Source organism: Pelobates fuscus, chromosome 10 (genome assembly GCF_036172605.1).
Source record: "Pelobates fuscus isolate aPelFus1 chromosome 10, aPelFus1.pri, whole genome shotgun sequence".
In the NCBI taxonomy this organism is placed as follows: domain Eukaryota; kingdom Metazoa; phylum Chordata; class Amphibia; order Anura; family Pelobatidae; genus Pelobates; species Pelobates fuscus.
This window is the reverse complement of record NC_086326.1, coordinates 149663919-149808097: the sequence shown is the minus strand read 5'-3', so window position 1 is coordinate 149808097 and position 144179 is coordinate 149663919. Positions and strand designations below refer to the sequence as shown.

Sequence of the window (144179 nt, the reverse complement as noted above, 5' to 3'; positions counted from 1 at the left end):
TATAACTTTAAAAATAAACATCCAATCTTCATAAAAAATACATATTATTAATCAGCGTACTTGAAATATAAACATACTCAAAAATCATGCAAATCCTTCCATAAGTTCAAAAGTTAGCTGGAAGTCCTTTGTGACCGACCGCAGGCACATTTTCCTGCCCAAAACAGTTCCATAGATTTGGGCTGTGCGGTCGGTCAATTTCACACTGAAAAAATGACTAAGTCCCATTTGAACGGGACTTAGTCTCTGCAGCTGGAAACTGAGTGTAGGAGAAGGTAAGGGTCAGCGGTGTTCGTTGAAATGTGTAGCCGATTTCAGTTCCATGGATTTGGCTACACATACTGCGGACCTCGTTCGAATGAACAAAGATGGCCGCCGCCACGTGTTCGTTTGTCGAATGGCGGCCACTTCGACTACTTCGGCACTTTGGCTGCATCCGAAGTGCCAATTTAAAGCTGCAGAACTGCTCCAATACAATTTAAAGGGGCAGCAAGTCTTCTAAAATCCGATCTGCTAAATATTCTTTAACAGGCAATATCTTCCAAGGGCCATAGTCTTAAAGGGGCATTGTTCCCAAAAGTCAAAGAATGTCCCCAGATGGTTTTTAAAGGGCCAGCAGCAGCATAATAAAATACAATATGCCCAAATACTGTATTTAAAGGGTAAAATCTCCCAGGGGCCATAGTCAGCAGGCAGGAGGCGGGCAAACAGGCTTCTCCAATGCCCAGTGGCGAGGTTGGTTTCGCCACATAGGACTTTGCCATCTCCGGTTGTGTGTGTTGTGAGGTGTAACACCTTATCCAAAAATATACTTTTTAACTGAATATACGGAAATATAAAAGATGGTGGTAAATTGTATTTTGTGGGGATATTTATGGGATGATAATATTAAACAGTCGAGAATTGCCCACTATTTCAATTCTCTTAGATCTTACAGATCGTTATCATGTAAGTGAAATGTATTCCATACAAATAAAATCACAATTTGTTATAAAAATAGATATAATTTATTGTGACAAAAAATAATAATAATATTAGGCAGCATGCATGATAATAATCAGTGAATATTTAGTATAACATAAGTATGCAATACAATGGCAATGTTAAAACAATCCAATGACTAACAGCATCAACTGTCAGGACTTTAGATTTATGAGGGTACTTCACAGACAAAAAGCTAAACTTCCAGCGAAAATTCGTAAAACCTTGGCTAACAGTTAAATCAACTGAGTAACCCTTTCAATGCTGGCTAGATCCTCCTAGGCATCTAATATCATATTCTCATGTAATTTTCAATTAAAATAACATTCAAACCAGCTCATTAATCATTTCCTGGAACCATCCAATAAGAATAATCTACCAGATTCTATAAACCGAATTTTAATTTGCCTAAAAAGATATCTTATCCTATTTAGAGCAAATCAATACACATGGATAAAAACATCGGTATGCCAACACGTGATAATAATCATATTAATATATAATTATTCTTAATTCCACCTGCAGAATGGAATGTTTATAACTATATATTCTTTAGTTAACTAAATATGGAAATCTGACCGTGATTTATCCAGTCATATATCATGCTATTGTTTTTTTTTTTATTAATTTAGATTAATTAAATAAAACCAGCATAATTACCAGTTAAGTAGATGTTCTCATCAGATGAGTAGGTAGTCCCAGGAACTTGAATGTGTGTATGATTGGTTGTATGGAGGTATGTAAGTAATAGTAAAAAGTAAGTGTCAAGGAGAGTTTCTTGAGTTGGGTCCAAGAGAGTTTGAGTGTGTCCCAGAGTGAATATCTGACCTGGATCTCTCTGAATGTCCGAATCTGAAAGCCCAAAACTCTCCAACTAACCTCTCTCTTCCCTTTGTCCTAACTTTTAAAGGGCCAGACTCTCTGTACGTCATTAGTTGATTAGGCCAATAGGAATCTGAAGGTGTGGTAAACCTGCAGATTGCAATTTAGGTATTTGGTCCATAGAGGGCAGTCTCGCCTCAGTAAACCTTCCTATCCAGGAAAGAGTTAACTTTTCCTGATGACGATTTTGATCGTAATTTCTAAAATTGACAGTTTAAACTCAATTTCACCCCTTACTTACAATGGGACCTTGTAAGATTTAGAAAGTAAAATTAATTATTTAATCTTCTCTGTCACTAATGTCTGTGTTTAGAATTATTTCTATTCCATTAACATTTAGACAGAGCCTTCCATCCCCCTGCTTCATTGCTTATCACTTGGCTTGTTTATATAATGCATTCCTTAGCTCAGGCCAGCGGTTAATGTTACAGAAAGGAAGAAGAAATTATGTATCTTTGTTATCCTGAAAATAGCAAAATGGAGTCTGCTCTGTTCTGAGTGACTCTGGCAATATACACTTTTAATTTCTATTTTAGCACAAAATGTCTACCGATATAAATATCCTGACAATTTGTTCTGTAGCGTAGGGAAGGGTAGAAAGTCACCTTGGGAGCATGGATCTATAAGGCGGTTGACACCCTGCCCTGTCCAGCCATTCAGTGATAACCAAGGTGAGAGAGTGAAGTGCAGTTAAGGGTGCCCATTTCAGAAATGTGTTATTGTTAGCGTATGGGCGGTGTAGTTGGTCCCATGTTTGTATTGTTAATCTAGTAAGCGGTAAGAGCATACTCGATTTATCACGTAAGTTTATAGGCGTCCACATATAGTTTATAGCGGAGCAAGTTGGGTGGTATTCATTCTCCATATCTACCCATTGCAACGTCCCTTTATGAGCATGTAGTTTAATGGCGTTTTCTAGGATTGCTGCTTTATGGTAGCGTTGTGAATGTGGAAAGCCTAGGCCTCCCGAGTGTGTTGGGGCTTGTAGTAGGGAGAGAGGAATACGTTTTTTTTTTATTTCCCCATACAACTGTGGAGAGTATTTTTTGTATCTGTTTGCCCAGTGCGGGCGCTAGTGGTAGTGGTAACATCCTAAATATATATAACAATTTCGGTAAGATTATAATTTTGACGGCATTTATCTTGCCTAGCCACATAAGAAAAGCATTGTTCCATTTAGAGAGTTGGTGATTGCACATTTGTGGCAACGGAGATAAATTATGTGTTATAATTCCTCAGGTGGTGGTCGCAATTTTAACTCCCAAATATATGAGGTGTGTTTGTCTCCAATCAAAAGCGAATTGGTTTTTTAGTGATTGGACAGTGGCATGTGGTATTCTTATGGGAAGTGCTTGGGTTTTCGTCTGGTTCAGTTTGTAATACGATATCCAACTATACTTGTAGGGTGTGCATTAAGTGTGGTAGTGATTGTGCGGGTTGCGTCAGTGATATAAGCATATCATCCGCAAACATAGCTAGTTTATACACAGCGGTTTTGACCGGGACTCCTGAGATATTCGTCATGTTCCGGATTTTTTTTTTTTTTTTTTTAATTCTTTATTTTTGCAGTGCAGATCAAGAATAACATACAAGCGTGAGGTACCCCGTCGGCAATCCTCAGGCAAATGTGTAACATTTAGAACAATGGGGTGAACCGCAATGCATGCACATTTTTATATTTTTTAGTCAAAACTGTTTGTTATAGCGAAGGGATTTGATAGAAAACCTCCGTTCATGACTTTGGCAGAAGGGCCAGAGTATAAGGCTGGGACTCCTTTTATGAACGACCTAGGAAATCCAAATTTCACAAGGACCAGTTCCATGTATTTCCAATTCAGTCTATCGAAGGCCTTCTCCGTGTCCAGCGCTAAGAGAAGACCATCCATCGAGTGTGTTTCCATATGGGCCAGAACATTCAGGATTTTCCTTGTGTTATCCGATCCCTGCCTATTTTTAATGAAACCCGATTGATCATTGTGGACTATGCGTGTCAATATGTCTTTCAGTCATTCTGCCAGAACTTTAGCATATATTTTGGTGTCGCAGGAAAAACACTAATGTTTTTAAGACACTTGCTAACCAACCATTTATCTTTTACTAAGATAGCCTGTACTAACTGTAACGGCACCCCCAGGCATAAAAAGGGGTTAAAAGCCGTTTAGTAGATCTTCCTTTCCAGAGACACAGGCACAGCTACTGTAGACACCAATACACCGAACCGGAGAAGCATATGAATGCACTCAAACATACGAATGCTGTAAACAGCCGAATAGGAAAAACCATATGAATAGGTTTACACTCCTAGCAGTCAAACTGGAACAGCATACAATAAATCCCCCCAAGAACGAGACAAGGCTCCGTTTTGAGGGTCAAGCAGGAACAGACAGAGCTGTGGGTTTATTGTTCTTATATACACATTAGTACCACCCACAGGGTTTTGTAAAACAACCAATAAACACGTACAATAAACTCAGACACTCCCACACAAAATCCTCCACTCTGCTGTGATACAATTACCTTACACAATGGGTAATGTAATTATCACAGGCAGAGAAATACAGTTTTTCCACATTATTCATAACTTTAAAAGTATGCATCACATTTTTTCAGAATCAGCATACTCCAAATACAAACATACGTCAAAATCATACAAATTGGTCCAGTGGTTCAAAAGATAGATCGTAGTCCATTGTGACCAAATGAAGCATGGCTTTTCTGACCAAAACCAGTTCCACAGAGTCTTCTATCCTGGAAATAATTGGGAAGTAATCCAATTATCTCCAAGGACAGAGGCAAAACTCCATTGAACACATGGCAGCAAAATACAATAAAATACATAAAAATATATAATTGTGCAGCCATTGCATAAAACAGGTACATTCAACATATCCCCAGATAGCTCAGATCTGAGCGCACATTATTACTGAATGTGGCTCAGATAACACACATACAGTTCAATTGCCATGGAGCCAAAGTCTTTCCCATAGTCTTTCATTATACGAATGGGCTCCATGGCATAGTTATCTGGGGTATTACCGCTCAAACAGGGCAAGCACCGAATGACTCGGCTTTCGTGTCTTTGCAGGGGAAAATCAAGCGTTTCAACATGGGGCCATAGTCTAAAGGCAGGAGGCGGGCAACCAGGCTCCTCCAATGCACAGTGGCGAGATTGGTCTCGTCACACTAACGCATTATTCACGGTTTTGGACATAGTCACTTGACATGTTTCAGAGCCATGTTTAATATACTCAATCCCACACAAAGCATTGGTAGAATCGTACACGAAAGGTTTTCCATCACACTGGAAATTGTTGTCTTTGAATTTCTCGCAGTCATTCAAAATGGGTATTGAATACCAATCTGGTACCCACGGTTGAAAAGCTAGAACATTTGGGGTTTGGACTTTAACGTGGATATCTTCCTTCCATGTATCGACATTGTAAATTCTTTTAATTTGAAAAATGTTTTTGGGAGTTACATATGGTATGGCCAATAAAAAGCAAATCTCCATGCGTTCCAGATCATTTAAGAGAGGTATAGTGCTTATTACGCTTAAATAAGTTGTGACTTTGGTGCAACTCAGTGGACTTGGCAATTAACTCCGATTGCAAATTTGTTGCAACAACTGTGTCTTCCACAATAGTTAAAGCAGCACTGTCATGCCGAATCCCGTTTTTTTTAAAGCCCCTAAGCCCCCCAGATTACCTCTTTTTTTTTTTTTTTTAATTCTTTATTTTTTCACTCGGCAGGAAAGGGAGTGCAATAAACAACTTTTAGGCTTACGCAGAAGCCCACTTCACATAAAAACTGTGTCAGTTATTACAGTACATAAGTAAGAAGAGGAATGGAAGAGTGACATATTAGGATATGCATATACAGTGGTTTGTATCCCTGAATTCCAGCGAGGTTTTTGTAATTGTGAGGTTCCCTTGTACAGCAAGCGGAAAGAGAGGGAAGTGGGGACGGAGGTAAGAGGGAGCGGGGGATAGAGATGAAAAATGAAAGGGGGGGAGGGGGATAAGGGAGATAGGGACTAAAAATGCTGTAATCCTCCACCGCTATACTGTGTCCCGGTTTTGGTTGTCTGGTTCCCTTCTCTGTGTGGGTGATACCCGTGTCATGAGTTTACCAACCAGGTAAGGATTCGGACGGTGGGCTCATGGAAGTTGGCTTGGCATCGCGGGCGACCCGCGTCTTTGTTCTAGTAAAGAAGAGTTGTTGCCTATGACGTGACAGTGACGGCAAAGGCTCTATTTTATAGGTAGTGCGTAGATGTAAAAGGGTAGTTCCCCCAGTGAGCGGGATAGAATACATCTTAGGTCTGCAAGCAAGGATGTGGATTGTGTGTTACTTGTATGCCCTTGGTTTAGGGCCGCACCTGGGGCTCATATGAGGGGGGAGACAATTTAGAGGTAGTCCTAACGTGAAGGAGAGCGGAGGAGCTAAGGGAGGGGGGGGGGTGGGGAGGTACGTGGCACTGAGGCCCTGCCAGGCTATCCTTGTATGGAGGTCAACAAAGAGTGGGGGAGGCGGTTCAACCAAATTCGCTGTCATCCCAGAGGTCCCATATCTTGTGAAAAGTTTTAGTGGACCCCCTGAGTCTAGCTGTTAGGTCGTCCATTAGCCTTATCTCTCTAATTCTGGCCACTATTTCGGGCTCGGTAGGGGTGGAAGGTTTTAACCATGAGGCTGCTGCAGCCTTCCTGTCCGCTAAGGTAATTTTATGTATGAGTTTCTGCTCAGCCCTGGTCCAGCCCTCTATATGTCTGTTGAGCAGATAGACCCATGGATCCAGCTCTAAAGTCCTGGAGAAAACCCGGCTCAGGAGGGTCTGGACTCCCTTCCAGAACCTGACCATACTAGGGCATTCCCACCACATGTGGAGATACGACCCCTTTAGTCCGCAACCCCTCCAGCATTCGTCGTTTATAGTTTTGCGCATCCGCAGTAGTTTTACTGGGGTGGTGTACCACCGGAACAATGTCTTAAATGATTGCTCCTGGAGGGTCACGCATACAGAGGCGGTGGCGTTGGCCTCCCAAATCTCTTGCCACTCCGTTCCCTCCAGGACCTCTCCGAGCTCCTGTTCCCATTGGTCAGCGTAAGTTAGTCGGCCCCACTCTTTCGTCTTAGCGCAAAGATGGGCATACAGCATTGTGATCGTTCCCCGGGGTTTTCTGATATACACCAGTGTTCAAAGAATGTAAGCGGTTTTAACGCTGCGCTTTTGATATGTGGTTGTTTGACGAAGTCTTGTAATTGGATGTATCTGAAGAAATCGCTAGGTGTGAGGTGTCTCCCCTGCGAGAGGTCGTTGAACCCTACTATGTCGGGGCCATTATAGAGGTGGCAAATCCTCTGTATCCCGGTGTGTTCCAGGTTCCTGAAATCCCTGGCAGTCATGCCTGGGGCAAAGGCTCTGTTGCGGAGGTAGGGCATTAGGGGGGAGGGTGAGGATGCCAGGCTGTATTTCGTGTGGGTGTGGTCCCATAATCTAAGTGAATTTAGAATCGCCGGGCATGTAACTCTGAGTATGGGTCTTTGTTCTCTCGGAACCCACATGGCAAATTGTGGTAGGTCCGCCCCTATCATGAGGGATTCAATATCTACCCATTTCCTTTTGCCTGGGGGAGTGTGCCACATCGCCACCTGAGCTAGTTGGGCAGCTAGGTAATAATAATATAGGCACGGCAGCCCCAGTCCCCCCCTTGTTTTGTGTTTATAAAGGATCTGCCTTGAAATCCGGGGGCGTTTATTTTGCCAGATAAATGTGCCTATGGTTCGTTGCAGTGGTTGTAATTGGGCTTTTGACAGTTGTAGTGGTAATGCCTGGAATAGGAACAGGATACGTGGGAGGATATTCATTTTAACAGTGTGAATCCGTCCCACCCACCTGTCCAGGTCTTTTGCTAGGGTTTTGAAAATGGGAGAGTAGTTGTATTGGAATAGTTTACTGGGGTCTGCGGTTAAGTGGACTCCTAAATATTTAATGGAGGTGTGCTCGATGCGTATCTTGTGTTCGTGTCCTATCTTTGTAGCGTCATTTGCCGACATGCCCACAGGAAGCGCGCTGGACTTGGCCATATTCACTACATAGCCCGAGATTTCCCCGTAACTCAGGAGGACTTCTTGCAGAGCCGCCATGGATTGGGATGGGTTAGTGAGTGTTAGCAATACGTCATCGGCGTAGGCCGAGACCAGGAACTCGCTGCCCCCCACTGGGATTCCAGTGATTCTGGGGTGCTGCCTAAGGGTCTGCAGCAGGGGTTCAAGGGCTAGAACAAACAGGAGTGGGGATAGCGGGCATCCCTGCCTGGTACCATTGTGTAGACTGAAGGGGTGGAGGGGAGCCCCCGAGATCTGGACCTGGGCTCGGACATTGCTATACATCGCTCTGATGGGTGCAATGAATTTCCCTGGCAGTCCTAGGTGCTCTAGCACTGTGAACAGGTAAGTCCAGGTCACCCTGTCAAAGGCCTTTTCAGCGTCTAATGATACAATTAGTGACGGGGTATTCAGGGTGGCCTGTCTCCATATTAGATCTATATTGCGCCTAGTATTTTCAAAAAGTTGCCGTTCGGGGACAAAACCGACCTGATCTGGGTCTATAAGTGACGTCAGGAGAGGGTTTAGGCGGGACGCTAGGACCTTGGCTAGTATCTTCATGTCGTGGTTTATCAAGGAGATTGGCCTATAGCTAGACGGGAGCATGGGGTCTTTCTCAGGTTTGGGTAGCAGCACTATGGTGGCCAAGGACATGTCTTGGTCTGGGACACCACCGTTCCTGAGTTCTGTAAACAGTCGGAGGAGGCGGGGTGTTAGCTCTTCCCTGAACGCCTTATAGTATCCGCCGTCAAAACCGTCAGGACCTGGTGATTTATTACCCTTTAGGGCTGTTATGGCCTTATCTATTTCTTCTTCAGTAATTTCAGAGGCTAGGGCTGCCCGGGCCTCGGGAGGGAGCGTGGGCAGTCGTAGGTCAGCGAGGAAGTTGTTAATGTCATTAAGTTCGGTCGCACTACTGCCTGCCGTACATGGGGTATGGTTGTATAGATGTTTGTAGTATTGTGTGAAGATTGCCGCTATCTCTGTCGGGGAGGTTTTGGTCGTTCCGTCCGGGTGCCTGATCGCGGTGATGTGTTTCCGTCTCTGTCGGGGGTTTAGGGTCCTAGCTAGCAATGTGTCCATTTTATTTGCTTTTTCATAGAATGTGCGTCTCGAGTAGGTCAGGGATTTGGCTGTGTCGTCCAGTAATAGCGTCCTAATTTCATGCCTCTTGGCGTCGAGTCTCTGAAAAGTCGGTCTGTCTGGGTGAGTTTGGTGGGCCTGCTCTAAGGCGCGCAGCTCCAAGAGTAGCTGGTCGAGGGTCTGGAATTTCAGTTTTTTCTTTCTAGTGGCTAGGCGAATGAGCGAGCCCCTGATCACCGCTTTGTGTGCGGCCCAAATCGTAGTAGCTTTTAGGTCTGGGGTGTCGTTCGTGGTGAAAGATTACCTCTTTATTCTTTATTTTCTGCCCCGATCTTTATTCAGGGCGCCGCCATCTTTGTGTGGGTAGGTGAAGTCCCTGTCGGACACGTCATCTGCCCACACTAGACAGACTGTGAGATTCCCGCACATGCCCAGACGAATGAATGAATAGAAAAAATCCCAGACGAATGAATGAATAGAAAAAATCAAATGAACAAATAAACACCGAATATCAGTGTTCGTTTGTTTGTTCGGTTTATTACAAGGCGGGAGCTAATAATAAATGTAAATATGTAAACATAGAAGCGGCAGGGAGCAGTGCTCCCCACCACTTCCTAAACCCCCAAGTCCCCCCCTCACTCTATGGGGGTCAATATGACCCCCCATAGTAGCATAAGGGAGATTAAAATCTCCCCAATGCCCTACTCGCTATACCGCATGTCCACTAAACCACTAAACAGTGCTCTGTGTCATTTTACACAGCGTGGGAAAGTTCTTTGGAATTTTCCCACACTGTGTAAAATGACAAAGAGCACTCTGATTGGCTTAAACCCACCAATCAGAGTGTTCTTAGCCTAATTGCAGGGCTGGGCAAGGCTTTATAAGGGGCTGAAAAATGAAGATTTATATGGGGCTGAAAAATGAAGATTTTAGAAAAAAGAAGACGTCGAATGGTAAGTTTAATTTTAATTTACAGGTTAGCAATTTTATTCCCCCCTCACTATTTTTTAGGGTGAGGGGGGTAGGTAGGGGCCTTTTTATTTGGGTAGGGGGTGGGTGACTAGGGGCTTGGGGACCCCTAGTCACCTCGATGGGGGGGGGGATTGACTTAGTGCCCCCACCCGCCGCCCAGGGGTGGGGGCCGGAGAGGGGGAGGACAGTAGGTCCCCCCCCTCATTATCATTATGGCCCCCACCACCCTGGGGTGGGGGCTGGGTGGGGGGGGAGGACAGTAGGTCCCCTCCTCATTATCCTTATGGCCCCCACCCGCCGCCCAGGGGTGGGGGCCGGAGGGGGAGGACAGTAGGTCCCCCCATTGTAATTTATGGCCCCCACCCACCGTGCAGGGGTGGGGGCCGGTGGGGAGGACAGTAGGTCCCCCCCCTCATTATCATTAGGGCCCCCACCCGCCGCCCAGGGGTGGGGGCCGGGTGGAGGGGGGAGGACAGTAGGCCGCCCCCCCCTCATTATTATTATGGCACCCGCCGCCCAGGGGTGGGGGCCGGAGGGGGGAGGACAGTAGGTCCCCCATTGTAATTTATGGCCCCCACCCACCGCGCAGGGGTGGGGGCCGGGGGGAGGACAGTAGGTCCCCCCCCCATTATCATTAGTGCCCCCACCCGCCGCCCAGGGGTGGGGGCCGGGTGGAGGACAGTAGGCCACCCCCCCCTCATTATTATTATGGCTCCCACCCGCCGCCCAGGGGTGGGGGCCAGGGGGGGAGGACAATAGGTTCCACCCCCATTGTAATTTATGGCCCCCACCCACCGCGCAGGGGTGGGGGCCGGGGGGAGGACAGTAGGTCCCCCCCCCTCATTATCATTAGGGCCCCCACCCGCCGCCCAGGGGTGGGGGCCTGGTGGAGGGGGAGGACAGTAGGTCCCCCCCATTGTAATTTATGGCCCCCACCCACCGCGCAGGGGTGGGGGCCGGGGGGAGGACAGTAGGTCCCCCCCCTCATTATCATTATGGCCCCCACCCGCTGGCCAGGGGTGGGGGCCGGGTGGGGGGGAGGACAGTAGGTTTCCCCCCTCATTATCATTATTGCCCCCACCCGCCGCCCAGGGGTGGGGGCCGTAGAGGGGGAGGACAGTAGGTCCCCCCCTCATTATCTTTATGGCCCCCACCCACCGTTTAGGGGTGGGGGCCGGGGGGGGAGGACAGTAGGTTCCCCCCATTGTAATTTATGGGCCCCACCCACCGCACAGGGTTGGGGACCGGGGGGGAGGACAACAGGCTGCTCACTGCTTAGTAGACATTCCCCTACTCGCGGTATATCGAGTAGGGGCATATTATTTACTAATACTAAGTAATCTTTACTTAGTATTAGTAAATATGGCTGAAAGACCAGTTTAGGTCTTTCAGCCTTTTAGTAGATAGCTCCCTGATACCGTGGGAATTAGGGAGTTATCTACTAAGCGGCTGCAAGATGCAGCCACAGCAATGAATAGGATCGGAGTTTCATTCATTCGAATGAAATTCCGATCTGAACTAAGTGCCGAATTGCGTTCTAAAACAAACGAACATACTGTTCTCATTCAGTTAGAACGCAATTCGGCAGTTTCGTCTGAAATGACAGGAAGCATCGCGGGAACACAGAGGAAAGGTAAGGATTATGGGAAAATTGCTCTGACCAGCGGAAATGAAGCACACTTTGCTCCGCCGCTGGTCAGAGCTGGTCAAGCGGAGGAATCCTCCATAAGGCAAAGAGTCCCTACTTTGTCTTATGATTTTAAAGAAAACTAAAGAAGACAGAAAGAAAAGAATAACAGATCCTGAGAGAGGGGGAGAAGAGGAAGAGATTGAGGAAAGGTAAGTTCGGCATGACCACTTTAACACATCTTGGAGAAGTGTTCCTTGCTGTTTTATCACCAGATGAATATCGTTAATGTGTTGCTTTAGCTCATAGATTTCAATATCCAGTTTTTGGACAGTTATAGAGTTGGCTGCAGAAATTCCAGTGGCGACAACTGCACCGACAGTGGCACAAACTAATGCAACAATTATAGCGGTGAGGAACCTTTTGGATCAGTTGCTCATCTAAATAGTACTGGATACAAATGGTTTCCGGGAATATTAACAATAGACTGGTTATATTGCTCGCGGTATAGCGCGGTATGCAATATGTAGCTTTCGTTTAACACCTAGGATTTTCCACATCTTAGCCATTACTTCGCTGGTAAAATGACTTCCTCTGTCTGACTCAATTCTTTGAGGCAGACCGAACCTGGACAAGACATGGTTAATCAACAAAGTGGTGCACACGGTACTCTTGTTCTCTTTGCAAGGCAAACACTCGATTCACTTTGTGCACATACATGCAACGTTAACATGTATTTGTTATCTCTTGAAGATCTTGTTACAGGACCTATAAAGTCAATTTAAATATCAGACCAGGGTAATGACATCCCCCTCTTCTGAACTGGTGCACGATGGGTTGGACCATGGGGTTGATATTGCGGACAGATCAAGCATCCCTGACAGTATGTCTTAACATCTCTTAACATGTGTGGCCAGTATGCATAATCACGCAATATCTCATATGTGATCTTATCACCACGATGCCCAGATGTAGGTGCATCATGTGCGTTGTAGCATTAACCCTCGGTGTACAGTTGGGACTACCCATTGTTGTATGCCATGTTTAGAAGTTCTGATAAGCAACCCATCCATGATACTAAATTGGACTTTATATCTTATCAATATTCGTAAATCTTCATTATCTTTGCAATCCTCATCTGTAATGGGATTGGCAGTAGGGTCTTCTATATGTTTATAGAATATGCCTATGACGGGATCGTTCTTCTGACTGGTAATCAGGTCCTCACTAGGAGCTTCTTCAGAGGCGGCTCTCTAATTAGGCGGTTTAGGCGGCCGCCTAAGGCCTCGCGCTGGCGGGGGCCTCGCGGCCGCCTAAACCACCTGTTGGCAGAGTGTGTCAGGTCCTCGGTCACTGACCGAGGACCTAACACCAGGAGGGGGCCCGGCGGCTTGCCCGTTATGCCGCCGGGTGCGAGGCCCCTCCTGGCTGCCCGGCCACCATCGCAGACACTGGTCTGCAGCTCCGCAGTGTGCAGAGCTGCAGACCATGTGACTCGCGAGAATTGGCCAATCAGAGCGTTACCGCGGGTTACCACGGCAACGCTCTGAAATATCGCGAGATTACACGGTCTGCAGCTCTGAGGAGCTGCAGACCGTGAGCAGTGGCCACCGGACCACCAGGGAGCCCACTGGACCACCAGGGAAAGGTAGGCTCTCCCTCCCCATCACCCCCCACCACCCTCAGGCTCACCCCCACCACCATCACCCCCACCACCCTCAGCCTCACCCCCAGCTTCACCACCCACCACCCTCAGCCTCACCCCCCACCACCATCACCCCCCACCACCCTCAGGCTCACCCCCAGCTTCACCACCCACCACCCTCAGCCTCACCCCCCACCACCATCACCCCCACCACCCTCAGCCTCACCACCACCATCACCCCCACCACCCTCAGCCTCACCCCCACTACCACCACCATCACCCCCACCACCCTCAGCCTCACTCCCCACCACCACCATCACCCCCCACCAGCCTCAGCCTCACTCCCCACCACCACCATCACCCCCCACCACCCTCAGCTTCACCCCCCACCACCATCACCCCCACCACTCTCAGCCTAACCCCCACCACCATCACCCCTCCCCACCCTCAGCCTCACCCCCACCACCATCACCCCCACCACCCTCAGCCTCACTCCCCACCACCACCATCACCCCCCACCACCCTCAGCTTCACCCCCACCACCATCACCCCCACCACCCTCAGCCTCACCCCCACCACCATCACCCCTCCCCACCCTCAGCCTCACCCCCACCACCCCTCCCCACCCTCACCATCACGCCCACCACTCTCAGCCTCACCCCCCACCACCACCATCACCCCCCACCACCCTCAGCTTCACCCACCACCACCATCACCCCACCACCCTCAGCCGCACCCCCCACCACCACCATCACCCCCACCACCCTCAGCCTCACCCCCACCACCCCCATCAGCCTCACCCCCCACCACCACCATCACCCCCACCACCATCACCCCTCCCCACCATCACCACCCACCACCGTCAGCCTCACCCCACCACCATCACCCACCATCACCCCCTCAGCCTCACCACCATTACCCCCCACCCCTCCCCACCATCACCCCTCCCCACCATCTCCCCACCCTTACCCCCACCACCCTCAGCTTCACCCCCCCACCACCATCACCCCCCCACCACCCTCAGCCTCACCCCCACCACCATCACCCTCCATCACCACCCTCAGCCTCACCCCCCACCACCATCACCCCTCACCACCCTCACCATCACCCCCTCAGCCTCACCCCCACCACCCTCGGCTACACCCACCACCACAGTCACCATCACCCCCCACCACCCTCAGCTTCACCCCCAACACCATCACCCCTCCCCACCCTCAGCCTCACCCACACCACCCTCACCCCTCCCCACCCTCAGCCTCACCCACACCACCCTCACCATTACCCCTTCACCCTCAGCCTCACTCCCACCACCCTCAGCCTCACCATCCCCCATAACCCCCCACCACCCTCAGCCTCACCTACCACCACCCTCAGCATCACCCCTCACCACCCTCAGCTTCACCACCCACCACCACCCTCAACATCACCCCCCTCAGCCTCACCCCCCACCACCCTCAGCATCACCACCCTCAGCATCACCCCTCACCACCCTCAGCATCACCCCTCACCACCCTCAGCATCGCTCCCCACCACCCTCAGCATCACCACCCTCAGCATAACCCTCCGTCACCACCCTCAGCCTCCCCCCACTCACCATCACCCCCTCCTTCTCACATCACCCCCTCTCACTCTCACATTACCCACTCTCACATTAGCCCCCTACTCTAACATTAGCCCCCCCACTCTAACATTAGCCCCCCCACTCTCACATTAGCCCCCCACTCTCACATTAGCCCCCCAGTCTCACATTACCCCCCACTCTCACTCTCATATTACCCACTCTCACATTACCCCCTCTCACTCTCACATTACCCCCTCTCACATTACCCCCTTTCACTCTCACATTACCCACTCTCACATTACCCCCTCTCACTCTCACATTACTATCACCCCCCGCTCCCTCTCACATTACCATCACCCCCCGCTCCCTCTCACATTACCATCACCCCCCGCTCCCGCTCACATTACCATCACCCCCCGCTCCCTCTCACATTACCATCACCCCCCGCTCCCTCTCACATTACCATTAACCCCCTGCTCCCTTTCACCATCACCCCCGCTCCCTTTCACCATCACACCCCCGCTCCCTCTCACCATCACACCCCCCGCTCCCTCTCACCATCACACCCCCCCGCTCCCTCTCACCATCACACCCCCCGCTCCCTCTCACCATCAGCTACCCCATACACATAGGGTCTCAGACAAAAACGCAAACATGCTCACAGAGACATACATTCGCACACACAAGGATACTCTCTGTCAGACACACGCTCAGGCACATACACAGGTAGACAGTGCATCAATGTGTATATGTGACACTTTTTTGTTAGTGGGGCCTCATGTTTGCGTTTCGCCTAAGGCCTCATAAAGTCTAGAGCCGCCTCTGAGCTTCTTGACTACATTGCACAACATTTAAGTCGGCATTATCTCTAGCCTGTCATCTAGTTATGACTTCAACGTGAATTGAACACAGATGATCGTCGATGTTTAGGGTTTCACCATTGTTGGCTGCTTGTTTTGCCAGTGAATCGGCTAAGTCATTACCTTCCTTGTCAATACCTTGTATTTTAGAATGGCCTTTGGTTTTCTTCCAATATATGATTAAACCATTTTCCTTAACCAGTTCAACGGTTTTACTAAACTATTTCCCATGTTTAACAGGTTTGTTATTGCTTTTCAGCATTTGGTTTAGTTTCCAGCTAGGCAGATATTCGACTAAACTGTTGCGAACATAGTTGGAATCAGTTATGATAATGAATTCTTTGATGCCATATTCTATTTCCATTTGAATGGTCTTATATACTCCACAGAGTTAGACTATATGACTGCTTTTGGGACCAATATTGTATCCTAAAGATACATTTGGATAATCACCTGTCCAGGCGATTGATACCTGCAACTAACTTACGTTCATTACTAATGGTGTGGTGATATGAACAACCATCAATGTATACCCACGGTAGTGGTCGACAGTATTCCTCGTCATAGACTTTATAAGGGGATAGCAATTGCTCTTCTAGGAAGTCGTCTCCGGTGTCATTATCATCCAGAGATGGAGCAGTACAGTCATGCAATTCTGCTAAACCTTGGGCAACCCCTTATGTTTATGACGGACTTCTAACGGCCATCCCTGTAAGGATAGAGTCCGTGCAGTAATCCAACTGTTAGAGAGATTGCCATCTCTGATTCTTTCACTCTGCAAATACTGTAGGGGATGGTGAGCAGTTTCTACAATTATTTTCTCACCTTGGATATAGCTATGAAAATTTTGTAGTGCCCAAACAGTCGACAATAACGCCTTGTCACTCGTGTTGATATTAACTTCAACAAGTGACAAAGTCTTGCTAGCATATGCAATAACTTTGTTTAGACTGTCCTGCTTCTGATACAGAACAGCACTTGTGCTTAAATCGGTATATCCTGTCTCCAGATAGAAAGGTTTACCCCCCTCTGGGTATGCTAAACAGGGTGCCTGAGTGAGCTTCCTCCTCAGTTCACTTACCGCTTGGTCCTGAGGCTCCCCCCAGTTCCAGGTAGTTTCCTTTTTAAGCAGGTGTAAGAGTGGTTTCGTTATTTCTGCATAGTTATCTTTAACCCCTTAAGGACCAAACTTCTGGAATAAAAGGGAATCATGACATGTCACACATGTTGTGTGTCCTTAAGGGGTTAAACTTACGGGAGTAGTTAGTCATACCAAGGAAAGATCTTAATTCCCTGATGTTAGTAGGTGTTTTAGCCTTTAGTACGGCTTCAACCTTCTTCCTCTGGGGATTTAATCCTTCAGAGGTTACCTCATGTCCGAGGAAATTGACATGAGTGCGACACCATTGCGCCTTTTGTAAAGACAGTTTAATCCCTGCCTCTCTTAACTGAGTGAGAACATGTCTAATCTCTATGATATGCTTATCAAAGGAAGTGCTTTTCAGCAAGACATCGTCGACATATGATAACGTTCCTCTCTCGAGTGCATCAGGCATAGCTTTATGCATGAACACAGCGAATTCATGACCAGAGTTTATGTTACTGAAAGGCATACGGGTCCATGTATACTGCTGTTTTCCAAATGTAAAGGCCAATTTGTATTGGTCTTCATCATGGACTGGTACAGTCCAGTATCCCTGCGCACAGTCAATGGCATTGAATATTTTGGATCCCTGCATTTGTACCAAACATTGGTCTATGTATGGCACTGGCCAACCAGACATATAGACACGTTTATTTAGCTGTCTTAAGTCAGTGCATAAACACCATTGTCCATTAGGTTTCCAAATTTCCAGGATCGGATTATTAAACGAACTGTGCACCGGATGTACAATGCCCCTTTCCTTTAAATTCTGAATGATGTCTTGTAGACCATCATATGAAGCCAATGGAAGTCTATATTGTTTGATAAATACAGGTGGTAAATTTGGATCAGTTTGTATTCTGGCTTCGTGGAGGTTATTTAACCCACAGTCGTAGGAATCTTTGGAAAAAATATCTTGGAATTCCATAAGGATTTCCCTTAGCTGTTGCCGCTCAGCATCATTGGAGCAACCGTCAGCTAAAGATATTTGCTCTTCAAGCCTTTCCTGAAATCCTGGAAAGATTTCAGGCTGGCCGATCTCTTAGGCTTCTTCAAGCCTAGAAGTTAGGTCAGTTTGGTGTTGACTTACCTTTTCTCTTTGGTCGTGATATTCTCGTGATTCCTGCTCATTGAGCAGATGATCGAAGGTGATCGATGCTTCTTCGATTTTACACGAGCCTTCTTCTACGTTAAAGGCATTTACAGATAGGAAAGTGAATAATCCTTCTGGGGAGGAATGGAATATTTGATTGACAATTTTGCCCTCAGTTAAGTATTCTTCAAGGATGAGGCCTATAATTTGGTTTTTTAAACCAAATGTATAGTACTCGGCATCCAATGCTAGACCTAATAATGTTCCTTTTGACAAAGTAACACTATTGGGTGTAACATTGTTAACTATTACATAGTGATACCGTAGAAACTGACGGAAGCCAAGCACAGAGAAGTGGACACAGGTTTCTTCAAGAAGGAAGAGATCTTTATTCGATTCACCGACCGGGACTCAGAGGGACTAATGTCACCAAAATACAACAAGATCTGAGTCCCGAACAACAGTGTAGATGCATGATATACTTCCCTTACCTGTTAGACCACATGGCTCACCCAGAACAATGGAGGAGGGGAAGTGTTTTCAGTTTCTGCATTCCTGCACTTGCTCAGTACACTGTTGATTGTATCTTAGCTACGTGTAACTGACTAACTGATACACCAACATACACATATGCCACGTGGAAATCTCGGCCTACTAAATTTAATTTCTACCGAGCTTCCACCACATTCCCCCCTTTGATGCTTCTGATATATATAATAATTCCAGATGCATCACCTAATCATCGCTTACTTACACCTCAAGTTGCCATGAATCAGAACAGACCTCGTAAGCATCTTAGCATCATTACAAATTCCTTCAGCACTCCTCATTCTGAATATATTCTCTCTGGGCTAAGGGTTCATACTTGCAAACAGCCATTACATGCGCAGCTGTTTTCCTTTCTGTCGTGCTCTCTATGACACTCTGTATGGACCTAATTACCAATGGAACCAAACATGGTAGAAAGAGACACAACACTATAATCGACATGACTCCTCCTACCAATGTCTTGATCCCTCCAAGCTGCTCGTACCTACTTCCAAACCAACTACTAGAATTGTACCCGTTCCAGGCTTAAGTCGGTACATGCGTCAGTTTAGCCATGTGGCTTGTGAGATCAGCCACTGCCTGCCCTTCATCATCTATGTGCAGACAACAGTTGCTGAGATTGAACTTTCCACATACACCTCCTTCTATTTGCACTGGAAGTGAATGCCCTCCAACTTTGACATTTACAAATGCCACTGCAGCTTACCCCTGGTTCACCACACATTGATATTAATGGTCAATTACAGTTGGCAGACCCTGTATTTGTTTATGTCCCTTTCACCATGACTGATCTGTTTAATTGGAAGACCCATAATTCCTTTACGAAAGCCGACGAGTCACCTAGTGCTTTCTATGAGAGATTGCTGGAGTCATATAGATTATATACTCCTTTTAATCCAGAGGCCCCTGAGAACTCTCGAATGAACAACTCAGCATTTGTCAGCCAGACCCAAGGTGATATCAAAAGAAAATTGCTAAAGTTAAAGGGATTTGTAGGAATGTCCATATCACAGTTAATGGAAATTGCAAGTCAGGTGTATATGAACAGGGAGATTGAAACATAGGAGGAGGAAGAACGTAAAATGAGGATGAAGGCAGATATGCTAGCTGTAGCTATCATAAGTGTAGAGAGACAGGGAAGGGAGGTGAATAGAGGAGTTGAGAATAGGCTGAGTAAGGGAGGAAGTAGGAATCACTGTGCGTATTGTAGAGAGGAAGGATATTGGAAAAGTGACTGCCCACAGAGGGAATATAAAGAACACCTGGAAGCTGAGGTGCCATCGCACGGTCGAAGAGTCAGGACAAAGATGTCAGGAGTGATGTGTTTGATAATGTGTATATTTGTGTTTTTAATTATTCAGGAAGGTAGAGGTACCGACACACCAGGCTGTGAGGTTTGCATTAAGACTACGAAAACAGGCAATCATATTTCCCAGACCCTTATTTGGCATTCACAATATGAGTGTAAAGGACATGTATCTAAGTGTAGATACTTGAGTATAGATTATAGTGTATGCCATCTAAGAGCAAGAGAACCTAGGTGTTTTAGTCCAGAGTATCAACCCCGTGCAATTTGGTTGACTATTCGTAATGGAGACTCACAGGGGACCCTGATAAATAAGACCATACTAGAAACCGTACATTCTTCAGGTGTTCTGCTATTTGATGCATGTAAGGCGATATCAGGTGGTAGGAAACCGTGGAATGTATGTGGTGATCTTAAATGGGAAAGAACGTATGGGTCTAATGATAAATATATTTGCCCCAGTAGTAAGTACAAATATATGGATCCAAAGTGCCCAAACAAAGATATAATTATTGTCCGTATTGGTCCTGTGTAGGGTGGGCAACCTGGGGACAGACAGTAGATAAGGATATGATCGTCACTAAGTTGCCTACCAAGCCATATTGTAAGTCTAGGGAGTGTAACACAGTCCATATACTTATCAATGACCCAGATCGATCCATAGATAGGTTTGGGAACTTATTTGGGTTCCAGATATATGGAACAGGTTTGGATCCTGGGACAATATTATTTATATGAATAGAGACCGATACTGTGGCAACCCAGACTCATCAGGTTTTTCATTCCTTCTATGAGGAGATGAGTGGGGAAAATAAGATCCCCCATAATGCTAAGAACTTGTTTCTTGATTTAGCCAAGAGTATTGCTGGTAGTCTTAATGTAACCAACTGCTATGTGTGTGGAGGTACTAATATGGGAGACCAATGGCCATGGGAAGCAAAGGAGGTAATGTATTCCGGGTTCTGAGACAGTTGAACAGTTAATATCTTCTCAAACTGATTATCAAGTGAGTGTTAGAGGTAAATCTGAGTGGTGATTAAAGACCTCCATTATAGGTTATGTTTGCATAGCAAGGAAAGGAATAATGTTTAATACATCTGTAGGAGAATTGACTTGTCTAGGGCAAAAAGCTTATAATGATAATACAAAAGATACAACTTGGTGGTCAGCTTCAAATGTCTCAGAACCACCTAACCCGTTTGCAAGTTATACCAATTTAAAGGATGTGTGGTTTGACCTATCTGCTACATCTAGTTGGAAAGCCCCAGCAAATTTGTACTGGATCTGTGGTAAGAAAGCCTATTCGGAGTTACCACAGGACTGGGAAGGGGCATGTGTATTAGGTATGCTCAAACCATCCTTCTTCTTGTTACCTATTGAAACAGGAGAGACCTTGAGAGTTAAAGTGTATGATGTGAATCATAAAAAGAAGCTAGCATCCTTGAATGTAGGTAGCTGGGAAGATAATGAGTGGCACTGGCTACCTTAGCGCGCTTCATTGCCAATAGGAGGGATGTAATATGTGAGGGAACTGGTTAACAGCCAAACTGTATGCCCATGAAGTGTTATTGTATTCTAATACAGGGATTCAAGCCTCATTCTACCATTAGGCAATTATGGATTCCTCTGTAAAGCACATAGCCTTCTTACCAGGTAAACCAGTTGGGCTGTTGATAAAGGCACTGGTCATTTGTCAGGTTAGGGTGGGACTTAGATAGGGTTGTTTAGTCATAGGTTCCGGTCGGGGAGTGGTGAGGTAGGTAGAAATGGATAAATTAATTTTACTGGTCAGTAACTCGGTTAACAAAATGTTTCGGACAGGGCTAGGAGGAGCCTGACCAGTAACCAAAAATGGTAAAAGTGTATTCCAGCGTCCTATACCATTGACCATTTCATCCAGTTGTATTTCAAAACTAATTTACTGTTACTAAAGGCACACAAGGCTCAGTAATTATAGTGTTATGTCAGTGGTTATGGTGTTTTCAGTGATTATGGTATTGTCAGCGGTTATGGTGTTTTAAGTGATTATGGTATTGTCAGTGGTTATGGTGTTTTCAGTGGTTATGGTGTTTTCAGTGGTTATGGTGTTTTCAGTGGTTATGGTATTATCAGTGGTTATGGTGTTTTCAGTGATTATGGTATTGTCAGTGGTTATGGTATTGTGTAATTGCTGAGAATTATCTGATTCAGTGGACTCAGTTACTGTTATTAAGAATTCTCCTCACAATTTTGACTGCTAATAATAAAACTGAACAATAATAAAAAAAAAAACTAAAATACCCTTCCACCAAAAAGGGCGTCAGGGTAGAAAGAACCAGTTGGGGGGGGGGGGGGGGTAGGTAGGCACAGAGAGCACAGGTGGACATACTAGCTGCACCAGTTCTTGCTAAAGAATTTAGTTGAGGGATGGTCAGATGGGTCAGATTCCATTGGGGATGGACAAACCAGTTTTGGTAACCATCTAGTAACACAAAGTCAAAATAGTCAAAATATGTCAAAATATGGAAACTGGTCATAGAATTCAAGCATAATAGATACAGCCACATGTACACGCTGCACTAGATTTAAATCAAGACAGATTAACACAGAGGCCATTCTCTACTACATAAGGTAGTCAGGTGATTTGGAGCCAATTTAACACCAAAATCACACACATTATATCCCTTTTTAAAGTTATTTAGCATACATTCTAAGGGATTATTAATCTTTGAATCCGACGCACCCATACTTAACAACGGAGCGTCGTCTCCAACAGAAGCAAAACAAACACACTTCCAACGGTCACACCCGTTCCCCTTGGCAACAGCACCACGTGGTACAGTTACTAAGCGAAACGCACACAACAAAACACTCAGGGAATTCCCGTACACACGCAGCTGTTACACCAGTCACTAAATAACTATTACTGCGCCTCTTGGCGAAACTATACAGTCACCCACTGTCAGGATCGGGACAGGGATCCAACACGCAGAGTACAAACAGGTACTAGGTACGTATACCGGACCTTAGAATGGCCGGACTAACGTAAGGAGTAAGTAAAGAATGGTCTAGAGACAAGCCGAGGTCGAGGGAATGAGAGAGCAGGTAAGCGAGAGACAAGCTGAGTCAAAGGGTAATAGAGGTAAACGAGGTAGAACAGACAAGCCGGGTCAAAACCAAAGAGACTGACAAAATACAAGAGCACTGAGTGACTAGACAAGCTAGAACCACGACAGGGCAATGAACAAATGTAGAAAGCCCTACTTTATACCCTGGTTCCAACAGGTAATCACGCCCCCGACGAGTCCTCATTCGTGCTTGGGGCTTGATTGACAGATCGGGTCGGGTTGTCGTCATGACGTCGGCTACTGAGCACCGCGTCATAAAAGGAAGTGGATCCCTCGCGGCCGGCGTGTAAACGACCGAGGGGACCGCGAGGAACGAGTGATTCAACCCTTTTGCGAGGAAGAACGTCCAAGTGTCTCACCTCCACAGAGGTAGAGACAACAGGTACCCTGACAGTACCCCCCCTCTCAGAAACGCCCACCGGGCGGAAGGAACCGGGACGAGATGGAAAACGGGAGTGAAAAGCCCTGCGGAGGCGAGGCGCATGCACATCCTCCTGAGGTATCCAAGACCTCTCCTCAGGTCCATATCCCTTCCAATCAACCAGATACTGTAACCTCCCCCGAGAGATACGAGAATCGATGATGGAGTTGATTTCATACTCCTCTTGTCCCTCAACCTGAACAGAGCGAGGAGAGGATACAGTGGAGGAAAACTTGTTACATACTAGGGGTTTCAACAAGGAAACATGAAAGGAGTTAGGAATGCGTAAGGCAGATGGAAGAGCCAGACGATACGCAACTGGGTTAATTCGAGTCAGGACCTTGTAAGGACCAATGTAACGAGGAGCGAATTTCATAGAAGGAACCTTCAAGCGAATGCTTTTGGTACTCAACCATACCCTGTCACCTGGAACAAAGACAGGAGCCGCCCTTCTATGTTTATCAGCGTGTTTCTTGAACAACATGGAATTATGCAGAAGGATTTGTCGAGTCTGATCCCACAACTTCCTCAAATTGGCAACATGAACATCAACCGACGGTACCCCTTGGGAAGGAGAAACCGAGGGAAGAATGGAGGGATGAAAGCCATAATTCATGAAAAAGGGGCTAGAACGAGTAGAATCACAAACGAGATTGTTGTGTGCGAACTCCGCCCAAGGAATCAGACCAACCCAATCGTCCTGGTGTTCGGAAACAAAACAACGCAAATATTGTTCAATCTTTTGATTGGTGCGTTCAGCAGCTCCGTTAGACTGGGGATGATAGGCAGAAGAGAAATTCAATTTGATACCCATTTGAGAACAGAATGATTTCCAAAAACGGGAAACAAATTGGGAACCTCTATCGGAAACAATTTCGGAAGGTATCCCATGTAAACGAAAAATCTCTCTTGCGAATATCTCAGCCAATTCAGGAGAAGATGGAAGTTTAGGTAAGGGCACGAAATGAGCCATCTTAGTAAACCTGTCAACCACCGTGAGGATCACAGTCTGCTTTTTAGAAACAGGCAAATCGACAATGAAGTCCATAGCCAAACAGGTCCACGGTTTCTCGGGAATTTCCAAGGGATGCAAAAACCCACATGGAAGCGTCTGGGGTCGTTTAGTCTTCATGCAGACCTCACATGCTTCGACGAAATCCCTAATATCTTTACGTAATGAGGGCCACCAGAAATCTTTAGATATTAAGGAACACGTCTTGCGTATGCCAGGGTGCCCAGCCACCTTACTGTTGTGAAAGCATTGTAAGAGTTCCAGTTGGAGTTCAGAAGGAACAAAATACCGTGCCTCAGGACTCTGTCTAGGAGCCAGATGTTGTAACTTCATAATCTCGGCAAGCAACGGAGAATGAATCCTGAGACTAGTGTTGGCGATAATATTGCACTTGGGAACTATAGAAGACAAAACCGTCTCAGATATAGTAGAAGGTTCATGTTGGCGAGACAAAGCATCGGCCTTAGAGTTCTTAGAACCAGGTCTATAAGTGAGCACGTAATTGAAATGAGTGAGGAACAAGGACCAACGAGCTTGCCTGGCGGATAAGCGCTTGGCCTCCCCAATATAGGACAAGTTCTTGTGATCCGTCAAAATAGTAACAGGATGCAAGGTCCCCTCCAATAAATGTCTCCACTCCTTTAAAGCCATGATAACAGCTAGTAGTTCCCTGTCACCAATGTCATATCTGCTTTCAGAACCAGATAATTTCTTGGAAAAAAAACCACATGGATGTAACGGTTTATCCACGCCTAACCTTTGAGACAAGATAGCACCTATACCTGTCTCTGAGGCGTCTACCTCGAGTAGGAAAGGTAAAGTTGTATCGGGGTGAACTAAAATTGGTGCAGAAGCAAAAAGTTCCTTAAGTGTCTTGAAGGCAACGAGAGCTTCAGTAGACCAAGTCTTAGTGTCAACCCCCTGTCTGGTCATATTGGTAATAGGAGCAATAATGGAAGAGTATCCTTTAATGAAGCGCCTATAATAATTGGAGAATCCAATAAACCTCTGAATGGCCTTGAGACCCCTGGGTAATGGCCAATCTAAAATAGACTGGAGTTTATCCGGATCCATCTTAAAGCCGTCCCCAGAAATCACGTAACCAAGAAAGTTTATCTGAGATTGGTCAAAACTACATTTCTCCAATTTGCAGTACAACCCATGTTGTAGGAGTTTGCGCAATACCCTTCTGACTTGCCTGTGGTGGGTCTCAATTTCTCTAGAGTGTATTAGTATATCATCCAAATATACAATAACACAATCATGTTGAAATTCTCTAAGAACTTCATTGATCAAATCCTGAAACACTGCCGGTGCATTACAGAGCCCAAAAGGCATTACCGTGTACTCATAGTGCCCATAGCGAGTATTGAACGCTGTTTTCCACTCGTCTCCCTGCTGAATTCTCACCAAGTTATACGCCAATCTGAGATCTAACTTGGTGAAAATCTTGGAACCCTTTAGACGATCAAAGAGCTCAGTAATCAAAGGGATTGGATAGGCATTTCTAATAGTTATTTTATTCAAACCTCGGTAATCAATGCAAGGCCTTAACGTGCCATCTTTCTTATTCACAAAAAAAAAAAACGCCCCCGCAGGCGAGGAGGATCTCCTAATGAATCCCTTGTCTAGATTCTCACGGATATACTCCTCTAAGACTAAGTTCTCCTTAGTGGATAAAGGATATACATTGCCCCTCGGAGGCATAGTACCAGGTAGGAGATTAATCTTGCAATCAAAGGGCCTGTGTGGAGGTAAAGTATCAGCATTCTTCTTGTCAAAGACTGCTTTTAAATCCAGGTACAGAGATGGTATTTGTAAGTCTGTAGACTGGGTAGAGTTAACCGGTGTATTACCTACGCAAAGCGGTGAGACTTTCAGTAAACACCTGTTCTGGCAACCCTGACCCCATGAGGTTATCTCCCCTAACTCCCAATCAATAATAGGGTTATGTTTCTTTAACCATGGATACCCCAGGACTATAGGAACAGAAGGGGACGAGATAAGCATAAGGGATATACCCTCCTCGTGTAAGATACCAACAGTCAAATTAACAGGTATAGTCTCATGAGAAATGACAGGTTCAGATAATGGTCTACCATCTATGGCCTCAACGGCCAAAGGGGTGTCCCTTAGCTGGGATGGGATAGAGTGTTTAGAAACAAAAACTTGGTCAATAAAGCTCTCAGCAGCTCCTGAGTCTATCAATGCCATAGTTTCTATTACTCCCTTCTCCCATGCTAAAGAAACAGGTAGCAGAAGCCTGTGATCTTTATAATTGTGTATAGAGGACAAGATAGAAACACCCAAGGCCTGTCCTCTAGAGAAACTTAGGTGCGAGCGTTTCCCGAGCGATTAGGACAATTTAGGCGTAGGTGCCCTCTTACTCCACAATACATACACAACCCCTCCCTTCTCCTGTACTGTCTCTCTTCTTCTGAAAGGCGAGTATTGCCTATCTGCATAGGTTCAGAAAAAACAGGAATAGTGGATTGAGGACTTTGAAATAAAGGAGCTAATTTAAAGGAAGGTCTATGAGTACTATCTCGAGTGTTCTGTCTCTCTCTTAAACGTTCATCAATACGAGAAATAAAAGAAATTAAATCTTCCAAATTTTCAGGGAGCTCTCTGGTAGCAACCTCGTCTAGAATTACATCTGATAATCCGTTTAAAAATACGTCTATATAGGCCTGTTCATTCCACTTAACTTCTGCCGCCAATGACCTGAACTCTAGTGCATAATCCACAAGTGTTCGGTTATCTTGTCTAAGGCGCAACAGTAATCTAGCTGCATTGACCTTTCTACCTGGAGGGTCAAAAGTTCTTCTAAAAGCAGCGACAAAGGCATTATAATTATAGACTAACGGGTTATCATTCTCCCACAGAGGATTGGCCCATCTCAGAGCTTTATCAATGAGGAGCAGGGCTGCCATCAGAAATTTTAGGGCCCCTGACACAGCTCAAGATCTGGGCCCCCGGGGCCAGCCCCGAGTCCGCCCACAAGGATGAAGTGTGTGTGTGTGTATAGTGGATGCGGTATGTGTGTCATGGATGCAGTGTGTATAGTGGATGTAGTATGTGTGTCATGGATGCAGTGTGTATAGTGGATGCAGATTGTACGTTTTGTGTAATGTATGTAGTGTTTGTATGCATGCATTAAATGCAGAGTGTGTGTGTAGTGAATGTAGGTGTGTGTATAGTGAATGCAGTGTGTGTGTGTGTAGTGCAAAGTGTGTTTAGTGAATGTAGTGCGTGTGTAGTGCAGAGTGTGTTTAGTGACTGTAGTGTTTGTAGTGAGTGCAGAGAGTGTATAGTGAATGTAGTGCAGATTGTGTTTAGTGAATGTAGTGTGTGTGTAGTGCAAAATGTGTATAGTGAATGTAGTGTGTGTCTGTAGCGCAACGTGTGTTTAGTGAATGTAGTGAATGTAGTGTGTGTCTGTAGCGCAAAGTGTGTTTAGCGAATGTAGTGTGTGTGTGTGTGTGTGTGTAGTGCAGAGTGTGTTTAGTAAATGTAGTGAGTGCAGAGTGTGTTTAGTGAATGTAGTGTATGTGTAGTGCAGAGTGTGTTTAGTGAATGTAGTGCAGAGTGTGTTAGTGAATGTAGTGTGTGTGTAGTGCAGAGTGTGTTTAGTGAATGTAGTGTGTGTGTTTAGTGAATGTAGTGTGTGTGTAGTGCAGAGTGTGTTGAGTGAATGTAGAGTGTGTGTGTAGTGCAGAGTGTGCTTGTAAGGATTCAGTGTGTGTGTAAAATAGGGGGGAAGGGGAGTATTATTTTTTTGTGTATATTTTAATTTTATTCCCCCCTCCCTGGTTCTTACCGTGCCAGGGAGGGGGGAGATCGCATTTCCTGTTGATCCAGTGGCATGGTGGAGGGAGCCAGCTGCGGTACATTGAAGAGGGGGCCCAGCAGCACACATTGTCTTCCTTTCCAGCTCCTCTCTGACTAAAATCTCACGAGACAGGCCTGCGTGCTGTGCGGAGTGTTGCCATAGTAACCCGTGGCAACGCTCTGGCGGCCGCAGGGTGCAGGAAAGTTAGACAGAGAGCAGCTGGAAAGGAGGACAGAGTGTGCTGCTGGGCCCCCTCTTCATCGTACAGGTAGCAGGGGGCCCTCTGTGCACATATATATATATATATATATATATATATATACACAAAGTCAGGAGGGCTGCACTCGCCTAAACATGCATATATTACAGGGTGCTACTGGGACCAAAATACAAAAAAATATACAAACCAGTGCACTCGCTTATTAACTAAACAGAGATTTCAAAAATGTATGATCATATAATGTAACCAAACCCCCATTATTTTCTACCTAGGTGAGGTGTTTTTAAATAGTACTATTTAGGATTTGAAATCTCTGTTTAGTTAATAAGCGAGTGCACTGGTTTGTATATTTTTTTGTATTTCCCAAGTAAGTGGATTAATCTCATAAGAGCAAGCATTAGGCTGTTAGAGTAGGACCTGCCAAGAATGGGGTACTTTGATGCAGTTGGCAGGCTTATGCAATGTATGATCATATAATGTAACCAAACCCCCATTATTTTCTACCTAGGTGAGGTGTTTTTAAATAGTACTGTGTAGGATTTGAAATCTCTGTTTAGTTAATAAGCGAGTGCACTGGTTTGTATATTTTTTTTTTATATACATATAGCGAAAATCGCTAGATATATTATATATATATATATGTGCTTCTCAATGACAAGCGTTCAGCGTCGACATGCAGAGCATGGAGATGTTGAATGTCAGTGCTGCACATTTTGCAACACTGACACAGGAAGCGCCTAGGTGTTCCTAGGCAGCAATGTAAACACTGCATTTTCTCTGAAAAGGCAGTCTTTGCACCAAAACCCTGCAGTGGTAGACTATACTCACCAGAACAACTACATTAAGCTGTATAATATAAATTAGGCTGTAGTTGTTCTGGTAACTATAGTGTCCCTTTATGTTTGTGCGTGCAAAGGGGTAGGGACTGCAGAGGGTGCCGAAAGGAGGGGCTGTAAAGGGTGTGAGTGGAAGGGGCTGCAGAGGGTACAGAGGGGAATAGTGGCTGTAGTGGGTGCAGAGGAGGGACAGGATGTAGTGGGTGCAAAGGGTAATAGGAGCTGCAGTGGGAGCAGTTGGGTAGCCCACAAGCCACTACTAAAAGCGAAACCCTACCATTGCGCACAGTGCAGGGGGCAGGAGCTGCAGTGGGAGCAGCAGGTAAGGGCTGCAGTGGGAGCAGAGGGGTAGGGAATTCAGTGGGAGCAGGGAGGTAGGGGCTGCAGAGGGAGCAGGGAGGTAGGGGCTGAATGAGGTAGGGGTTGCAGAAGCTGTAGGGGGTATGGGCTAGGGGCTGCAGAGGGAGCAGGGGGTAGTGGCTGCAGAGGGAGCAGGGGCTGCAGAGGGAGCAGGGAGGTAGGGGCTGCAGAGGGAGCAGGGAGGTAGGGGCTGTAGGGGGTATGGGCTGCAGTGGGTAGGAGCTGCAAGGGGTATGGGCTGCAGTGGGATCAGGGGCGTAGGGGATGCAGTGGGAGCAGTGGGGTTGGGGCTGCAGAGGGAGCAGTGGGGTTGGGGCTGCAGAGGGAGCAGGGGATGCAGAGGGAGCAGAGGGGTAGGGGCTGCAGAGGGAGCAGGGGATGCAGTGGGAGCAGGGGGGTAGGGGATGCAGTGGGGGTAGGGGCTGCAGAGGGAGCAGGAGATGCAGTGGGAGCAGGGGCTGCAGAGGGGGTAGGGGCTGCAAAGGGAGCAGGGGGGTAGGGGGAGCAGGGGGTAGGGGATGCAGTGGGAGCAGGGGGGTAGGGGCTGCAGAGGGAGCAGGGGGGTAGGGGCTGCAGAGAGAGCAGGGGATGCAGTGGGAGCAGGGGGTAGGGGATGCAGTGGGAGCAGGGGGGTAGGGGCTGCAGAGGGAGCAGGGGTGTAGGGGCTGCAGAGAGAGCAGGGGATGCAGTGGGAGCAGGGGGGTAGGGGATGCAGTGGGAGCAAGGGGGGGTAGGGGATGCAGTGGGAGCCGGGGGGGGGGGTAGGGGATGCAGTGGGGGCCGGGGGGGGGGGTAGGGGATGCAGTGGGAGCCAGGGGGGGTAGGGGATGCAGTGGGAGCCAGGGGGGGTAGGGGATGCAGTGGGAGCAGGGGGGGTAGGGGATGCAGTGGTAGCAAGGGGGGTAGGGGATGCAGTGGGAGCAAGGGGGGTAGGGGATGCAGTGGGAGCAAGGGGGGGTAGGGGCTCCCAAAACCCTCCCAAACCTTACCTCTCTGGTGGTCCTCTTCTGAAGGAACCTCACAATGCTGACACTCTGCCTGTAAGTCTGCTCAGGGCAGCTCCGCACAGCTCACTCTGCACTGTGACTGGTGATGTCACTTCCTGCAGAACCAGCCGCAGGGAGCTGTCCTGAGCAGTTACAGGCAGCTTAGTGAGGCTGTGTTTGGAGACAGGCACACTGAGGGGCAGCCTAGTGGGGTCTTTGGGAGGACCCTATATCTGTCCCTCAGTGTGCCCTGCACGGAGGACATGATTAGTAGCAGCAGGGGCCCGCGGACGGCTGTGTGGGCCCCTTGCTGAGTGCAGGCTGGCTGGGGAGATTGTTTAACTCCCCAGCTCAGCCATTACTTACTGAAGCAGTATGTGGGGCTCAGGGCCCCCCAGGACCGCCGGGCCCATGACAACTGTTATGGTTGTCATGCCCTGATGGCGGCCCTGATGAGGAGTGTGATAATGAATCCAACCTTTGCCCTATCTGTAGGGTAGGAGCGGGGTTGTAATTCAAAATGAATACCAATTTGGTTTAAGAAACCACAACACTTCTCCGGAGAACCACCATAACGTACAGGAGGTGTAATATGGGAAGAAGCACCTACAGTGGCTACTTCTAGACCTGAACCTACTGTGGAGATGGACGTGGCTCGTATCTCTTCCGGTGGATTACTAGAACGAGATAGTAAAGCTTGCAGCGCTAGAGCCATCTGGTCCATTCTGTGATCCATGGCGTCAAATCTAGAGTCGGAAGAACCAACCTGAGTGTTGTACCTGCAGGATCCATTGGCCCTGTCGTAATGTCAGGATCGGGACAGGGATCCAACACGCAGAGTACAAACAGGTACTAGGTACGTATACCGGACCTTAGAATGGCCGGACTAACGTAAGGAGTAAGTAAAGAATGGTCTAGAGACAAGCCGAGGTCGAGGGAACGAGAGAGCAGGTAAGCGAGAGACAAGCCGAGTCAAAGGGTAATAGAGGTAAACGAGGTAGAACAGACAAGCCGGGTCAAAACCAAAGAGACTGACAAAATACAAGAGCACTGAGTGACTAGACAAGCTAGAACCACGACAGGGCAATGAACAAATGTAGAAAACACTACTTTATACCCTGGTTCCAACAGGTAATCACGCCCCCGACGAGTCCTCATTCGTGCTTGGGGCTTGATTGACAGATCGGGTCGGGTTGTCGTCATGACGTCGGCTACTGAGCGCCGCGTCATAAAAGGAAGTGGATCCCTCGCGGCCGGCGTGTAAACGACCGAGGGGACCGCGAGGAACGAGTGATTCAACCCTTTTGCGAGGAAGAACGTCCAAGTGTCTCACCTCCACAGAGGTAGAGACAACAGGTACCCTGACACCCACGCTATAATTCCCTATATCTGAATTACCCGTCTATAACATACCCCAGTAACATCGTCTTTACAAACAGTAGTTATAGTACGGTTAGCATTGGTTAGAGTACAATTTAAAGTCACAGTTCAATTAGTAGTGGTTATGGTGTTAAACATACAACATAGACGACAGTTATAAGTAGTTATTTACAGTATCAGTAATTATACATGGTTATGGTACCGTGCGCTATAATACAGTTACACACTATTCACACTCTCGCTAGACGGCAGAGCTCACGCTATCTAGCAAGATATACATGCTACTACAACAATCTTTAACACATTTACAATTCCCAACTAATCTATTGGCCAGTACCTCGATGGACTACCTAAAACTATTTACATCCGTTTTGGTTAGCCACGCTGCCCAAGCACCACATATAGCGAACTAGAGGGCGGAATTTACAACAGCACCCTCTTAGTCTATATACTCTATCAAAAATCTAGTGGGTTCCAAATTTACACGCCTTCCCACTTAGCCAAGATAGGTTGAGATCTAGCGGACCGAATTTACACAGACGCCGCTTAGTCTCCAGGTCCCTCCGACCTAGCGAACGTAATATACACCCTAGAACGCTAGTCTAGACAAGACACCGGTGTCCAGCTTGGGCTATTTACACAGAACCCAGCCTGACTCCAAACCAAAATTAAACGGGCTGACTATAGGGCGTTTAATTACGAGCGGTGCGCCTTCGCTCCTTCCCTCCACTGGAGGGGGCAGATTCCATACACAAATAACCCCTTATGGACCTACCGCACAATCGGTATCCAATACCCCTAAGTGGGTCCACCGTCTAAAACAGTGGTCGTCTTACCTCCTCGTTCCTGAACCTGGGTTCACACTCATCGACGGGGGCACCCCAGCACTTACTACGTAGAGGCCGATGATCTCCTGGACAACAGACCAGTGGCGCCGAGACGAAAGGAGGTCCATGCAGAAGTTCAGGGGTGCAGCCGTAGGGAGCGTGGGCAAAGATAGACCGTCTCACGCCTCTGCTTCTCAGCTACCGTTGAACGATGAGCTTCCCGGCCAATGCACCAAATGATACCGGAGAAACTGACGGAAGCCAAGCACAGAGAAGTGGACACAGGTTTCTTCAGGAAGGAAGAGATCTTTATTCGATTCACCGACCGGGACTCAGAGGGACTAATGTCACCAAAATACAACAAGATCTGAGTCCCGAACAACAGTGTAGATGCATGATATAGACCTATAGCTCCTCCTATAGTTAACTCTACCCACATATACTCTTTACCCAATCAGCTGAACAAAGCCTAACTTCCCTTACCTGTTAGACCACATGGCTCACCCAGAACAATGGAGGAGGGGAAGTGTTTTCAGTTTCTGCATTCCTGCACTTGCTCAGTACACTGTTGATTGTATCTTAGCTACGTGTAACTGACTAACTGATACACCAACATACACATATGCCACGTGGAAATCTCGGCCTACTAAATTTAATTTCTACCGAGCTTCCACCACAATAGGTGGGATTATTACCAATACTTACCATTGGTGTATGTGTTACCACCATCCCTAATTGTTGTATCCTATTAGATAAACTGATTAGGGCATCAGAGTTTTTCAATCTCTGACCCTTCTTGACCTGTAGGGGTAAAATAAAGTTACTTGTCCCTTGTGGAATGGTTATGTCATTCGGTACTTGGATACTTACTGCATATGGTAGTATTCCTCGTTTTCCTCGTGTAGATATCCACAAGGATTACCTTTTAACCTTGTTCACAATTTGGAATTGATCAGGTCAAGGTGTATGGCAAAGCGATGTATGACATCATTGCCGATGTAAACCTGATAGCGAGGTTCGTCTATCACTAGGAATAAATGTTTAACTGTCTTATTTCCGATGGAAATAGATAGTGAACATTTTGCTATCACATTGTGACTCTCTGATTCGCCATCCGTGTTCTGGATCCACCTGTCATGTGGGGAAGCGTACCTGATCATTTTAGGATTAGCGATCTGCTTTAACAGACTTCTGCTAATATAGCTGTTCTCACTCTTTAAGTCCAGCTTTGCATTCCTACTTCTTCCTAAGTCATTTATTTGAATAGGAAAGAATAAGTTGTTATTAACTTTAATGGACCGCCTGGCACCCCAACTGGGTACCTACCATTACTGGATGCTCCTAGCGCTTCCAGAGGGCTCCAAGTGCTCCGCCAAACACCACATCCACCGCAGACCCCACGAACCGCCGTAGCTTGGTTGGGGTCTCACTATCTCCTACCAGTGGCGTACACACAACCCATGGGGCCCCGGTGCGAAAACTGATCCGTGGGCCCCCCCCCTCCCCCCCCGCGCGCGCGCGCTTACTCTGCGCGGGCTGGGGCCGCAACACATGGCGGCGGGCACCTGGTCGCAGGGCTGCGACCCCTGCGACCACGTTATGTACGCCAGTGCATGCATAAACACATACACTTAAAGGACCACTACAGACACCCAGATCACATCAGCTCAATGAAGTGGTCTGGGTGCCAGGTCTCTCTAGTTTTAACCCTGCAGCTGAAAACATAGCAGTTTCAGAGAAACTGCTATGTTTCACTGAGGGTTAATCCAGCCTCTAGAGGCTGTCTCATTGACAGCCGCTAGAGGATTTTCTGCGTTTCTCACTGTGAAAATCACAGTGAGAAGACGCTGAACGTCCATAGGAAAGCATTGAGTAATGCTGTCCTATGGGCGGTTTGAATGCGCGCGTGGCTCTTGCCACGCATGCGCATTCGGAGCTGAGAGGCGGATCGGGGCGGACAGATCCCCAGCGCCAAGGGAGTCCGGCGCTGGAGAAAGGTAAGTGCTTAAGACACACACGCACACATTAACTGACAGACACACACTCAGTGACAAACATACATACACACTCACTAACAGACACACACTCTAACACTAACACGCACACTCCAACACACACTCTAATACTAACACACACACACTCTAACACTAAGACAAACACTCTAACACTTACACACACACACTCTAACACACTCACTAACATACACTCACACACTAACACACACTCACTAACATACACTCACACACACACTAACACACACTCACACACACACACTAACATACACTCACACACTAACATACACTCACACACTAACATACACTCACACACACACACACACTCACACTAACATACACTCACACTAACATACACTCACACTAACATACACTCACACTAACACACACACACACTAACACACACACACACTAACGAACATACACTAACACACTCACTAACATACACTCACTAACATACACTCACACACACACTCACACAAACATACACTCACTAACATACACTCACTAACATACACTCACTAACATACACTCACTAACATACACTCACTCTAACATACACTCACTCTAACATACACTCACACTAACATACACTCACACTAACACACACTCACACTAACACACACTCACACTAACACACACTCACACTAACACACACTAACACACACTCACACTCACACTAACACACACTCACACTAACACACACTCACTAACACACACTCACTAACATACACTCACTAACATACACTCCCTAACATACACTCACTAACATACACTCACTAACATACACTCACTAACATACACTCACACACACACTCACACAAACATACACTCACACAAACATACACTCACTAACATACACTCACTAACATACACTCACTAACATACACTCACTAACACACACTCACACTAACACACACTCACACTAACACACACTCACACTAACACACACTCACTAACACACACTGACTAACACACACTCACTAACATACACTCTCACACACACACGTTTTTTTTTTGTTTTTTTCTATTTAATCCCCCCAGCCTCCTTACCTGTGGGAGAGCTGAGGGGATTCCCTGGGGTCCAGTGGTGTCACCCGGCGGGCAGTCAGGCTGGCGGGCGCGCGAGGGAGCACTCTCCCCTGAGTGCTCCCTCTTCAGCTCCCTCGCGCGCAGCGTACTGATGCCGGAGCCGGAAGATGACGTCATCTTCCGGCTCCGGTTTCAGTGCGGTGCGCGAGGGAGCTGAAGAGGAAGCACTCAGGGGAGAGTGCTCCCTCGCGCGCCCGCCAGCCTGACTGCCCGCCGGGTGTAAGCAGGGCCAGCCTCGGGGGGCCCGGAGGTGGCCGGCTCCTGGGCCCCCCAGGAGAAGAGGCTGGCCCAGTGAGTACATACCAGGTCGCAGGGCGGCCGGGCCCCCTGGTTGGCCGGGCCCGGTCGCAGCCGCGACCCCTGCGACCCCGGTATGTACGCCACTGTCTCCTACCCACCCTGGATCTACGATAAGGCTCCAGGCAACAGTGGGTGAACCTCTCCTCCAAGAGAGGGAAACAGGAACAGGCTCTTAAAAGAGCTTAGAAGTGATTATTCAAGGGAGCATGCAGAGCATAGCAACCCTTTGTAGTGATATAGCTGGTTACCCCCAATAAGAGACAGGACTCTAGTTTGAGGGTGAAGAAGAACAGACTACAATGAGCGTTTATTCCTGCTTATATACAAGTTTCCCAGCAAGGCTACCACCCGTGTGGACCTTGTGGGGTACTGGAACTGTACATTTAATAACCAATCAATCAAAGGGCATTTAAAAAGGGCATTCATTCTCGGGGCGAGAATATCATTTTGCCTCTTTATAAATCACTGGTAAGACCACATATTGAATATGCTGTGCAATTTTGGGCACCTGTTCTAAAGAAGGATATCATGGCACTAGAAAAAGTGCAGAGGCGGACTACAAAATTAATAAAAGGAATGGAACATATCAGCTATGAAGAAAGGTTAACAAATTTAAACCTATTTAGTTTAGAAAAACGTCGCCTGAGAGGGGATATGATAACATTATACAAATATATTCGGGACCAATACAAACCATTGTGTGGAAATCTATTCACAAACCGGACTTTACATAGGACACGAGGCCATGCGTTTAGACTGGAAGAAAGAAGATTTTGTCTAAGGCAAAGGAAAGTTTTTTTTTACTGTAAGAACAATCAGGATGTGGAATTCTCTGCCTGAAGAAGTGGTTTTATCAGAGTCCAAACAGATGTTCAAACAGCTACTAGATGCATACTTGCAAAGACAGAATATTCAAGGATATAATCTTTCAATGTAGGGTAATAACTGCTTGATCCAAGGATAAATCTGACTGCCATTCTGGGGTCAAGAAGGATTTTTTTTTCCTAGCTTGTTGCAAAATTGTGCTTCAAACTGGGTTTTTTTTTTGCCTTCTTTTGGATCAACAGCAAAAAACAAATGTGAGGAAGGCTGAACTTGATGGACGCAAGTCTCTTTTCAGCTATGTAACTATGTAACTATGTAAAGGCGCATGGATAATCACACCCACTTATTACAATAGGAATCCTCTTCTCTGCTTGGGAGATAATTGAGTTAATTACTGTATCAACTCAATTATCTCCAAGCTAAAAAACATACTTTTATGCCATTTTTGTAACTTTGTGATTTTACATGCAATATTAATAAAATTAATATTTTTATAATCAGCATAATTTGGGGACAAACATATTCAAAATTCACTTGAATCGGTTCAGTGGTTAAAAAATTAGGTGGAAGTCCCTTTTTGACTGACCACACGCACATTTTCATGCCAAAACAGTTCCAGAGATTCAGGCTGTGCGGCCGGTCTATTGCTACACTAAAAAATAACTCCCATGCACCATTCGTGCAAATGGCTCAGTATAACATAGCGTTCGAATCGTCGAACGCACTTCGATTTTCAGTCGAAGTTCCAGAGAAGGTAAGGGTCAGCGGTGTTCATGCCTTTTTGTAGCCGATTTCAGTTCCATGAATTTGGTGGCACACACCGCTGACCGAGTTCGACTAAATAAAGATGGCTGCCGCCACGTGTTCGACTGCACGAACGGAGGCCACCCAGCGGTCGGCAATTAACCTGTGGTTAACCGCAGCTCCTGGGAGGTAAATTAGCCGCACACTTCCACTTCTGGGTGGTCACGCCTGTGCAATACTTGGGTCGGTAAGCTCCATTTACCGAACCAAGTGGGAATAGGACATGAGCAAGTTATTTTCACAGTCTGGGGACTCTGGAGACACAGTCTTAAAGGGGAATTGTTCCCAAAACTCTCAGGATCACCAGAATTATCCATTTGAGAGAGGGTTGGCGTGCATTGTTCAAACTGAGCTCAACTCCTGATGCATGGAGAAAAGGCCTTCACAAGTGACCCATAGGTTGAGGAGGCGGTGACCGTGGCAGTGTAGGTGGAAGCGGCGGTGGAGGAGGGGGAGGTAGCCAACACCTGTTTTTTTTTTTTTTTTTTTATTGGAGTAGCCGCCCAAACATTGGGACATATAAAAAAAATAATCATTTGCGGCCTGCGGTGCATTTCTTGCAGTCCAATAACACCATCAGGTTTTTAAAACTGTCTGTCTCCACTAGACGGATTGACAGCATTTTAAAGGCCAGGAATTTTGAAATGCTGGCATTCAGGGCCAGGGATCACAGGTGGGTAGGGTGGTACTTCCTCTTTCTCTCCAGTGTTTGGGAGATGGACAGCTGAACACTTCCATGGGACAGTGTGGAGATGCTTGGGGACGGTGGCGGACGTGGTGGCGTTGCTGCTACATCCTCTGTTTGCGGGGTGGCAGTAGCCACTGTCACTCCAGAGGTGGAGGAAGAGGCAGAGACAGCAGCAAAAGAGGAAGCAGGAGGAGCCTGAGACCTTTCTTGGTTTTTGAGGTGCTTACTCTACTGCTGCTCGTGCTTTGCATGTAGATACCTGGTCACGCAGGTTGTGCTCAGGTTTAGCACGTTTTTGCCTCACTTCAGGTTCTGATTGCACAGCGTGCAAACCACTAGTGTCTTGTCGTCAGCACATTGTCTGAAGAACTGCCACGCCAGGGAATTCCTTGGAGCTGGCTTTGGTGTGCTTGGTCCCTGGGTGCGGTGGGCAGTAGCAGGCGTACTGTCTATGGGACGGCCGCTCCGCTTTTGCACCCTGCTCTAGGAGGAGGAGGTGGATGTGGAGTAGGAGGTTGAGGAGGCGGTTACCATGGCAGTGTAGGTGGAAGAGGTGGAGGAGGTAGCCAACACTGTTTTTTATTTGTTTTTGTTTTTTTTTTATTGGGGTAGCCCCCAAAATATTGGGACATATAAAAAAAGAAACATTTGGGGCCTGCAGTGCATTTCTTGTAGTCCGCCTTCAGGTTTTTAAAACTGTCCATCTCCACTAGACGGAATGATAGCATTTCAAAGGCCAGGAATTTTGAAATGCTGGCATTCAGGGCCAGGGATCGCGGGTGGGTAAGGGGTACTTCCTCTTTCTCTCCAGTGTTTGGGAGATGGACAGCTGAATGCTTCCATCGGACAGTGTGGAGATGCTGGACAATTGTGTACCTGGCCTATGCTGGTGCAGGAACCCACCCTCCGAGCCACTTGTGAATGACTGGCCTGATAACCGTGGAAATGACCCCTCTTCCTCCTCCTCTTCCTCCTGTGCCACATCCTCTTCCATCATCGCCCAAAGCGTTTTTTCAAGGAGACATAGAAGCAGGATAGTAAGGCTGAGAACGGCGTCAGCGGCACTGGCCATGTTGGTGGAGTCCACGAACCAGCGCAACATAGCACACAGGTCTCGCATGGAGGCCCACTCATTGGTGGTGAAGTGGTGCTGTTCCGCAGAGCGACTGACCCATGCGTGCTGCAGCTGAAACTCGCTGCTCGCACAGTCTCTCCAGCATGCGCCAGATGGAGTTCCACCTTGTGAGCACGTGGCATATGAGGCAATAAGCGGGAAGGCCGAAGTTATGCTGCAGTGCAGACAGGCGAGCAGCAGCAGGGTGAGAATGCCAAAAGCACGCACAGATGGGCCCGCACTTTCTGCAGCAGCTCTGATATATCTGGGTATACACCATGGCGGTGTAGGTGGAAGAGACGGCAGTGGAGGAGGAGGAGGGAGCCAACACTGTTATTTTTTTTTGTTTTTTTTTTAATTGGGGTAGCCCCCAAAATATTGGGACATATAAAAAAAGAAAAAAAAAAGAATAAGTGCACTTGAGTATAACAATGGCTGGGTGAGTCCGGTATAAATGTCTATTCTGCACAAGGTACAGACAAGTCTGGTGGGATCCATGCCTAGTTCATTTTATTAAACGTGAGCTTGTCCACGTTGGCCGTTGACAGGCGGCTGCGCTTGTCTGTGATAACCTCGTGCCGATCGCACGTCCCCGTGACGGCGACATCGCATTCGGATGTCTGCCCTATCAACTTTCCATGCAATTTTCCATGCCTACCATGTGTCAGGATTACAGAATGATCCAGCACGTAGAATTGTGTAACACAGAGGACTGATAGGTAACATATACCGGACCTTAGAATGGCCGGACTAACGTACCAAAGAATAGTCAGGAATAGCCGAGGTCAAGGGATACAGAAAGATACACAACGATAAGGAAAAGCCAGGAGTCAGGGATGCCAGAAAACAGGGAAGTCAAAAACAATGCCAAAGTCAAATAACCAGAATAACCAAAATCAATAACACGCTCTGGGATGAGAACTGGGCCTAAATACCCCTCCTCTAGATCTGATAGGCTGTAACCGGCCTTTGACGCCAAAGGCAGTTACCAGGTTCCCATTTGCATAATTGCTGCTCAGCATTAACCCTTCTGTGGATTTGGTTGCTGCTCGGCACAACTTTTCATGTGTGGACAGTAAATGCTATTAACCACATTTTTATAAGCGGATGAATAGGTGACATTACCCCCCACCTGAAGAACGCCCACCGGGCGGGCAGGACCAGGCTTGAGAGGAAATTTGGCATGAAAATATTGAATCTTGCGGCCTGCATGTATATCAGATGCCGGAACCCAAAAATGATAGGCTGGTCCATAACCTTTCCAATCCACCAAGTACTGTAAAGTGCCCCGAGAAAACCTGGAATCAATTATGGAGGAGACCTCTGTTACGGTTGCCTCCAGGCTGGCTGGAAGTTGGACCATAGAAAGGATGCTCCTAGCGCTCACCAAAGGACCATCAGCACCGTAAACACCATAACTACTGCATAGACACCATAAGTACTGCAGATTCCACGAACCGCCGCTGCTGGGCTAGGATCTCGTCGTCTGCTATCCACCCTGGACCTACGATCAGGCTCCAGGTTCCAGTAGGTTAACCTCTTCCTTCTGTAGAACGAAGCAGGATCAGGAACAAGAGCTCTTACAAGAGCTCAGTAGCTAAGGGAGTATGAAGAGCATAGCCATCCCTGTAGTGATTATAGCTTAATAAGGATTAATAGGAGCTTTGCCCACATCCATCATGGCGCTGGGCGTGTCACTCCAGGCTCATTATAATAAACAGTATCTCTCTATTTCCTATTATCTCCAACTTATCACATTATTAACACTCTGCATATTGCTATCTTAGCACTAATGGCTGCCTATTGCCCATACTACTAATAAGGATTAATAGGAGCTTTGCCCACATCCATCATGGCGCCGGGTGTGTCACTCCAGACTCATTATAATAAACAATATCTCTCTATGTCCTATTATCTCCTCCTTATCACATTATTAACACTCTTCATATTGCTATCTTAGAGCTAATGGCCGCCTATTGCCTATACTACTAATAAGGATTAATAGGAGCTTTGCCCACATCCCTCATGGCGCCGGGTGTGTCACTCCAGGCTCATTATAATAAACAATATCTCTCTATTTCCTATTATCTCCTCCTTATCACATTATTAACACTCTCCATATTGCTATCTTAGCACTAATGGCCTACTATTGCCCATACTACTGATAAGGATTAATAGGAGCTTTGCCCACATCCATCATGGCGCTGGGTGTGTCACTCCAGGCTCATTATAATAAACAATATCTCTCTATTTCCTATTATCTCCTCCTTATCACATTATTAACACTCTCCATATTGCTATCTTAGTGCTAATGGCCGCCTATTGCCCATACTACTAATAAGGATTAATAGGAGCTTTGCCCACATCCATCATGGCGCTGGGTGTGTCACTCCAGGCACATTATAATAAACAATATCTCTCTATTTCCTATTATCTCCTCCTTATCACATTATTAACACTCTCCATATTGCTATCTTAGCGCTAATGGCCGCCTATTGCCCATACTACTAATAAGGATTAATAGGAGCTGTGCCCACATCCATCATGGCGCCGGGTGTGTCACTCCAGGCTCATTATAATAAACAATATCTCTCTATTTCCTATTATCTCCTCCTTATAACATTATTAACACTCTCCATATTGCTATGTTAGCGCTAATGGCTGCCTATTGCCCATACTACTAATAAGGATTAATAGGAGCTTTGCCCACATTCATCATGGTGCCGGGTGTGTCACTCCAGGCTCATTATAATAAACAATATATCTCTCTATTTCCTATTATCTCCTCCTTATCACATTGTTAACACTCTCCATATTGCTATCTTAGCGCTAATGACCGCCTATTGCCCATACTACTAATAAGGATTAATAGGAGCTTTGCCCACATCCATCATGGCGCCGGGTGTGTCACTCCAGACTCATTATAATAAACAATATCTCTCTATTTCCTATTATCTCCTCCTTATCACATTATTAACACTCTTCATATTGCTATCTTAGAGCTAATGGCCGCCTATTGCCCATACTACTAATAAGGATTAATAGGAGCTTTGCCCACATCAATCATGGCGCTGGGTGTGTCACTCCAGGCTCATTATAATAAACAATATCTCTCTATTCCCTATTATCTCCTCCTTATCACATTATTAACACTCTCCATATTGCTATCTTAGCACTAATGGCCGCCTATTGCCCATACTACTATTAAGGATTAATAGGAGCTGTGCCCACATCCATCATGGCGCCTAATGTGTCACTCCAGGCTCAGTATAATAAACAATATCTCTCTATTTCCTATTATCTCCTCCTTATCACATTATTAACACTCTCCATATTGCTATGTTAGCGCTAATGGCTGCCTATTGCCCATACTACTAATAAGGATTAATAGGAGCTTTGCTCTCATCCATCATGGCGCCGGGTGTATCACTAAAGGCTCATTATAATAAACAATATCTCTCTATTTCCTATTATCTCCTCCTTATCACATTATTAACACTCTCCATATTGTTATCTTAGCGCTAATGGCTGCCTATTGCCCATACTACTAATAAGGATTAATAGGAGCTTTGCCCACATCCATCATGGCGCTGGGTGTGTCACTCCAGGCTCATTATAATAAACAATATCTCTCTATTTCCTATTATCTCCTCCTTATCACATTATTAACACTCTCCATATTGCTATCTTAGCACTAATGGCCGCCTATTGCCCATATTACTAATAAGGATTAATAGGAGCTTTGCCCACATCCATCATGGCGCTGGGTGTGTCACTCCAGGCTCATTATAATAAACAATATCTCTCTATTTCCTATTATCTCCTCCTTATCACATTATTAACACTCTCCATATTGCTATCTTAGTGCTAATGGCCGCCTATTGCCCATACTACTAATAAGGATTAATAGGAGCTTTGCCCACATCCATCATGGCGCCGGGTGTGTCACTCCAGGCTCATTATAATAAACAATATCTCTCTATTTCCTATTATCTCCTCCTTATCACATTATTAACACTCTCCATATTGCTATCTTAGTGCTAATGGCCGCCTATTGCCCATACTACTAATAAGGATTAATAGGAGCTTTGCCCACATCCATCATGGCGCTGGGTGTGTCACTCCAGGCTCATTATAATAAACAATATCTCTCTATTTCCTATTATCTCCTCCTTATCACATTATTAACACTCTCCATATTGCTATCTTAGCGCTAATGGCCGCCTATTGCCCATACTACTAATAAGGATTAATAGGAGCTTTGCCCATATCCATCATGGCGCCGGGTGTATCACTCCAGGCTCATTATAATAAACAATATCTCTCTATTTCCTATTATCTCCTCCTTATCACATTATTAACACCCTCCATATTGCTATCTTAGCGCTAATGGCTGCCTATTGCCCATACTACTAATAAGGATTAATAGGAGCTTTGCCCACATCCATCATGGTGCCGGGTGTGTCACTCCAGGCTCATTATAATAAACAATATATCTCTCTATTTCCTATTATCTCCTCCTTATCACATTATTAACACTCTCCATATTGCTATCTTAGCGCTAATGGCCACCTATTGCCCATACTACTAATAAGGATTAATAGGAGCTTTGCCCACATCCATCATGGCGCCGGGTGTTTCACTCCAGGCTCAGTATAATAAACAATATCTCTCTATTTCCTATTATCTCCTCCTTATCACATTATTAACACTCTCCATATTGTTATCTTAGCGCTAATGGCCGCCTATTGCCCATACTACAAATAAGGATTAATAGGAGCTTTGCCCTCATCCATTATGGCGCCAGGTGTGTCACTCCAGGCTCTTTATAATAAACAATATCTCTCTATTTCCTATTATCTCCTCCTTATCACATTATTAACACTCTCCATATTGCTATCTTAGCGCTAATGGCCGCCTATTGCCCATACTACTAATAAGGATTAATAGGAGCTTTGCCCACATCCATCATGGCGCCGGGTGTGTCACTCCAGGCTCATTATAATAAACAATATCTCTCTATTTCCTATTATCTCCTCCTTATCACATTATTAACACTCTCCATATTGCTATCTTAGCGCTAATGGCCACCTATTGCCCATACTACTAATAAGGATTAATAGGAGCTTTGCCCACATCCATCATGGCGCCGGGTGTTTCACTCCAGGCTCAGTATAATAAACAATATCTCTCTATTTCCTATTATCTCCTCCTTATCACATTATTAACACTCTCCATATTGTTATCTTAGCGCTAATGGCCGCCTATTGCCCATACTACAAATAAGGATTAATAGGAGCTTTGCCCTCATCCATTATGGCGCCAGGTGTGTCACTCCAGGCTCTTTATAATAAACAATATCTCTCTATTTCCTATTATCTCCTCCTTATCACATTATTAACACTCTCCATATTGCTATCTTAGCGCTAATGGCCGCCTATTGCCCATACTACTAATAAGGATTAATAGGAGCTTTGCCCACATCCATCATGGCGCTGAGTGTGTCACTCCAGGCTCATTATAATAAACAATATCTCTCTATTTCCTATTATCTCCTGATTATCACATTATTAACACTCTCCATATTGCTATCTTAGCGCTAATGGCCGCCTATTGCCCATACTACTAATAAGGATTAATAGGAACTTTGCCCACATCCATCATGGCGCTGGGTGTGTCACTCCAGGCTCATTATAATAAACAATATCTCTCTATTTCCTATTATCTCCTCCTTATCACATTCTTAACACTCTCCATATTGCTATCTTAGCGATAATGGCCGCCTATTGCCCATACTACTAATAAGGATTAATAGGAGCTTTGCCCACATCCATCATGGCGCTGGGTGTGTCACTCCAGGCTCATTATAATAAACAATATCTCTCTATTTCCTATTATCTCCTCCTTATCACATTATTAACACTCTCCATATTGCTATCTTAGCGCTAATGGCCGCCTATTGCCCATACTACTAATAAGGATTAATAGGAGCTTTGCCCACATCCATCATGGCGCTGGGTGTGTCACTCCAGGCTCATTATAATAAACAATATCGCGATATTTCCTATTATCTCCTCCTTAACACATTACTAACATTCTCCATATTGCTATCTTAGAGCTAATGGCCGCCTATTGCCCATACTACTAATAAGGATTAATAGGAGCTTTGCCCACATCCATCATGGCGCCGGGTAGTGTCACTCCAGGCTCATTATAATAAACAATATCTCTCTATTTCCTATTATCTCCTCCTTATCACATTATTAACACTCTCCATATTGCTATCTTAGTGCTAATGGCCGCCTATTGCCCATACTACTAATAAGGATTAATAGGAGCTTTGCCCACATCCATCATGGCGCCGGGTAGTGTCACTCCAGGCTCATTATAATAAACAATATCTCTCTATTTCCTATTATCTCCTCCTTATCACATTATTAACACTCTCCATATTGCTATCTTAGTGCTAATGGCCGCCTATTGCCCATACTACTAATAAGGATTAATAGGAGCTTTGCCCACATCCATCATGGCGCCGGGTAGTGTCACTCCAGGCTCATTATAATAAACAATATCTCTCTATTTCCTATTATCTCCTCCTTATCACATTATTAACACTCTCCATATTGCTATCTTAGCGCTAATGGCTGCCTATTGCCCATACTACTAATAAGGATTAATTGGAGCTTTGCCCACATCCATCATGGCGCCGGGTGTGTCACTCCAGGCTCATTATAATAAACAATATCTCTCTATTTCCTATTATCTCCTCCTTATCACATTATTAACACTCTCCATATTGCTATCTTAGCGCTAATGGCCGCCTATTGCCCATACTACTAATAAGGATTAATAGGAGCTTTGCCCTCATCCATCATGGCGCCGGGTGTATCACTCCAGGCTCATTATAATAAACAATATCTCTCTATTTCCTATTATCTCCTCCTTATCACATTATTAACACCCTCCATATTGCTATCTTAGCGCTAATGGCTGCCTATTGCCCATACTACTAATAAGGATTAATAGGAGCTTTGCCCACATCCATCATGGCGCCGGGTGTGTCACTCCAGGCTCATTATAATAAACAATATCTCTCTATTTCCTATTATCTCCTCCTTATCACATTATTAACACTCTCCATATTGCTATCTTAGCTCTAATGGCCGCCTATTGCCAATACTACTAATAAGGATTAATAGGAGCTTTGCCCACATCCATCATGGCGCCGGGTGTGTTACTCCAGGCTCATTATAATAAACAATATCTCTCTATTTCCTATTATCTCCTCCTTATCACATTATTAATACTCTCCATATTGCTATCTTAGCGATAATGGCTGCCTATTGCCCATACTACTAATAAGGATTAATAGGAGCTTTGCCCACATTCATCATGGCGCTGGGTGTGTCACTCCAGGCTCATTATAATAAACAATATCTCTCTATTTCCTATTATCTCCTCCTTATCACATTATTAACACTCTCCATATTGCTATCTTAGCGCTAATGGCTGCCTATTGCCCATACTACTAATAAGGATTAATAGGAGCTTTGCCCTCATCCATCATGGTGCCGGGTGTGTAACTCCAGGCTCATTATAATAAACAATATCTCTCTATTTCCTATTATCTCCTCCTTATCACATTATTAACACTCTCCATAGTGCTATCTTAGTGCTAATGGCTGCCTATTGCCCATACTACTAATAAGGATTAATAGGAGCTTTGCCCACATCCATCATGGCGCTGGGTGTGTCACTCCAGGCTCATTATAATAAACAATATCTCTCTATTTCCTATTATCTCCTCCATATCACATTATTAACACTCTCCATATTGCTATCTTAGTGCTAATGGCCGCCTATTGCCCATACTACTAATAAGGATTAATATGAGCTTTGCCCACATCCATCATGGCGATGGGTGTGTCACTCCAGGCTCATTATAATAAACAATATCTCTCTATTTCCTATTATCTCCTCCTTATCACATTATTAACACTCTCCATATTGCTATCTTAGCGCTAATGGCCGCCTATTGCCCATACTACTAATAAGGATTAATAGGAGCTTTGTCCACATCCATCATGGCGCTGGGTGTGTCACTCCAGGCTCATTATAATAAACAATATCTCTCTATTTCCTATTATCTCCTCCTTATCACATTATTAACACTCTCCATATTGCTATCTTAGCGCTAATGGCTGCCTATTGCCATACTACTAATAAGAATTAATAGGAGCTTTGCCCACATCCATCATGGCGCCGGGTGTGTCACTCCAGGCTCATTATAATAAACAATATCTCTCTATTTCCTATTATCTCCTCCTTATCACATTATTAACACTCTCCATATTGCTATCTTAGTGCTAATGGCCGCCTATTGCCCATACTACTAATAAGGATTAATAGGAGCTTTGCCCACATCCATCATGGAGCTGGGTGTGTCACTCCAGGCTCATTATAATAAACAATATCTCTCTATTTCCTATTATCTCCTCCTTATCACATTATTAACACTCTCCATATTGCTATCTTAGCGCTAATGGCTGCCTATTGCCCATACTACTAATAAGGATTAATAGGAGCTTTGCCCACATCCATCATGGCGCCGGGTGTGTCACTCCAGGCTCATTATAATAAACAATATCTCTCTATTTCCTATTATCTCCTCCTTATCACATTATTAACACTCTCCATATTGCTATCTTAGCGCTAATGGCTGCCTATTGCCCATACTACTAATAAGGATTAATAGGAGCTTTGCCCACATCCATCATGGTGCTGGGTGTGTCACTCCAGGCTCATTATAATAAACAATATCTCTCTATTTCCTATTATCTCCTCCTTATCACATTATTAACACTCTCCATATTGCTATCTTAGCGCTAATGGCTGCCTATTGCCCATACTACTAATAAGGATTAATAGGAGCTTTGCCCACATCCATCATGACGCCGGGTGTGTCACTCCAGGCTCATTATAATAAACAATATCTCTCTATTTCCTATTATCTCCTCCTTATCACATTATTAACACTCTCCATATTGCTATCTTAGCGCTAATGGCCGCCTATTGCCCATACTACTAATAAGGATTAATAGGAGCTTTGCCCAAGTCCATCATGGCGCTGGGTGTGTCACTCCAGGCTCATTATAATAAACAATATCTCTCTATTTCCTATTATCTCCTCCTTATCACATTATTAACACTCTCCATATTGCTATCTTAGCGCTAATGGCCGCCTATTGCCCATACTACTAATAAGGATTAATAGGAGCTTTGCCCACATCCATCATGGCGCTGGGTGTGTCACTCCAGGCTCATTATAATAAACAATATCTCTCTATTTCCTATTATCTCCTCCTTATCACATTATTAACACTCTCCATATTGCTATCTTAGCACTAATGGCCCCCTATTGCCCATACTACTAATAAGGATTAATAGGAGCTTTGCCCACATCCATCATGGAGCTGGGTGTGTCACTCCAGGCTCATTATAATAAACAATATCTCTCTATTTCCTATTATCTCCTCCTTATCACATTATTAACACTCTCCATATTGCTATCTTAGAGCTAATGGCCGCCTATTGCCCATACTACTAATAAGGATTAATAGGAGCTATGCCCACATCCATCATGGCGCTGGGTGTGTCACTCCAGGCTCATTATAATAAACAATATCTCTCTATTTCCTATTATCTCCTCCTTATCACATTATTAACACTCTCCATATTGCTATCTTAGCGCTAATGGCCGCCTATTGCCCATACTACTAATAAGGATTAATAGGAGCTTTGCTCACATCCATCATGGCGCTGGGTGTGTCACTCCAGGCTCATTATAATAAACATTATCTCTCTATTTCCTATTATCTCCTCCTTATCACATTATTAACACTCTCCATATTGCTATCTTAGCGCTAATGGCAGCCTATTGCCCATACTACTAATAAGGATTAATAGGAGCTTTGCCCACATCCATCATGGCGCTGGGTGTGTCACTCCAGGCTCATTATAATAAACAATATCTCTCTATTTCCTATTATCTCCTCCTTATCACATTATTAACACTCTCCATATTGCTATCTTAGTGCTAATGGCCGCCTATTGCCCATACTACTAATAAGGATTAATAGGAGCTTTGCCCACATCCATCATGGCGCCGGGTAGTGTCACTCCAGGCTCATTATAATAAACAATATCTCTCTATTTCCTATTATCTCCTCCTTATCACATTATTAACACTCTCCATATTGCAATCTTAGCACTAATGGCCGCCTATTGCCCATACTACTAATAAGGATTAATAGGAGCTTTGCCCACATCCATCATGGCGCTGGGTGTGTCACTCCAGGCTCATTATAATAAACAATATCTCTCTATTTCCTATTATCTCCTCCTTATCACATTATTAACACTCTCCATATTGCTATCTTAGTGCTAATGGCCGCCTATTGCCCATACTACTAATAAGGATTAATAGGAGCTTTGCCCACATCCATCATGGCGCCGGGTGTGTCACTCCAGGCTCATTATAATAAACAATATCTCTCTATTTCCTATTATCTCCTCCTTATCACATTATTAACACTCTCCATATTGCTATCTTAGCGCTAATGGCCGCCTATTGCCCATACTACTAATAAGGATTAATAGGAGCTTTGCCCACATCCATCATGGCGCCGGGTAGTGTCACTCCAGGCTCATTATAATAAACAATATCTCTCTATTTCCTATTATCTCCTCCTTATCACATTATTAACACTCTCCATATTGCTATCTTAGCACTAATGGCCGCCTATTGCCCATACTACTAATAAGGATTAATAGGAGCTTTGCCCACATCCATCATGGCGCCGGGTAGTGTCACTCAAGGCTCATTATAATAAACAATATCTCTCTATTTCCTATTATCTCCTCCTTATCACATTATTAACACTCTCCATATTGCTATCTTAGTGCTAATGGCCGCCTATTGCCCATACTACTAATAAGGATTAATAGGAGCTTTGCCCACATCCATCATGGCGCCGGGTAGTGTCACTCCAGGCTCATTATAATAAACAATATCTCTCTATTTCCTATTATCTCCTCCTTATCACATTATTAACACTCTCCATATTGCTATCTTAGCGCTAATGGCTGCCTATTGCCCATACTACTAATAAGGATTAATTGGAGCTTTGCCCACATCCATCATGGCGCCGGGTGTGTCACTCCAGGCTCATTATAATAAACAATATCTCTCTATTTCCTATTATCTCCTCCTTATCACATTATTAACACTCTCCATATTGCTATCTTAGCGCTAATGGCCGCCTATTGCCCATACTACTAATAAGGATTAATAGGAGCTTTGCCCTCATCCATCATGGCGCCGGGTGTATCACTCCAGGCTCATTATAATAAACAATATCTCTCTATTTCCTATTATCTCCTCCTTATCACATTATTAACACCCTCCATATTGCTATCTTAGCGCTAATGGCTGCCTATTGCCCATACTACTAATAAGGATTAATAGGAGCTTTGCCCACATCCATCATGGCGCCGGGTGTGTCACTCCAGGCTCATTATAATAAACAATATCTCTCTATTTCCTATTATCTCCTCCTTATCACATTATTAACACTCTCCATATTGCTATCTTAGCTCTAATGGCCGCCTATTGCCAATACTACTAATAAGGATTAATAGGAGCTTTGCCCACATCCATCATGGCGCCGGGTGTGTTACTCCAGGCTCATTATAATAAACAATATCTCTCTATTTCCTATTATCTCCTCCTTATCACATTATTAATACTCTCCATATTGCTATCTTAGCGATAATGGCTGCCTATTGCCCATACTACTAATAAGGATTAATAGGAGCTTTGCCCACATTCATCATGGCGCTGGGTGTGTCACTCCAGGCTCAGTATAATAAACAATATCTCTCTATTTCCTATTATCTCCTCCTTATCACATTATTAACACTCTCCATATTGCTATCTTAGCACTAATGGCCGCCTATTGCCCATACTACTAATAAGGATTAATAGGAGCTTTGCCCACATCCATCATGGCGCCGGGTAGTGTCACTCAAGGCTCATTATAATAAACAATATCTCTCTATTTCCTATTATCTCCTCCTTATCACATTATTAACACTCTCCATATTGCTATCTTAGTGCTAATGGCCGCCTATTGCCCATACTACTAATAAGGATTAATAGGAGCTTTGCCCACATCCATCATGGCGCCGGGTAGTGTCACTCCAGGCTCATTATAATAAACAATATCTCTCTATTTCCTATTATCTCCTCCTTATCACATTATTAACACTCTCCATATTGCTATCTTAGCGCTAATGGCTGCCTATTGCCCATACTACTAATAAGGATTAATTGGAGCTTTGCCCACATCCATCATGGCGCCGGGTGTGTCACTCCAGGCTCATTATAATAAACAATATCTCTCTATTTCCTATTATCTCCTCCTTATCACATTATTAACACTCTCCATATTGCTATCTTAGCGCTAATGGCCGCCTATTGCCCATACTACTAATAAGGATTAATAGGAGCTTTGCCCTCATCCATCATGGCGCCGGGTGTATCACTCCAGGCTCATTATAATAAACAATATCTCTCTATTTCCTATTATCTCCTCCTTATCACATTATTAACACCCTCCATATTGCTATCTTAGCGCTAATGGCTGCCTATTGCCCATACTACTAATAAGGATTAATAGGAGCTTTGCCCACATCCATCATGGCGCCGGGTGTGTCACTCCAGGCTCATTATAATAAACAATATCTCTCTATTTCCTATTATCTCCTCCTTATCACATTATTAACACTCTCCATATTGCTATCTTAGCTCTAATGGCCGCCTATTGCCAATACTACTAATAAGGATTAATAGGAGCTTTGCCCACATCCATCATGGCGCCGGGTGTGTTACTCCAGGCTCATTATAATAAACAATATCTCTCTATTTCCTATTATCTCCTCCTTATCACATTATTAATACTCTCCATATTGCTATCTTAGCGATAATGGCTGCCTATTGCCCATACTACTAATAAGGATTAATAGGAGCTTTGCCCACATTCATCATGGCGCTGGGTGTGTCACTCCAGGCTCAGTATAATAAACAATATCTCTCTATTTCCTATTATCTCCTCCTTATCACATTATTAACACTCTCCATATTGCTATCTTAGCGCTAATGGCTGCCTATTGCCCATACTACTAATAAGGATTAATAGGAGCTTTGCCCTCATCCATCATGGTGCCGGGTGTGTAACTCCAGGCTCATTATAATAAACAATATCTCTCTATTTCCTATTATCTCCTCCTTATCACATTATTAACACTCTCCATGGTGCTATCTTAGTGCTAATGGCTGCCTATTGCCCATACTACTAATAAGGATTAATAGGAGCTTTGCCCACATCCATCATGGCGCTGGGTGTGTCACTCCAGGCTCATTATAATAAACAATATCTCTCTATTTCCTATTATCTCCTCCATATCACATTATTAACACTCTCCATATTGCTATCTTAGTGCTAATGGCCGCCTATTGCCCATACTACTAATAAGGATTAATATGAGCTTTGCCCACATCCATCATGGCGATGGGTGTGTCACTCCAGGCTCATTATAATAAACAATATCTCTCTATTTCCTATTATCTCCTCCTTATCACATTATTAACACTCTCCATATTGCTATCTTAGCGCTAATGGCCGCCTATTGCCCATACTACTAATAAGGATTAATAGGAGCTTTGTCCACATCCATCATGGCGCTGGGTGTGTCACTCCAGGCTCATTATAATAAACAATATCTCTCTATTTCCTATTATCTCCTCCTTATCACATTATTAACACTCTCCATATTGCTATCTTAGCGCTAATGGCTGCCTATTGCCCATACTACTAATAAGAATTAATAGGAGCTTTGCCCACATCCATCATGGCGCCGGGTGTGTCACTCCAGGCTCATTATAATAAACAATATCTCTCTATTTCCTATTATCTCCTCCTTATCACATTATTAACACTCTCCATATTGCTATCTTAGTGCTAATGGCCGCCTATTGCCCATACTACTAATAAGGATTAATAGGAGCTTTGCCCACATCCATCATGGAGCTGGGTGTGTCACTCCAGGCTCATTATAATAAACAATATCTCTCTATTTCCTATTATCTCCTCCTTATCACATTATTAACACTCTCCATATTGCTATCTTAGTGCTAATGGCCGCCTATTGCCCATACTACTAATAAGGATTAATAGGAGCTTTGCCCACATCCATCATGGAGCTGGGTGTGTCACTCCAGGCTCATTATAATAAACAATATCTCTCTATTTCCTATTATCTCCTCCTTATCACATTATTAACACTCTCCATATTGCTATCTTAGCGCTAATGGCTGCCTATTGCCCATACTACTAATAAGGATTAATAGGAGCTTTGCCCACATCCATCATGGTGCTGGGTGTGTCACTCCAGGCTCATTATAATAAACAATATCTCTCTATTTCCTATTATCTCCTCCTTATCACATTATTAACACTCTCCATATTGCTATCTTAGCGCTAATGGCTGCCTATTGCCCATACTACTAATAAGGATTAATAGGAGCTTTGCCCACATCCATCATGACGCCGGGTGTGTCACTCCAGGCTCATTATAATAAACAATATCTCTCTATTTCCTATTATCTCCTCCTTATCACATTATTAACACTCTCCATATTGCTATCTTAGCGCTAATGGCCGCCTATTGCCCATACTACTAATAAGGATTAATAGGAGCTTTGCCCAAGTCCATCATGGCGCTGGGTGTGTCACTCCAGGCTCATTATAATAAACAATATCTCTCTATTTCCTATTATCTCCTCCTTATCACATTATTAACACTCTCCATATTGCTATCTTAGCGCTAATGGCCGCCTATTGCCCATACTACTAATAAGGATTAATAGGAGCTTTGCCCACATCCATCATGGCGCTGGGTGTGTCACTCCAGGCTCATTATAATAAACAATATCTCTCTATTTCCTATTATCTCCTCCTTATCACATTATTAACACTCTCCATATTGCTATCTTAGCACTAATGGCCCCCTATTGCCCATACTACTAATAAGGATTAATAGGAGCTTTGCCCACATCCATCATGGAGCTGGGTGTGTCACTCCAGGCTCATTATAATAAACAATATCTCTCTATTTCCTATTATCTCTTCCTTATCACATTATTAACACTCTCCATATTGCTATCTTAGAGCTAATGGCCGCCTATTGCCCATACTACTAATAAGGATTAATAGGAGCTATGCCCACATCCATCATGGCGCTGGGTGTGTCACTCCAGGCTCATTATAATAAACAATATCTCTCTATTTCCTATTATCTCCTCCTTATCACATTATTAACACTCTCCATATTGCTATCTTAGCGCTAATGGCCGCCTATTGCCCATACTACTAATAAGAATTAATAGGAGCTTTGCCCACATCCATCATGGCGCCGGGTGTGTCACTCCAGGCTCATTATAATAAACAATATCTCTCTATTTCCTATTATCTCCTCCTTATCACATTATTAACACTCTCCATATTGCTATCTTAGCGCTAATGGCCGCCTATTGCCCATACTACTAATAAGGATTAATAGGAGCTTTGCCCACATCCATCATGGCGCTGGGTGTGTCACTCCAGGCTCATTATAATAAACAATATCTCTCTATTTCCTATTATCTCCTCCTTATCACATTATTAACACTCTCCATATTGCTATCTTAAAGCTAATGGCCGCCTATTGCCCATACTACTAATAAGGATTAATAGGAGCTTTGCCCACATCCATCATGGCGCTGGGTGTGTCACTCCAGGCTCATTATAATAAACAATATCTCTCTATTTCCTATTATCTCCTCCTTATCACATTATTAACTCTCTCCATATTGCTATCTTAGCGCTAATGGCTGCCTATTGCCCATACTACTAATAAGGATTAATAGGAGCTTTGCCCACATCCATCATGGCGCTGGGTGTGTCACTCCAGGCTCATTATAATAAACAATATCTCTCTATTTCCTATTATCTCCTCCTTATCACATTATTAACACTCTCCATATTGCTATCTTAGCGCTAATGGCCGCCTATTGCCCATACTACTAATAAGGATTAATAGGAACTTTGCCCACATCCATCGAGGCGGTGGTGAGGTCGCTGACGTCATTTCCGGTGTGTCAGAGCTCCTCCCCAGGCGGTTTCATTGCCCTCACTGACGTCATATGTGTGCGCCGTGCAGATCGTGCTGAGCCGCTGGGAGCGGAGGGTGAGGCTCGGGGTTTCGGGGATCATTGTGTTTATTGGGGTTATTACTGGTTACAGGTCAGTGACCCCGCCCCCGGGAGCATCATGTGACCCGGTAATTCTGCCAATCATTAATCAGTGAGCAGCAGGGAGGATACAGTATCAGTAATGGAATGCTGTCACTAATCAGCTGATTAAACCAATAACCAAATCAATACATCATATATATAACATGGAGAGAGAGAGAGAGTAACATGGAGAGAGAGAGTAACATGGAGAGAGAGAGAGAGAGAGAGTAACATGGAGAGAGAGAGAGAGAGTAACATGGAGAGAGAGAGAGAGAGTAACATGGAGAGAGAGAGAGAGAGTAACATGGAGAGAGAGAGAGAGAAACATGGAGAGAGAGAGAGAAACATGGAGAGAGAGAGAGAGAGAGAGTGTAACATGGAGAGAGAGAGATCATTAATCAGTGAGCAGCAGGGAGGATACAGTATCAGTAATGGAATGCTGTCACTAATCAGCTGATTAAACCAATAACCAAATCAATACATCATATATATAACATGGAGAGAGAGAGAGAGTAACATGGAGAGAGAGAGAGTAACATGGAGAGAGAGAGAGAGTAACATGGAGAGGGAGAGAGTAACATGGAGAGAGAGAGTGACATGGAGAGAGAGTAACATGGAGAGAGAGAGAGTAACATGGGGAGAGAGAGAGAGAGAGTAACATGGAAAGAGAGAGAGAGAGAGAGAGAGAGAGAGTGTAACATGGAGAGAGAGAGAGAGAGAGAGTAACATGGGGGGAGAGAGAGAGAGAGTAACATGGAAAGAGAGAGAGAGAGAGAGAGAGTGTAACATGGAGAGAGAGAGAGAGAGAGAGTAACATGGAGAGAGAGAGTGAGTAACATGGAGAGAGAGAGTGAGTAACATGGAGAGAGAGAGAGTGTAACATGGAGATGGAGAGAGAGTGTAACATGGAGACAGAGAGAGAGAGAGTGTAACATGGAGACAGAGAGAGAGAGAGTGTAACATGGAGATAGAGAGAGAGAGTGTAACATGGAGATAGAGAGAGAGAGTGTAACATGGAGAGAGAGAGAGTGTAACATGGAGAGAGAGAGAGTGTAACATGGAGATAGAGAGAGAGAGTGTAACATGGAGAGAGAGAGAGTGTAACATGGAGAGAGAGAGAGTGTAACATGGAGAGAGAGAGAGTGTAACATGGAGAGAGAGAGAGTGTAACATGGAGAGAGAGAGAGTGTAACATGGAGAGAGAGAGAGTGTAACATGGAGAGAGAGAGAGTGTAACATGGAGAGAGAGAGAGAGAGTGTAACATGGAGAGAGAGAGAGAGAGTGTAACATGGAGAGAGAGAGAGAGTGTAACATGGAGAGAGAGAGAGAGTGTAACATGGAGAGAGAGAGAGAGTGTAACATGGAGAGAGAGAGAGAGTGTAACATGGAGAGAGAGAGAGAGAGTGTAACATGGAGAGAGAGAGAGAGTGTAACATGGAGAGAGAGAGAGAGTGTAACATGGAGAGAGAGAGAGAGAGTGTAACATGGAGAGAGAGAGAGAGAGAGTGTAACATGGAGAGAGAGAGAGAGAGAGAGTGTAACATGGAGAGAGAGAGAGAGAGTGTAACATGGAGAGAGAGAGAGAGAGTGTAACATGAAGGGAGAGAGAGAGTGTGTAACATGGAGAGAGAGAGTGTGTAACATGAAGGGAGAGAGAGAGAGAGTAACATGGAGAGAGAGAGAGAGTAACATGGAGAGAGAGAGAGAGAGAGAGTAACATGGAGAGAGAGAGAGAGAGAGAGAGAGAGAGATTAATCATTAATCAGTGAGCAGCAGGGAGGATACAGTATCAGTAATGGAATGCTGTCACTAATCAGCTGATTAAACCAATAACCAAATCAATACATCATATATATAACATGGAGAGAGAGAGTAACATGGAGAGAGAGTGAGAGAGAGAGTGTAACATGGAGAGAGAGAGTGTAACATGGAGAGAGAGAGTGTAACATGGAGAGAGAGAGTGTAACATGGAGAGAGAGAGTGTAACATGGAGAGAGAGAGTGTAACATGGAGAGAGAGAGTGTAACATGGAGAGAGAGAGAGAGTAACATGGAGAGAGAGTAACATGGAGAGAGAGAGAGTAACATGGAGAGAGAGAGAGTAACATGGAGAGAGAGAGAGAGTAACATGGAGAGAGAGAGAGAGTAACATGGAGAGAGAGAGAGAGAGTAACATGGAGAGAGAGAGAGAGTAACATGGAGAGAGAGATCATTAATCAGTGAGCAGCAGGGAGGATACAGTATCAGTAATGGAATGCTGTCACTAATCAGCTGATTAAACCAATAACCAAATCAATACATCATGTATATAACATGGAGAGAGAGAGAGAGAGTAACATGGAGAGAGAGAGAGAGAGTGTGTAACATGGGGAGAGAGAGAGAGAGATCATCAGTGAGCAGCAGGGAGGATACAGTATCAGTAATGGAATGCTGTCACTAATCAGCTGATTAAACCAATAACCAAATCAATACATCATATATATAACATGGAGAGAGAGAGAGAGAGAGTAACATGGAGAGAGAGAGTAACATGGAGAGAGAGAGAGAGAGAGTAACATGGAGAGAGAGAGTAACATGGAGAGAGAGAGTAACATGGAGAGAGAGAGTAACATGGAGAGAGATAGAGAGAGAGTAACATGGAGAGAGAGAGAGTAACATGGAGAGAGAGAGAGAGAGTAACATGGAGAGAGAGAGAGAGAGTAACATGTAGAGAGAGAGAGAGAGAGTAACATGTAGAGAGAGAGAGAGTAACATGGAGAGAGATGGAGAGAGTGTAACATGGAGAGAGAGAGAGAGAGAGTAACATGGAGACATAGAGAGTAACATGGAGAGAGAGAGAGAGAGAGTAACATGGAGAGAGAGAGATCATTAATCAGTGAGCAGCAGGGAGGATACAGTATCAGTAATGTAATGCTATCACTAATCAGCTGATTAAATCAATAACCAAATTAATACATCATATATATAACATGGAGAGAGAGAGAGTAACATGGAGAGAGAGAGAGGGGGTAACATGGAGAGAGAGATGGGTGTGTAACGATCACTTGGCACCCGCGACTGGGTACCTCCGTTGAAGGATGCTCCTAGCGCTTCCTGAAGGGCTTCCAGCACTTCAGCTGACACCATAACCACCGTAGACTCCTTCCGAGAGCAAGACAGCAACAAGCTCTTAAAAGAGCTTAGCAGTTATTAGCTAAGGGAGTATGCAGAGCATAGCTGTTGCGGTCGCCGGCCCGCCGCTTGACACGGCCGTGCCCGACCGGCACAGCCTCGCCGACAGCACGAGCTTACCTGCTCGTCGGCGAGCCGGCAACCACTCCCCCAGTTCTTCCGGGCGTCACGCCCAAATCAAAGATGGCGCTGACCGCGTGGTCGCGTCCATCTCTAGCTACGCCCCCAAAAATTATACTAACGTGTGCGTGACGTCACGACGTGAACGCACACGCACGTTTTGGTGTCAGAGGTCGCCCTCTGACCAATCAGAGCATAGAGAGGGATATTTAAATCCCTCACTCACCCCAGTACCTTGCCCTGTCGTGGTTTCCTGTTCCTGGTTTCCTGAGAGTGCTTTATCTTTGTATTCACCTTTCTATTTTATCTGTCCATTTATCACAAGGTAGAGGGAACACCTTGTTGGTGAACTGCTGCTCACCCTTGAGAAGAGAGCGCTTATTACCCTTTTGCACTTTATCTTTGTGAATCTGATTTCCTGGTATCTTGATCTTGGCTCTTCCCTGGTTATTCTGAATTCTGGTTTCCCTGACTTGGCTTGTGTAAACGGTATTGTGTATTTTCTGGCTTCCTTGACCTCGGCTTTCCCTTTGACCATTCTCTGTCTCTAGCGCATTAGTCCGGCCATCTAAGGTCCGGTTTACGCTCTGTCCTTGTAATTTCCTGCAGCCAGTGATGGCTGTAGGGGGTAAAAGGCTATTAATATGAAGAATCGTATTGACTCACAGGATCCTCCATAGACCTCAGTGCTGTACTCTTGAGCATGCGCAAGAGCTCAGTGTTGAAGTCGACAGTTGAAGCACCAGGAGCTGAAGAAGATTGGATGGAAGAGGATTGAGGTGTCTGCGAGGGACAGGTTCAGGTATGTAAAAACCTACCTTACCTTGCCCCCGATGGTTACAGAACCCCCAGTACGTGATGTTACTGTTGGGGGTCTTTGCAAATTAAACAGAAGTAGCTTTTAAAATGGGGGGGAAAAAAAACCTCAAAAACCAAATATTTACACTTATTTCATGATGGAGAATACCTGACCGCTATATTTATATCCAGTAGGTTCATTCCTTTGATTTATGTCCCTCACACTGGGACCAAACAAGGTTGCCAATCTCTGCCGGCATTGGAGTCCATTGTTTGGAGAAAGCAAGTCATCCAGTGACCCCTGGAAAAAATAACCTAGAAGAAGGTGCAGGTGATTGAGAGATCTGGATCAAGTCTCAGAGATGGACTACCAGCTGAACAGACCGGTAAGGGATATATTCACAAAATACACTACTATTGTTTTATCCTATCTTCCTGTCTTTGTGATAGGGAAGTATAACTCAAGGATATGGTAGAGGGAGAGAAAGATATTTATTATATCTATATGAGGTGGTGAATTACAATATGAGAATATCAAGCTCAATTCATTTTTTGGATAAATATTTCAAATGATCTCAATCTGTTAGAAAATCTTTTTTAATTATTTATCTACAGAATCCACCATTGAAGTCTATGGTAATTTTCATTTGAAAAGATTATCTGAAACTATTAAAGGGACACTCCAGGCACCCAGACCACTTCTGCCCATTGGAGTGGTCTGGGTGCCAACTTCAACTGCCCTTAACCCTGCAACTGTAATTATTGCAGTTTCTTATAAACTGCAATAATTACCTTGCAGGGTTACGTCCTCCCCTAGTGGCTGTCTACTAGATAGCCACCAGAGGAAACTTCCTGGTCTCTAGCACAGATTATCTGTGCTAGAGCGTCGCTGGACTTCCTCACTCTGTGTGAGGACCTCCAGCGTCGCTCAATTCCCCATAGGAAAGCATTGAAAATCGTTTTTAATGCTTTCCTATGAGGTGCGCTAATGCGCATGCGCGGCATTGCCGCGCATGCGCATTAGGTCTCCTCGGCCGGTGGGCGGGATCAATCTCGCCCACCGGCCGACGGAGGCAGAAGGTGGAGCGGCGGGGGAGGAGCAGGCAGCGACGTGGGACATGTCGCTGCCTCAGGTAAGTCACTGAAGCGGTTTTCACCCCTTCAGCAACTGGGGAGTGGGAGGTGGGAGGGAGAGGGACCCTCCAGTGCCAGGAAAACAGATTGCTTTCCTGGCACTGGAGATTCACTTTAAAGGCTATAATTTGTAGTAGTTATAGTTAATGTCTGGCCAATTAATCCTGTTGTAGGTTGATGATCTGTAACAATGACATTTCTCATTTAGGATCAGTGTGAGTTTGAGGAAGTGGCCGTTTACTTCTCCGAGGAGGAGTGGGACTATTTAAATTATGAAGAGAAGGAGCTTTACCGGGATGTGATGATGGAGAATTACCAGACCCTCAGCTCTCTGGGTAAGAAAACCTCACCCTATTTAGAGGAAATCTTTCTCATAAGAACATATTCATATCTGGGACAAATTGACATTTCTTCACATATGTTCCTAACTCATCGTAATCATAATTTTTATTTATTTATTTATTATTGCCATTTATATAGCGCCAACAGATTCCGTAGCGCTTTACAATATTATGAGAGGGGGATTTAACTATAAATAGGACAGTTACAAATAAACTTACAGGAACAATAGGTTGAAGAGGACCCTGCTCAAACGAGCTTACATTCTATAGGATATAATAAATGTGTATCGCTTGGAAGATCTTTAAGTTCTAATTGTTAATAATGTGTCCCGTTAAATACAGGAAGGATTCACATGACGCCTTTGATTATATCAGCGATTGAGCGAGGGGAAGAGCCGTATGTCAGGAGCCACCTGCAGGATAGTCTTTTGAATACTGGCCCAGGTTAGTAATAAACATGTAGGTGGTATTAGGCTCCTTTCTGGGTCAGAGATCTTGGCTTTTCTTTTTTCCAGGCTTCTCTACCTTCCTGATCTCTGTAGGGGAACTGAATTATTGTGAAACTCTCCATACAGCTCAGTGTGGTGAGAGTTTGCAGTGTTTAGTTACTCATTATGCCCCAGACAGACTCTGTTGTGCTTTGTTCCCAGGTTAAAGGGAGAGACTGTTCATTGCAGCTGCTGTGATTTGCAGATATTGTTTAGTTCTCGACTATCTGGTATTGCTTTGTTTGAAATGTGAGATCCAGGAAAAAAGTTAGGAGACCGTTTCTTTTTTTTTTTTTTTTTTTAATTCTTTATTTTATTTGTGCAGCAGATAACATAAAACAGTAGTCATGCAGAGCCACGACAGCAACTGCGGGCATTTTCATAGTGTGACAAATACGTGGCAGTGTAAACGCCACATTTTTTTTTTTTTTGAGTGACATGTAAGAAACAAACTCATGTAGTTAGAACGTATATGCTTTCAGTGCTTGATAGGTACATAGACTGAAATTAGAAAAACAGTGTCAAAAGTAAAGATCGCGCTTAGACGCTTAATATGCTTACAGTTGCTTGAAGAATATGCTTCAAATGCGCTTTGAAGTTTGCCTGGCATATAGTAATATAGTAAAGATCGCGCTTCAACGTTTATTATGCTTAAAGTCGCTTAAAATATGCTTAAATTACGCCGTAATGTTTGTCTGGCATATAGTAATTTCTTTTTAAACTAACAAATTTTAATTTTCAATGAGAAAAATGCAATTCTTAAAGGGACAGTAAAGTCACCAAAACCACTGCTGCTGACAAATCCCATGCACAAGGGTGAAATCTTTAGTCGACTTTTTGCCTTGGGTTTTGTTGTGCCCTGGTTTAGTTATTTAATTTTTCCTTCTTCCTGCTACTCTGTGGCATCATACACCCTGTTCCAAATTATTATGCAAATGATATTTTTCTCATTTACCTAAATAATTGATGTAAATAACAGTCAGCATAATTCTCATGTTATCAACTATTAAGAGTACAATTCAAATTTTATTCAACATCCCTCCTAATGATAACAGTATTTTTTTTAACCCCTTAAGGATCAAACTTCTGGAATTAAAGGGAATCATGACATGTCACAATGTCATGTGTCCTTAAGGGGTTAAACAAAAAAACGTACAATGCACTGTTCCAAATTATTACGCACAGTAAGTTTCAACACTTTATAGGTTGTAAAAAACTGAAAATTGTCATTTGTTGTGTTTGCAGCATATTTACTGAAATCAAAAGCTATTTCAATCAATCCCGAAGTCCTCCAAACGTAATGTGGTGGCCCATCCGAGTGTCGCCGCCAAGGGTTTCCTTTCCCTCAGTCGTTCTAGATCCCAAAGTATGTTTTAGTATTTATAGCAGTGTAGCAGATTGACCCAAGCACTAGCCGAGACTTAGGTATACTAGGCGTAGTGTTGGGCATTCGCTTTTGTCTGAAATTCGGACGGGAATTTAGGCTATTTGTTCATTCGTCAGAATGACAAATTAACAAATAGAAATGAAAAAGAATGAACGAAAATCGAATTTCAATTTGGCCTTTGTTCGTTCGTTTAGTTTATTGAAGCTGTGGGTGGGGACCATAAGTGGCATGGATCGGATCAGAATTCCATTAATTTGTCTACAGGAATAGTGAAAGGAGGCATTGCGAGAACAGGGAAGAGGGTGAGTATTGTGGGAACATTTCTTTGACCCACAGGACATGGTGCTGACTGAAGCTCCTCATTTAGTCAAATAAGGTCAAGTGTAGGAAATATGCATAAGACAAAGTAGATAAGAACAGAGAAGAGGAAACAATTTCCATCTTTCCCATTTACTGCACCAACGCATATTATACACCATTTTTGTTAAGGATTAAAAAGGCTTTAATTTGAAGTGACAAATACCTACAGTATCTCACACAAGTGAGTACACCCCTCACATTTTTTGTAAATATTTTATTATATCTTTTCATGTGAGAACACTGGAGAAATGACACTCTGCTACAATGTAAAGTAGTACGTGTACAGCCTGTATAACAGGGTAAATGTGCTGTCCCCTTAAAATAACTCAACACACAGCCATTAATGTCTAAACCAGGCATAGGCAACCTTCGGCACTCCAGATGTTTTGGACTTCACCTCCCATGATGCTTTGTCAGCATTATAGGTGTAAAAGCACTATGGGGGATGTAGTCCACAACATCTGGAGTGCCGAAGGTTGCCTACCCCTGGTCTAAACCATTGGCAACAAAAGTGAGTACTTTGCTCACTATGGAGATTTAAATCCCGACTGAAAGATCTGCATGCCGATCTCACTCTGTATGCAGCTCACCTGTCAGTTTGGGGTCCCTAAAAATGGCCCCAGCTGACAGAGGAGACACAGTTATCTATTGATACCTGGGTTTCCTGGTGTGAGCAGGGATTTAACCTTGTTTACACCGCATTGTAACAATGGGGATTTAAATCTCTGATTGCTGCTCACGTTGAGCTCTGCAAACCGAGCATAGATCAGTCTGGGATCACTTATTCTGGCTTGAGTTGATAGAAAGGACACCCAGCTATCAAAAGATACCTGGGGTTCCATGGTACCAGCAGGGATTTAATTTAACTCTTGCCGGTACTTTTACTGCACGATGGTCTATGCCAGGGCCGGACTGTGAAAAAAATGAGGCCCGGGCATTTTTCAATCAGAGCGGCCCCCTAAGAAGGGGGCGGGGCCAGAGAGGGTGTGTTTTGTCATCACTGATGACAAGCACACCCCCTCTCAAAGTGAGCATGTTGGTTCAATGCGCAGAGCCCCGCTGAAGAGCTCTGGCATTAGAAAAAGGCCCTGGATTTGTTCTGCACAGCGCAAGCAAATTTAATAACATGCTTGCGCTGTGTTTGCTTTTAAATTGTTTCTGGTGTCTCCACAAGTGGGATACCAGAGGACAAAAGGGCCAGGAAAGTGTATGGTGCATGTGTTTGGAGCCTGCTTGTGGGATTGTGTAAATAGGTCAATTTCATTTGTGTTTGTGGTGTAATGTGTGGCTAGGGGCTGTAGAGAGTGTGTGTATAGGGGGCATAGTGTTATAGGGGATGTAGCGAGTGTGTGTGTATAGGTGACGTAGTGTGTGTAGGGGTTGTAGAGAGGGTGTGTTTAGAGAATGTTGTATGTGTTTGCTGACAAGGAATGGAGTGTTTGTGTAGGTGGTGCAGTGTGTGTGTGTAGGAGATCTACTGTGTAAAGGACCCAGAGTGTGTATAGGAGATTGTGTGTGTGTGTGTGTGTGTAGAGGATTAAGAGTGCATATAGGGTAAGGGATCTAGCGTGTATCTGGAGCGCAATGTGTGTAGTCGTGCAGTGTGAGGGGTGTGAGGGGTGCTGTAGTGTGTGTGTGTGTGTGTGTGTGTGTGTATATATATATATATATATATATATATATATATATATATATATATATATATATATATATATATATATATATATATATAAATATAGAAAAAATCCCATGCACTCACGCTTAATGATTCCTCATGTGCCGGGTGCCAGAGCCTGGACTCCAAAGATACAAAGAAATGGCAAATAGTAGCTGCCCACCGGTCTTTTTAAAATCCAAATGTTTTATTAAATCATATTAAAATCTGTGACCAACGTTTCAGTCCCCGCTCGGGACTTTCCTCAGGGTCAGACAAAATGATAAGACAACACATAATCCTTGCAATGTATGTGAATATATAGCTATAACAATAATTAAAAGTGACTCACCCAGGTGCATGGTGTCCACGGCGTTTCCGCCGTGTATACTTCCGTGTGTGCGCATTGGGTGTCTGCCCAGCTCCGCCCCTTTTCCTGTACGTGTTGGAGTGACTGCAAGTCAATAGAGCGGTGCGGCATATCAACCGCGCCTAAAGCGTCGGCTATGCTTCTGGGTGTGCGCGAGCACTTATCCCGAAGCTCCGCCCTCAAATATGCACGTGATACGTGCCGTCATAGATTCCGGCTAGGGGGGCGTTGCTAGGCAACATGATGCGTACAATTCGCTTGTTGTGTGTTAAAAACCACCATGTTTGAGTTGATAAAGAAAGTGCATAAATGGAAGAGAATATAATATTAAATATAATGTGACATATAGTGTGTGAAGAACCTGTAAAGGTTTATCCTGTAAGGACATATAATCTAGTTTTAGGGTGCCATGGGCACAACCATACAATTTATGTGTCTTGTGTGTATGTTGATAAAGTGCTGTGAGTGGTACTACACAAGGTAGTATTTAAAGTGATAACGTGCCATACATTTAAAGTGCAATATCATGCAAAAAGATCATAATCTAAAGTTAAAAAATAGGTAATAATAAAATCATACTGGCACTAGGTAGAAAGGCTAAATAAATGAATAATAAGGGATATTTTCATTCAAGCCCCTAGGGGCCACCGTGTCTAACTGGTATATCCAAAATGCTTCTTTCTGTAGCAGCATTTTGCCTCTATTTCCACCCCTCTTAGGGAGAGGGATGTGGTCTATGCCCACAAACTTGAGGGAAGATAGAGGGTGTCCTTTATCCAAAAAGTGTTTGGCCACGGGTTTGTCGGAATGTCTGTCTCTATAGGCCAACCTAATACTAGAACGGTGGCCCCTAATGCGTTCACACAATTGTGTCTCGGTTTTTCCCACATAGTAGAGGCCACATGGGCACATCAGTTTGTATATTACAAAGGAAGTTTTACAAGTGATGGTGTGATTAATATCAAAAACTCTATTGGTGTGTGGATGATTGAATTTTTTGGATGGAATCATGTGTCCACATGTCACACAACCAAGGCATCGGATGCATCCTCGTATGTTGCTCTTGGTTGTCTTGGAGTAACTGGCGACCGGATCCGTATGCACCAACATGTCACGTAGATTTCTATTGCGTCTTTAGCAGATCATCGGTGGTTCTTTAAAGATCTTCGGAAGCAAGTCGTCAGTGGCCACCATCTTCCAATTTTCTTTGATTACTGTTGAAATCTGATGTGAAGAATTGTGGAACGTCATGGGGAACACCATCCTTTGTATGGGTTGGGCTTTTACTTGGTTCGTCGCTGTCCTAGCCGTGCTGAGAGCGTCTTGAAGTACCCGGCTTTCATAGCCTCTATTTGCAAACTTTTGGGTCATAGTTTCCAATTGCAGTTCCATCCTATCTGGATTTGAATTGTTACGAATGACTCGTTGGAATTGTGCCTTCGGTATGGATGTTTTAAGTGCAGTAGGATGTGCACTGTGGGCATGCAGGAGGGTATTTCGGTCAGTGGGCTTGGAGTATAGAGAATACTCAATCCTATTAAGCCCCCAGGATAACTCCAAATCAAGGTATTGTACTCTGTCTGCACTTATATTGGCTGTAAGCCTAATGGATGATGGGAGTTGGTTCAATGCAAGTACCATTTGTTTTGCCTCCACTTGCGTACCTCTCCAAATTATAAGGAGGTCGTCTATGTAGCGGTAGTACCCTATTATAGAATCTCCATATGGCAGTAATATGTGTTCCATTTCATATGCATACATGTATGCATTTGCATACATTGGGGCTACCGATGACCCCATGGACGTTCCCGCTACCTGAAGGTACCATTGTTCCTCAAATCTAAAATGGTTGTTATAGAGGATTAGAGATAACAACTCCAAAACGAACTCGATGGGTGGACCATGGTAGACTGGAGAGTTACACAAAACCTGTCGCATGGCCTCTATCCCTTCTGGGGTATGACCGTATAAAGGCTGGCCACGTCCATTGTGATGAATACCGGTGCGGAGTGATGCAGTTCCAAGTCCATGATTCTATTCAAAAGTGTCTGTGTGTCTTTGACACAAGTATGTAATGACTCCACTGGTCCTTTAACAACATGGTCAAGCCATTGTGCAATGGGTTCTAATATTCCATCAATGGCTGACACTATGGGGCGTCCAGGAGGTTTATTGGCATTCTTATGTATCTTTGGGATACTATAGATCACCGGGGTGCGTGGGTGGACTTTGATCAAAAATTTATAGAGTTCCAATCCAATATAGCCTGCTCTTAAGGCCATGTCTGTGACTTCCACGATTTTCCTCTGGATATCTAAAGTAGGGTCCCCTGGTAATGGGCAATATGTGTTTTCATCCTGGAGTTGCTGTCTGAGATCTGCAGCATAGTCAGCATAGTCCATGAGGACTATACCTCCTCCCTTGTCCGCCGGGCGGATCACAATGGTGTGATCCTTAGCCAAGTTGGCCAACAACTTCCGTTCTTGTTTAGTGATGTTATGTTGTGCTTTAGACTGCTTCATAGTAACATTTTGTGTCATCTTAGCTGTGGTCATAAGGAATGTCTTGATGGAGTGTTTATTGCTTGGTGGATCGAACGTTGATTTGACTCTAAATTTATCAATATCCGTATCAGTGGGTCTAGTAGCATCTTGGGCAGCATGGTGAAAATAATCCTTGAGTCTCATATGCCTGCCAAATTGGAAAAGTTCGGTACTCCATTGGAATGGGTTAGGGCCACTTGTGGGAACATATGAAAGTCCTTTACTGAGTATGGTGATTTACGTGTTGCTTAGGTGTCTGTGTGAAAGATTAAAGATGGGCGTTATCTCTTGAGAGGTGGTTTGCCCCTGGGTACATTTTTGGCCCTTGCCCCCTCTCGTGGTTCTATGCCTTCTTCGCTTCGAATACGGCTCCTGGTTAACGTGCCCTTCTCGGCTGCATCTAAAAAAGATGCCGTATATGCTGGAGTGTCATTTTCTGACGCCGATTCTCCAGATGTAATATCTATTGTGGGGATATTCGGGCGTATAACTCTTTTGCGGAAGCGTCTTGGTCTGGGTGGCCGGTCGCCGGATATCCACCTGTATACACGGTGGTCTTGGTAGTCTTGCTGTACCCTCTCGTATTTTTGCTTCTTGAACTTTACCAACTCGTTTTTATATTTTAGGAGTTCACTCTTAAGCTGCTGTTGGATTTTCAAACCTTCTGTGGAAGCCATCAAAACAGCCTGTTCCGTTTCAACATCCAATATTTTTTGTGTAACTTCAACCAAGTCTAATAGCCCTAATAGCTATCAGCATGAGGTCTAAAGAGGCTTTGTTTAAGATGTGGGTCCAGTCCCTGCATACCGTGGCCTTCAGCCTGCCTATAGTTGGAATATTAAGCAGCCTGAACCCACGTGGGATCATCTTAGCTTTATAATAGTCCGATAAAAACAGACCGTGTAGGTCTAGGTCAATGCTCTTTTTATGTAGGCGTAGGAGTTTAAAGTAGACATCCTTAGGGGTAGTATGACTAGGTAGCCCCTGGCTTGTTTGTTCACAGAGTATGCCTGCCACTTCATCTGTAGTAAATTGAAGGGTTTCAGCATGTTCTACATATGCCCCTGCTTGTACCAGAAATTCATCCATGTTCAAAAAGTGTGAACCAAAATATTGTTTAAACAATATATTTACAAAAAATGCTGTGATTTTTATATATCCAAGAAAGATTGAACATGCAACAAAACAGAGTGTTTGCACTGTCAGCTGGTGCTATTTGGGTAGGAGGTAGAGCCCCACACTCCCAAAATTACAAAAATAGAAAAAATCCCATGCACTCACGCTTAATGATTCCTCATGTGCCGGGTGCCAGAGCCTGGACTCCAAAGATACAAAGAAATGGCAAATAGTAGCTGCCCACCGGTCTTTTTAAAATCCAAATGTTTTATTAAATCATATTAAAATCTGTGACCAACGTTTCAGTCCCCGCTCGGGACTTTCCTCAGGGTCAGACAAAATGATAAGACAACACATAATCCTTGCAATGTATGTGAATATATAGCTATAACAATAATTAAAAGTGACTCACCCAGGTGCATGGTGTCCACGGCGTTTCCGCCGTGTATACTTCCGGGTGTGCGCATTGGGTGTCCGCCCAGCTCCGCCCCTTTTCCTGTACGTGTTGTAGTGACTGCAAGTCAATAGAGCGGTGCGGCATATCAACCGCGCCTAAAGCGGCGGCTATGCTTCTGGGTGTGCGCGAGCACTTATCCCGAAGCTCCGCCCTCAAATATGCACGGGATACGTTCCGTCATAGATGCCGGCTAGGGGGGCGTTGCTAGGCAACATGATGCGTACAATTCGCTTGTTGTGTGTTAAAAACCACCATGTTTGAGTTGATAAAGAAAGTGTATATATGTGTATATATAGAAGGCTTGGCCTGTAATTGTGGGAGGCACTTAAATTCCCTATTTAAACTCAGTGAGCCCCTGCTTACCTGTCTTCGACGATCTCGGAAGTGCTTCAGTGTACTTCCGGTTTGCAGATCCGTAACGTCAGTATTCCCGCCCGCCGGCAGCCCGGTTCATACGCCCGGTGGCTGTATTCGTGAGTATTCCGCTTCCTGCCTCTCTCGGACGGCATCGGAATCGTAAGTTTAGCCCTGTCGCTCACGGGCTCGCATTCAATCCGCTGCTTTTCTCGGTCAGTGTAACACGTTCAGTTACACTTACACCTCGTAGTCTCTTTCAGCCACAACGGGTTGCCATACGTTTTCGTTCAGGGGGTACGATTATCTTCATTCTGTTCCGTATTCAGGGGATGTGTTCACGTTTTAAGCTAAGTCTTAGTAGTTACGTTTGATATGAAAGGGGTTTAAGCGGTTTAGTAGTGCCCAGTATTCTCAACTTCGGTGTTTAAAGTAGTTATGTGGTCCCCTTAATGTCATAAATAGCTAAATAGTGTGAATAGGGGGTATGTTGTTCCATTGTGTTAAATGGCTGTTCCTGTCCTGTTTTTGTTGTAGTTCTTACTAGTACTGACACTTTTCGCAAGTGGCCCTTCGCGGGTGTACGTATTCGCAGCTTTGTTAAGAGGTAGGCCTCGGTGTCACCCAGTTCTTGTGTGTATGTTGTAGTTAAATAGTACATATCATAAATAGGTCACGTTTCTTTTCCTTTAGTTCCATTGGTTCCCTGCAGGATTATACTTTATTAGGTCAAGTAAAGTTTCCTTCCTCAGCAGGTATGTTATTGGTGTGTCCTGGCGGGGGGGGGGGGGGGGGGGGGGGGGTTCGAGGACTAGTTGTAATTTCTCCCGCCAACTTAGGTATGTTCCCGTGGGCTCTTTGCCTACAAGGTTAGAGGTCCCGCAAGGCATAGGTCAGCCCTTACGTTCCGAGGTTCAGGCCAATCGTCCCAACGCATAGCTATAGCCTTGCTTCAAAATTAGTTAGGGCCTCACCAGTCACGGCCAATCGTATTGCTTCTTTTTAGGTCACCGAGAGGCCAACTCCCCGCCACCCACCTCAGTGGCACCAAGGCCCCACGCGCCAAATCATAGTTAGAGCCTCTCATAGCCGCTTGGCAAGTAGTTAGGGCCTCATCTGCCACCAACAAAAGCTAAGCTAATACAATTTCGCCTATGGGCACTAGCCTAGTAAGTGGGGTCCCTCCAGCTTTTTATTTTCAACACTAAACTCGCCCTCTCTGCCCCTTAGAATGTCCAACGCTTCGGTGTTAGAAGACAATCTGTCGGTTTCCAGCACCCCGCTCAGGTCGGGCACGCAGAGAACGCAACCAACCCCTCCAAGTCCAGCTTCCAGCTATCGCTCCTGGACTATCCCTAAGATTACCGCTGAACTTAAAAAGAGAAATATCCCTTATCCGGCTTCAGCTAGGAAGAACGAACTGTTTCGTTTATTGAACTCTACTGAGGATAACGAAAGGCCTGGCCCTAGTTCACAGGTTAACGTACTTAATAGCCTAGCTGAATTACACGCCATGATGGCCTCCCTGGTGTCCTCAGTTGCCACCATCAATAACAGATTGGATAACCTGGAAGCTAATAACGTCCCTTCAGTCCCCGAGATGCCCGGGCCGGTTGTCCAACCCACGCCCGCTCTAGGAGGTAACAGTGACCCTCCACCGGCTAGGAAAGTTTCCAACCTTATTAATCCTATTCACCTGATACCGCAGTCTCTCAGACGTGACATCATAGAGGGAAAGGATGTTAACTTGGCCTCGCTACTGATAGCGGCTCAAGACGTGGTTGAAAACAGGGCATACACGTTTGAGGACCTGTCAGTAGTGATGAGGGCCAGGGACCCTAGGTTGAATAGGAAACTTAACATCCCTGAGTTTGTATTGGCATTTGGCCTATACAGAGACGTTATCTGTACTGCTTTTCCCCTCCGCAGAGAGGAGCTGGATTTGTACCTTCACAAGGTAATAGAGTTGGCTTATAAGTACGGGGGCTTTGCCTTCTACGACTATCACAAGTCGTTCTCCGCTAGGTCAGCCGCTTCGTTGTCCCAGTATAATACAGTCACGGACTGGGGTCAGTTAGATACAGAATTGTTTCTCATGCATTTTGCAGGTCTCAAAACCCCTTCCTGTGCCATTTGCTCATCTGCAGCTCACTCTATTAATTTCTGTCCCGAGAATGTAGCTATCCCCTCTACCAGCAGCGCCAACTCCGATTTCCAGTCAACTTCCAGCCAGAAGGAGGTTAGAGATAAATTAGGCAGGCCCATAGTGTTCTTGGGAAAAGCTCAGGTCTGCAATAATTTTAATGCTGGGGGTTGTAGTTACAGTGCTTGTAGGCTGCTGCATGTGTGCTCGCTTTGTTTCAGGGCACATGCCAAGACGATGTGCCCTAACAAATTGTACCCTAAAAAGGCTTCTACTCCAATAAACATTCCGAGTTTGCAACGTTACCTGGCTAATCATCCTTCTTTACATCTGGTGGAATTTCTCACGTCAGGGTTCACACGGGTTTCACACAGGCTTTGTCTCTCTCCCCTCAGGCATCCTGGAGTGCCCCAACCTTCAGTCAGCTCTCACAGACCCCGATACCCTACAAGTTCTCTTACAGAAAGAAGTGGATAACGGCTTCATGATAGGCCCTTTCACTACTCCTCCTTTCTCCTCATGGAGGACGAACCCTCTAGGTATCGCCACTGGGAAGTTTAACAACAAAAAGAGGCTTATTATTGATTTTTCTGCACCACACGCTTCTCCCACACCTAGCCTGAATGCACTAATCCCGTCAGAAGATTTTTCTCTTCAGTACGCTAGAATTGATGATGCCATTCAGGCGATTATTAACTCCGGGAAGGCGGCCTGGTTAAGTAAGTCGGATATTACCAACGCCTTTAAGTTACTTCCCATCCATAAATCACTCTGGCATCTGCACGGAGTTAAGTGGCTAGACAACTACTATTTCGCTACCAGGCTTACTTTCGGCTCCAAAAGTAGCCCCAAGTTATTCGACCTATTCGCCGAAACCTTGACATGGCTTCTCCTTAACTTCTGCAGATGCCCAGTTGTGATACATTATTTAGATGACTTCCTCACCATAGAACCTCACCACTGCACTCCACGCAGCCTTCATCTCTTGCTCACGCTCTTCAAAGATTTAGGTGTCCCCGTAGCCCAGGACAAAACTGAAGGTCCCAAAACCGAAATTACTTTTCTGGGGATTACACTCAATTCTGTCACCATGCACGCCAGCCTACCCCAGGAGAAAGTAGACCGGATTCTATCTTACATTAGCACCTGCATGTCACTAGGCACTTGCACCAGGAAACAGCTACAGTCACTTTTAGGCTCACTTAATTTTGCCATGAGAATAATTCCACAGGGTAGGTCGTTCATTTCCAGGATCCTTTCACTGTTGCACGGTCTCCCTGACGATGACTCCACTACAACCCTAGACGAGTCGGCTATAGCTGACCTGAGAATGTGGCAGCTGTTCCTTTCCTCGTGGAACGGCAGGTCGCTGTTTGTTTCCCCCGTTTCCGACGATTCCCCAGTACTCTGGACTGACGCTTCAGGGGCCTTAGGATATGCGGCCATTTTTGGAGACGAGTGGCTATACGACTCCTGGCCGGTCGAAACCACGTCACTCGAGGGATTCAGTACCACCTCCTCTCTTTTCGAGATCTACCCTATCGTAGCAGCAGCTTACACGTGGGGGGTAGAGTGGAGGGGGCAGTCAGTCAGGTGTTTTTGTGACAACTTAGCTACCTGTAACATAATCAACAAGGGCCGCTCTCAGTCCCTCACGATCATGAACCTAGTCAGGAGACTCACTTGGCTAGCAGCTAATCTCCAGTTCTGCATATCCTGTGTTCACGTCCCAGGTATACAGAATACTGCCGCTGATGCTCTGTCACGCTTCAATTTGCAGGAGTTCTTCAGGCTACATCCTACTGCTTCCCAGCGACCCAGGGTACCTCCAAAGTTCGAAGACCTGGTAATGCATTAAGCTCTCTCCTACATCTGAGCGGCACGCTTGCTCAGGCGGGTTTATCCCTCAACACGAGGAAAGCATATTACAGAGCATATGAACTGTTTTTGTGTTTCATTCGTAATTACTCTGTAATAAATGTTTTTTCTGTTGAAACCATGGTTGCTTTCACAACTTTTTGCCACTTTTCTCTTAATCTATCTTACAACACAATCAAACTCTACTTGACGGGAATCCAACACTACATGTTAACCTCCTTTCCCAACAAGTCTCCTTTCCTATCTTCCTACCCTCTTAAAAGTGTCCTCAAAGGCATTCACAACTTGTCAGTACACATACCCACTAAACGCCTCCCCATAGATAGTAAGTTGTTTAAGAATTTGTCCGATGTACTCGACACGTCCCCTTTCGAACATATCACAAACCTCGTTATCAAATCAGCGGCTTATCTAGCCTTTTATGGTTTCTTGAGACCCAAAGAGTTCACTGTAGAGAGAGCTTCTGATTTCAGCTCATGCCTCCAAAAGAAACACTTAATTAAAAATCTAGATCACTACACTTTGTCCGTTACCCGTACCAAAACAAGCCAAACAGGCCCACCAGTGGTAATTAACTTTTATCCCACGTCAACCAAATGGTGTCCCGTCCGTGTATTGGATAGGCTAGTAGCAGCCCAAGCTAGCTCCGCTCCCGATAGCCCTCTTCTAGCTTTACTAGGGAAACCCCTGACCACAAAAATCTTCATGCTTTACATACGCACCCTTTTACTCCGCTTGGGACAAAACCCACGTTCTTTCTCGGGCCATTCTTTTCGCATTGGAGCAGCCACAGCTGCCTCAGGTAATCATGTACCGACACACATAATTAAAAACATGGGGAGGTGGAAATCATCTGCATACAACAGATACATTCCCAATCCAGAGAAAGAGATAAGGCTGGCTTTCTGTGATATGACTAAATGATGTACCGCTTAATAAACGCATTTTGTTTCAATGGTTATTATTTTTGCCCTCTTTTACAGGCCTAACCTTACGTCAGTTTCGGCACACCTCAACTGACTTGCTATTAAGGAACTACTTATTTTTAAACCCTGTTTTCCTTACGTCCTCGGAATGTGCCGTACACAAATAGAAGGCTTGGCCTGTAATTGTGGGAGGCACTTAAATTCCCTATTTAAACTCAGTGAGCCCCTGCTTACCTGTCTTCGACGATCTCGGAAGTGCCCCTCCCACCGCACCCTCAATTTTTCATATTCCTAGGTGGGCCCTCTTTTACAGGCCTAACCTTACGTCAGTTTCGGCACACCTCAACTGACTTGCTATTAAGGAACTACTTATTTTTAAACCCTGTTTTCCTTACGTCCTCGGAATGTGCCGTACACAAATATATATATATATATATATATATATATATATATATATATATATATATTGGACGTATTGTATGTGTGTGGGGCGCAGTGTGTGTATGTAAAAGGGGTGCTGTGTGTGAGGGTGTTTTTATCTGCCGTCACATTCTAGGTTTCTAATTTTCTTTGTCTGTTAACTCACTGAGGGTTATTTTATATATTATATATATATATGTGTATGTGTGCTGTATATGTGTGGGAGTGTGCTGTGTGTGTGAGCGAGGGTGCTGTCTGTCTGGGGGTGCTCTGTGTGTGTCTCGGGGTGCGCTGTGTGTCTCGGGGTGCGCTGTGTGTCTCGGGGTGCGCTGTGTGTCTCGGGGTGCGCTGTGTGTCTCGGGGTGCGCTGTGTGTGTCTGGGGGTGCGCTGTGTGTGTCTGGGGGTGCGCTGTGTGTGTCTGGGGGTGCGCTGTGTGTGTCTGGGGGTGCGCTGTGTGTGTCTGGGGGTGCGCTGTGTGTGTCTGGGGGTGCGCTGTGTGTGTCTGGGGGTGCGCTGTGTGTGTCTGGGGGTGCGCTGTGTGTGTCTAGGGGTGCGCTGTGTGTGTCTAGGGGTGCGCTGTGTGTCTGGGGTTGCTGTGTGTCTGGGGTTGCTGTGTGTCTGGGGTTGCTGTGTGTCTGGGGTTGCTGTGTGTGTTTGGGTGCTGTGTGTGTCGTTGGGTGCTGTGTGTGTCTGGGGGGATGCTGTGTGTGTCTGTGGGTGCTGTGTGTGTCTGGGGGTGCTGTGTGTGTCTGGGGGTGCTGTGTGTGTCTGGGGGTGCTGTGTGTGTCTGGGTGCTGTGTGTGTCTGGGAGGGTGCTGTGTGTTGGGGGTGCTGTGTGTGTTTGGGGGGGTGCTGTGTGTGTTTGGGGGGGTGCTGTGTGTGTCTGGGTGCTGTGTGTGTTTGGGTGCTGTGTGTGTTTGGGTGCTGTGTGTGTCTGGGGGTGCTGTGTGTGTCTGGGGGTGCTGTGTGTGTCTGGGGGTGCTGTGTGTGTCTGGGGGTGCTGTGTGTGTCTGGGGGTGCTGTGTGTGTCTGGGGGTGCTGTGTGTGTCTGGGGGTGCTGTGTGTGTCTGGGGGTGCTGTCTGTGTCTGGGGGTGCTGTCTGTGTCTGGGGGTGCTGTCTGTGTCTGGGAGTGCTGTCTGTGTCTGGGGGTGCTGTCTGTGTCTGGGGGTGCTGTGTGTGTCTGGGGGTGCTGTCTGTGTCTGGGGGTGCTGTCTGTGTCTGGGGGTGCTGTCTGTGTCTGGGGGTGCTGTGTGTGTCTGGGGGTGCTGTGTGTGTCTGGGGGTGCTGTGTGTGTCTGGGGGTGCTGTGTGTGTCTGGGAGGGTGCTGTGTGTGTCTGAGGGTGCTGTGTGTTGGGGGGTGCTGTTTGTGTTTGGGGGGGTGCTGTGTGTGTCTGGGTGCTGTGTGTGTCTGGGTGCTGTGTGTGTCTGGTTGCTGTGTGTGTCTGGGGGTGCTGTGTGTGTCTGTGGGTGCTGTGTGTGTCTGGGGGTGCTGTGTGTGTCTGGGGGTGCTGTGTGTGTCTGGGGGTGCTGTGTGTGTCTGGGGGTGCTGTGTGTGTCTGGGGGTGCTGTGTGTGTCTGGGGGTGCTGTCTGTGTCTGGGGGTGCTGTGTGTGTCTGGGGGTGCTGTGTGTGTCTGGGGGTGCTGTGTGTGTCTGGGGGTGCTGTGTGTGTCTGGGGGTGCTGTGTGTGTCTGGGGGTGCTGTGTGTGTCTGGGGGTGCTGTGTGTGTCTGGGGGTGCTGTGTGTGTCTGGGTGCTGTGTGTGTCTGGGTGCTGTGTGTGTCTAGGGGTGCTGTGTGCGTCTAGGGGTGCTGTGTGTATGGGGGTGCTGTGTGTGTATGGGGGTGCTGTGTGTGTATGGGGGTGCTGTGTGTGTCTGGGGGTGCTGTGTGTGGCAAAACTAGCCACTTCTGGACTGTAGTTATTAAAGGTTGTCCGTAGGCTGAATATGTACTGTGTGTTTTAACCTGTGTATGTACCGTATTGTGGCCGTTCGCATGCTGGCAGCCGTATGCTGCCAGCACACCAAGCATTCATACGACGAAACACGGCTATCCTGGCCGTTCGCCGTACGAATACGGGCTCCCCAGGTCGACCACACATTCCCAAGTCGTGTGGTACCAATTCACCGATTGCAACATTGTTGCAATCGGTAATTGAGGGCTCTCCGAGGTGGCCGTCGATCCACTACCGACCATGCGGCGGTCGGCCATCTTGGATCCTTTGTCCCTGCAGCGGTGTTCGGTCGTCGAGAGCCTGGAACTGAAAACGGCTACTCGATGATTTGAACGCCGCTGGACTTCCAGAGCGTTCGGGAGTCCCGCGTTCGGTACATTGTATGTCCCGTACTTATTCGGTACTTTTAAACTCACTTTAATGTTTTATTGTATTATGTGCGGCGTTCGGTCAATTCAGCTGGGATCGGAGCGGTATTCTCACAAAGTGTGCGCTCCGACCTCAGCTATCTACCGAACGTTCAACTATTGCAAAGTACCGAATATTGTGTAATTTCTGTATTTTAATGTCAATTGTCGGTTTTGCTGCACGAGGAGATAATCCACTTAAGCGTCCATTTTAGTGGGAGTATCTTTCTCGTGCAGCAAGGCCTGTTGGGAAAGTCACAATGCATGGTGGGAGAAATCCCCTGGAATTACTGTCTGGAAACCCCTTGCATGGGGAACTGTATAAATATGCTGCCTGTGAATAAACCGAGTTAGTTGACTCCCAAACTGTGTTTCGTCCGGTTATTGGGAGGATTGGGAATATTGCCTTGCTTTCTATTCTGACTGTGGATTTCCTAGATGTACCAACGGATATCGTATGCTGATACATTGCATTCCGTTACAATTGGTGGCAAGCGACGGGATCCGAACCTTACAGCCGAAAAAGCAGCGTTCGTGGAAACTGGAACGACCGAACAAGGAAAGCAAGGGCAATTCGTATGGAGATTGATTATACCATACTAAAACGACAAACTTTAAAAGAGCTACTGGAAGCCAGGGGCAAGATAGCCAGCAACAAGTCTAAGGCTGTGCTGATTGCTGAACTAATGGAGGGAGACAGAGCCCGCAGCGCTACACCCCCACCAGCCAAGGAAGAGACCCCATTCCAAAAAGAGCTGCGAACCAGGTTGGAGTTTTTACCGCAACCAGTACCGCTGGAAATACTGACCGTGATGGTATCAGATGTACAGGATTATCTGATGGCGACCAGCACACCAGCAACCCCGCCTAGGGCAGAGTCTGTTACTGCCTCCACCTATGGACAGGTCAAGCCCAAAGTCCCACATCACGCCTTTAAAGCGTTTTGTGAAGAAAAGGACGAAATCGATGGGTATTTGCAGGACTTTGAGCGGCTGTGCGATCTGCACGATTTGGAGCCCGCAGTATGGGTGCCGCTACTGGCAGGCAAATTATCGGGTAGGGCAGCTGAAGCCTACCGTGCTGTACCCCGAGAGGACAGTAAGGATTACCCTAAAGTAAAGAGGGCAATCTTGGAGAGGTATGCTATTACCCCAGAGGCATACCGGCGGAAATTCCGGGGCTTGCGCAAGCCTGAGAAAGATTCTCATGCAGAATGGGCGCACAAGCTGGACCAAGCATCGCTAGGCTGGATACAGGCCAGCAACGCCACTAACATGGAGGAGTTGAGGCAGTTAATGCTGCTGGAACAATTTTTTAATGGTTTGTCCCCAGAGGCACAAGAATGGGTGAGAGACCGGAAACCACTCACCCTACCCGAAGCCGCTAAATTGGCGGATCAGCATTTTGATGCCAGGAGACATCACGGGGCCCAAAATAAGACTCTCCCTCGGATTACAGGGCCATCCAATAATTTTACCCCTATCGGCCCCACCGCACCCCTGCACAGGCCGGCACTGAATACTCCACCAGCCCCCTCCCGATACAACGGCAGGGCTAACATTCAGTGTCACACCTGCAAGCAGTGGGGGCACATTTCTCGAGAGTGCACCCAAAACCGGAGCCGGCAAGCTTGGAATCAGGTGCGACAAAATTTGGCACCCAGGGCTGCTGCGCACCATTATCAGGTAGCACCCGCCACCCAAGACGTGCTGAGCGCTCAAATTGAGGAGCCTCTAGGGGTGCTGCACGAAGTAATGTCAGTCCGAGCCACCGACAACCGACAGCACCATCGGCAGCTAGTGACCCTGGAGGGAAAGGAGGTGCAAGGGCTCCGGGATTCGGGAGCCACTTTAACTTTGGTTGCACCACATTTGGTACCAGGCGCAACCCACACTGGCGGCTCCGTGGCAGTACGGGTGGCCGGGGGAGCAGTATACCGGCTACCTACTGCCAAAGTTCATTTGGATTGGGGTGTGGGAGAGGGGACCGTAGAAGTGGGGCTGATGCAGAATTTACCTGCCGATGTTGTACTGGGGAATGACTTGGGCCAAATGACTTCCGCTTTTATTCCCCAGACTCCGTACCAGGAGGCCCTTCCCGTAACCACCCGGCAACAGGCTCGCACCACGGCTACCCCCACGCACTCTGAGGCTCAGGTAAGAGACCATGTTCCCCAACTGACCCCCATGTCCTGGGATACCCCGACTACCTTTGCGACCGAAGTCCAGACCGATCCCACTCTCCAAGTATATAGGGACCGGGCACAAACCGACCAAGCAGGGTTAGAGGGGGAGCGGTTCATCTGGGAGAGAGAGCTGCTATACCGTGTCACGGCCAAAGATGTGGGGGGGTCTGTCACCTTAACTAATAAACAACTAGTGGTACCCCAGAAGTATAGACAGGAGCTGCTGCGAATTTCTCATGACATCCCCTTGTCAGGACACTTAGGGATGACCCGTACCCGATACCGTTTGACCCATGCCTTCTTCTGGCCCGGGATCTCTCAGGACGTGCGCCAATATTGCACCTCCTGCGACGTCTGCCAGCGGGTAGGTAAACGAGGGGATCGCCACAAAGCCAGACTATGCCCCCTGCCCATCATAGCCGAACCCTTCAGCCGAGTAGCAGTGGATATCGTAGGTCCCCTGCCAAAACCCAGCCCCTCTGGCAAAAGGTATATCCTAACTGTAGTGGACTACGCCACCCGATACCCCGAAGCCGTGGCCCTCTCTAATATTCACGCTGAGACCGTAGCCGAAGCATTAATGAAGGTATTTTCCCGAGTAGGTTTTCCCCAAGAGATAATCTCGGACCGAGGTACCCAATTTACGGCCGAAGTTACTCAACATATGTGGAAGGTGTGTGGCATTAAGCCAATAGTTAATTCCGCCTACCACCCCCAGTCCAATGGACTATGTGAGCGGTTCAACGGGACGCTGAAGCAGATGCTTCGGACGTTCGGGGAAACCCACAAGGACTGGGAGAGGTTTCTGCCTCACCTACTCTTTGCCTATAGAGAGGTCCCCCAGGAGTCGACAGGCTTCTCCCCGTTTGAGCTACTGTTTGGGAGGAGGGTGCGAGGACCCTTGAACTTGATTAGGGAACACTGGGAGGGAGAGAGTACCTCTAACGAAACCCCTATCGTATCATACGTCCTGGAGTTCCGGGACCGTCTGGAGGCGCTGACTCAGGCTGTACACACCAATCTCCAGGCGGCCCAGCAACGCCAGCGACGCTGGTACGATAGGGGAGCCAGGGACCGCAGCTTTCAGGTGGGACAGAAGGTTTTGATCCTAAAACCCGTCCGCACAGATAAGCTGCAGGCCATCTGGCAAGGCCCATACCAGGTAGTGGAGCAGCGATGCGACACTACCTATGTGATCGGCCCCTGCTCAGGGGTAGGGAAGAGACGCATGCTCCACGTGAACATGCTCAAACCCTACCATGAGAGGATCGAGGATGTGACGGCAATCTGTGCCTCCTCCTTAGAGGATCAGGAAAATTTACCCTTACCCGACCTACTAGAACCCGAGGAGCAGATAGAGCCCTCCCGGGGAGTTCAGCTGGGGGAGCGGCTAAGCCCCCAGGAGCGTGCCCAGGTACAGGCGCTGATTGTCGCAAAGGGGACTACCTTCTCCAATTTACCTGGATACACTCCGCTAGCCACCCACCGAGTGGAGACCCCGGGGCAGCTCCCTATGCGCCAGGCTCCATATCGGGTTCCAGAATCCGTCCGTACCCATATGAAAGCCGAGCTAGATGAAATGTTGCAGCTAGGGGTTATCGAACCCTCCGATAGCCCCTGGGCATCGCCGGTAGTCCTGGTACCTAAAAAGGATGGCACCACCCGATTCTGTGTTGACTACCGGAGGCTAAATGACAAGACGGTGTCTGACGCCTACCCGATGCCCCGGATAGACGAGCTGTTAGATAAGATGGCACGGGGCCAGTATCTCACTACCATTGACTTGTGTAAGGGATACTGGCAAATTCCCCTAGCCGATGATGCCATCCCCAAGTCGGCGTTTGTCACTCCGTTTGGCCTGTACCAGTTCAAGGTCATGCCTTTCGGAATGAAAAACGCTCCGGCTACCTTTCAGCGGATGGTAGATCGGCTACTGGATGGTTTTCAGGAGTATGCCTGTGCCTATCTAGATGACATAGCCATTTTTAGTCAGACCTGGGAAGACCACATACACCACATAGGGGCGATCCTAGATCGCATTGGGGAGGCTGGGTTAACCCTAAAACCTAGCAAGTGCCACATAGGTATGGCCGAGGTACAGTATCTGGGCCACCGTGTAGGGTGTGGGCAGCAGAGACCCGAGCCAGCCAAGATTGAGGCCGTAGCCAAGTGGCCTACCCCCAGGACTAAGACCCAGGTGCTGGCGTTCTTAGGGACAGCCGGCTATTACAGAAAATTTGTCCCTGACTATAGCACCCTCGCCAAACCCCTCACCGACCTGACGAAAAAGAACCTTCCCCGACTGGTTGTCTGGGCCCCAGAGTGTGAGCAGGCATTCCAACAACTCAAGACTGCTCTCACCAATGCTCCTGTGTTAACTGCTCCTGATCCAACTAAAAGATTTCTTGTTCACACAGACGCTTCAATGTTTGGATTGGGGGCAGTACTGAGCCAAGTGGGAGCCGATGGCGGAGAACACCCCGTAGCCTATTTAAGCCGCAAATTGCTACCTCGTGAAGTGAGCTACGCCGCCATCGAGAAAGAATGCCTGGCCGTGGTGTGGGCCCTTAAAAAGTTACAGCCCTATTTGTACGGACAACCTTTTTCCTTACTCACAGATCACAACCCGTTAGTGTGGCTAAACCGTGTGTCTGGAGACAATGCCAGGCTGCTGCGCTGGAGCTTGGCGCTGCAGCCCTTTGACTTTACTATCCATTACCGGCCAGGAAAACAAAACGGTAACGCTGACGGGTTATCCAGACAGACTGAACTCGAGAAGTGATCTGTGAGTACTCTCCCGGACATCCCCAAGCCGATCCGTTGGGATCAGACTGTGTATGCCGGCTTGGTTCTGGGGGAGCATTGTGGCAAAACTAGCCACTTCTGGACTGTAGTTATTAAAGGTTGTCCGTAGGCTGAATATGTACTGTGTGTTTTAACCTGTGTATGCTGCCAGCACACCAAGCATTCATACGACGAAACACGGCTATCCTGGCCGTTCGCCGTACGAATACGGGCTCCCCAGGTCGACCACACATTCCCAAGTCGTGTGGTACCAATTCACCGATTGCAACAATGTTGCAATCGGTAATTGAGGGCTCTCCGAGGTGGCCGTCGATCCACTACCGACCATGCGGCGGTCGGCCATCTTGGATCCTTTGTCCCTGCAGCGGTGTTCGGTCGTCGAGAGCCTGGAACTGAAAACGGCTACTCGATGATTTGAACGCCGCTGGACTTCCAGAGCGTTCGGGAGTCCCGCGTTCGGTACATTGTATGTCCCGTACTTATTCGGTACTTTTAAACTCACTTTAATGTTTTATTGTATTATGTGCGGCGTTCGGTCAATTCAGCTGGGATCGGAGCGGTATTCTCACAAAGTGTGCGCTCCGACCTCAGCTATCTACCGAACGTTCAACTATTGCAAAGTACCGAATATTGTGTAATTTCTGTATTTTAATGTCAATTGTCGGTTTTGCTGCACGAGGAGATAATCCACTTAAGCGTCCATTTTAGTGGGAGTATCTTTCTCGTGCAGCAAGGCCTGTTGGGAAAGTCACAATGCATGGTGGGAGAAATCCCCTGGAATTACTGTCTGGAAACCCCTTGCATGGGGAACTGTATAAATATGCTGCCTGTGAATAAACCGAGTTAGTTGACTCCCAAACTGTGTTTCGTCCGGTTATTGGGAGGATTGGGAATATTGCCTTGCTTTCTATTCTGACTGTGGATTTCCTAGATGTACCAACGGATATCGTATGCTGATACATTGCATTCCGTTACACTGTGTGTGTCTGGGTGCTGTGTGTGTCTGGGGGTGCTGTGTGTGTCTGGGGGTGCTGTGTGTGTTTGGGGGTGCTGTGTGTGTTTGGGGGTGCTGTGTGTGTTTGGGGGTGCTGTGTGTGTTTGGGGGTGCTGTGTGTGTTTGGGGGTGCTGTGTGTGTTTGGGGGTGCTGTCTGTGTCTGGGGGTGCTGTCTGTGTCTGGGGGTGCTGTGTGTGTCTGGGGGTGCTGTGTGTGTCTGGGGGTGCTGTGTGTGTCTGGGGGTGCTGTGTGTGTCTGGGGGTGCTGTGTGTGTCTGGGGGTGCTGTGTGTGTCTGGGGGTGCTGTGTGTGTCTGGGGGTGCTGTGTGTGTCTGGGGGTGCTGTGTGTGTCTGGGGGTGCTGTGTGTGTCTGGGGGTGCTGTGTGTGTCTGGGGGTGCTGTGTGTGTCTGGGGGTGCTGTGTGTGTCTGGGGGTGCTGTGTGTGTCTGGGGGTGCTGTGTGTGTCTGGGGGTGCTGTGTGTGTCTGGGGGTGCTGTGTGTGTCTGGGGGTGCTGTGTGTGTCAGGGTGCTCTGTGTGTGTCTGGGGGTGCTGTGTGTGTCTGGGGGGGGTCCTCTCTCCTGCCTCCCTCCCTCACACCCCAGCTGGCGGCCGCCTGTAATTGCCTGTGGGCCGGTGAGGGAGATCTTTGATCTCCCTCACCGGCCCATGGAGACGCAAAGCAGGGCTGGCGCTCGGGTAGCTCTGGCCCTGCAGGGGCTGGCAGGGGAGATCCTGTGATCTCCCTGCCGGCCTCGGCCCCACGGCCATCGCCGCCCACCGTGCTTTTGCCCGGTATGCCCGATGGCCAGTCCGGACCTGGTCTATGCTGTCATTGTGCTTTAAAACCATACACTGCATAGATCATCATGTGGTCCTTAAGTAGTTATGGTCCTTTGCAATCACCGTGATGCTTTATAGTCAAATGTCTGATCTTTCATGAAAATATTTTGGTGTAAAAATAATTTCTAGTGACAGATTTTCTTTAACTCAAAGTACATTCCATTTCTTGCAGGTGGTTCCAACAGCAGAAGTTATCCTGATGGACAGGACAAGAACAAAAGTGCACTAAGGAATACTGTGCAAAAATATTGTAATGAAAGGACCACGGAATTAATTCCTCAAAAGTCAAACAATCGCTCAGAACTCTGTACATCTTCAAGTGAGATAGTAAACAGAAACCCAAAACATTTCCCATGTTCTGAATGGTGGAAATGTTTTCGTTGTTCAGAATTTGTTGTCCACACAGGAGAAATGCCATTCTCTTCTTTTCCATGTAACTCCTATCTTGCAAAACCAAGAACTCACACGGGAAAGAAAGCATTCTCATGTCCTGATGGTGGCAAAAGCTACAGCCAAAACTCAAATCTTACTATACATCGAAGAACTCACTCAGGAGAGAGACCGTACTTATGTTCTATGTGTGAGAAATGTTTTGTCTATAAATCAGAACTTGTGCAACATCAGAAAACTCACACAGGAGAGAAACCTTTCTCATGTTCTGAATGTGGGAAATGTTCTGTCAGTAAATCAGCTCTTGTGAAACATCAGAGAACTCACACAGGAGAGAAACCTTTCTCATGTCCTGATTGTGGCAAAAGCTACAGCCACAACTCAAGTCTTACTATACATCGAAGAACTCACTCAGGAGAGAGACCGTACTTATGTTCTATGTGTGAGAAATGTTTTGTCAATAAATCAGAACTTGTGAGACATCGGAGTACTCATACAGGAGAGAAGCCTTTCTCATGTTCTGAATGTGGGAAATGCTTTAGCTGTCACTCAAGCCTTGTTATGCATAATAGAACTCACACAGGAGAAAAGCCTTTCTCATGTTCTGAATGTGGGAAATGCTTTAGCCGGCACACACACCTTGTTATGCATAATAGAACTCACACAGGAGAAAAGCCTTTCTCATGTTCTGAATGTGGGAAAAGGTTTGTCAGTAAATCAGATCTTATGAAACATCAAAGAACTCACACAGGAGAAAAGCCTTTCTCATGTTCTGAATGTGGGAAAAGGTTTGTCAGTAAATCAGATCTTATGAAACATCAGAGAACTCATACAGGTGAAAAGCCTTTCTCGTGTTCTGAATGTGGGAAATGGTGTGTCAGTAAATCGCATCTTGTGAATCATCAGAGAACTCACACAGGAGAGATGCCTTTTCCGTGTTCTGAATGTGGGAAATGCTATAGCCAGCGCTCACACCTTCTTGTGCATAAAATAACCCATACAGGTGAAAAACCTTTCTCATGTCCTGATTGTGGCAAAAGCTACAGCCACAACTCAAGTCTTACTATACATCGAAGAACTCACTCAGGAGAGAGACCGTACTTATGTTCTATGTGTGAGAAATGTTTTGTCAATAAATCAGCTCTTGTGAAACATCAGAGAACGCACACAGGAGAGAAACCTTTCTCATGTTCTGAATGTGGGAAATGCTTTAGCCGGCGCACACACCTTGTTATGCATAATAGAACTCACACAGGAGAAAAGCCTTTCTCGTGTTCTGAATGTGGGAAAAGGTTTGTCAGTAAATCATATCTTATGAAACATCACAGAACTCATACAGGGGAAAACCCTTTTTTGTGTTCTGAATGTGGGAAATGCTTTAGCCACAACTCAAGTCTTACTATACATCGAAGAACTCACTCAGGAGAGAGACCCTTCTTATGTTCTATGTGTGAAAAATGTTTTGTCACTAAACCAGAACTTGTGAAACATGAGAGAACTCACACAGGAGAGAAACCTTTCTCATGTTCTGAATGTGGGAAATGCTTTAGCCAGCACTCAAACCTTGTTATGCATAATAGAACTCACACAGGAGAAAAGCCTTTCTCATGTTCTGAATGTGGGAAAAGGTTTGTCAGTAAATCAGATCTTATGAAACATCAGAGAACTCACACAGGAGAGAAGCCTTTCTCGTGTTCTGAATGTGGGAAACAGTTTAGCAGTCACTCACATCTTGCTAGACATCACAGAACTCACACAGGAGAAAAGCCTTTTTCGTGTTCTGAATATGGGAAACATTTTCCCTGAAAAGCAGAGCTTGTGATTCTTCAGAGAACTCACACAGGAGAGAAAGCATTCTCATGTTATGATTGTGGGAAAAGTTATCCCAGTAAATCCGAACTTGTAACACATCAGATAAGTCACACAGGAGAAAAATCTTTTTCATGTTCTTAATGTGGGGAATATTTTAACCAGCATGCACATTTTGAAGCCATCAGAGAACTCTCATTAAAGAGAAGCATTGTGTTGTTCTGAATATAGGGAATGGTATAGTCAACTCCAAGGTTTTATGAAGCAGCAATGGAATAACATGAGAAGATCTGTATTGTGACTGTGAAACATACTAAAACTGTGATTCAAATTTTATTTACTACCCATCATTCCACTAAAGCAAAGCTTTTTCATGTTAAACTATAAATAATACCTCCTATCCTTTTTTTAAAGGTACCTTATTTACGGTTAAGAATATATTTAGAATTGATTCTTATTCTCTCAGGTATATCAGTTGTAAATGTTGTCTTTGTTTGTATATGCTGATTGTAAAATTAAAAAATCTTGGGAACTGAGGTGCGTACAGCAACTGCCTTTTAGCACTTTTGTGTTTCTTCCTTATTTTATCACCTACAGCAATATCTTTAGCATACTAATAGGTTTAATTAACTAGCAGTTATAGAAACACTATAGTGGCCAAAACAACTACAGTTTAATGTAGCTCTTCCAGTGTCTATAGCCCGTCCCCGCTGGCATTTTAATGTAAGCGCTGCCTTTTTAGAGTAAAGGCAGTATTTGCATTACTGCCTAGGAACACATCTAGTGACTGTCACTCAGATGGCCTACATCCCCGAAATCAGTTCCACAACGTTGCTTGGTTTGATCCGGTGAATTCAAACTTCACGCCCAAACCAAGCAACAGCCAATCCGCTGAAGGGCGTGAAACCAGTTTGCGCTAATCAGCGTCCAGGTAGGGGAGGAGTTTTGCCGCCAAATCAGAAGAAAGAGCGCAAAACTTGATTGCACCAATTCACGCCAATCAACGCTCAGGGAGGAAAGGGGTTTCACCATCTAATCAGAAGAAAGGGTGCAAAACCCAGTTTGAACGAGTGCTCATGTTCTGATTGGTCGCCGGCTCCTTGCAGCGAAAAATCAGCGCTCCCTTGTGGTCGACCAACCAAGAGAGTGCCGTGAACCTAGTTTGAATGGGCGCTCGTTCTCCCATTAGTTGGCACAGACTTCCACACAGCCACTGGGGCCCTGTGGCCGTGAGACTGACTCCCAGCGCCAGGGATCCCTGTTGGCGCTCGTCCCTCTCTCGTGTGGACATCCCCACACTGGCATCCACCATGAGCCTAGCCTTGTAGCTCCCAGGTAGAGATGTAAAGAGTGTTTAAAGTTCCGTTGGGAGCAGGTAGGACGATCCCCGATATGGGGATTGAAGACAGTGCGCCCAGGCCGGTTTGGGATGCGAATGCTCCCCTTGGTGGGCGTTTTTTGATATGAACTGGTGGACACCCAGGAGAAGCACGCTGTAATAAATCACCTGGAACTCCGACTGGGCACCTCCGTTGACAGACGCTTCCTAGCTGATGCCGCATAACCATAAGCACTGCACCGGACACCACAACCACCGCAGACTCCACAACTGCCGTAGCTTAACTGGAGTCGCGCCGTCTTCCTTCCACCCTGGATCAGCCTCTGTCCTCCAGGACCGTGTGGGAAAGGCCTCTCCTCCTTAAAAGAGCTAAGTGATTAGAGCTCAGGGGAGTATACAAAGTATAGCAATCCCCAGTGTGAATATAGCAGTTCCCTACAATAAAGAGGCTACATAATGAGGGTTAAGCAGGAACAGAATGAACTAAGGGTGTATTGTCTCTTTTATACAAGTTTTCCCACAAGGTTACCACCCATGTGGACTTTGTGGTACACAGGACACAAAGTTACAAAGCCAATCAAAACACTCTTGTACAGTTAGGCACTCCCAGATAATGTACACAAACCTCTGCCTGTGATACAATTACCAAACACAATGGACTAACTCAATTACCGACAGGCGGAAAACACATTTTTTACAAAACACAGAAAACATCCCAAAACACCACATATCCCCACAAATTATATATCCCTGATCTGGGTGAACAACATATCCAAAAATCACCCAGATCAGAGCAGGGGTTCAAAAGTTTTGTGGAAGTCACATTTGACCGACCGCAAGCATGGCTTTCATGCCCAAAATAGTTCCACAGATTTAGGCTGTGCAGCCGGTCTATCTTCTCTATCCTTGTGCCCATTCATAAGAAAGGTAATAGGGAGGAGTCGGGAAGCCTTACTTCAGTAGTGGGGAAAGTAATGGAAAACATGTTAAAGGATAGGATTGTTGAACATCTAAAAACACATGGATTTCAAGATCAGAGACAACATGGGTTTACTTCAGGGAGATCATGCCAAACTAAACTTATTGATTTTTTTGATTGGGTAACTAAAATAATAGATCAGGGTGGGGCAGTAGACATTGCTTACCTAGATTTCAGTAAGGCTTTTGACACTGTTGCACATAGAAGGCTTATCAATAAACTGCAATCTTTAAGTTTGGATTCCAATATTGTTGAATGGGTAAGGCAGTGGCTGAGTGACAGGCAACAGGCAAGGGTTGTAGTCAATGGAGTATATTCGGAGCTTGGGCTTGTCACCAGTGGGGTACCTCAGGGATCTGTACTTGGACCCATTCTCTTTAATATTTTTATTAGTGATATTGCAGAAGGACTTGATGGTAAGGTATGTCTTTTTGCTGATGATACTAAGATATGTAACAGGGTTGATGTTCCAGGAGGGATAAGCCAAATGGAAAATGATTTAGGTAAACTAGAAAAATGGTCAGAGTTGTGGCAACTGACATTTAATGTGGATAAGTGCAAGATAATGCATCTTGGACGTTAAAACCCATGCCATTGTACAGAACACTGGTGAGACCTCACTTGGAGTATTGTACGCAGTACTGGAGACCGTATCTTCAGAAGGATATTGATACTTTAGAGAGAGTTCAGAGAATGGCTACTAAACTGGTTCATGGATTGCAGGATAAAACTTACCAGGAAAGGTTAAAGGATCTTAACATGTATAGCTTGGAGGAAAGACGAGACAGGGGCATATGATAGAAACATTTAAATACATTAAGGGAATCAACACAATAAAGGAGGAGACCATATTTAAAAGAAGAAAAACTACCACAACAAGAGGACATAGTCTTAAATTAGAGGGGCAAAGGTTTAAAGATAATATCAGGAAGTATTACTTTACTGAGAGGGTAGTGGATGCATGGAATAGCCTTCCAGCTGAAGTGGTAGAGGTTAACACAGTAAAGGAGATAGGCATAAGGCTATCCTAACTATAAGATAAGACCAGGCATTAATGAAAGTATTTAGAAAATAGGGCAGACTAGATAGGCAGAATGGTTCTTATTTGCCGTCACATTCTATGAGATAATTGGCTTAAGTGGCTGTGGTAACTTAATTATCTCCAGGTACAGGAAATATCTCTAAGTCAAAAACTGTTACAAAAACCACATAAAAATACATAACTCATATAATACAATGTTTAACCTATATGGCCAAGATATCCCCAGATAGCTTGGATCTGAGCGCTCAATATGTCCGAAAAGCGCTCAGATCTCACGATTACAGTTGGATCGCCATGGGGTTAAACAATAGCAAGGGCTTATGAGAGATTGAGGAGGGACAAAGCAGCCAGTTTCAACTGGTCTAGCAGTGTCCCTGGTACAACACCTTGCTGGAGAACAATAGACAGGAAAAAGAGGGAGGAGAAGAGGCACATTTTCCCATAGATTTAAAGGGGCAGAAGAAGTGTTTTAAAATCCAATAAGTCACAGGGGCCATAATCACAGGGCAAAAAGCTTGCCATTGGTCCTCTCAAAGAACAAGTGGCGAAGGGCACTTTGTCACACACGCGCCGCTTGTCTCCCTTGCGGTCTGCGTTTTTCACACCTCGCTAGCGAGGTGTGAACGTTCTGACCACACTTTTTAAATGGAGTATCGGGGTGGTCCGGCACACAGGACTCCGTGCGTCTGAGCACCCCCGTGTGTTTGAAGATTGTTTCGCAGTTTTTACACCTTGTTAGCAAAGTGTGAACATTCTAACTAAACATTCTAAATGGGGTATTGGGCTGGTCCGATGCACGGTTCTCCGTGTGGCGGAGCCCTCCTCACCCATCCCTCCCCCCCCCCCCCCCCCCCTGTTTGGTTAAAAGTAATTTGCATGATTTTAAGTGAAAATTACAGAAAGGGGGAAATTAAAAAGGGGAAACATACAATCCAGGAGAGCACATCCACACAGGAGAGGGCAATCCACAGTTTGGCAGTGGTTCTGCCACACCTAGAATTTGAGCTCTTTGTCTGTTTAACCATAATTTACCCATTTCATATTACATGCACCCACACTTATTATATATCATTTTGTTCAGCAGAAATAAGACTTTCATTTAATCTAATCTCTTAGATCCTAGAGGAAGTTTCACTAGAGGATTTTTACTTCACACAGTAAATCACAATTTCTTTATAAAAATATAAATTATTGTGACAATAAAAATAATATATGTAACATGCGTGACAATAATCAGTGAATATTTAGGTATACATAGTCATACAATATGGCAATGGTTTAAACACAATACAGCGGCTAAAGCAACCAGTTGTCAAGAACTTAACAAGATTTATGATAGGACACTTCACTTAGAAACCAACTTCACACAGAAAGCAGAACTTCACAGCAGCCTAAAGCAATAAAACTTTGGCTAACCGTTAGATCACACTGAGTAACCCTTCCACCGCTGGCTACAATCCTCATAGGCCAGATATCCTATTATGTTGCAATTTTACAATAAAGCAATGTTCATACCAGATCATTAACCATTCCCGGACCATCCAATAAGAATAGATCTACCGGATTTTACATTTGCCGAATTTTAACTTTCCTAAATAGGATACACTATCTTATTTCAGAACAAGTCAATACATCTGGATAAATGTGGCATGCTAACCTTTGGCAAATATTACCTTTAATATATTGTTATCTTTATACCACCCGCAGGAATGGAATTTTTATAACCATATATTCCTTAGTTAACTAAGATTTCTAATGATTGCAATCTGACCAAGATTTATCCAGATATATTCCTGCTATTAGTATGTAACGGAGCTCCGTGTACTCCGACCGAGTACCCTCCGTTGATGGATGCTCCTAGCGCTCTCAGAGGACTCCAAGCACTGCAGACGACACCACAACCACCGCAGGCTCCACAACCGTCGTAGCTTAACTGGAGCCGCGCCGTCTTCCGTCCACCCTGGAATGAACCTTCAGCATTCAGGAACGTGTGGGGAAGATCTCTCCTCCTGGAGAGCGTATCTGGAACAAGCTCTTAAAAGAGCTAAGTGATTAAGAGCTCAGGGGAATATGCAGAGCATAGCAATCCCCAGTGTGATATAGCAGTTCCCTCCAATAACGAGACACGGCTACGTATTGAGGGTCAGAAGAGGTCTGAGGACTGGAACACCCAGCCTGCTTTTTATTAGGATAAGGTACACACAGGACACTCCCAGGGGGAGGATGAAATTGACCAATAACAGCATAGTACAGCCCACAGGTTCCCTCCCCTCAGATAAACAGTTAAACCAATTATTACATACAATAAAAATACAGTTTTTACACACACACTGTAACTTTAAAACCATACATTCAATTTCAATAAAAGTTGCATATTCAGACTCAGCATACATCAAACATAAACCCTTCCAAAAATCAGCCAAATCCCTCCAGTGGATCAAAAGTTAGCTGGAAGTCCTTTATGACCGACCGCAAGCACAATTTCCTGCCCAAAACAGTTCCATAGATTTGGGCTGTGCGGTCGGTCAATTTCATGCGAAAAAACGACTAAGTCCCATTTCGAACGGGACTTAGTCTCTGGAGCTGCAAGTTCCGTATGGGAGAAGGTAAGGGTCAGCGGTGTTCGGCAAAATGTGTAGCCGATTTCAGTTCCATAGAATCTTTAGCATACACCGCTGACCGCATTCGAGGAAACCAAGATGGCCGCCGCCACGTGCAATTGACCGGCAGTAACCTCACAGCCTGGGAGGTAAATTGCCTGCACACTTTAACTTCTGGGTGGTCTGCCTGTGTGGTACTTGGTTCAGTAAGCCCTATTTACTGAACCAAGTGGGGGAAAGCCAGGAACAAGTTATTTTACTGGTCTGGGGACATAGTCTTAAAGGGGCATTGTTCAGCAAAGTCACAATATGTCCCCAGACGGTTCTTAAAGGGCCATACACACCCAATAAATGTTAATAAGTTTTCAGGGGCACAATCTTCCAGGGGCCATAGTCATGAGGCAGGAGGCTGGCAAACATGCTTCTCCACAATCCAGGGAAGCAGGGCAATTTCTCATTTAAAGGGCCAGTTACAAATAGCGATTTGTAACACATCTCCCCTTTGGGGGGAAGACTAACCAGGCACCTGACCTTCTGTCGGTCAGTGCCTCCGTTAGTCGATCCACCAACCCACAATAAACAGATGTCCGAGTAGCCCCCCCACAACATCAAAGTACAGGAAAAGCCCACCCACAACACACAGTCACTGCACCTGGGTATTTGGCTGTGGTAATGAGGCCACATGCCGAGGGTACTTGAAGGGCAGAGGCCAACTGCACTCTGCCCAGATGCCAGCTCTTCTGCTGGGGTAGCCTGCAGGACATCAGGCTCTGGACCAGGGACAAAGGTAGGGCAGAGGCCGACTGCACTCTGCCCAGCTGCCAGCTCTTCTGCTGGGGTAGCCTGCAGGACATCAGGCTCTGGACCAGGGGAAAAGGTAGGGCAGAGGCCGACTGCACTCTGCCCAGCTGCCAGCTCTTCTGCTGGGGTAGCCTGCAGGACATCAGGCTCTGGACCAGGGAAAAAGGTAGGGCAGAGGCCGACTGCACTCTGCCCAGCTGCCAGCTCTTCTGCTGGGGTAGCCTGCAGGACATCAGGCTCTGGACCAGGGACAAAGGTAGGGCAGAGGCCGACTGCACTCTGCCCAGCTGCCAGCTCTTCGGCTGGGGTAGCCTGCGGGACATCCGGCTCTGGACCAGGGACAAAGGTAGGGCAGAGGCCGACTGCACTCTGCCCAGCTGCCAGCTCGTCTGCTGGGATGCTTGGGACATAGTCCGGCTCAGTAGCCAAGGGAACATGGACGTCAGTAGGGGTTAACATTGCCTCTGTTAACTCTGGTGCCACGCTAGGAGTTACCTGGGGAGGGGAATTTGTACTTACCCCCTCCTCTGGGTGTCCCGGTGAGGGTAGTTGGGGATCTGGAAAGGCTGTCCAGCATCCCTGTAGGTCAGGCACAGAGACCACGGTCCCATCTGCGCCGTTTGGGGGATTGGTGTCTCCCCTTGTTAGGGTAAGCTGCCGCTGGGGAGAGGGGGTGCTGTGCTCCTTTCCCGGAAACACAGGCTGCGGCTGGAGAGGGAGACCGCCTGTCTCCACTCCCGTAACATTGTCCTGTTGCTGTAGAGAGGGACCAACTGTCTCTGCTCTCTGTAGGACACACTGCTGCTGGGGGGGAAGGTCGGCACTTTCGGCCCCCTGGGGTACACACTGCCGCTGGAGAGGGAGACCGCCTGTCTCCACTCCCTTACCATTGTCCTGTTGCTGTAGAGAGGGACCAACTGTCTCTGCTCTCTGTAGGACACACTGCTGCTGGGGGGGAAGGACGGCACCTTCGGCCCCCTGGGGTACACACTGCCGCTGGAGAGGGAGACCGCCTGTCTCCACTCCCTTACCATTGTCCTGTTGCTGTAGAGAGGGACCAACTGTCTCTGCTCTCTGTAGGACACACTGCTGCTGGGGGGGAAGGACGGCACCTTCGGCTCCCTGACACTCACTCTGGGGTTGGGGATCTTCCCAGTAAACCTCTACGATATCCTTCCAGCTGAAGGGCTCTAGACCTGGTTCTGCTTGTCGGGTAGGTTGGGGCTGCACGGAGCTGAGCAGGTGTAGGTAGTCTTGCTCCAGCTCCCACTCCCTTGTTACCAGGTGGGTCATGTCTTCTCTCACCTCGCGTTCGTCAGCCCAGACATACATGCCCATCCGGTAGTCGTAGATGTCCCAAAACCTAGACTCCTCCGTGCTGCCGAAATCAAGATCCTCCTCCATGGCATCCTGAAGTAGACCAGGACCATCATAATCATCCCCCTCCGGTAGGTCGTGCTCGGCCGTCCAGGGAGTAAGTCGAATGGTATGCCACCAGAGGGCCTGGTATGCGTTGTCTAGCCCGATCTCTCGCCATACCAGGGTCTCCAGTCTTGCCACCCACTCATCTAGGGGCTGCTCCCCCAATAGACATATTCGCATTGCCACACGCTTCTGTAGCCGCTGCTCATCACTGGGGAGGCCCTCACCTCGCCGCCACTGGGCATCTTCCAGGGCATCATACCAGAGTTCCCTTCTGGCTGCATCCCTGTAATCTGCGGCCTCCTTCTCCTCCTCATCATGGAACGCTGTCCGCAAACCAGCTGATTCCATCCTGTTGTAGCCAGGGGCGCTGCCCAATGGCTAGCGTTGCCCTCAATTGTAACTCCAAACGTTACCAGTGTCTCTGAGCTGCTTCTCCTCGCACTAGGACGCCATCCCACCGCTGCCACCAATGTAACGGAGCTCCGTGTACTCCGACCGAGTACCCTCCGTTGATGGATGCTCCTAGCGCTCTCAGAGGACTCCAAGCACTGCAGACGACACCACAACCACCGCAGGCTCCACAACCGTCGTAGCTTAACTGGAGCCGCGCCGTCTTCCGTCCACCCTGGAATGAACCTTCAGCATTCAGGAACGTGTGGGGAAGATCTCTCCTCCTGGAGAGCGTATCTGGAACAAGCTCTTAAAAGAGCTAAGTGATTAAGAGCTCAGGGGAATATGCAGAGCATAGCAATCCCCAGTGTGATATAGCAGTTCCCTCCAATAACGAGACACGGCTACGTATTGAGGGTCAGAAGAGGTCTGAGGACTGGAACACCCAGCCTGCTTTTTATTAGGATAAGGTACACACAGGACACTCCCAGGGGGAGGATGAAATTGACCAATAACAGCATAGTACAGCCCACAGGTTCCCTCCCCTCAGATAAACAGTTAAACCAATTATTACATACAATAAAAATACAGTTTTTACACACACACTGTAACTTTAAAACCATACATTCAATTTCAATAAAAGTTGCATATTCAGACTCAGCATACATCAAACATAAACCCTTCCAAAAATCAGCCAAATCCCTCCAGTGGATCAAAAGTTAGCTGGAAGTCCTTTATGACCGACCGCAAGCACAATTTCCTGCCCAAAACAGTTCCATAGATTTGGGCTGTGCGGTCGGTCAATTTCATGCGAAAAAACGACTAAGTCCCATTTCGAACGGGACTTAGTCTCTGGAGCTGCAAGTTCCGTATGGGAGAAGGTAAGGGTCAGCGGTGTTCGGCAAAATGTGTAGCCGATTTCAGTTCCATAGAATCTTTAGCATACACCGCTGACCGCATTCGAGGAAACCAAGATGGCCGCCGCCACGTGCAATTGACCGGCAGTAACCTCACAGCCTGGGAGGTAAATTGCCTGCATACTTTAACTTCTGGGTGGTCTGCCTGTGTGGTACTTGGTTCAGTAAGCCCTATTTACTGAACCAAGTGGGGGAAAGCCAGGAACAAGTTATTTTACTGGTCTGGGGACATAGTCTTAAAGGGGCATTGTTCAGCAAAGTCACAATATGTCCCCAGACGGTTCTTAAAGGGCCATACACACCCAATAAATGTTAATAAGTTTTCAGGGGCACAATCTTCCAGGGGCCATAGTCATGAGGCAGGAGGCTGGCAAACATGCTTCTCCACAATCCAGGGAAGCAGGGCAATTTCTCATTTAAAGGGCCAGTTACAAATAGCGATTTGTAACATAGTAAAAATCTCAAATTAAATTAATTAATTTAAATCAGTATAATTACCAGTTATGTTGTAGATTTCCTTATCAGATGTGTAGATAGGTCCCAGGAATTTGTATGCAAGTATGATTGATGAATTGAGGATTGGATGTAATAAAAAAAGGTGGTGTTAGTTGTAAAAAGTAATAGTAAACATTAGGTGTCCGGAAAGTGTTGTTTCTTGCGTATAGTCCAAGTGTTTCAAAGAAAGTTTGAATGTGGTTCAAAGAGTATGAGTGTCCCAAAGAGTAGAATGTGTGAATGTCTAAATCTTTGAATGTCTGAATGTATGAATCTTTGAATGCCCCTCTCTTCCCTTGTCCTTACTTTTTAAAGGGTCAAACTCTCTGCACGTCACTAATTGATAGGACCAATAGGGAACTGTAGGTATGTCTTCCCTAAAGACTGCAATCTAGATATTGGTCAATAGATGGCACAATTACATCACCAAAATTTATTGTCATGGGGTCCATTTCCTTTTTTGCATAATGGGTTAACTGGATTCAATCATGTGTTTTATGTAATTTTGGCTTATCTTTATGGCCCTTATCAATAATAGGACATGTCACTTCAAAGCATTTTCTTTGTTTTTTTTCAGTCTTATTCCAGACTTCGTGTCTGTAATTTCAATCATAATTCTAGAATTGACACCTCCTAACCTTAATTTCACCCTTTACTTACAATGGAACTTTGTAAGATTCTGTTTTAGAAAGTAAAAGTAATTACTTGGTGTTATCTGTCATTGGTGTCTGGCTTTCTTGTGTGAAGCTGTGTTTAAGATTATTTATATTCCACTAACATTATTCAATAATATGATATTTCTTCATTGATATTTATCCATGAATAGTCTGTATTATTAGCATAATACTAATTATATTTGATAATATAATAATAGTAATTATAAGTGGATAGTGTGTATAGGAGTATATAATTATGTATACATTTGTCTCTGGGTTAGTATTCCATCCCCCTTCTGCTTTTAGGCATCATGCCTTATGTGACGAGACCAATCTCGCCACTGTGCATTGGAGGAGCCTGGTTGCCCGCCTGCTGCCTTAAAACTATGGCCCCATGAGAAACGCTTGATTTTCCCCTGCAAAGACACGAAAGCCAGGTCATTCGGTGCTTGCCCTGTTTGAGCCGTGATACCCCAGATAGCTATGCCATTCGTATAATGAAAGACTATGGGAAAGACTTTGGCTCCATGGCAATTGTACTGTATGTGTGTGATCTGAGCGCCATTCAGTAATAATGTGCGCTCAGATCTGAGCTATCTGGGGGTATGTTGAATGTACCTGTTTAATGCAATGGCTGCACAGTTATATATTTTTTTGTATTTTATTGTCTTTTGCTGCCATGTGTTCAATGGAGTTTTGCCTCTGTCCTTGGAGATAATTGGATTACTTCCCAATTATCTCCAGGATAGAAGACTCTGTCGAACTGGTTTTGGGCAGAAAAGCCATGCTTCATTTGATCACAAAGGACTACGATCTATCTTTTGAGTATGGAGTATGCTGATTCTGAAAATGTAAGTTTTATGTGAATGTGATGCATACTTTTAAAGTTATGAATAATGTGGAAAAACTGTATTTCTCTGCCTGTGATAATTACATTACCCATTGTGTAAGGTAATTCTATCAGTATATAAGGGTTATTGTCATTAGCTTGGCTAATATAGCTTGGTTGCTTCATCTAAGTGTTGCTTCTAAGTGTCTGTGGTTGGAGATATTCTGGAGAGTTTTACAGAAGCTTCAACTGTCTAAGAGTTGTGCTAAGAGTTTTCTTTTTTACTGTTACAGGTAAGATTCATCTGTAGGAAAAGGTTACTGATTGCACAAGGTTTGATTTCCTGTTGGTAATTATAAGGCATTTGATTGGATTAGGTAGCTGCTTGCTATTGATTGCTGTGTAAATTAGCTATTGTTTGCTAATAAGCAGAGGCCTACCCAGGTGTTAAACATTCCTAGTGGGTGGTGATTTTAGGAGTATATAAGGGCTGTTGTCATTAGCTTGGCTAATATAGCTTGGTTGCTTCATCTAAGTGTTGCTTCTAAGTGTGTGTAGTTGGAGATATTCTGGAGAGTGTTGCTTCTAAGCGTGTGTGGTTGGAGATATTCTGGAGAGTGTTGCTTCTAAGTGTGTGTGGTTGGAGATATTCTGGAGATAAACTGGAGGTAATCGGAGGTATATGCAAACAAAATATGTGAACACAACCCCAGTGAAAACAGTGATAGTATACAAAAAAATGGAGCTTCCCTGTATAAGGTGAAGTTTCCGGAAAAGATCCCCAAAGACTTCCTCTTGTCTTCAGCATACATACAAAATAGAGTAGGGGATTATCTGCTAAACACAGATAAAATGGGAAAAAATAGCGTTTAACTGTGTGGGAGTAAATGAGGATATATAGTAAACAATTGGCCACTCACAAATTTTCAGATGTAAAAAAGCCTTGAGTGTAATCTTTTTCCTCCAAGTTTTCTGTGTTCATCCTCACACTCCCATCAGTAGTTTAGAGATATTTGCTCCAAAAGAGAAAATATATATGGAAAAATAAGGTGCAATTCCAGAGTGTAGTAAAAAAGATTTAATAACTTACATGTATGTTTAAAACAATCAGCATATCACCACTGGGCGTCCTACGCGTTTCGTCCTAAAATAGGACTTCCTCAGGGACTTGGTGCATCAATGACAGCAAAAAGACAAATATATAAAACATTCCCCCCCCCCCAAGTTCTTATACCGTATATACTCGAGTATAAGCCGAGTTTTTCAGCCCATTTTTTGGGCTGAAAAACCCCAACTCGGCTTATACTCGAGTCAAGGTCTGTATTATGGCAATTTGCATTGCCATAATACAGACTGGGGGAGAGGGGGGCTGGCAGAGCTGTAACTTACCTATCCTGCAGCTCCTGTCAGCTCTCTCCTCCTCTGCGCCGTCCGGTCAGCACCTCGGTCAGCTCCCAGTGTAAGTCTCGCGAGAGCCGCGGCTCTCGCGAGACTTACAGTGTAAGCTGACAGAAGAGCAGAACGGACGGCGCAGAGGAGGAGAGAGCTGACAGGAGCTGCAGAACAGGTAAGTTACAGCTCTGCCAGCCCCCCTCTCCCCCCCCCACTGAACTGCCACTGGACCACCAGGGAAGGAGAGCCCCCCTCCCTGCCATATATCAAGCAGGGAGGGGGGACGAAAAAAAATAAATATAAATAAAATAAGAAATAATAAAAAAATAATAATAATAAAAAAGGGGTATAAGGACCACTATGGGAGGGGGGGGGTATAAGGACCACTATGGGAGGGGGGGGGTATAAGGACCACTATGGGAGGGAGGGGGGTATAAGGACCGCTATGGGAGGGAGGGGGGGTATAAGGACCACTATTGGAGGGAGGGGGGTATAAGGACCGCTATGGGAGGGAGGGGGTATAAGGACCACTATTGGAGGGAGGGGGGATAAGGACCACTATGGGAGGGAGGGAGGGGGGGATAAGGACCACTATGGGAGGGAGGGGGGTATAAGGACCGCTATGGGAGGGAGGGGGGTATAAGGACCACTATTGGAGGAGGGGGGATAAGGACCACTATGGGAGGGAGGGGGGGGGGGATAAGGACCACTATGGGAGGGAGGGGGGGGATAAGGACCACTATGGGAGGGAGGGGGGATAAGGACCACTATTGGAGGGAGGGGGGTATAAGGACCACTATGGGAGGGAGGGGGGTATAAGGACCACTATGGGAGGGGGTGGGATAAGGACCACTATGGGAGGGAGGGGGGGTATATGGACCACTATGGGAGGGATGGGGGGGGATAAGGAACACTATGGGAGGGAGAAGGGGGATAAGGACCACTATGAGAGGGAGGGGGTGGGATAAGGACCACTAGGGGAGGGGAGGGTAAGGACCACTAGGGAGGGGTGGAGTCAGGACCACTGGGGGGGGGGGTGAAGGAACACGGGGGTGGGGAGGTAAGGACCACTGAGGGAGGAGGAGGGAAAGTCAGGACATATGGGGGGGGAGGGGGCGGCAAAATGTTTTTTGCCTACGGCGGCAAATATCCTTGCACCGGCCCTGCACACACTGCATTCACACACTGCATTCATACACACACACACTGCATTCATGCACACACACACTGCACTCATACACACACTGCACTCATACACACACGCTGCACTCATACACACACACATACGCACACACTGCATTCATTATACACACACTGTAAATAAATATTCAATTAATATATTTTTTTTAGGATCTAATTTTATTTAGAAATTTACCAGTAGCTGCTGCATTTCCCACCCTAGTCTTATACTCGAGTCAATAAGTTTTCCCAGTTTTTTGGGATAAAATTAGGGGCCTCGGCTTGTATTCGGGTCGGCTTATACTCGAGTATATACGGTATATCCCCTCCGGGCATTCATCATTCAATCATTCTCGGCCGGTGTTGTTTCGCTATTCAGGCGGCACTTCCAGTTTTGACGGGATGTTGTCATCACGCACGTCTTCTGCGTTCCAGGCGTGCGTTCCACATACCCGGAAGTGGGTGGCGATCAGCAATTATGCAGTATTTTCTCGGAGGCATGAAAGTGAATAAGAGCACATGAGGGGGAAAGGCATTAAAAAACTCTGGATCGCTCTACAATGTGTTACTCTTATTTATCTTACTCTAAACCACTCAAAATTAATGTATCAATTATAATTGAGTATATATATACTATGTAAACCATGAACTATACATAAGTCATATACATAAGTCATATACGTATATGTATAATCCCAAAATAAAATTAAATACAATAAAACAGGTATGTACATTAAAGCAGATACATTCCAGATGGGGAAGGAAATCTATATTAAAGAACATGATGCTTCATGTATATCAATTATTTCGTTCCCCATCCTACGAATGTGTACAAAACATATAAATCAGACTGACAACTTTCTGTTGCCTTACTTTCCTTACAATATATAAGTGATTTAGGTGAGGTGGAAACCCTTATGTACCAAGCACTTCTCCCCTTTCATCTCACCCTCCACAATGTTTAAATTTCTTCCATCAATAGAATTCTCTTTTTAGAAATTCCCTTTGATTTATCTTTAGACTTTTTTTGTACGTATATAAGCCCCCAATTTTTTGGTGGTAATATCGGTATTAATTTCTGTTTTGGTGGAAGAGGTTGTATTATATAAGGGTTTTCTGATGGCCTTTCTCAATTGATACCCCCATCTAAAGTATGACAAAAAATGCATAAAAATATACATGAAAAAATAAAATAAAAGGATGAAATAGAAAAGGAGAAGTGCAACTTCTATGAAATATTCCATGTGTAATCTCAATTAATCCTCAAAAAAACTCCACAAATCAATATCTAGATTAAGACCCCAAGGTTGGAGTGTTTTTAATTTATTTATCCAGAATGTTTCTCTTTGCGAGAGTTTCTTGGTCAGGTCTCCTCCCCTCCAATAGGGATCTACACGCTCAATTCCCATAAAGGAAAAGTTTTGCTCACCAAATTGGTTACAAGAATTACAATGCAGAGGTACTATATGTTTAATTGATTTTTTTCTTACATTGTTTTGATGTTCTAATATTCTTTCTTTAAGTTTTCTGCAAGTTCTTCCCACATATTGTTTCCCGCATGGGCATTGAAGCATGTACACTACGTTTTTAGTATTGCAATTTATGTTGGATTTTACTTTAAATTTTTCTCCTGTTGTGAAGCTAGTAAATTCTCTCTGTTGTATGAATTTTTGATTTTTGCATGCTTTGCAGGTATTACAAGGATTGAAACCATTGATGTTCAATGGTCTACCTTTTCGTTGTATTTTTAATGCGTAACTGGGTGCCAATATGTTTTTTAGATTTCTTGTTCGCCTAAAGATCATTGGTGTTTTCTTTGGTAATATTTTGCCTAATATGGGATCCCTACATAAAATGTAAATTTAAAGTAAAATCCAACATAAATTGCAATACTAAAAACGTAGTGTACATGCTTCAATGCCCATGCGGGAAACAATATGTGGGAAGAACTTGCAGAAAACTTAAAGAAAGAATATTAGAACATCAAAACAATGTAAGAAAAAAATCAATTAAACATATAGTACCTCTGCATTGTAATTCTTGTAACCAATTTGGTGAGCAAAACGTTTCCTTTATGGGCATTGAGCGTGTAGATCCCTATTGGAGGGGAGGAGACCTGACCAAGAAACTCTCGCAAAGAGAAACATTCTGGATAAATAAATTAAAAACACTCCAACCTTGGGGTCTTAATCTAGATATTGATTTGTGGAGTTTTTTTGAGGATTAATTGAGATTACACATGGAATATTTCCATAGAAGTTGCACTTCTCCTTTTCTATTTCATCCTTTTATTTTATTTTTTCATGTATATTTTTTATGCATTTTTTGTCATACTTTAGATGGGGGTATCAATTGAGAAAGGCCATCAGAAAACCCTTATATAATTCAACCTCTTCCACCAAAACAGAAATTAATACCGATATTACCACCAAAAATTGGGGGCTTATATACGTACAAAAAAAGTCTAAAAATAAATCAAAGGGAATTTATAAAAAGAGAATTCTATTGATGGAAGAAATTTAAACATTGTGGAGGGTGAGATGAAAGGGGAGAAGTGCTTGGTACATAAGGGTTTCCACCTCACCTAAATCACTTATATATTGTAAGAAAAGTAAGGCAACAGAAAGTTGTCAGTCTGATTTATATGTTTTGGTACACATTCTTAGGATGGGGAACGAAATAATTGATATACATGAAGCATCATGTTCTTTAATATAGATTTCCTTCCCCATCTGGAATGTATCTGCTTTAATGTACATACCTGTTTTATTGTATTTATTTTATTTTGGGATTATACATATACGTATATGACTTATGTATATGACTTATGTATAGTTCATGGTTTACATAGTATATATATACTCAATTATAATTGATACATTCATTTTGAGTGGTTTAGAGTAAGATAAATAAGAGTAACACATTGTAGAGCGATCCAGAGTTTTTTAATGCCTTTCCCCCTCATGTGCTCTTATTCACTTTCATGCCTCCGAGAAAATACTGCATAATTGCCGATCGCCACCCACTTCCGGGTATGTGGAACGCACGCCTGGAACGCAGAAGACGTGCGTGATGACAACATCCCGTCAAAACCGGAAGTGCCGCCTGAATAGCGAAACAACACCGGCCGAGAATGATGAATGCCCGGAGGGGATATATAAGAACTTGGGGGGGGGGGGGGGGAATGTTTTATATATTTGTCTTTTTGCTGTCATTGATGCACCAAGTCCCTGAGGAAGTCCTATTTTAGGACGAAACGCGTAGGACGCCCAGTGGTGATATGCTGATTGTTTTAAACATACATGTAAGTTATTAAATCTTTTTTACTACACTCTGGAATTGCACCTTATTTTTCCATATATATTTTCTCTTTTGGAGCAAATATCTCTAAACTACTGATGGGAGTGTGAGGATGAACACAGAAAACTTGGAGGAAAAAGATTACACTCAAGGCTTTTTTACATCTGGTAATCTGAGGTATTCAGGAGGATAAATAAAAAGTTAACATTCGTTTGATTTAACCCCTTAAGGACCAAACATCTGGAATAAAAGGGAATCATGACATGTCACACATGTCATGTGTCCTTAAGGGGTTAAATTATTCACCTCATTGGAATGGCAGACTTAGTTCAGTGTAATAGTTGCTTTGCATTTGTTTCGCGTTCCACTTTTTGGAGGTTTGGTTGTTGTCTAATCTGTAGACAGTTCTCTATCTTGCGGCAGGAGATTGTATTTTTGAAGTCTGAGATTTGTAAATTATCTGGTAAACAAACTCAGGCTGGAACTGCTGCAAAGCCACTGCCACAGAGACATACTAGGAATGGCAGATGGATTACTGTAGGATCTGGTAGACTTGGAGTTGTGGATAAAAGCATATTGCACAGACTGTTGCTCTACATAATTCATTTTCTGCACTTTCAGAGTGTAATGGCGTCATGGAGACAGGCACTGAGGGTAGTGGTGTTGTGCAGAGAGGCACTGAGGCTAGTGGTGTTGTGCTGAGAGGCACTGAGGGTAGTGATGTTGTGCAGAGAGGCACTGAGGGTAGTGGTGTTGTGCAGAGAGGCACTGAGGCTAGTGGTGTTGTGCAGAGAGGCACTGAGGCTAGTGGTGTTGTGCAGAGAGGCACTGAGGCTAGTGGTGTTGTGCAGAGAGGCACTGAGGCTAGTGGTGTTGTGCAGAGAGGCACTGAGGCTAGTGGTGTGTGCAGAGAGGCACTGAGTCTCGTGGTGTTGTGCAGAGAGGCACTGAGGCTAGTGTGTTGTGCAGAGAGGCACTGAGGCTATTGGTGTTGTGCAGAGAGGCACTGAGGCTAGTGGTGTTGTGCAGAGAGGCACTGAGGCTATTGGTGTTGTGCAGAGAGGCACTGAGGCTAGTGGTGTTGTGCAGAGAGGCACTGAGGCTAGTGGTGTTGTGCAGAGAGGCACTGAGGCTATTGGTGTTGTGCAGAGAGGCACTGAGGCTATTGGTGTTGTGCAGAGAGGCACTGAGGCTAGTGGTGTTGTGCAGAGAGGCACTGAGGCTATTGGTGTTGTGCAGAGAGGCACTGAGGCTAGTGGTGTTGTGAAGAGAGGCACTGAGGCTAGTGGTGTTGTGCAGAGAGGCATTGAGGCTAGTGGTGTTGTGCAGAGAGGCACTGAGGCTAGAAGTGCCTCAGAAGTGCCTCAGAAGTGCCTCAGAGGTGTTGTGGTGTTGTGCAGAGAGGCTTGAAGACTTTGGTGAGGCCTAATAGAAAGCAGTTGTTGTTGGGGGATTCCATCATAAGAGGTGTGGAGTGTGGGGGATTCCATCATAAGAGGTGTGGAGATGGACAATGGTGGTCTTGTGAGGTGTCTTCCCGGAGCTACTGCTCACAGAGAAAGGAGACGTATCTGTAATATTGTTAAGCAAGCAAAGCAGGAAGGGGAATTGGATGTACTTGTCCATTTAGGAACAAATGACTTGGCTTGCAATGAGGTTTCAGAGGTTAAGGAAGTTTTTAGTGTTTTTGCCAATGATATACGGCAGGTTGCTTCCACACTGTCATTCTCTGAAGTTCTGCCTGTGCATAACACTCAGAACGACAGGCGGATGCGTATTAGGGACTTTAACTTGTGGCTTGGTGAATGGTATCGGGAGCAAGGATTTGGCTTTATTTCTCATGGTAGCTCTGTTTGGAATGGAAATAAACTGTACAAAAAAAGATGGTTTGCATCTTTCTCAAAAGGGAACAAATGTTCTCAGTGAGCAGTTCAGTGGTTTTGCTAGGATGTATTTAAACTAGGAGGGGGCGGGGGGGGGAGGGGGGGCAAAAGGGTGATAAAACATCAATCCAATTGTCCCCCAAAACAAGGACAGAAGGTGCCTGTAGCAAGTGTGTTAAAAAATGATAAGCTTAGAGTCATGTCTACAAATGCTCGCAGTTTAGGGAATAAGATCCATGAACTTGTGGCAATAATGGCAACTGATAGTGTAGATTTAGTCGCTGTTACTGAGACATGGTATAATGAGAAAAATGACTGGGACATAGCAATACCAAAGCAAAAAAATCAAGAAATCACTGTAGTACTCCGCAGATGTGGCCAAAATAGTAAAAAACTAAAAGTTAGGGAAAAAGGTGACTGAAGGATTAGACAAAAGTCCAATCCTAAAGACACAGAAATAGGACTAGATGGGCAACAAAATGGGCATAACCCAAAGCGATAAATGAAAAGAAAAGAAGAAAAACTAAAAGTTAGCATTTAGTAATTATAAGAAAACCCAGAGTGAGGAAGACAGAATGACCTATAAGATTAGGCAGAAAGAGGCTAAGCAAGTTAGAAGAGCTTCCAAATCACACACAGAAGAGAAAATAGCACAGTCAGTAAAAAAGGGGGACAAAACTTTTTTTAGATACATAAATGAGAAAAGAAAAGTAAAACAAGGATTAGTTAGATTAAAAAACAAAAGAAAGGGGGGGCGGGGCCGGACCGCCGAGCTGGCCGGTCGCAAGCAGAAGGAGCTCCTGCTGCTTCGAACCCAAATATGCCTGAAAAACCTAACTTTGCTCATGTAGCGACCGACTACTATATTGCCCAAAGCAGAGGGTCTGCTGGAGCCAGGGAGAGGCTGGCTTTTCAAGCTGCAGTCCCCTGGAGGAGAGGACTACGATACCCGGGCCTTCTTCGGCGGTGAGTGGAGCGGGCGGCCGACGCTCCGCTATCCTGCCACACAGCACCCAGCCTGGGGCTCGAATTAGAGCGGATCCGGCCCTGGTCCCCCCCCTATGGACCGGGGGGGTGATCCCGGTCCCCACCCGGGGGCATGGCAGCCGGAACACACAGGCGCCATAGACACGCTTGAGGGCCCGACCGCGCCACACAAGATGGCGACTGCCACGTGCACCGAGGGCAACGAACAAGCACGGGCTCGGGAAGCCTGAACAGACGGAGACTTCACCCTCCAACAGTCTCGCCTGTCAGAGCAACAATCCATCGGAAGACAGGCAGCAGCAGAGGCTTACCGGTAACGGAGAGCGGCGGTGAAACCAATCTGCAGAGAATCAGCTCCATACTCATGATTCTGCCGCCAACCGCTGGGAGCCACACACCAGAACAGCAACCCCCAACGCCGACCTTGGAGACCGCTCCTCTCAAATCCTAACAGGGGCAAGCCCAGGCCACACATCAGGAGAGGTACCTCAGCCTACAAGGAGATTAACACCGGGTCGCGCTGACGAGCTGAAACCAACACTGGTTGATTACATGTCCACTGCCACCCATGAAGCACCGGACACACCATGTCAGGGATTCCTGACGCATGTGCCACTACACGAACTCTATAACGGACTGGATGGTATAATCCTATAATTTGTCTGATAGCTGCCTGGCTTTAACACATGTGCCATTTACATACTACACCTCTGACCACAGCATACTGCCTACACCCCACACACCGTAACACACACCATGCCAACACTCAAGTCACACTACCATTGCAGTAACCACTATCCAGCCTGCACTCACATATCGCTTATAACAGCTATGTCTCAGGCCATATTGTATATTATGTGCCCCACGCGCTGCCTGTAATTAAATCTTGCACCCTGCCTCCCCGGGTGAGCCGCCTGGGAACAATCCTGGACAAGCACCATCAGCACGCAAAACTCAGTGCCTACACATGTATAACGCGACTATTTGTTTAAGTAACTGTATATGACATGTATAGCATACCTACATAACTTACACCTCTATGTAATTAATCGACTAAATAATGCTGTATATCCTTTTCTCAGAACGAGACTATAACAAAAAATGTGCACATACAAACGTATACCCCATTGTACCTATTGTCTGACTAACACGAGGATTGCCTTTGGGGTACCCCGTGTAAAGCTGTAACACTCTATGCACTGCAAAAAAAAAAAATTAAAAAAAAAAAAACAAAAGAAGGAAGCTATGTAGATGATGATAAAGGTCTAGCTGACTGCCTCAATCAGGGGCGGACTGACAGGTCGGGCAGATCGGTCACTGACCGAGGGCCCGAGTCTGTCAGGGGCCCGGCAGCACAGCCATGCTCTGGCTGAGGAGATCAAAGATCTCCACAGCAGAAGGAAGTTAAAGAAAGTGCTGTAAGAAGGTTGCAGGGGGCCCATAATGAGTCGAAGGGCCCCTGCAACCCATCAATCTGCTAATACCTCCCCCCCATCATTCAGTGAGAGACCTGGCAGCATACCTCTCACTGCCACTCTGCCAGGTCTCCTCTATCTCTGCCTGCTCAGTGCTCCGTGTGAGGATGGGAGGGGGGCAGGACGTGACATCACCCGCTGCTTCCCTCTCACACGGAGCACTCCCAGCATGGATGGAGGGTGAGAAGAGGAGCCTGGCCTGACAAGTGCTGCTTCAGGAGATGGAGGGAGAAAACATCAGATTTTACAGGTAAGCAGGCCCATACACACGCTGCCCCCCAACCCCTCCTCAATACATACACTGCCCCCCCATACACACACTGCCCCCCATATACACACTGCCCCCCCATACACACACTGCCCCCCCATACACACACTGCCCCCCCCATACACACACTGCCCCCCCATACACACACTGCCCCCCCTACACACACTGCCCCCCCCTACACACACTGCCCCCCCATACACACACTGCCCCCTCATACACACACTGCCCCCCCATACACACACTGCCCCCCCATACACACACTGCCCCCCCATATACACACACTGCCCCCCCCATACACACACTGCCCCCCCATACACACACACTGCCCCCTCATACACACACTGCCCCCCCCCATACACACACTGCCCCCCCATACACACACTGCCCCCCCATATACACACACTGCCCCCCCATATACACACACTGCCCCCCATACACACACTGCCCCCCCATACACACACTGCCCCCCCCATACACACACTGCCCCCCATACACACACTGCCCCCCCCCATACACACACTGCCCCCCTCATACACACACTGCCCCCTCATACACACACTGCCCCCCTCATACACACACTGCCCCCCTCATACACACACTGCCCCCCCATACACACACTGCCCCCGCATACACACACTGCCCCCCCATACACACACTGCCCCCCCATACACACACTGCCCCCCCATACACACACTGCCCCCCCATACACACACTGCCCCCCTCATACACACACTGCCCCCCTCATACACACACTGCCCCCCTCATACACACACTGCCCCCCTCATACACACACTGCCCCCCCCATACACACACTGCCCCCGCATACACACACTGCCCCCCCATACACACACTGCCCCCCCATACACACACTGCCCCCCCATATACACACACTGCCCCCCTCCATATACACACACTGCCCCCCCATATACACACACTGCCCCCCCATATACACACACTGCCCCCCATATACACACACTGCCCCCCGTACACACACTTCCCCCATGTACACACACTGCCCCCCGTACACACACTGCCCCCCGTACACACACTGCCTCCCCGTACACACACTGCCCCCCTCCATATACACACACTGCCCCCCCATATACACACACTGCCCCCCCATATACACACACTGCCCCCCATATACACACACTGCCCCCCGTACACACACTTCCCCCATGTACACACACTGCCCCCCGTACACACACTGCCCCCCGTACACACACTGCCCCCCCATACACACACTGCCCCCCTCATACACACACTGCCCCCCTCATACACACACTGCCCCCCTCATACACACACTGCCCCCCTCATACACACACTGCCCCCCCCCATACACACACTGCCCCCGCATACACACACTGCCCCCCCATACACACACTGCCCCCCCATACACACACTGCCCCCCCATATACACACACTGCCCCCCTCCATATACACACACTGCCCCCCCATATACACACACTGCCCCCCCATATACACACACTGCCCCCCATATACACACACTGCCCCCCGTACACACACTTCCCCCATGTACACACACTGCCCCCCGTACACACACTGCCCCCCGTACACACACTGCCTCCCCGTACACACACTGCCTCCCCGTACACACACTGCCTCCCCGTACACACACTGCCAGGGCCGGCCTTAGGGGTGTGCGAGCTGTGCGGCCGCACAGGGCGCCATGTAGCAGGGGGCGCCGTGCGGCCGCACAGCCGTCCGGGTTTAAAAAAAAAAAAAAATAATAATTTTTTTTTTTTTTTTTAAATTTGCAGCGGGGGCGGAGCTTACCGTGCGGCGGGGGCGGAGCTAAAAGCGCCGGAAAACTGCTGCAGGGGAAGCAGGAAGGAGTCCCTGCTTCCCCACCAAACAGTCACCAGGAGCTGCACTGCCTCCACAGGTAACTGTGATTGTCAGGTGAGTGTGACTCTCTGCCTGTGTGTATTACTGTCTGTGTGTGTATGACTGTCTGCCTCTGTGTGTGTATTACTGTCTGTGTGTGTGTGTATGACTGTCTGCCTGTGTGTGTGTATTACTGTCTGTGTGTGTGTGTGTATGACTGTCTGCCTCTGTGTGTCTGTGTGTGTGTGTATGACTGTCTGCCTCTGTGTGTGTATTACTGTCTGTGTGTGTGTGTGTGTATGACTGTCTGCCTCTGTGTGTGTATTACTGTCTGTGTGTGTGTGTGTATGACTGTCTGCCTCTGTGTGTCTGTGTGTGTGTGTATGACTGTCTGCCTCTGTGTGTGTATTACTGTCTGTGTGTGTGTGTATGACTGTCTGCCTCTGTGTGTCTGTGTGTGTGTGTATGACTGTCTGCCTCTGTGTGTCTGTGTATGACTGTCTGCCTGTGTGTGTCTGTGTGTATGACTGTCTGCCTGCATAGGCGTGCGCACGGGGTGTGCCTGGGCACACCCTAATCCCCGCAGCACGCCTATGTATTGAGACCGGCAGGGGAGATCTCAGGATCTCCGCTGTCGGCTCATGCAGAGCCGGCGCTATCCGAGCGCCGGCTCTGCTCTCAGCCTTCCTCCCCACCGACCCACAGGCAGGGAGGGAGGCAGGAGAGGACCGGCGGAGCTCTTGCCAGCAGCTCCGCCGGGTTCCTCTCGCGAGATTTGAGCGTTGCCGCAGCAACGCTCAAATCTCGCGAGAGTGAACTCTAGCCCCGCAGGGTAGAGTTCACTCTCCACTGGACCACCAGGGATGGCGGTAGCATGGTCCCCCCTCCCTACATAAGGTAACAAGGGAGGGGGGATATTAACTAAACGGCACCTCACCTCCACTGGACCACCAGGGAAGGCAGCAGGAACAAGAATCCCCCCTCCCTACATAAGGTAAGAAGGGAGGGGGGATATTGAGTCATGTACCCCCACCTCCACCCCCCACAATCACCCACACACATACAGCACACACACCCACACACACAGCACCTACACACATACAGCACCCTCACACAGCACACACACACATACAGCACCTTCACACACACATACAGCACCTTCACACATACATACAGCACCTTCACACATACAGCACACACATACACAGCACACACACACACACAGGACCTACACACATACAGCACACACACATACAGCACCCACACACACATACAGCACCCACACACACATACAGCACACACACATACAGCACCCACACACATACAGCACCCACACACATACAGCACCCACACACATACAGCACCCTCACACAGCGCAAACACACACATACAGCACCCACACACACAGCACCTACACACAGCGCACACACACACATACAGCACACACACACAGCACCTACACACACATATAGCACCCCCACACACACAGCACACACACAGCACCCACACCCACATACAGCACCCACACACATAGCTCCCTTACACGCGCACACACACACACACACAGCAGTGTGTGTGTGTGTATAAATAAATATATATATATATATATATATACACATATACATATACACGCGGCGTGTGTTTGTGCTTTAGGGTGCACACCCTAATGCAATAGGCTGCGCACGCCTATGTCTGCCTGTGTGTGTCTGTGTGTATGACTGTCTGCGTGTGTGTATGACTGTCTGCCTCTGTGTGTGTCTGTGTGTATGACTGTGTGTGTGTCTGTGTGTATTACTGTCTGCCTCTGTGTGTGTCTGTGTGTATTACTGTCTGTATGACTGACTGCCTCTGTGTGTGTCTGTGTGTATTACTGTCTGTGTCTGTGTGTATGACTGACTGTCTGCCTTTGTGTGTCTGTGTGTGTGTGTGTGTGTGTATGACTGTCTGCCTGTGTGTGTGTGTGTGTATGGCCGTCTGACTCTGTGTGTGTCACATACAACCAATACACGCATATCACACACTGTTAATACACCCATTACAAATATCACACATAGCATACATATCACACACAGTCATCACACCTACTATCACATACACAGACAACACAAACATTACAGCATACATGGATGACGGGGGGGGGGAGGGGGCGCTGTGAAGATTTTTCGCACAGGGCGTCTAAATGCCTAAGGCCAGCCCTGCACACTGCCTCCCCGTACACACACTGCCCCCCCGTACACACACACTGCCCCCCCGTACACACACACTGCCCACCCATACACACACACTGCCCACCCATACACACACACTGCCCACCCATATATACATATATACTGCCCACCCATATACATACACTGCCCACCCATATATATATATATATATATATATAGACCAGACTCTGGCACTCAACCCCAAAAGAAAGTATATACAATGTATATTACCAGGGTGCCTCCAGGCCAATAGATAAAAGGTGAGAATCAGGAGCACTCGCTTGGATTTTTCAACAGTGAATAAAGTGTTTAATCACAACTTCAGCATCAACGTTTCGACCCTTCAGGGTCTTTATCAAGATAGTGATAATGCACATAAAATACAAATATATACAAAATAGTAAATGGTTAACTTACCCCACCTGTGTGAAGTGATTCCGGAAGTAAAGCTAGCCGGACGGAGTGTGTGTGTAGAGATGAGAACGTCCGCATCATGACGTTCATGCGTGCGTGCGTGATGACGTGCATGCGTGCGTGATGACGTGCGTGCGGTAAAAACGTGCCCCCCCGCGTGATGACATCATCACGGGTAATGTACAACGTAACCATGGTAACCACACGATCCCCGTGTAGCTAACCATTACAAGGAGGAACAAACTGTTAGAAATCTATACACAATTAGTGAGGGAAGAAGATATAAACAAGTACAGCCATACCATAAACTAAAGCCAGCAATAGTACCTAGGCTTGCAAACCGAAAAAGGTGTGGACATAGGGTGAATGTGTGTAATGTATCCAATACATTGTATTGGAAAGTACGTCCTCAAATGATAGGACATAAACCAGGATAAAATAATACCATACAAAGAGTACCAATAAGACCAAATAGAATATATGTGCACATATAAGTGTAAGATAAGTGTGGGAAATCTGAATAAAGTGTATGTATATATATGAGAGTGAAATCTGGTGTATGTGAACCATGAAAAAGGATAAACCCTGCCCTACAAGTGAAAAAATGTGTATGAAAGCAAAAGAAAGAAGAAGAAGAACGACCAGAGAGAAGCAGAGAAAAATAAAGAGATAAACAAATGAAAATACATCAATCCACATAGCGAAATCAGTGAAAACAAAATAACAACACATTACGACACAAACATGTCTGCATCCCCAGGTTAAATAATCTATCGCTGTAACCACTTGGTCAACCTCACTATAAACCTGTCTATATACACAACAATGTAGATCATACTGGCCCCCTATCTCTAGAATAGGAGATAACCCAAATGCCAAAGAAACATGTCATATATCTCCATAATTGGCCCTCACTACCCTCCTAACCTACAAATCGTAGGAAAGAAGGAAAACAATGTTACAACTAAAAATAAAAATACTACATAGCAGGACATGGCCGATAGAGATATGTACAAAAGAATATATACAAAAGCATACGTCCTAATCATAAACGTATAGCCAGCCACGAGACAGTTTATACTGGCTCTGACGATAAACTTATCTAAATCAGGACTACAAACCAATGCCTTATAGCGGTAAGCTCTAAAGCCTACAGAGATGGGAGAACAGACAAACCGGTGGCCAAGCATTTCTTGGAATTCAACCATAGATTACCCACCTTGAAATTTATCGCCATCGATGTGATACCAACCCTCATGAGAGGTGGTGACCGATCTAAACTACTACTCCAGAAAGAGACCTTCTGGATTAAGCAATTGGACACCCTACAACCCAGGGGACTTAATGAGTATATCTCATTTTCTTCATTTTTGGATACTCGTTAGGTTATCTAGAATTGCATTGTTCTCTCTTCCTTTGATTTGGATCTATTTATTTAGAGCTTACCGCTATAAGGCATTGGTTTGTAGTCCACACCTTTTTCGGTTTGCAAGCCTAGGTACTATTGCTGGCTTTAGTTTATGGTATGGCTGTACTTGTTTATATCTTCTTCCCTCACTAATTGTGTATAGATTTCTAACAGTTTGTTCCTCCTTGTAATGGTTAGCTACACGGGGATCGTGTGGTTACCATGGTTACGTTGTACATTACCCGTGATGATGTCATCACGCGGGGGGGCACGTTTTTACCGCACGCACGTCATCACGCACGCATGCACGTCATCACGCACGCACGCATGAACGTCATGATGCGGACGTTCTCATCTCTACACACACACTCCGTCCGGCTAGCTTTACTTCCGGAATCACTTCACACAGGTGGGGTAAGTTAACCATTTACTATTTTGTATATATTTGTATTTTATGTGCATTATCACTATCTTGATAAAGACCCTGAAGGGTCGAAACGTTGATGCTGAAGTTGTGATTAAACACTTTATTTACTGTTGAAAAATCCAAGCGAGTGCTCCTGATTCTCACCTTTTATATATATATATATATATATATATACATACACTGCCCACCCATATATATATATATATATATATACACACTGCCCACCCATATATATATATATATATATATATATATATATATACACACTGCCCACCCATATATATATATATATATACACTGCCCACCCATATATATATATATATATATATATACACTGCCCACCCATATATATATATATATACACTGCCCACCTATATATATATATATATATATATAAATACACTGCCCACCTATATATACACTGCCCATCCATATACATACACTGCCCACATATATATATATATATATATATATATATATATATATATACACACACACTGCCCACGCATATATACACGCACACACTGCCCACCCATATATATATATACACACACACACTGCAGACACTGCCCACCCATTGATATACACACACTACATACACTGCCCACCAATATATACACACACACACTACATACACTGCCCACCGTTATATACACACCGACTGCATACGCTGCCCACCCATATATACATATATACTGCCCACCCATATACATACACTGCCCACCCATATACATATATATATATATATATATACACACTGCCCACCTATATATACATATATACACTGCCCACCCATATATATATATATATATATATATATATATATATATATATACACTGCCCACCTATATATACACTGCCCATCCATATACATACACTGCCCACATATATATAATATATATATATATATATATATATATATATACACACACACACACACTGCCCACCCATATACACGCACACACTGCCCACCCATATATATATATATATACACACACACACTGCAGACACTGCCCACCCATTGATATACACACACTACATACACTGCCCACCAATATATACACACACACACACACACTACATACACTGCCCACCGTTATATACACACCGACTGCATACGCTGCCCACACATATACACACCGACTGCATACACTACCCACCCATATATGCACACACACTGCATACACTGCCCACCCATATATACACACACATTGCCCACCCATATATACACACACATTGCCCACCCATATATACACACACACTGCCCACCCATATATACACATACACTGCCCACCCATATACACACACACACACTGCCCAAACATATATACACACACTGCCCAACCATATATACACACACACACACACACACACACACTGCCCAACCATATATACACACACACACACACACACACACACTGCCCACCCATATATATATATACACACACTGCATACACTGCCCACCTATATATACACCATACACACACACACGGCCCCCACACACATACACTGCCCCCACACACATACACTGCCCCCACACACACCATACACATACATACATTGCCCCCACACACTGCCCCCACACCATACACATTCACACACTGCCAAAACACACACACACCCTACACATTCACTCACTACACCCCCCACACACACACACACTGAACCTTTCACACACACTGCACCACTCACACACACCACTGCTCCTATGCCCTACTACAGCCTCATGTCCCAGCAGACCCCAGGTAAGTTGTCAAACTGTTCTCAAACGGTTTGACTACTTACTTTAAAATTATTTTTAACATTTACTTAGTCCTTAAAGGACCACTATAGGCACCCAGACCACTTCAGCTCAATGAAGTGGTCTGGGTGCCAGGTTCCTCTAGTTTTAACCCTGCAGCTGAAAACATAGCAGTTTCAGAGAAACTGCTATGTTTCACTAATGGTTAATCCAGCTTCTAGTGGCGGTCTCACTGACAGTTCGTTAGAGGCGCTTCCGCGATTCTCACTGTGAAAATCACAGCGAGAAGACAAGCTGGACGTCCATAGGAAAGCATTTAGTAATGCTTTCCTATGGGCGGTTTGAATGCGTGCGTGGCTCTTGCCGCGAATGCGCATTCGAATCTGACGTCGGCAGAGGAAGGAGAATTCCCCAGAGCCGAGGGAGCCCGGCTCTACTCTAATATTATAGTGCTACTTTAATATTTTGTCTTCGAAGGGCCCTGCACCTAATTTTGTCCGGGGGCCCAGAAGGCTGTCAGTCCACCCCTGGCCTCAATTAATATTTTTGTTCGGTATTTACAGATGAAAATGAAGGAAAGGGACCTCAGTTAAGAAAAAGGATAAATGAGTCATTTATTACACGTGAGTTTACAGAGGAAGAGGTTCTATTTCAACTGTCAAAAATAAAGACATATAAGTCAATGGGGTCTGATGGAATACACCCAAAGCTATTAAACGAGCTTAGTGGTGTACTAGCAAAACCATTAACAGATTTATTTAACCAATCATTGTTAACAGGAGTAGTCCCAGAAGATTGGAAGTTAGCGAATGTTGTGCCCATTCACAAGAAAGGTAATAGGGAGGAGTCACATTTGACCGACCGCAAGCATGGCTTTCATGCCCAAAATAGTTCCACAGATATAGGCTGTGCAGCCGGTCTATCTTCTCCTCTATCCTTGTGCCCATTCATAAGAAAGGTAATAGGGAGGAGTCGGGAAGCTATAGGCCAGTAAGCCTTACTTCAGTAGTGGGGAAAGTGATGGAATCCATGTTAAAGGATAGGATTGTTGAACATCTAAAAACACATGGATTTCAAGATCAGAGACAACATTGGTTTACTTCAGAGAGATCATGCCAAACTAATCTTATTGATTTTTTTGATTGGGTAACTAAAATAATAGATCAGGGTGGTGCAGTAGACATTGCTTACCTAGATTTCAGTAAGGCTTTTGACACTGTTGCACATAGAAGGCTTATCAATAAACTGCAATCTTTGATTGTTGATTGGATAAGGCAGTGGCTGAGTGACAGGCAACAGAGGGTTGTAGTCAATGTTCGAAGCTTGGGCTTGTCACCAGTGGGGTACCTCAGGGATCTGTACTTGGACCCATTCTCTTTAATATTTTTATTAGTGATATTGCAGAAGGTCTTGATGGTAAGGTGTGTCTTTTTGCGGATGATACTAAGATATTTAACAGGGTTGATGTTCCAGGAGGGATAAGCCAAATAGCAAATGATTTAGGTAAACTAGAAAAATGGTCAGAGTTGTGGCAACTGACATTTAATGTGGATAAGTGCAAGATAATGCATCTAGGACGTAAAAACCCAAGGGCAGAGTACAGAATATTTGATAGAGTCCTAACCTCAACATCTGAGGAAAGGGATTTAGGGGTGATTATTTCTGATGACTTAAAGGTAGGCAGACAATGTAATAGAGCAGCAGGAAATGCTAGCAGAATGCCTGGTTGTATAGGGAGAGGTATTAGCAGTAGAAAGAGGGAAGTGCTCATGCCATTGTGCAGAACACTGGTGAGACCTCACTTGGAGTACTGTACACAGTACTGGAGACCATATCTTCTGAAGGATATTGATACCTTAGAGAGAGTTCAAAGAAGGGCTACTAAACTGGCTCATGGATTACAGGATAAAAGTTACCAGGAAAGGTTAAAGGATCTTAACATGTTGTCAGGGTACCTGTTGTCTCTACCTCTGTGGAGGTGAGACACTCGGACGTTCTTCCTCGCAAAAGGGTTGAATCACTCGTTCCTCGCGGTTCCCTCGGTCGTTTACAAGCCGGCCGCGAGGGATCTACTTCCTTTTATGACGCGGCGCTCAATAGCCGACGTCATGACGACAACCCGACCCGACCTGTCAATCAAGCCCCGAGCACGAATGAGGACTCGTCGGGGGCGTGATTACCTGTTTGGGACCAGGGTATAAAATAGGGCTTCTGACTTTGGTTCATTGCCCTGTCGTGGTTCTAGCTTGTCTAGTCACTCAGTGCTCTTGTTATTTGCCAGTCTCTTTGGTTTCGACCCGGCTTGTCTGTTCTACCTCGCTTATCTCTATTACCCTTTGACTCGGCTTGTCTCTCGCTTACCTGCTCTCTCGTTCCCTAGACCTCGGCTTGTCTCTAGACCATTCTTTGCTTACTCCTTACGTTAGTCCGGCCATTCTAAGGTCCGGTATACGTACCTAGTACCTGTTTGTACTCTGCGTGTTGGATCCCTGTCCCGATCCTGACATTACGACAGGGCGAATGGATCCTGCAGGTACAAACACTCAGGTTGGTTCTTCCGACTCTAGATTTGATGCCATGGATCACAGAATGGACCAGATGGCTCTAGCGCTGCAAGCTCTATTATCTCGTTCTAGTAATCCACCGGAAGAGATGCGAGCTACGTCCATCTTCCCTGTAAGTTCAGGTCTAGAAGTAGCCACTGTAGGTGCTTCTTCCCGTATTACACCTCCTGTACGTTATGGTGGTTCTCCGGAGAGGTGCCGTGGTTTCTTAAACCAAATTGGTATTCATTTTGAATTACAACCTCGCTCTTACCCTACAGATAGGGCAAAGGTTGGATTCATTATCACACTCCTCATTGATAAGGCTCTGAGATGGGCCAATCCTCTGTGGGAGAATGATAACCCGTTAGTCTATAATTATAATGCCTTTGTCGCTGCTTTTAGAAGAACTTTTGACCCTCCAGGTAGAAAGGTCAATGCAGCTAGATTACTGTTGCGCCTTAGACAAGATAACCTAACCCTTGTGGATTATGCACTAGAGTTCAGGTCATTGGCGGCAGAAGTTAAGTGGAATGAACAGGCCTATATAGACGTATTTTTAAACGGATTATCAGATGTAATTCTAGACGAGGTGGCTACTAGAGAGCTCCCTGAAAATTTGGAGGATTTAATTTCTTTTATTTCTCGTATTGATGAACGTTTAAGAGAGAGACAGAACACTCGAGATAGTACTCGTAGACCTTCCTTTAAACTAGCTCCTTTATTTCAAAGTCCTCAGACCACTATTCCAGTTTTTTCTGAACCTATGCAGATAGGCAATACTCGCCTCTCAGAAGAAGAGAGACAGTACAGGAGAAGGGAGGGGTTGTGTATGTATTGTGGAATAAGAGGGCACCTACGCCTAAATTGTCCTAATCGCCCGGGAAACGCTCGCACCTAAGTTTCTCTAGAGGACAGGCCTTGGGTGTTTCTATTTTGTCCTCTATACACAATTACAAAGAGCACAGGCTTCTGCTACCTGTTTCTTTAGCATGGGAGAAGGGAGTAATAAAGACTATGGCATTGATAGACTCCGGAGCCGCTGAGAGCTTTATTGACCAAGTTTTTGTTTCTAAACACTCTATCCCATCCCAGCTAAGAGACACCCCCTTGGCCGTTGAGGCCATAGATGGTAGACCATTATCTGAACCTGTTATTTCTCATGAGACTATACCTGTTAATTTGACTGTTGGTATCTTACACGAGGAGGGTATATCCCTTATGCTTATCTCGTCCCCTTCTGTTCCTATAGTTCTGGGGTATCCATGGTTAAAAAAACATAACCCTATTATTGATTGGGAGCTAGGGGAGATAACCTCATGGGGCCAGGCTTGCCAGAACAGGTGTTTACAGAAAGTCTCACCACTTTGCGTAGGTAATACACCGGTTAACTCCACCCAGTCTACAGACTTACAAATACCGTCTCTGTATCTGGATCTAAAGGCAGTCTTTGACAAGAAGAATGCTGATACTTTACCCCCACACAGGTCCTTTGATTGCAAGATTAATCTCCTACCTGGTACTATGCCCCCGAGGGGCAATGTATATCCTTTATCCACTAAGGAGAACTTAGTCTTAGAGGAGTATATCCGTGAGAATCTAGACAAGGGATTCATTAGGAGATCATCCTCGCCTGCCGGGGCCGGGTTTTTTTTTGTGAATAAGAAGGATGGCACGTTAAGGCCTTGCATTGATTACCGAGGTTTGAATAAAATAACTATTAGAAATGCCTACCCAATCCCTTTGATTACTGAGCTCTTTGATCGTTTAAAGGGTTCCAAGATTTTCACCAAGTTAGATCTCAGAGGGGCGTATAACTTGGTGAGAATTCAGCAGGGAGACGAGTGGAAAACAGCGTTCAATACTCGTTATGGGCACTATGAGTACACGGTAATGCCTTTTGGGCTCTGTAATGCACCGGCAGTATTTCAGGATCTGATCAATGAAGTTCTTAGAGAATTTCAACACGATTGTGTTATTGTATATTTGGATGATATACTAATACACTCTAGAGAGATTGAGACCCACCACAGACAAGTCAGGAGGGTATTGCGCAAACTCCTACAACATGGGTTGTACTGCAAATTGGAGAAATGTAGTTTTGAACAATCTCAGATAAACTTTCTTGGTTACGTGATTTCTGGGGAAGGCTTTAAGATGGATCCGGACAAACTCCAGTCTATTTTAGATTGGCCATTACCTAGGGGTCTCAAGGCCATTCAGAGGTTTATTGGATTCTCCAATTATTATAGGCGCTTCATTAAAGGATACTCTTCCATTATTGCTCCTATTACCAATATGACCAGACAGGGGGCTGACACTTAGACTTGGTCTTGAAGCTCTCGTTGCCTTCAAGACACTTAAGGAACTTTTTGCTTCTGCACCAATTTTAGTTCACCCCGATACAACTTTACCTTTCCTACTCGAGGTAGACGCCTCAGAGACAGGTATAGGTGCCATCTTGTCTCAAAGGTTAGGCGTGGATAAACCATTACATCCATGTGGTTTTTTTTCCAAGAAACTATCTGGGCCTGAAAGCAGATATGATATTGGTGACAGGGAACTTCTAGCTGTTATCATGGCTTTAAAGGAGTGGAGACATTTATTGGAGGGGACCTTGCATCCTGTTACTATTCTGACGGATCACAAGAACTTGTCTTATATTGGGGAGGCCAAGCGCTTATCCGCCAGACAAGCTCGTTGGTCCTTGTTCCTCACTCATTTCAATTACGTGCTCACTTATAGACCTGGTTCTAAGAACTCTAAGGCCGATGCTTTGTCTCGCCAACATGAACCTTCCACTATATCTGAGACGGTTTTGTCTTCTATAGTTCCCAAGTGCAATATTATCCCAAACACTAGCCTCAGGATTCATTCTCCGTTGCTTGCCGAGATTATGAAGTTACAACATCTGGCTCCTAGACAGAGTCCTGAGTCACGGTATTTTGTTCCTGCTGAACTCCAACTAGAACTGTTACAATGCTTTCACACAGGGCCGGACTGGGACAAAAATTCAGCCCGGGCAATTAAAGGCAGAGCAGCCCACTATTAGGGGCAGGGTCAGAAAGGGGGCATGTCATGTCACCACCACCAAATGAGTATGTTAATGTCACGCTTCTCCAGAGCATCCAGTGTTTTTAGATGGAAGTAAATGCAATGTTGTTTCTTTTGGGGCGCAAGCATGCGCTGTGTTTGCTGGCGATTTGTCTCTGGTGTCCACAATAGTGGGATACCAGAGATCAAAACAGGAATAGGGCTGTTAAAGTGTTGTGCATGTGTGGGGATGTTCCCTGTGGTGTTGTATATGTTTGGAGGTTGCATGTGTGTAGAACAGACTTTTTGTGTTGTATTGTGTGTAAAGGGGTCTGTTTGTGGCGTACTGCATGTGGCTAGGGACTGCAGTCTGTGTTTCTGGGTTCTAAAGTATGTGTGTGTGTATTTATATAGGGCCTGTGGAGTGTGTGGGCCTAGTGGATGTAGTGTGTGCATGTAAAGAGCTGTACTGTGTGTTTGTGAGTGTATCTAGGGGCTCTAGTGTGTGTATGCATATAGGAGCTGTGCAGCACATGTGTATAGGTGCAGTGATGTATGCATAGGTGGTGTAGTGTGTACAGGGGGTGCGGAATATGTATTTATTGGGGATATAAATTACTGTGTTTGCATGCAGGAAAAGTGCAGGGAGTGTAATGTATGTTTAGGGGGTATAGAGTGTGTATGTGAGTGCCGGGGGTATAGTGTGTATATAAGGGGTATAGAGAGTGTGTGAAGTGTGTTTGTGTGTAAGTGCAGGAGGTGTAGTGTGGATATAGGGCTATAGAGTGTGTGCTGTGTGTTAATGCAGGGGCTGTAGTGTGTATATAGGAGGATAGAGTGTGTTTAGTGTGTTTGTGTGTTAGTGCAGGGGGTGCTGTGTGTTTGTGTGTTAGTTCAGGGGATGCTGTGTGTGTAGTGTGTTAGTGCAGTTGAGCAGTATGTTTGTGTGAGTGCAGGAGGTACAGTGTGTGTAGTGTGTGTGCTAGTGCAGGGGGTGCAGTATGTTTGTGTGTTAGTGCAGGGGCAGTTGTTTGTGTGTAAGTGCAGTGTGTGTATTGTGTTTGTGTGTTAGTGCAGGGGGTGCAGTGTGTTTGCGTGTTAGTGCAGTGTGTAGTGTGTGTAGTGTGTTAGTGCAGGGGCCGCAGTGTGTTTGTGTAGTGTGTAGTGTGTTTGTGTGTTAGTGCAGGTGGCTGCAGTGTGTTTGTTAGTGCAGGGGGTGCAGTGTGTTTGTGCAGTGAGTTAGTGAAGTTTGTGTAGTGTGTTTGTGTGTTAGTGCAGGGGGTTCAGTGTGTTTAGTGTGTTTGTGTGTTAGTGCAGGGGGTTCAGTGTGTTTGTGCAGTGTGTTTGTGCAGTTTGTGTAGTGTGTGTGTGTGTTAGTGCAGGGGCTGCAGTGTGTTTGTGTAGTGTGCAGTGTGTTTGTGTAGTGTGTAGTGTGTTTGTGCAGGTGGCTGCAGTGTGGTTGTTAGTGCAGGGGGTGCAGTGTGTTTGTGCAGTTTGTGTAGTGTGTTTGTGTGTTAGTGCAGAGGGTGCAGTGTATTTGTGTGTTAGTGTAGTGTGTTTGTGTGTTAGTGCAGGGTGTATGTGAGGGGGGTGTATATAGTGGATGATATGGCCATACATTATAAATTTAAGAATTAAACAAAAAAAGTAATTAAAAAAAAATGATAATACCATTTACCCCCCCCCCCTTTTAACTTGGCAGGGGAGAGAGGAAGCATTTACATACCTGGTGGTCCAGTGAGGGGGGGACACGCAAAGCACCGATCCCAGGTGGTCCAGCGGCAGGTAATTCAGTCTGTACCCCGCAGGGTACAGACCATGTTTCTCTCCCTCTCGCGAGCGCTGTTTTTTCAGAGCGTTGCCACGGGTTACCATGGCAACGCTCTGATAATCTCGGAGCTCGCGAGAGGATGAGAAGGAAGCTGCTCGGCGTTCTCCCCTCCGGCCCATGATGGGAGACAGGACTCCACATTGGGGCCGGTGCTGCCCTGCATGGGCCGGCAGGAGAGATCTCTTGATCTTTCCTGCCGGCCTCGGCCCATGGCCATCGCGGCCCACCGGGCATTTGCCCGGTTTGCCCGATGGCCAGTCCGGGCCTGCTTTCACAACAGTAAGGTGGCTGGGCACCCTGGCATTCGTAAGACATGTTCCTTAATAGCTAAAGATTTCTGGTGGCCCTCATTACGTAAAGATATTAGGGATTTCGTCGAAGCATGTGAGGTCTGTATGAAGACTAAACGACCTCAGACGCTTCCATGTGGGTTTTTGCATCCCTTGGAAATTCCCGAAAAACCGTGGACCTGTTTGGCTATGGACTTCATTGTCGATTTACCTGTTTCTAAAAAGCAGACTGTGATTCTCACAGTGGTTGACAGGTTTACTAAGATGGCTCATTTCGTGCCCTTACCTAAACTTCCATCTTCTCCTGAATTGGCCGAGATATTCGCTAAAGAGATTTTTCGTTTACATGGGATACCCTCCAAAATTGTTTCTGATAGAGGTTCCCAATTTGTTTCCCGTTTTTGGAAATCATTCTGCTCTCAAATGGGTATCAAATTGAATTTCTCTTCTGCCTATCATCCCCAGTCTAACGGAGCTGCTGAACGCACTAATCAGAAGATTGAACAATATTTGCGTTGTTTCGTTTCCGAACACCAGGACGATTGGGTTGGTCTGATTCCTTGGGCGGAGTTCGCACACAACAATCTCGTTTGTGATTCTACTCGTTCTAGCCCCTTTTTCATGAATTATGGCTTTCATCCCTCCATTCTTCCCTCGGTTTCTCCTTCCCAAGGGGTACCGTCGGTTGATGTTCATGTTGCCAATTTGAGGAAGTTGTGGGATCAGACTCGACAAATTCTTCTGCATAATTCCATGTTGTTCAAGAAACACGCTGATAAACATAGAAGGGCGGCTCCAGTCTTTGTTCCAGGTGATAGGGTATGGTTGAGTACCAAAAACATTCGCTTGAAGGTTCCTTCTATGAAATTCGCTCCTCGTTACATTGGTCCTTACAAGGTCCTGACCCGAATTACTAATTCACTAATGAAAGTATTTAGAAAATTGGGCAGACTAGATGGGCCGAATGGTTCTTATCTGCTGTCACATTCTATGTTTCTATGTTTCTATAACCCCCCTTAGTGATCAACATAGCAATGATTAATTTAGTCTATGAATAAGTACTACAGAAGTTACAAGATATATTATGCACTCATATAACTTCTTCTGGCATTGGCCTGTGCGTGTAATGAATATTTTTGGCATATTTTTGTACCTGTAAGAGCTTTGAACCTTACACTTAGTACAATCAACCATAATACCATTATTATCATTGTAAACCTAATAACAATTTTAACATGGATGAACCAGTCAACACGAGCAATAAGGTCAGTATCTAGCTCAGAGTACTTAAATGTGTCCACAGAAATGTTATCTTTTCTGATTGACATTTGGATAGTGTGGTTGGGCTTATGGTCTAGCAAGAACTTTAGATTATCTAGAAGGATATCTAGATTCTGGAAGGGATCCACCATCTCAATAGCACTTTCCATAACGTCAGTGTACACCGGGTATAGCATAACGTCACCGATCGTGATACGAGAGTCGTGGGGTACCTTAATCAGTGAGACAGGTGCTGGTAAGGCAATTACTTTATTAGTCACCTGGTCCAATAAAAAGACAATAAAATACATAAAAATATATAACTGTGCAGCCATTGCATAAAACAGGTACATTCAACATATCCCCAGATAGCTCAGATCTGAGCGCACATTATTAATGAATGTGGCTCAGATAACACACATACAGTTCAATTGCCATGGAGCCAAAGTCTTTCCAATAGTCTTTCATTATACGAATGGGCTCCATGGCATAGCTATCTGGAGTATCACCGCTCAAACAGGGCAAGCACCGAATGACCCGGCTTTCGTGTCTTTGCAGGGGAAAATCAAGCATTTCAACATGGGGCCATAGTCTAAAGGCAGCAGGCGGGCAACCAGGCTCCTCCAATGCACAGTGGCGAGATTGGTCACGTCACACTAACGCATTATTGTGGGTTTTGGACATAGTCACTTGACATGTTTCAGAGCCATGTTTAATATACTCGATACCACACAAAGCATTGGTAGAATCGTACACGAAAGGTTTTCCATCACACTGGAAATTGTTGTCTTTGAATTTCTCGAAGTCATTCAAAATGGGTATTGAATACCAATCTGGTACCCACGGTTGAAAAGATAGAACATTTGGGGTTTGGAATTTAACGTGGATATCTTCCTTCCATGTATCGAAATTGTAAATCCTTTTTTTTTTGTTTTTTTTTAATTCTTTATTTTTCATTGTGCGGGTGGGTACAGATTTTCAACAATTTGCCACAACAGCATATACAGATGTCAATACGTACACGTTAGTATGATTGAGCGCACATTTTAGTTATTACATTTTTAACAAGTAGCTAAGCTCCAGCCTTTAGAAGCAGTAGTGAAATAGCCCAGGAGAGATGCCTGGCTGGTGTGCCTTAGTGTCTATGTGTTTAGTAACCGTGGATATCTCGCATGGTTGTTCCAGCGGGTGTGGTCTTGACCCATATGTGCGAGGGGAGTGTCCCCTGTGATGGGTCTCATCTACGTCAATGCTCGGGTGTGTGTGTTTTGGAGCCCTCGCCATGAGGCCAATAGACCATTTAAAATTGAGTGAGTGACTTAAGGGATGTTGAATCTTAGGGCCGCTTAAAGAATGTCGTCTCGCATTAGAGGCTATAAGTTAGGAAAGGGTGCCCGTGCCCTGTCCGGTGTTCTAGTCTAGGCTGTGCAGTTACGTATGACAGTAGGCGCCTAGCACTGGTGGTGAAGTACGCCTCTGCCGATTCCCACGGGTGTTGTAGTGGTGCAGAGGCGGGGGTTGGGGCCGGATTGTCCGCAGACTAAATCTGCTTGTCAGGAGAATTAAGTAAAAAATTAAACATACATTAAAGCTTTGTGGGGTCCTAAGACCCAAACGAATACAATTTAAAAGTAAACATAACTATGTAACCAGGTAGTATGGCGCTAAGCGCCATTGAATCGACTGCCTTTAGAGGAGTAAGCTGTGTGGTGGTAACAGTCTGGTGCCCATTAGGCTGGTTCCATGCTACACGTGGGGGCCACTGTAATGTCTCGTGCCATGATTGCTGTCGCCTGCTTGGTCCGAGTCAGGTTCCGCGGATGCTGCGTCGTGGAGCCCCCCTTCGTTGCAGGTGGTGTGAGAGAGTCTCTTGGGAGTCCCAGGGTGTTCAGTATGTCAACTGCTTGTTTGCACTGAGTAGGTCATGTCACCCCTGCCGTATTTGGAGTATCCGCGGTGATCTCCAACGGTAGGTAATGTCCAGGGCTCTAAGTTGGCTTGTGAGGGGTTGCATGGACTTTCTCCACATCATGGTGTCCCCGGTGAGGTCTGCATAAAACGAGAGCTTCATGTTCTCGAAGACATAGGGTGAGGCTCCCTTCATTGCAGTTAGTATCAGCATTTTATCTCTGAGGGAGTGGAAACGAACCACCACGTCTCTAGATGCTAGTGCTGGGGCTCCTCTCGGCTTCGGTATGCAAAATACCCCCTCAAAGGTTATGTTTTTAGCTTGCTTGGGCTGTAAGAGGGACTCCACCAACCTTCTCATAAGGTGCGGGAGCTCCCCGTTAGGTAAATCCTCAGGAATCCCACGCACTTTGACCTTTGTGCGGCGCCTGGCATCTTCCGTTTGCGCAAAGCGTTGTTCCAGGGTGGCTTGTTGCATCTTTAGGGCCTGTACCTCCGCTTCTAGTGTCTTTATTGACTTTGTATGGCTGTCTGACGCCGTCTCCACGGTGGTCAGTCTTCCAACCAGGCCTGAATGGTCAGTCCGGATTGTGGCCATGTCGGCTTGCAGCGTTTTTTGGAGGTCGGCTAACATGTCCCTCAGCACGGCTGCCATCACAGGCATTGGTTGTGTGATCTGGGGGACCCGTAAGAGCTGTGGTGGAAGTATTAAATCCGCCGCACTTCTGCTTTGTAGTATCTCCTCGGAGGAGTCAGTGTTTTCGTCGGCGGCCATCTTGGGGCCATAGGCTCCCTGCGCCCGGCGGAGGTATTCCTCGATATTCCTGCTGTCAGCGGGTTTGTCTGCCTTGGGTTTTTTGGTCCGTCGACACATCGTGAGTAAAGGTGTTGTTTTGCTCGGTTTAGCAAGGAAAAACTTTCTCGTTTCGCCGTTTTGTGTTGTTTCGTCCCGGAGCTCATCAAACGTGCGTCCGTTCAAGTTGGCTGCTTGGCTCCGTCTTATTGACATTGTAAATTCTTTTAATTTGAAAAATGTTTTTGGGAGTTACATATGGTATGGCCAATAAAAAACAAATCTCCATGTGTTCCAGATCAATTAAGAGAGGTATAGCGCTCCCCATCTCAAAGGCCAGATTTAATTGCATAGGCTCAATTGTCTCTCCATCCACACTGGCAAGCATTGCATGATACAAAATACAGAGGTATGCGTCCCCCTGCCAATTCAATCATTCCGGTTTGCACTTCGTGAAGAAAAGCAAGTGTGTGCAACAATATTGGGTCATCCAGAAATAGAAGTTCATGCTTAAATAAGTCGTGACTTTGGTGCAACTCAGTGGACTTGGCAATTAACTCTGAATGCAAATTTGTTGTAACAACTGTGTCTTCCACAATAGTTAACACATCTTGGAGAAGTGTTCTTTGCTGTTTTATCACCTGATGAAAATCGTTAATGTGTTGCTTTAGCTCATAGATTTCCATATCCAGTTTTCGGACAGTTATAGAGTTGGCTGCAGAAATTCCAGTTGCGACAACTGCACCGACAGTGGCACAAACTAATGCAACAATCATAGCGGTGAGTAACCTTTTGGGTCAGTTGCTCATCTAAATAGTACTTGATACAAATGGTTTCCGAGCCTGCTCCAAAATGTTTCGCACACGGTCCTGTGCTCTTTGGAGGTGCATCTGGTACCAAGTCTGTAACTCAGGAAGCTGCATCGATGAAATGTTGTACGCCTTCTCGATGGAAATCTTGGGGTCCAAGCTGACGAACACACGTAGGGTCAGGATCTGCTTCTCTCTCAAGATGAACCCTGGTGTCTCTTGAATCAGGATGCCGGAGGATGGTCCCATCTCTGCGATCGGATTGGTCCGTAGCTCTTGGCACAGGAGCAGTATGATCCAGAAACACGCCACATCCTTCTTGGACATCGTTCGACAGTCACGGTTCAGGAACTCGTCTCAGACTTATATACTAATGATTCAAGGGTTGTTAAGCATACAAACGTATAACAGTGTGACATCACTTGGCCTAGGACAACACATTATTTACGATTCATCAACGTTATGTATTCTGTCTATATATATTTTTAGAACTTTATCCCTCACCTCATTTATTACTGTTTCGTCAGTAATACGCCCATAGCAGCTAAACAAGCTAGTAACCTGCTTAGAAAATGTAGTTATTGGATGGCAAGGAAATGGTTAATGACATGAACGTACATGAGATCATGGCACATCACAACATTTCACATCATAAGATACCACGTGAATCAAGCATTCATCCAGGTTAGTCGTTCACTCTTCTGCATCCGAATCCGCACCTATAATCCTTAATTGAGATTTAGGATGACAAGCACGCAACTGGTTAATGTGAACCCACTTTTCAATAAAATCACCATCCTTAGGAATTTTTTATCTTGTACGCTACTGGGGAAATTTTGTCAATTATGACATATGGCCCTTTCCAAGAAGGTAAAAATGTATTTTCCTTGACTTGATTTTGCGCAAAGTTATACAGATAGACTTGATCTGTGATCTCATATTCCTTTTTCGTGGTTTTTAAATCGTAATAGGTCTTAACCCCTGTCGCTGCTTTTTCTAGATTCTTTTGGGCAAAAGCAAACGCATGCTGTAAATGCTTGCGCAAATCTTCGATATACTGATGCGTAGTGGCAGCATTGATCAAATTATGATCCGAAGTACGATATAGTAAATGCTGTGGTAAAACCATCTTTCTTCCTGTCATCAATTCAAAAGGTGACAATTTGGTAGCAGTGCTAGGTGTAGCTCTAATCGCCATTAAAACCAAGGGCAATGTAATGTCCCAGTCTTTACCAGACTCCTTAACATACTTTTTCAGCATATTAACGATAGACTGGTTATATCGCTCTACCCCCCCGCTAGACACAGCGCGGTATGCAATATGTAGCTTTCATTTAACACCTAGAATGTTCCACATCTTAGCCATTACTTCGCTGGTAAAATGACTTCCTCTGTCTGACTCAATTCTTTGAGGCAGACCGAACCTGGAAAACACATGGTTAATCAACAAAGTGGCGCACACGGTACTCGTATTCTCTTTGCAAGGCAAACACTCGATTCACTTTGTGTACATACATGTAACGGTTAACATGTATTTGTTATCTCTTGAAGATCTTGTTACAGGACCTATAAAGTCAATTTGAATATCAGACCAGGGTAATGACATCACCCTCTTCTGAAGTGGTGCACGATGGGTTGGACCATGGGGTTGATATTGCGGACAGATCAAGCATCCCTGACAGCATGTCTGTCAGGGTACCTGAAGTCTCTACCTCCGAGAGAGGTAGAGACTTAGACGTTCATCCGTCCGGACGCCATGTTTCCTCTGTTCCTCGCGGTCGACCCGGTCACACAAACGCCGGCCGCGAGGGAGTCTCTTCCTTTTGTAGCATGGTGCCCGGAGGCCGACGTCATCACGCCAATCCGGAACAACCTGTCACTCAGTCCGAGACAGACTAATCAGGTTTCGTCGGAGGCGTGTCTATCCTCTCTAGCCAGGGTATTTAAACATACTTCGCCCTGTTGCTCATTGCCCTGTCGTGGTTCTAGCCTGTCTAGTCACACAGTGCTCTGGTGTTTCTCAGTTATCCTTTTGGTTTCGACCCGGCTTGTTTCCTTACTCTGTTTACCTCCGTTTTCCTTGACCCGGCTTGTTCCTCGCTTACCTGTCTTCTCGTTCCCTCGACCTCGGCTTGTCTCTGACCATTCTCTATACTCTCTGTACGTTAGCCCGGCCATTCTAAGGACCGGTATACGTACCCTGTACCTGTTTGTACTTTGCGTGTTGGATCCCTGTCCCGATCCTGACAATGTCTTAACATCTCTTAACATGTGTGGCCAGTATGCATAATCACGCAATATCTCATATGTGATCTTATCACCACGATGCCCAGATGTAGGTACATCATGTGCATTGTAGCATTAACCCTCGGTGTACAGTTGGGACTACCCATTGTTGTATGCCATGTTTAGAAGTTCTGATAAGCAACCCATCCATGATACTAAATTGGACTTTATATCTTATCAATATTTGTAAATCTTCATTATCTTTGCAATCCTCATCTGTGATGGGATTGGCAGTAGGGTCTTCTATATGTTTATAGAAAATGCCTAGAACGGGATCGTTCTTTTGACTGGTGATCAGGTCCTCACTAGGAGCTTCTTGACTCCATTGCACAACATTTAAGTTGGCATTATCTCTAGCCTGTCATCTAGTTATGACTTCAACGTGAATTGAACACAGAAGATCGTCAATGTTTAGGGTTTCACCATTGATGGCTGCTTGTTTTGCCAGTGAATCGGCTAAGTCATTACCTTCCTTGTCAATACCTTGTATTTTAGAATGGCCTTTGGTTTTCTTCCAATATATGATTAAACCATTTTCCTTAACCAGTTCATCGATTTTACAAAACAATTTCCCATGTTTAACAGGTTTGTTATTTCTTTTCAGCATTTGGTTCCGTTTTCAGCTAGGCAGATATTCAACGAAACTGTTGCGAACATAGTTGGAATCAGTTATGATAACAAATTCTTTGATACCATATTCTATTTGCATTTGAATGGTCTTATATACTGCACAGAGTTCGGCTATATGACTGCTTTTGGGACCAATATTGTATCCTAAAGATACATTTGGATAATCACCTGTCCAGGCGATTCCGATACCTGCAACTAACTTACGTTCATTACTAATGGTGTGGTGATATGAACAACCATCAATGTATACCCACGGTAGTGGTCGACAGTATTCCTCGTCATAGACTTTATAAGGGGATAGCAATTGCTCTTCTAGGAAGTCGTCTCCGGTGTCATTATCATCCAGAGATGGAGCAGTACAGTCATGCAATTCTGCTACACCTTGGGCAACCCCTTATGTTTAGTGATGTCGCGAACACAACATTTTCGGTTCGCGAACGGCGAGCGGGAACTTCCGCAAACGTTTGCGAACCGGGCAAACCGCCATTTACTTCAATGGGCAGGCAAATTTTAAAACCCACAGGGACTCTTTCTGGCCACAAAAGTGATGGAAATGTTGTTTCAAGGGGACTAACACCTGGACTGTGGCATGCCGGAGGGGGATCCATGGCAAAAATCCCATGGAAAATTACACAGTTGATGCAGAGTCTGGTTTTAATCCATAAAGGGCAGAAATCACCTAACATTCCTAAATCACAATGGATATGGATTGACACCTGACATATTGACACCTCGACATATGGATTGACACCTGTCCTCAGGGACCCTGATACACACTGACACAGAGAAGAATAGGGACTATTCCCCCTTCATAGGGTCACTTGGCAAATATGGATTGACACCTATCCTAAGGATCCCTGATACACACTGACACAGAGCAGAATAGAGACTGTTCCCCCTACATAGGGTCACTTGACAGATATGGATTGACACCTATCCTAAGGATCCCTGATACACACTGACACAGAGCAGAATAGGGACTGTTCCCTCTACATAGGGTCACTTGGCAGATATGGATTGACACCTATCCTAAGGATCCCTGATACACACTGACACAGAGCAGAATAGGGACTGTTCTCCCTACATAGGGTCACTTAGCATAGGTGTCAATCCATATCTGCCAAGGATCCCTGATACACACTGACACAGAGCAGAATAGGGTCACTTGGCAGATATGGATTGACACCTGTCCTCAGGGACCCTGATACACACTGGGGGGGGACCTAATGTCCTCCCCCCGGCCCCCACCCCTGCACGGTTGGTGGGGGCCATAAATCACAATGAGGGGAGGACCTACTGTCCTGGACAATTGTGTACCTGGCCTATGCTGGTGCAGGAACCCACCCTCCGAGCCACTTGTGAATGACTGACCTGATAACTGTGGAAATGACCCCTCTTCCTCCTCCTCTTCCTCCTGTGCCACATCCTCTTCCATCATCACCCAAAGTGTTTTTTCAAGGAGACATAGAAGTAGGATAGTAAGGCTGAGAACAGCGTCAGTGACACTGGCCATGTTGGTGGAGTCCTCGAAACAGCGCAACATGGCACCCAGGTCTCGCATGGAGGCCCACTCATTGGTGGTGAAGTGGTGCTGTTCCGCAGAGCGACTGACCCATGCGTGCTGCAGCTGAAACTCCACTATCGCCTGCTGCTGCTCGCACAGTCTCTCCAGCATGTGCAAGGTGGAGTTCCACCCTGTGGGCAAATCGCATATGAGGCAGTAAGCGGGAAGGCCGAAGTTATGCTGCAGTGCAGACAGGCGAGCAGCAGCAGGGTGAGAACGCCAAAAGCGTGCACAGACGGGCCCGCACTTTCTGCAGCAGTGGAAGCGGTGGAAGTAGGTGGAAGCGACGGCAGTGGAGGAGGAGGAGGGAGCCAACACTTTTTTTTTTTTTATTGGGGTAGCCCCCAAAATATTGGGACATATAAAAAAAGAAAAACAAAACAAAACTAATAAGTGCACTTGAGTATAACACTGGCTGGGTGAGTCCGGTATAAATGTCTATTCTGCACAAGGTACAGACAAGTCTGGAGGGTTCCATGCCTGGTTCATTTTAATAAACGTGAGCTTGTCCACGTTGGCCGTTGACAGGCGGCTGCGCTTGTCTGTGATAACCTCGTGCCGATCGCACGTCCCCGTGACGGCGACATCGCATTCGGATGTCTGCCCTATCAACTTTCTATGCAATTTTCCACGCCTACCATGTGTCAGGATTACAGAATGATCCAGCACGTAGAATTGTGTAACACAGAGGACTGATAGGTAACGTATACCGGACCTTAGAATGGCCGGACTAACGTACCAAAGAATAGTCAGGAATAGCCGAGGTCAAGGGATACAGAAAGAGACACAACGATAAGGAAAACCAGGAGTCAGGGATGCCAGAAAACAGGGAAGTCAAAAACAATGCCAAAGTCAAATAACCAGAATAACCAAAATCAATAACACGCTCTGGGATGAGAACTGGGCCTAAATACCCCTCCTCTAGATCTGATAGGCTGTAACCGGCCTTTGACCCCAAAGGCAGTTACCAGGTTCCCATTTGCATAATTGCTGCTCAGCATTAACCCTTCTGTGGATTTGGTTGCTGCTCTGCACAACTTTTCATGTGTGGACAGTAAATGCTATTAACCACATTTTTATAAGCGGATGAATAGGGGACATTACCCCCCCACCTGAAGAACGCCCACCGGGCGGGCAGGACCAGGCTTGAGAGGAAATTTGGCATGAAAATAGTGAATCTTGCGGCCAGCATGTATATCAGATGCCGGAACCCTGGTCCATAACCTTTCCAATCCACCAAGTACTGTAAAGTGCCCCGAGAAAACCTGGAATCAATTATGGAGGAGACCTCTGTTACGGTTGCCTCCAGGCTGGCTGGAAGTTGGACCATAGAAAGGATGCTCCTAGCGCTCACCAAAGGACCATCAGCACCGTAAACACCATAACTACTGCGTAGACACCCTACGTACTGCAGATTCCAGGAACCGCCGCTGCTGGGCTAGGATCTCGTCGCCTGCTATCCACCCTGGATCTACGACCAGGCTCCAGGTTCCAGTAGGTTAACCTCTTACTTCTGTAGAGCGAAGCAGGATCAGAAACAAGAGCTCTTAAAAGAGCTCAGTAGCCAAGGGAGTATGAAGAGCATAGCAATCCCTGTAGTGATTATAGCTTAATAAGGATTAATAGGAGCTTTGCCCACATCCATCATGGCGCCGGGTGTGTCACTCCAGGCTCATTATAATAAACTATATCTCTCTATTTCCTATTATCTCCTCCTTATCACATTATTAACACTCTCCATATTGTTATCTTAGCGCTAATGGCCGCCTATTGCCCATACTACTAATAAGGATTAATAGGAGCTTTGCCCACATCCATCATGGTGCTGGGTGTGTCACTCCAGGCTCATTATAATAAACTATATCTCTCTATTTCCTATTATCTCCTCCTTATCACATTATTAACACTCTCCATATTGCTATCTTAGTGCTAATGGCCACCTATTGCCCATACTATTAATAAGGATTAATAGGAGCTGTGACGAAGTGCCCTTCGCCACTTTGTCCTGGAGAGGCCTGCTTGCCTGCCTCCTCCCCTGTGACTATGGCCCCAGGACATATTGCACGTTAAAAACGATATCTGGGCTTAATGAATTTTCAGTATGCTGTCTGTGGCTCTTTAAATGGGCTGTACAGAGACTATGGACACATAAAATATGTTTAAATGCCTTGTGGGGATTCGGTAGTAAAACCGTTCGTATGATTCTATACGAATCCTTTGTGTGCCGAATAGGTGGCCGCCATTTCGGGACTTTACACGTGTTCGCGGCCATCTTACGCACGAACAGCGGTGTTTGCTTGTGAACGCATGGAACTGAAATCGGATACGCAAACAGGCGAACACCGCTGAGACCTCCATGCACCCAGAACTTCGTACGGAAACTACCGAACGACCGGCCGTTCGGTAGTTATACTTAACTTGATATGGGGATTCTAGCGATCACGGAGATGCGAATGGATGGCAAGAATTTCGTATCTTTTGTTCATGCGAACGGGGACCGACCGCAAGGCCAAAACTCATGGAACTATTTTCGGCTAGTTGGTCTGTGCGGTCGGTCAAAACTTTGGAACTCTGTATCTCCCGAACCATTCATCCGAATTGACTGATTTTTAGGTATGTTGGTCCCCTGAACAAGGGGACCATTATAATAAACAATATCTCTCTATTTCCTATTATTAGCGCTAAGATAGCAATATGGAGAGTGTTAATAATGTGATAAGGAGGAGATAATAGGAAATAGAGAGATATTGTTTATTATAAAGAGCCTGGAGTGACACAACACTCTCCATATTGCTATCTTAGCGCTAATGGCCGCCTATTGCCCATACTACTAATAAGGATTAATAAGAGCTTTGCCCACATCCATCATGGCGCTGGGTGTGTCACTCCAGGCTCATTATAATAAACAATATCTCTCTATTTCCTATTATCTCCTCCTTATCACATTATTAACACTCTCCATATTGCTATCTTAGCTCTAATGGCCGCCTATTGCCCATACTACTAATAAGGATTAATAGGAGCTTTGCCCACATCCATAATGGCGCTGGGTGTGTCACTCCAGGCTCATTATAATAAACAATATCTCTCTATTTCCTATTATCTCCTCCTTATCACATTATTAACACTCTCCATATTGCTATCTTAGCTCTAATGGCCGCCTATTGCCCATACTACTAATAAGGATTAATAGGAGCTTTGCCCACATCCATAATGGCGCTGGGTGTGTCACTCCAGGCTCATTATAATAAACAATATCTCTCTATTTCCTATTATCTCCTCCTTATCACATTATTAACACTCTCCATATTGCTATCTTAGCGCTAATGGCCGCCTATTGCCCATACTACTAATAAGGATTAATAGGAGCTTTGCCCACATCCATCATGGCGCTGGGTGTGTCACTCCAGGCTCATTATAATAAACAATATCTCTCTATTTCCTATTATATCCTCCTTAACACATTATTAACACTCTCCATATTGCTATCTTAGCGCTAATGGCTGCCTATTGCCCATACTACTAATAAGGATTAATAGGAGCTTTGCCCACACCCATCATGGCGCCGGGTGTGTCACTCCAGGCTCATTATAATAAACAATATCTCTCTATTTCCTATTATCTCCTCCTTATCACATTATTAACACTCTCCATATTGCTATCTTAGCGCTAATGGCCGCCTATTGCCCATACTACTAATAAGGATTAATAGGAGCTTTGCCCACATCCATCATGGCGCCGGGTGTGTCAATGCAGGCTCATTATAATAAACAATATCTCTCTATTTCCTATTATCTCCTCCTTATCACATTATTAACACTCTCCATATTGCTATCTTAGCGCTAATGGCCGCCTATTGCCCATACTACTAATAAGGATTAATAGGAGCTTTGCCCACATCCATCATGGCGCCGGGTGTGTCACTCCAGGCTTATTATAATAAACAATATCTCTCTATTTCCTATTATCTCCTCCTTATCACATTATTAACACTCTCCATATTGTTATCTTAGCGCTAATGGCTGCCTATTGCCCATACTACTAATAAGGATTAATAGGAGCTTTGCCCACATCCATCATGGCGCCGGGTGTGTCACTCCAGGCTCATTATAATAAACAATATCTCTCTATTTCCTATTATCTCCTCCTTATCACATTATTAACAGTCTCCATATTGCTATCTTAGAGCTAATGGCCGCCTATTGCCCATACTACTAATAAGGATTAATAGGAGCTTTGCCCACATCCATCATGGCGCTGGGTGTGTCACTCCAGGCTCATTATAATAAACAATATCTCTCTATTTCCTATTATCTCCTCCTTATCACATTATTAACACTCTCCATATTGCTATCTTAGCGCTAATGGCCGCCTATTGCCCATACTACTAATAAGGATTAATAGGAGCTTTGCCCACATCCATCATGGCGCCGGGTGTGTCACTCCAGGCTCATTATAATAAACAATATCTCTCTATTTCCTATTATCTCCTCCTTATCACATTATTAACACTCTCCATATTGCTATCTTAGCGCTAATGGCCGCCTATTGCCCATACTACTAATAAGGATTAATAGGAGCTTTGCCCACATCCATCATGGCGCTGGGTGTGTCACTCCAGGCTCATTATAATAAACAATATCTCTCTATTTCCTATTATCTCCTCATATCACATTATTAACACTCTCCATATTGCTATCTTAGCGCTAATGGCCGCCTATTGCCCATACTACTAATAAGGATTAATAGGAGCTTTGCCCACATCCATCATGGTGCCGGGTGTGTCACTCCAGGCTCATTATAATAAACAATATCTCTCTATTCCTATTATCTCCTCCTTATCACATTACTAACACTCTCCATATTGCTATCTTAGCGCTAATGGCTGCCTATTGCCCATACTACTAATAAGGATTAATAGGAGCTTTGCCCACATCCATCATGGCGCTGGGTGTGTCACTCCAGGCTCATTATAATAAACAATATCTCTCTATTTCCTATTATCTCCTCCTTATCACATTATTAACACTCTCCATATTGCTATCTTAGCGCTAATGGCCGCCTATTGCCCATACTACTAATAAGGATTAATAGGAGCTTTGCCCACATCCATCATGGCGCCGGGTGTGTCACTCCAGGCTCATTATAATAAACAATATCTCTCTATTTCCTATTATCTCCTCCTTATCACATTATTAACACTCTCCATATTGCTATCTTAGCGCTAATGGCCGCCTATTGCCCATACTACTAATAAGGATTAATAGGAGCTTTGCCCACATCCATCATGGCGCTGGGTGTGTCACTCCAGGCTCATTATAATAAACAATATCTCTCTATTTCCTATTATCTCCTCATATCACATTATTAACACTCTCCATATTGCTATCTTAGCGCTAATGGCCGCCTATTGCCCATACTACTAATAAGGATTAATAGGAGCTTTGCCCACATCCATCATGGCGCCGGGTGTGTCACTCCAGGCTCATTATAATAAACAATATCTCTCTATTTCCTATTATCTCCTCCTTATCACATTATTAACACTCTCCATATTGCTATCTTAGTGCTAATGGCTGCCTATTGCCCATACTACTAATAAGGGTTAATAGGAGCTTTGCCCTCATCCATCATGGCGCTGGGTGTGTCACTCCAGGCTCATTATAATAAACAATATCTCTCTATTTCCTATTATCTCCTCATATCACATTATTAACACTCTCCATATTGCTATCTTAGAGCTAATGGCCGCCTATTGCCCATACTACTAATAAGGATTAATAGAGACTTTGCCCACATCCATCATGGCGCCGGGTGTGTCACTCCAGGCTCATTATAATAAACAATATCTCTCTATTTCCTATTATCTCCTCCTTATCACATTATTAACACTCTCCATATTGCTATCTTAGTGCTAATGGCCGCCTATTGCCCATACTACTAATAAGGATTAATAGGAGCTTTGCCCACATCCATCATGGCGCTGGGTGTGTCACTCCAGGCTCATTATAATAAACAATATCTCTCTATTTCCTATTATCTCCTCCTTATCACATTATTAACACTCTCCATATTGCTATCTTAGCGCTAATGGCCGCCTATTGCCCATACTACTAATAAGGATTAATAGGAGCTTTGCCCACATCCATCATGGCGCCGGGTGTGTCACTCCAGGCTCATTATAATAAACAATATCTCTCTATTTCCTATTATCTCCTCCTTATCACATTATTAACACTCTCCATATTGCTATCTTAGAGCTAATGGCCGCCTATTGCCCATACTACTAATAAGGATTAATAGGAGCTTTGCCCACATCCATCGAGGCGGTGGTGAGGTCGCTGACGTCATTTCCGGTGTGTCAGAGCTCCTCCCCAGGCGGTTTCATTGCCCTCACTGACGTCATATGTGTGCGCCGTGCAGATCGTGCTGAGCCGCTGGGAGCGGAGGGTGAGGCTCGGGGTTTCGGGGATCATTGTGTTTATTGGGGTTATTACTGGTTACAGGTCAGTGACCCCGCCCCCGGGAGCATCATGTGACCTGGTAATGCTGCCAATCATTAATCAGTGAGCAGCAGGGAGGATACAGTATCAGTAATGGAATGCTGTCACTAATCAGCTGATTAAACCAATAACCAAATCAATACATCATATATATAACATGGGGGGAGAGAGAGTGAGAGAGAGTAACATGGAGAGAGAGAGAGAGTAACATGGAGAGAGAGAGAGAGTAACATGGAGAGAGAGAGAGAGTAACATGGAGAGAGAGAGAGAGAGATCATTAATCAGTGAGCAGCAGGGAGGATACAGTATCAGTAATGGAATGCTGTCACTAATCAGCTGATTAAATCAATAACCAAATCAATACATCATATATATAACATGGAGAGAGAGAGAGTAACATGGAGAGAGAGAGAGTAACATGGAGGGAGAGAGAGAGAGTAACATGGAGAGAGAGAGAGAGAGTAACATGGAGAGAGAGAGAGAGAGTAACATGGAGAGAGAGAGAGAGAGTAACATGGAGAGAGAGAGTAACATGGAGAGAGAGAGATCATTAATCAGTGAGCAGCAGGGAGGATACAGTATCAGTAATGGAATGCTATCACTAATCAGCTGATTAAACCAATAACCAAATCAATACATCATATATATATAACATGGAGAGAGAGAGTGTAACATGATATAACATGAGAGTAACATGGAGAGAGAGAGAGAGAGTAACATGGAGAGAGAGAGAGAGAGTAACATGGAGAGAGAGAGAGAGAGTAACATGGAGAGAGAGAGAGAGAGTAACATGGAGAGAGAGAGAGAGAGTAACATGGAGAGAGAGAGAGTGAGTAACATGGAGAGAGAGAGAGTAACATGGAGAGAGAGAGAGAGAGTAACATGGAGAGAGAGAGAGAGAGAGTAACATGGAGAGAAAGAGATCATTAATCAGTGAGCAGCAGGGAGGATACAGTATCAGTAATGGAATGCTGTCACTAATCAGCTGATTAAACCAATAACCAAATCAATACATCATATATATAACATGGAGAGAGAGAGAGTAACATGGAGAGAGAGAGTAACATGGAGAGAGAGAGAGTAACATGGAGAGAGAGAGAGTGTAACATGGAGAGAGAGAGTAACATGGAGAGAGAGAGAGAGAGTAACATGGAGAGAGAGTAACAGAGAGAGAGAGAGTGTAACATGGAGAGAGAGAGTGTAACATGGAGAGAGAGAGAGTGTGTGTAACATGGAGAGAGAGAGAGAGTGTAACATGGAGAGAGAGAGAGAGTGAGTGTAACATGGAGAGAGAGAGAGAGAGTGTAACATGGAGAGAGAGAGAGAGAGTGTAACATGGAGAGAGAGAGTGTAACATGGAGAGAGAGAGAGAGAGAGTGTAACATGGAGAGAGAGAGTGTGTAACATGGAGAGAGAGAGAGTGTAACATGGAGAGAGAGAGAGAGTGTAACATGGAGAGAGAGAGAGAGTGTAACATGGAGAGAGAGAGAGAGTGTAACATGGAGAGAGAGAGAGAGTGTAACATGGAGAGAGAGAGAGTGTAACATGGAGAGAGAGAGAGAGTGTAACATGGAGAGAGAGAGAGAGTGTAACATGGAGAGAGAGAGAGAGTGTAACATGGAGAGAGAGAGAGAGTGTAACATGGAGAGAGAGAGAGAGAGAGTGTAACATGGAGAGAGAGAGAGAGTGTAACATGGAGAGAGAGAGAGAGTGTGTAACATGGAGAGAGAGAGAGAGTGTAACATGGAGAGAGAGAGAGAGTGTAACATGGAGAGAGAGAGAGAGTGTAACATGGAGAGAGAGAGAGAGTGTAACATGGAGAGAGAGAGAGAGTGTAACATGGGGAGAGAGAGAGTGTAACATGGAGAGAGAGAAAGTGTAACATGGAGAGAGAGAGAGAGAGAGAGAGTAACATGGAGAGAGAGATCATTAATCAGTGAGCATCAGGGAGGATACAGTATCAGTAATGGAATGCTGTCACTAATCAGCTGATTAAACCAATAACCAAATCAATACATCATATATATAACATGGAGAGAGAGAGAGTGTGTAACATGGGGGGAGAGAGAGAGAGAGATCATTAATCATTGAGCAGCAGGGAGGATACAGTATCAGTAATGGAATGCTGTCACTAATCAGCTGATTAAATCAATAACCAAATCAATACATCATATATATAACATGGAGAGAGAGAGTAACATGGAGAGAGAGAGTGTAACATGGAGAGAGAGAGAGTAACATGGAGAGAGAGAGTAACATGGAGAGAGATAGAGAGAGAGTAACATGGAGAGAGAGAGTGAGAGTAACATGGAGAGAGATAGAGAGAGAGTAACATGGAGAGAGAGAGTGAGAGCAACATGGAGAGAGAGAGAGAGAGAGAGAGAGTAACATGGAGAGAGAGAGTGAGAGTAACATGGAGAGAGAGAGAGAGTAACATGGAGAGAGAGAGAGAGTAACATGGAGAGATGGAGAGAGAGAGAGTAACATGGAGAGAGAGAGAGAGAGTGTAACATGGGGAGAGAGAGAGAGAGAGAGATCATTAATCAGTGAGCAGCAGGGAGGATACAGTATCAGTAATGTAATGCTGTCACTAATCAGCTGATTAAATCAATAACCAAATCAATACATCATATTTATAACATGGAGAGAGAGAGAGTAACATGGAGAGAGAGAGAGAGAGAGTAACATAGAGAGACAGATCATTAATCAGTGAGCAGCAGGGAGGATACAGTATCAGTAATGTAATGCTATCACTAATCAGCTGATTAAATCAATAACCAAATTAATACATCATATATATAACATGGAGAGAGAGAGAGTAACATGGAGAGAGAGAGAGTAACATGGAGAGAGAGAGAGAGAGTAACATGGAGAGAGAGATCATTAATCAGTGAGCAGCAGGGAGGATACAGTATCAGTAATGTAATGCTATCACTAATCAGCTGATTAAATCAATAACCAAATTAATACATCATATATATAACATGGAGAGAGAGAGAGAGTAACATGGAGAGAGAGAGAGGGGGTAACATGGAGAGAGAGATGGGTGTGTAACGATCACTTGGCACCCGCGACTGGGTACCTCCGTTGAAGGATGCTCCTAGCGCTTCCTGAAGGGCTTCCAGCACTTCAGCTGACACCATAACCACCGTAGACTCCTTCCGAGAGCAAGACAGCAACAAGCTCTTAAAAGAGCTTAGCAGTTATTAGCTAAGGGAGTATGCAGAGCATAGCTGTTGCGGTCGCCGGCCCGCCGCTTGACACGGCCGTGCCCGACCGGCACAGCCTCGCCGACAGCACGAGCTTACCTGCTCGTCGGCGAGCCGGCAACCACTCCCCCAGTTCTTCCGGGCGTCACGCCCAAATCAAAGATGGCGCTGACCGCGTGGTCGCGTCCATCTCTAGCTACGCCCCCAAAAATTATACTAACGTGTGCGTGACGTCACGACGTGAACGCACACGCACGTTTTGGTGTCAGAGGTCGCCCTCTGACCAATCAGAGCATAGAGAGGGATATTTAAATCCCTCACTCACCCCAGTACCTTGCCCTGTCGTGGTTTCCTGTTCCTGGTTTCCTAAGAGTGCTTTATCTTTGTATTCACCTTTCTATTTTATCTGTCCATTTATCACAAGGTAGAGGGAACACCTTGTTGGTGAACTG

The 144179-nt window shown here is 45.6% G+C and overlaps 1 pseudogene; it reads left to right on the top strand.

The window, feature by feature from the left end:
• Positions 1-60471: 60471 nt before the first annotated feature.
• Positions 60472-87416, top strand: LOC134574863 (zinc finger protein 84-like; annotated as a pseudogene).
• The last annotated feature ends 56763 nt before the right edge of the window (positions 87417-144179 follow it).